This window comes from Camelus ferus, chromosome 8 (assembly GCF_009834535.1).
Source record: "Camelus ferus isolate YT-003-E chromosome 8, BCGSAC_Cfer_1.0, whole genome shotgun sequence".
NCBI classification, from domain to species: domain Eukaryota; kingdom Metazoa; phylum Chordata; class Mammalia; order Artiodactyla; family Camelidae; genus Camelus; species Camelus ferus.
Window position 1 is genome coordinate 41447133 of NC_045703.1, and position 144179 is coordinate 41591311.

The following is a 144179-nucleotide window of genomic DNA, read 5'->3' on the forward strand; positions in this document are numbered from 1 at the left end:
TTATTTTGGCATAGTCTAAAATTAACATGTTAATGTTTGACTTAATATCAGTATTATTACTTTGGGTTTTTTTTTTTTTAAATGAAAATTAGAATGTGACCTCTAATAGTACAGATAATGAACCATCAGGCATTCCAGGTTTTCTTTTGGTTCTGCTGATGTATCCAACCTTATCTACAACTAATTCCCAGAATTAACCCTCCACTGTACTGCGGCTGGTCTTGTTGACCAGCCTTCTCCTCCTGTACCATCCTTACACCTGTCGCCATGCGTTTCCCTCTCCCTAGAGAGCCCTTCCTTCTCTCCACCAACCATTTCTGACTGTGCAACGCTCTACTTACTTGTCCTCGGATGCCTGCCTGATTTGGCTGGTAAACACACTGATTCTGAAACTTTCTGATCCCAATCATGGTATGGAACGTTTCCATGTTTCTTTGCACATATTACTACTGTATTATAAATGACGAAAGATAAGCTTGTTTCTAACATTTCTCTGGATCGTCTTTGGAATTATCTTTCTTGCTTTAAATAACTGCCATTTTCTAGGGATTCCAGCTGGATCTTCCTTTCAAGGCAGGTCCCTAATTCTCTTCTGTGGTATCCATATATGATCATAAATCATTAGAGTACCCATTTGTAAGAACACGTTTGTTTTTTTAACAGCTGCCTTAAGTTATCTAGAAAACTGCCTACTGGGAGAATTTCAGGCCTCAAGAGTCAGGAGTAATTTTTGGCAAAGAGCTGTACTGACACCTCCAAGTGGTTGCCTGTCTACTCTGCCCATATATAAACTCATCCTAGATCAATAGGGTAATATTTAAATGTGAGGTCTATTGCTTCTTCAAAGACTAGAAAATAAGGAAAACTAGGAATGAGAAAATCTTGCACGAGTAAATTTACATTTGGCAAATGAAAACTTCAAATTTCTAACTCTCATAATACGATAGATCAGAGAGCCTTATACCATCCCACAGGTAAAAATATAAATATTCCTAAATTATTGAAAACGTTAAATGCAGTTTTAAATGACAAGATGAGGCTAAAAACTAGTAAGGGAGATATGAGGACAGGAGTGGATTATGAGCAAATATCTGGGGAAGTGAGATACCTTGGAGGCATATTTCAGATTCTTATTTCCATTCAGAGAGAAATAAGAAAAAAGGTCTTGAAACTACAAAAAATGGACAGAGGGGCAAATAGAAAAATAGTCTTCATAAAGTTGAAACTCAACAGAAAATACAAGGTACCTAGGAATGAATATAACAAAAGATGTTTAAGGTCTTTAGGAAGACTATAATAAGACTTTATTGGAAGTTATTAAAGGAGACGTAAATGAATGGAGTTAGTTACTATGATTATGGATGGGAGATCTATAGGTTTTATGAATTTTTGATCAAAATTCTAATGGCAGTTTTTGTAGGATTTGTCTTGCTAATTCTGCAATATATGCAAAAGAATAATGAGCTATGTATAGCCAAGACACATTTGAAGTATAAGCTAGAAGACGTCCCTGAGTAGATTTAAATTTTAGTATAAAATTGTATTAATTAAGATACTACAGTGTTGGCCTAGGGATAGGTAAATTGATCAGCAGAACAGAATAGATATTCCAGAAATTAAATCATATACTTATAGAAATATCATATATGATAGAGTTGACATTGCAAATTTATTGGAAAAAAAGATGTACTCATAATTGACCTGAGATGGTATGGGGGAAAATACACTTGGATCCCTTCTTTACACTCTAAGTGAAGTTAAATTCACTTAAATTGAAAGAAAATTTTACTTAAATATGAAAGACTAAATATTTAGACCTTTAGAAGAAAATGCGTGGGGGTATATTAATAACTCCAGGGTAATACATATTTTCTTTTACCAAACAGGAAAGCACAAAAAGTAAGTGAAAACAGATCAGTTAGTTCACCATATTAAAATCAGAATGCCAATCAATTATAAAACACAAAAAACAAGTGAGAAGAGAAACTACAAATTGGGAGAAAATGTTTGCAATCTACGTAACTGACAAACGACTAGTACGTAGAACGTGCACAGAATTCCCAGAGGTTAACCAGATAGCGCAAACAACCCAGTAGAGAAGGGGGCAAGAGAAAGGAACAGGTGCATTACAAAAGAGGAAACAGAAGGGTAAATAATCATATGAAAATATACTTAATCTCATTATTCTAGGACATGCATATGAAGACCACAATGAAATACAATTTTATACCCACTAGACTGGCAACAGTTCAGAAACATTCTATTTAAGTAAAAAGGTTCATAAAGAAAAACCTATTGATGACATTTGTGCAGATAATTATAAAGATTAATACTGATCATATTAGTCCACTCCATTGTACAGCCTAAAAATTTGCAACACATTTTACATATTGGCAAGGATATGGAACAAGTAGAATTCTCATACACTGAGAGCATGAGAGGGAAAGAAAATTTTAAAAATAATTTAGTTATATCATAAAATTGAATATTTTATACCATTCAAGCCAGCAATTTCACTCCTAAGTATACACTTTTACAAAAATGTTGTACAATTGCACCAGATTATATTTACAAAAATGTGCAAAGTAGCCCTGGTTTATGATAGCAAAAAAAAAAAAAAAGGAAACAACTTAAATGATATTTGAAGGGAAAATGGTTATATAAATTACATTATGTATTTAGCCCAACAAAAATTATATGTGTTCCTTTCCCTAAAATAATTTTAAAAATTTAAATGTTTATTTTATTCAATGGAAAAATAATCTATGTTCATTAAAGCACAACTGGAAAAACTCAGAAATCAAATCATTTGTAGTCCAGTAACTCAAACAACTATTATTGGCATGTTGTATTCCCTTCATCTTTTAAAAACATAGGTTGCCTGACCTTAAACATGATTGAAATGGAGTTTTCTATATATTTCTACCTTGATCTTTTATTTTCTTTTGTGAACCCTATATCATATTCTTTTCCATGGTACCATACATTTTTGTTTTATTATCTACTCCTTGGAATCATAATTTTAAAGGACATTTCATGTTTTCAATTTATTTCATAATTTTCCCATAGTTGGAACTTTGGGGTTTTTGAAAATTCTTATGATGATCACTTTCCACAAGTGGATTTCTGTGCATATTTTTTCTGTGCTTAGAAATGATTTTAGGAGAGATGATCGTAAGTGGGATAATAGGGCCAGTGTTACTTATCAGAATAATTGTGCCAACTTACTGTCCCACATTACCCGGTTCATGGGACGTTGGCACTGGGTTAGCAAGTGGGATCATACTCATAAAACACAAAATTACAGCTCTGATGTTGTTTCTGATCTGGGTGAATAACACCGCCTTCTACCTGGTTGTGCAAGTCTGAAATCTGGGAGACACTCGTGACATCTGCGTTTCCCTCACGCCCACACGTAGTCCAATACCATGCCTTACTGTTTAACCTTCCAAATAGTTCTCAGATCTCTCCACTTCTTTCCAAAAATTTTCAATTTTTTCCCATTTTAAAAATGAACTTCAAAAAACGTCTTGTTTAGTCTTGGTAAAATCATTTCACAGATTTTCACAATATAACATGGTTGTTTTATGCTTAAACAATTTTTTTAAGTTCTGAAATTAACTTATAACAACTCTGGATCCATGAGCAAAAAAGAAAATTTGCAAATTTTTTTTACATAGAGTATGTGTTTGATTGAAATTAGTGAAGGTAAAATGCAGATAATTCCTGAGTTAATTATGACTTAATACTACATGGGATATATTTGACTTGCTAATTTTTCCTGTAGATTTTGCTTCATCAACTTATTATAGAAAAGTTCTCTGTAGAAACAGATTTCTCCTCACTCATGAGGAAGACTTCCTACCAAACAACAACTTCTGAGAGAAAGCTCATGAGAGTTTTCTCTGAACAATTCTGTAAGTGCATTTTCCCTACTAGTTTTTATTAAAAAGTTTAAATAGTACAATATTAGATATAAAATATTAGAATATTTGAAGAATTGAGGTTTACAGTGCTTTTAAGAATTTTTCAATTCCAAAATGATTCTTTTTAATAATCTATTAATTATGGGTTTATTTTTTCTTCTTGCACAAATATGTTGGCACTATACAGTATATATTTTATATATATATAATATATTGGGCAATATACAGTATTTCAAATCAAATTTAAATTGCTTTATTCCATTTTATAGTTTGCGAAGTCAGAAGTTACTATTATTCACTTACATCCCTAGCAGAGCTGACATTCTGATTTGACCTTACCTGAGACAAACCTACCTACCAGGCCAGCTCCCTGGTGTAACAGAGGTTACATTGGCGCGCTCTTATTGACCTACTGCAGGTTTTATGAACAATTTGTATTGCCTATCACATTTATTTAAGACCCAGGTCAGATTATTTCAGAGTGTCAGAGTCACTTTGAAGCTTTAGAAAGTAGTAACTGCAGTCACTAAACAAACCTTTGCCATAGTGCAGTGTCGTCTGTGATCGACCTTGTGGCCGTAGACAATAGATGTGAGTACTGTCATTAAGCTATCACCCCGATTTCTGCTTACCCAAATAAACGAGCCGCCTGGCTCCTGTAAAACGATCCCTAAAGACCTTACCAATAATCCTTGTGATGTTCTACTTAACCTTTCTCTAATTTTTCAATGTCACTTGTAAACAATGAAGCCAGAAGTGTGCGCTGTGTTTGAAAAGGAATGAATGAAATCCACCTCTTTGTTTTTGTTTTACAAGCATGCATGGTAATGACCATTTATGGAGAGGCCAAACCCCGGCAAGGGCGACCCTGGAAACAGCACTAACCACAGACGCTCGAACAGCAACCAGCCATCCCAGAGGCTTTTGTATAGAAATAGCACCTCTGCATGAACAAGTCAGAAATCCTCTAAGGAATGAGAAAAACCAAGTAAGAAGGGAGTTGACTGCATGGTAGACGCCTTGTCTTTTCATTCTGTCCTTTTGTGCCTCTCTCTTGGAGTTCTCCTGTTTCTATCACCCCCCCCCCCCCCCCCCCCCCCGCCACCTCCCGTGGTGGCCCAGCCCTGGTTGACAGCACTCTCCTTTTTTTCTTCCTGAGGGCTCCTGAAAGAGTTGAACGTTTTTGAAAGGAAACGTAATAAACTCTAAGTGGAAAAAAATACCAAGCAATAAACAAAAGAAATATAAGCAGCCTGAAAATAGCCAATTTTGCAAACCACAGATTTTGGGATCTGAGAAAACCAAACGCTAACCATAAAATGACTGGTGTAGGTGGGGCTTCCCTCCTCCCAGCATCTCAGATTCCTCATGTCTGATGGTCATATTCCAACGTGTAAGTGAAGTCTTCCCCAACCTCCTTGCTACCTGTCTCTCAAGAAAAGAGATTGGGCTAAGAACGCTGTCACTGCGAAGTCAAGTGTCTCCCTGGGCAGAATGGATATGGACTTGTGCAATCTCAAATAAAAGAATGAACATCTAGCACTTCCCTCGTGCAGAGTTACAGGGCAAAGCCACATGGGTCCCTTTCTCCAGCCCCCTGGGAATGTGGGCTCACTCGCTGGTTCTCTCTGCTTAACTTCCACAACCCACACGCAGCTCAAGGGAACACCTAGATGTAGGTGTAGGTGCAGTGGTGTAGGAAACCACACTTCTTGGAAAGGTGGGAAGTTCAATGTGACATTCACACTGACCTACTATTTCTCAAAACTTTCTGACCTATGGCACTGTCAAGGCCGAGTCCCCTTTGTCTGCTGGGAAGAGGGAAGGACAGGGTAAGATATCCAGACAGACCAATGTCTCAGCTCCCCTTCAAACTTCTCTTCCCTCCCCAGCTCCCTTGGACGTAGGGGCAGAAAATCCTTGCCCTGCTCACATTTCTTTTCTACTTCATTATTTTCCGTCTATGTAGGTGGCAATTTTTTAATTTGTAAAAGCTTCATCATTGCTGTGGATAGTTTCCTTTTTTCTTTCCCTTCTTAACAGAGGTGCAGGGGATTGAACGCAGGACCTCATGCATGCCAAGCACAGCTTTACCAGTGAGCTATGCCTCCCACCCCCTATTGCTGTGGAGAGTTTCTAAAACAGTCATTCTCAATTTTAGAAGCACCTTAATATTACCTGGAGAGCTTTCAAAAAAATAAATCAAATCAAAATGCCTGGGAAATGGGGTCTGGGTATTAGAAATGTTTAAAAGCCCCTCATGTGGTGCAGATACACAAGTGGGCCGGGAAACACTGCTCTAGCCCCGTGGGACAGGAGGGAAAGAACACATTAATTAATACCTCATAGAGCATCCTGCTACAAAATGCAGAAACTCAGGCACAGAGAGGTGAAGAAACTTGCCTTGGGTTACACAGCTAGTCATTTTCAGAGTGGGAATCAGAGCCCACATTCCCCTTAAGTGTATTAGTAACGATCACAGAGCGGCAGTTTCATCTGTCCTTTCTTACTCCTTTCTCAAATTTCTGTGCCCTGCACATCTCCCAAGGGCACCCTCAGTGCCTTACGTTACAAGTGACCCAGAACTGACTTAGGCAGGACTGTTGGGCACACCTTCCCTTTGGACGTTTAAGATTTCCACTTCATCCCCACCTCTGCAGAAAGATCAACTCAGGAGGAGTGAACCTGGTTTTCGCTGACTTAACCAAACACCCACCCATGGTTTTCCATGTGAAGCAATTACAGAGACGAAGAACAAGAGGGTGCAGACGGATATTTCACTAAGCTTTAAAGAAGTGAAGGAAATTCACCATCCTACGTGGCAAGGAAAAGAGAGAGGACATAAGGACCGCCTCCCTTGGCTAAGCCGTTGTGTGGAGACGAACAAAACGTACCTGGTCAATTCCTTCATCCTTCAAGACCCAGCTGAGGCAAGTACCCTCAGAGCATCCTCCCTTTATCCCCTCCCTTGTCTGAGTTAGTGTGCTCACTTGCACACTCGGCTTTACAGATGCATGATATTGCCCTGCTTTATAAAGCATCTACTCTTCCCTCCTTCTCACCAGACCATGAACTCCCTGGGTAAAAAGGACAATGCCTCTACCTGCATCCACAGCATCTAGCACACTCCCGGCACATTGAAGATATCCAGTAGCTATTTCTGAATAAATATTAATATTTTATAATTATAAATTGTGATAAAAGACATTAAGGGGGCAGTACCTTAAAACATCAAATATCAGAAAAATGAGTCAGAGTCTGGAAGAAGGTGAAGATGACTCAAGCTGCGAAGTCATGAACTATTTTTAGTTCCTTTTAATAGCCAGGAGTCACCTCTGACCTCGCGTTTCATGTCCAGGGTAGAGAGGACCAGAACAACTGAATAGACTCTAAAAGCAATGTAATCATTGATTCAGGTTCGTCACTTGGCGCACCCATGGTCTCTATCACCGAAAGCCATTTAAAAGCCCTATGCTTGGTGTTGTGTACAGCAATTTTCATGGCAATGATTACAAACCAGGGGTATCTTCAATATGACAAAAAAACACTGCCATGTTTATACACGTGCCGGGAAATCATGAGTGTTCCTTCTTTCAAGCAAAAATGTAAGAGCCCATTCATGTTTATTAGTCTGTGCTCTGAGAGTAACTATGCTTTGAGAGATAAAATGGAACCTACTGGTTAGTTAACTGTTTATTCAGTAAATCTTGTTTGCTCTATGAATTTGTATAAGGCCCTTTGACAGGAAATATGAGAGGCTCAACCTAAGACCCACACTGGACCCTGACAGCCTTTACCGTCTAAGAAAGGAGAAAAAAAGCCCTGAGAAATACAGCAAATCATTTAAGATCAAATGTAAATAAATACTGCAGAGTGTTTTGCAGATGAAGACTGTAGCTGGCAAGAAAAGGGGAGCTCTGTGACAGCTGAAGACCTGAGAGGAGAGGCAAGGGCTGAGATTTCTCAGTCCCTGTCATGTTCTCTAGTCACGTTGCCAGGCCAGGCAGAGGACTGTGAGTTTCTAGTCCTTTCTCTGAAAATGGGACTGCTTTATCAACCTATAGGTATGGCCCATAGGTTTCGAATTAGAAAATACATACACAGCTTTTTACTTGCAGATTCCATATTAGTGAATTTGCCTCCACACTAAAATTTCTTTGTGACACCAGAGTCAACACAGTGCTTCATGGTTCCTGCCGGACATGCACAGAGCCCTGAAAAAATTGGGGTGGACAGGTGCACAGCACCCAACAAGGCTGATCTCTACCTTCTTTGTGTCAGCTCTCAGAGTGTAAACAAGTGCCCCTCCCGCAGACTCACAGACGTCTGCGTGTTTTGGAGGATGACTTTGCTACTTAAAATGGCCTCCAAGCATAGTGCCAAAGTGCTGTCTAGTACCTCAGTGCCGGAAGGCTGTATGTGCCTTAGGGAGAAATGCATATATTAAGTAAGCTTAGTAAGTTTTATTCAGGTGTGAGTTACAGTGCTGTTGGCCGGGAGCACAATATGAATGTTAACAGTGTGTATTAAATGAGGTATGTTAAAACAGAAGCGTACAGAACACAAAGTTATACATTGATCGGTTGACAAAAGTCTCAGGTACAGAGGGTCAGAGGAACTTAACACAGTATTTCCACTAGGAGGAGTGGTTCCCTATTGTAAGTCCACCCTCCTTCCTCTCCCCCAGGGCAATGGCCCACTAGGCAGTGGTCCATGGCTCTCTCCCCTGGCATAGGGAGGTGCTTCACAACGAACTGTCCCATTAAAAACAAACACAAAACTTCATCTCCAGTATTCTGTCTCCAAGTATCAACTGTGGTACTTCATCTAGGATATTAGTTCATCTTTGTTTCTTTTTGTTGATGGTTGATACTCTCTCCCTTGATTTAGATTTATGCATTACTTTTACTCCACATTCCCAGTAGTCATAGATTCCAAAGCCAATGGGCTTGAATACATACGTGTCACTGTTTAATGAGAGACGAATTCAGGTCTGTAAACCTTACCGTGTGACTTGAAGTGATTCCTGCAGACGATTCTGACTTTGAGTATTTACGTAGACCATGGTGATATCCAAAAGAAAAATGTTTTATCTTTATGGATTACTTCATTGAACCATATACAATAGGTATCAACAAATGGATTTACTGAAAGAAAAAAACAATGAAGGCACAACCTACTCCTGGCGTCTTTGGGCTGAGCACGCGCCCTGAGCCCGGGGCGGGCGCCCCCCGCCCGATGCGCGAAGGGGCCGGCAGGGGGCGCAAAGCGGCGGGCGCCGTCCCCGCGAGGTCTCGGCCAGGTAGACTGGAAGGGGCGGAGGTAACCAGCAGCGGCCTGAGGAGGCCGCCCCGCGGTCCCCACCCCCTCCACGCTGAGCTCGCGACACGCGTGCGGAGAGAGGACGCGAGCGGCTGGGCCAGCTGCGTTCCGAGCTCGGGCACCGCAGCTGCTTCTCCGCCAAGCGCCAGGCGTCCCCGCGGCGCTCAGTCCGAAGTCGGCCACCATGGAGGCGCAGGCACGAGGTGAGTGGTCGCCGACCGCCCTGAGGGTCAGGCCCCGGCGCGTGGAAAGGCCCTTTCCCAGCAGCACCCAACTTTGCTCGCAGAGCGGACCGGCGACGTCTCCACACGCCCGCGGCTCTGCCCCTGCCCGCGCCTGTGGGAGAATTCCTGCTCCCCAAACTCAGGATGTGCTGTGGGGCTGGGACCGAGGAAGGAGACGTTACGGGGAGAGGACCCTCCGCAGGAAGAGAGCGCCCGCGGGATGCTCTACTCTCTCCCGGCCGCTCGCCCTCACGCTTCCCGAGCCTCGTGGGTGCCCAGAGGACCTGTTGGGCAGGCTCCGGAGTCCGCGTTCCGCGCCTTTCGCCCGCGGGGAGCGGTGGCGGAGCGCGGGTCCTGTCGCCCTGGGCGGTGGGCTCGCGTCCGGCAGCTCCCAAGGTCGGGGCTGGGCGCGTCGCGCGCGGAGGTGCTGGCTCCACAGAGACGCGGGTCTCCGGCTACGCGGGGGGTTTCTAGCGCTGGGACCTGCCTTTCGAGGCGAGGAGAGCGTTACCCAACCGCAGATCTCCAGCACATCGAAGCGTGCGTCCCTGTTCCCCACGGTCGGGGAGGGACCTCTGCCTCCGCACCCGCGCGGGGTCACTGGCCGCGGTCTGGCCGCCCGGCTCCCAGCTTCTGGGGTCGCCCGCTCGAGGAGCCCGAGACACATTGACGAAGGGCAGCTTCGTGTCTTGGGGTCACTCTGCGACCAGAGTTAGGGAATCCCGGTGGAATCGGGACAAGATTGAAAGTAAATGGACGGTGGAAAGAAGCAGAGGGGGGCGGATGTGGAGCACGAGGCTGGACACTGACTCTGGAGTCTTGGGAGCAAGCAACATTGCCCCCAAAAAGGAAAGAGATGCGAGATCAGCCTTTTTCAGCCCTTAAAACAGTCATCACCACCTTTCTCCCACACTGCAGGAAATTCTGTGATGGCTTTGAAAATAGATAAAAGCCCGTCTGGGGGAAATAAAAGGGGGAAAAGAAGGAAAAAGAAGAGGTTCATGACCCTGTGCGCTCGCCCTTTAGGGGCCGAAGCGTCCTTAATGCCAGCAGCTCGGCGGGTGCTTGGGCCTGGAGCCACCCAATAGGTTTGCTGCCAGAATTACAATGGTCTGAACAGCACAAACCATCCTCGTTCATTCCATCAGCCAAGATCCTGTCCATAAAGCTGCCGCTTCCAGTATATTTTTTTCCCCATTATCTAAATAGGAAAGGAGAATTCAGTTAAGGGTAGGGGGTTATTGGTCAACTTCAAAACCGGAGGTCAGGTTGGACCTAAGCTGAAGCAGGTGGGAGCAACACTGGAGTTTTCCAACCTGCTTTGCAGAGTAGAATTATTTGCAGAATCTTAAATACTGGCCCTGGCTGATCCCAGACCAATCAGATTGGAATCCCTGGGGCCTGGGCATCCGTATCTTTGAAAACTTCCCAGGTAAATCTATAACTCAGTGAGGTTGGAGAAAAACTGCAGCCAGTAGGAAACATTCATCAGATTTCTGAAACTACAGATTGGACCCACTGTCACTGCCTTGCTTTACTTGTGAGATTTACTCAACAAATATTCCAGTGCTTTCCTTTGCTAAACGCTGTGCTAAGATGAACCAACACAGCCTTGATTTCTGCTTTGGGAAATTTACAGTGGAGGAAAAGGCAGATAGTAACTTGATAGTTATGTGATAAAGTGTGGAATTGCAACTATCTTAGTGATACGAAAGAGGGCCAGAGTGCAGGGAGAGCCTGAAAAACATCTGGCCCAGTGGGTAATAATCCATCGAATGGAGTTTGTTTACTGTGTCCCTGTTTCTGTTCTTTGTGCTTTATGTGTGTTGACTCATTTCTTCTTCACAATAGTCTCATGAGGTAGGTAGTGTTCTTCCCATTCTCCAGAAAAAAAGGAAGCAAAAGATGTACCTTCCTTGTGACATCAAGTAACCAGTAGCAGAGTTGACGCTGGGAGAGCCCAGTTCCCGCTCCCCCACCCCGCCCCTCAAAGCCTACCACTTTCAGAGGAAAGGTAAAACTTAAGTCCCCCCTGCCCACCATCTCCCCCACCACCCCTCTTCCACCTGGTGTGAAGCCATCCTAGGGAGACTTGGATTAGGGTGACAGTCACCTGGGAAGAGAAGAGTGAACAGACTTAAGAAATACTTAGGAAAAAAAAATCAAAATAACTTGGATTGCCTATGAAGGATGGTAGTGTCAAGGATGACCTCAGCTTTATATTTTACAATCAGGTGGATGATACTTGCCTTTTAAATCTGCATTTTCCCAGTACTTTAAGTTCTTCATTTTCAGACTTTTGTGGTAATTTACACAGCAGACATATTAAGTTCTTTAACAATAAAACTTTTCACAAAATGTTTATAGTTTATCTTAAAGGGAAAATCTTTCCACTTGGCACGTTTTTCTGGCTCAATGAACTGCCTCAGATTCTAAGAGAGTCCTGTGGTTTCCTCCGTGCAAGTTTCTGTCATCAACATGGTTTACTTTAGAATTGTCTAGAGTAGGGATGGCTTATCTTTCTGCCTCTTGAACTAGAGAAAAGCAAAAATGAGTGAGGTTAAGTGGGCAGCTGCTGGTAAAATGTCCCCCGGAACTTTACAGGGGGCCACCCACATGCTGTGGACCTGATTTGCACACATAATTCGATAAATGCAGTAGCAGATCCTAGAAACTTTTCCATAAGTGACACGCTGCAAATAATATGCTTTGACCGATTACTTTCAGCAAAACAGGAAGACATTCTGGGAAGGTTACTAAGTCCAAACTCATTCTGCTAGCTGCACAACCAGCCAATAAATCAGGAGATGAGGTGTTGAGGCAAGGAATAATGACTTTGTTTGGAAAGCCAGCAGACCGAGAAGATAGTGGACTAAAGTCCTTGAGAACCATCTTCCCCAAGTCAGAATTCAGGCTCCTTTTATACTAAAAAGGGAAAGGGGTGTGCTTGGTTGTTGCAAACTTCTTGATGTGGAAATTCTCTGTTCTTGCAGCTGTCCACCTAGGCAGGTCATGATGTTCCTGTAAATCTCCAACAAGACAGATGTTATTCTCTGTTCTGCAACTTTTGAACTCTATATGCATGGAAAAGTGTTATACCCTTAAAGTCAGAGCCTTGAGAGTGGGCTGTCCTGTATATTTCAGGCAGTATTATTTTACAAAAGGTACAGAACCATCATGACTAAGACGAGGAAACAGAGCACAGGGTTAGAGCTAAAGGAACAGATCTAACATGGAGTCAGATTTGTTCTTCCCTATTACAGAAAGTTGGTAGAACAGAAACACAGAAGTGGGATTAGGAGCAGAGCGATTAGACAGTGAGGGGCTGGAGCACAGTGTGCAGTGCGAAGCCCGCAGGAGGCCAGTGGTACCAGCTGTCTTCCTGCTACTAGAGAATTTTGCTTTAATAAAATTATAAATTAGAGAGAGAAACTGGTTAAGAATGTAGCATTTTCCTGAAATATATGGCAGTCCTTTAAAATAAAAAGTTCCTGACCTTTTTAAACTATCTTGCAGTATTTCACTGTTCTGGGAAATAACTTGTCTTTCCCAATGTCTTTAATATTAAAAAGAAAAAAGTTCTCTTCACTTAACACTTGTATATATTCAGATTAATAATTGTATTAGTGTCCTATGATTGCTATAACAAATTACTATAAATTTGTTAGCTTAAAACAACAGAATGGTATTCTCTCATAGGTCTGGAGGCTAGAAGTTCAAGATCACTTTCATGGCTTCCACCCTTCTGGATGCTCCAAGAAGCACCCTCTTCCATTTCCTTGCCTCTTCCAGCTGCTGTGGCTGCTGGCATTCTTTGGCTGCATCTCCTCGATCTGCCCTTGTGGTCACCTTGCCTTCTCTTCTGCCAAATCTCCCTCTATCTCTCTTTAAAGAATGCCTGTGAGTTCATTTAGAGCTCACTGGGATAATCCAAGATCATCTCCTCATCCCAAGATCCTTAACTTCACCACATCTATGAAGACCCTTTCTTCATATAAGGTGGCATTTACAGGTTCCAGGAATCAGGACCTGATATCTTTGGGGGCCATTATTCAGCCAATTACAGTAACTATTTTTTATATTCAGACATTCAACTCAGGAGGATTCCCAGAAGTCCCTGAATGACATAAAGTAATAAACGTCAGATTAATCCTACCTGTTTGCAGATTCCATTAAAGTGAAAATGTCTTATTTACCTTTCTTTATACTTTGCTCACAGGTCATTTATTGGCACTCATCTTGTTCCAGGAAGAACTCAGGGTAGTTTATACAGGTGTATGAAACACAGCAAGAAAATGCAAATTAGAAATACATGAAAGAAAACAAACAAGGATAAGAACAGAAAATGAAGCGAGGAATGAAGCTCTAGAAAAATGAGTACAATTATATCCTTTTTATTAACATTCCATGAAAACAAATTTCTTGCTGTGAAAACAAAGCCTTTTTTTTTTACAAAACAGTAAAATAATTCTTTCTCCCCCAAATAGCAACAGGTCAAGTCTTTTGTATTATAGGGATCAGATTATCCAAGGAAAAAATCTGTTTTCCAAATTTCAGACAATATAATTAAAAACCTCAAACTATCAAAGCTAGGTGTTATACATTTTGGCTTACAATTTTTTAAAATATTATGAAGAGCATTCTTACTGTCTTCAAAGCTACCTTCTCTTATATTTTCCCTCCTAGTAAAAGTTTTACAGTAGGTAGTGATGTATACATAAGATAAAGTCAGTCATTTGCAACAAATCATATACCATTGTTGCAATTAAAATTCTTATAAAATCAAATTATACCAATCGTAGATATTACAGTGTATTGGAACCTATTTTGAATTGCCTCCCCTAATATACACCTTGTTTTCTTAATACTCTCAGTAGGCAGCATCTGAGAAGTTGCTTCAAAAAACTTATAGGCAAGAGTCCATTTTTCTGGTCAATTGTAAGATTTGGTACTTAGGGAGCCATAGTAAATAATAAATAAGTACTTTAGCAAATACTGATTTGTTAAATAAATATTTCAACAAATATCTATCGACTACTATAGTGATAGCAAACATTCAACAAGCACTTACTATTGAGAGACAGTTAGGGGATAGCGGTTAAGATTCCAGATCCAAGTCAAACTGCCTGGATTTTAATTCTGCCTTTGTCACTTATCACTAACATGACCCTGAACAACTTTCTTGATCTCTCTGGGCCTTGGTTTCCCCAGACATAAAGTGAGGCTAATAATAGCATCTATATCATAGGATTGTAATGAGGGTTTACCGAGTTAATATATGCAAAGTGCTTAAAACAGTGCCTGACACTTGGAAAGCGCTCTGTAAACATTTGCTGTTGCCCTTAATAGCATATGCCAGGAACTTTGCCTGCATCATCTTATTGATTCCTTTAATGACCCCACGGGATAGATACTAGTATACAGACAGGGAAAACTGAAGGTCAGAAAATTGTGAGAAGGCAGACTTCGACTCCAAGTCCATCTGAGTGCAGAGCATGAGCTCCAGCGCTGTAGTGCACTGCTTCTCTATATGTGCTGGGCTGCACGTGCTGATGGGAACAAAGACGGGTTCGACATGGGTCATCTTTCCAGGGAGGATGTCAAAGAAGAGGCATCCCTGTGTGATGACACATGGAAGTGATGAGATGATGTATTTCCATCTCAATGGGATTTTTGAGTATTAAAATACTAATTAGAACTAATTCACATTGAGGGTGATTAAAAAAAACAATAATATTTTAGTGGGGTTTTTGAGTGCCAGATACCATCCTATTATGCACTTTTTAAAACAACCATATTTTTTAATAAATGTAACAAAGTCACCAGGAAGGTAATGTTATTTTCATTTCACAGATGAAGAAACTGAATGACAGAGTAGTTACACAACTTTCTCCAATTCATAGAGCTTGGATGGGTTGGAATCCAGATTTGGAATCAGGGAATTTGACTCCATACCTTGGGATCTTATTAATATTCTATACCATCTCCTTAAGTTGGTGTGTATAAGCATTCAGTGTGCCAAGTTAAAAATAATAGATTTTGTATTACATTCTGTACAGTCAAGGGGGCTTTAAGGGACAGAATTTAATCACACTGTCTGTTCCATATGTGGGCTGCATCTCAGTCTGGGACTATGACCAGAATAGCTGAGGTCTGCAAGAATAAGCCCCATATTATGGCCCTTTGGAGGAGGGCAGCAACAGTTTGCTGTTTGAGTTCTGTTTTCAAGATGGGAAATCCTATAAAATCACACGACATATAATTCTTAGAACCTATATAGAATTTTACTAGTAGCTGCAAGGAGAAGCCAGTTGAAAGGTGTAGTGTTTGAAATACGTTGTTCCTCTTGCTGTTCATCCATATCTTGTCATCTTAGGACTTTAAAATAAATGAAAGGCATAGGATCTGCATGTTTGTTTCCAGAAGGTAGGATCTGTACTGTCTAGATGCTGGCAAAAAGGACCAATCTCAATGAACACCCCAAAAAGAAAGATGTTTATAGTCTCATGAGTATTGTAATTACTTGTTTACACAGATATGTTTTAATTTAACCATTTCCCAAGCATGTTAGCATAATACCTACTTTAAGAAGGTTCCACGGTGAGGGGAGGGGTATAGCTCAGTGGTAGAGTGCCTGTTTAGCATGCATGAGGTCCTGGGTTCAATCCCCAGTACCTCCATTAAAAAGATGAATTAAATAAATAAATAAACCTACTTACCCCACCCTCCAAAAAAAGACCAAAACAAACAAAACAAAACAAAAAGTGATATCAACCAACATGTACCAGGAAAAAAGAAGAAAAAAATTCCTACTGGAAAAAAATGAATGATCAGAGGATTTGTCCTTAAACTACTAGCTACTGTAGCCATCTCTATGTTAATTTTGTGGTCTAAAATGGCAATTGAAGAAAAGCGGCTAGCAGCCCCAGTCATCAGCCTGGCTTGCTCTATGTGTGTGTGGACGTTCATCCTTACTGAGGTTCTGGAACGTCCCCAGCAACACCTTGAAGCCACCTCTTAAACTTACTGAACTAGTATGCGGTTAAGAACACATAAAGGATGTCCCCACACTGGATTTTCAAGCCTGTCATTCTACTTGTCATTGAATATTGAAGAAATGAAGTATAATTTATTTAAAATATATGCATTAAATTAAGAATCAGTTTTAATGTACCAGGGAAGACAGCAGAACATTGTAATGAATTTGCATTGGCTAAAAGAGAGCTTTGGGTCCTCAAGGAAAGATGTGTTTTAGATAGTTTTTCACCATGTGAGTTGTTTATAAGTGTTGCGTTTTGATACAGAGGTAGTGAAATGCCCAGAATAAAACCACAGATTTCCAAGAATACCCCTTCATCATCAATATACTGCTGCTTTCTCAAAAGACAAAGAATCTGACACTTGGCTATTTGTGCTGTAGCCAAATAATGTACTGCACCCTAAAAATATGCATATATGTTACATCTCATCTCCAGACTTATCTGTGGTTATTTGCACCTTACACGAATTACATTTTCCCTGACTTGTATCTAAAAATGTAGAATCCTCCAACCCCTTGAAATTACAAAATGCAATTTTCTTATAATTAGACATTTCTTATGTCAATCAATAGCAAGAGCACCTTGTCAAGGATCCTGGAAGTAGAAATGATTCATTCAAAAGAAGAAAGATAACTAGGGATGGGGGATGTGGGAGGGCATCTCTTCAGGTCTCTCAGTTTCATAGTCTCTGGCTGTTGGATATTTGTTTGTTTTTCACTGATTTTTCCCAGGCACATGAATGAGCTGAGAGTGTTAATAATGAGAGCTGAAAAGAAAATTGTCTACAAATATTTCCAACATTTTCGGTTTCAAAATAGATTCATTTCGACATGAAGACATCATGGAAAGATGGTTTCTCTTACTTAAGAGTTAGGACAGGCCTGGAGGAAAGTGGACTCCTTGGTCCTCATTATTCCTCTTTAGATACTGCAGGGCGCCATCTGGAAGTTTCAAGATATTCATGCTTCCTGCAAAATTTATTTCAAATGATTGGAAGTTTCCTATAATGAATTCATCTCTTTCTTCTATTTTCCCCAATCCATGAAAAGTGTTACTAACAAGGAAGATATCCGTATATTGTGGGCCTATTTTGTGCCAGGCATGGTCCCAGTCATTTATGAGATGTTCCATCAGGTTCCATCCTGTAGACCAATAATGCTCTCCCTAAAAGAAGGAAGCATATTCTGAGGATTAAGACTTGCGGTTTTTTTCACTGTGACAGTTGAGAAAATGTGTAGAGATGAAAACACATGCAAAAAATCTTTGAAAGATGATCTTTCCATTTTGAAAAAACTGCGTGTGAAGATGTGAGGAGAGTACCCACCAGCCAGAAGGCAGACGTTGCTTCACGGCGGAGCTCAACATGTGGGCTTTACAGATTCTCTGGCATGCGGGAGAGCTGAGTTGGAGACCCTGGCCCCTCCTTTCCAGACATGGTTTTGGCATCCACAAGGGAGGAAGACCCTTGTACTTAGAAATAAAAAATCTAATACATTTGAAAAGCAAATCTTACATTGGGAAAAAAAAGGTAGGGGGAAGGAGCTGGGTTGAATAACAGTAAACAGAGGGAAAGCACACATCTAAAAAGAGATTCAGATGTAAGTTTAAAAAGAATGAGAGTCACAATATTGCCCACCGCCCACCAACTTACATTCTTCTGATTGTGTACGTTATAGGGTTGCTGACTTCCTTCATAAAGAGAACTGGGCAAATAGTGGATCAGTGCTATTAGCTATAACATTTTGTAATCTACTATCCTAAGCCTTAAAATTAGACATAAATATAACTTGTTATGACCTTTGCTAAGGGAGGGAAAAAACCCATTTATATTTAGCGTCATCCCACATGTTGTGTACTTACAGTTAAATGGGCTTGTTTGCAATGACCTGGGAATTCACAACATCTAGAAGTACAAAAACTTTCTCCTGTGGAGACCTGACCTCAGGGGAAAAAAAGACTTGATGTCAACATTCTGTGTGGCCCCCCTTCCCCATGGTGCCCTATGCCTGACCCTGCAGGCTGCCCTCCCCAGATCTTTGTCTGGTCTTCTTATCCCTTCCCCAAAGCTGAGGGAAAATACACATTTTGGATTAATGTAATGGGACCTGTTCTATGTGGTGAAGTTACAACGGTCCCATGTAATAGCTTTGAACTTGGGTTCTCTTTGATGAAAGATAAAATGAGCTCTTCCTCTTTAAAAAAAAAAAAAAATCCAGTGGTCCATCCTCAGTCCTCATCTTGGTTGACCTACCAGCGTCTCTTGGCACAGCTGCTCACTCCCGTCTCCTTGGAGCGCTTTGTTCTCTTGGTTTCCAGGAGGCCAAGCACTGGTTCCCCATCCTTCTTCACAAGCCCCACCTCAGTCTGCTGTGCTTCCCGTCTGCACTCACTCTCTCGCTGAGCTCCTCGTGTTTCGTGCTTTTAAATTCCATCCATACACCAACAACTCCCTCATTTATTTTCCCCACCTGGACCTGGCTCCTCAGTGTCAGCCTGCCCACTTCATATGTCTGCATGAATGTCTAAGAAGCATCTTGAACTTAACATGTCTAATGCTGAATTTCTGATCTTCCTCCACAATAACCCGAATGTCCCAGGATCTCCCAAAGCTGCCCCCATCTCAGCTAATGGCAACTCCATTTCAAACACAGAAGCCCCAAACCTACCCATGAAAGGTTTTTGTTTTGGGGTTCTCCCCCCTCATCAGGTCCCATTTCCGGTCCATCATGCCCACTCTGCTTTCAAAATATATCTAGAGTCGAACAACTTGCCACCCCCTCTGCTGATAGTGCCCTGGCCCAGGCCACCATCATCTCTCACCTGAGTGTCTGCAGGAGCTTCCTGGCTGGTCTCCCTGCTTTGGCCCTGGCCTGTCTTCAGTCTGTTCCCAACATAGTAATGAGAGTGAGCCTCTCAAAACATGTAGCGTCGCACTGCGCCTCCCTTCAGAACTCTGCAGTAGCTCCTCGTTTCACGCAGAATAAAGGCCACAAGGGTGCTATGAGATCTGTTCCCCTTCCTCCCCATTACCTCCCTGACCTCATCTCCTGATGCTCTTTCAATTTACTAGTCCCTCTGCCTGAAAAACTCTCCCTCAGCTGCGTTCCTGGCTTGCATCCTTATCTTCGTTGCCGGTCAGTGTTACCCTTAGACCTGGCAACTGGACCTCTGTTATCAGGAGACAGTTTTAAGTGGGTCTCTCAAGTTTCTGCACAACTGGTCTTGTGAGCAAAGGCATTCACAGCTAATTTTCTCTGGATTGTCTTCTCAAGGAGGTTTTGCATCGCAGGGAGCCTTGGAAGACAGAGACTGTCTCCCTTAGAGGCAGGTAGATTTACTGTACAAGATAATAAAGATCAGGTGTCCCTCTGGTCCAGACGTCGTGATGATTTGCTGGCAGCCCCTGTATCAAATCGGAGCCTCCGAATCTCAGTGTCACTCTCAGAAACACACCCCACTGTGTAAACAGGCAACGCCTGGCCTTTATCACATCACCCTTGCGGAATTAGGGCTCAGGGAACCAGTGCAGTGATGTTGCTATGGCTACTGCTATTGCTGTTTTTCCCTGGGTGGATGCTTTTTGTTATTTCTGTCATTTGTCTTTGATCAAACTCTGATGGAGAGAAAGAGCACCGTCCCAAGAGCCCGGAGACCTGCCTGGTCTCGGCTTTGCTATCACTCTTACTCACCTCCTGGATCTGTTTGCTCACCTCTTACCTGGAGGGGATTGGATCAGATGCTCTTTGAGGCCCTGACTAATTCGTTCTTGAGAGGCTCATTCAAATTTTTTCATCATATGTTCCTTTTTTAAAATAAAAAATAAAATAGTGTTTATATATATATATATATACACACATACAAACGTGTGTATGTATATCTATATATAAAGCTGCTGTTCCTATGTATATAAAGCAACCATAATGAAACTATGCTTTCTTCTGTTTATATAAGGAAAGTTTGTAGCCAAGTTAGATATTTTCATTTCCTAGTGTAATTCCTGAAAGTTTATTCTGGATGCTGGCAACTTCTCATTTAGAGAATGACTGTGTACTCACATAAGCTGTTTCTCCAGGCTGAGGAGGTGAGTGTGGTCACGTGGGGAGAAGTCAGGAGAAAGAAAATAGAAGGAAGGAAAACAAAGGTTCTGTGCTATAAAGGGACTCTAGCCTCGCGGTGGAGAGCATGGATGTTGTCACAGAAATTTGGATACGTGCCCCAGTTCAGTCGCTTTTTGGATCTGTGACCTTTCGCTTATCCAAGTCTCAGTTGCAAAATGGTGGAAGTGGTGGCCACCCCGTGGATCTGGTGACGACTGAGTGAGATGGTTTGTGTGAGGTGCGTAGGATGGTGCTTGGATCCTGTCACGGTAATTAAAAGGAACAGTGAGAATGACTTATTAATTTCTCATGAAATATGCATTGAGTGCCTCCTGTGCTGGGCTTTGCACTAGGTGTTAGGGAAACAGAGGTGAATGAACCAAAGTCCTTTCATTGTGAGCTTATCACCCTATTTTTGTTGTAACACTTAGATGTCAAGCTACTATCTCTAATGCATTCTTCTATTAGAAAATCCTTTGGATTTTATAAACCACCTACCACACAATTAAAAATAGCTTTCTGGAGCTAAGGAAAGATGAGTAGGTTGAAAATAGAAATAAATATATAATTTGATGGAATTTGGACATCTGGCCCGCACGCAAAGATCTTTTCTGAAGTGTACATTTTACCTACTAAAGCACACTGTGGTTTTGCTAACAAGAGGCTATTTTAAATGATTGCTCTTTTGGTCCGTCCTTATTTACTTGGATCAGAGCTTAGCGATACGCACACAGACTAAGCACCACTTGTTGTTTGGACACATGTTGAGAAGGAACAGGTTAAATTCTTTGCTTACGTTTCCGTTGCTTCTCGCATAGTAATTTAATAAATCACCGGGGGAAGGGCTGGCAGTGCTTATCTTTTCAGTTAGCAGATCTTATTTCTGGTCTCTTGTGGCTTGGATGTTGGTTATTACAGGGCAGCCTTGCTGAAGGAACGCAGAGCCAGCAGAGCAGGGTGTGTGTGCCGGACGCAGGCCTTTGAAGATCCTGGTGTCTGCAGCTTAGCAGCGTGCTTGAGATTTCTGAGTGCTCTGAAAAGCCCCTGATGACAAGTGTAGATTTCTGCTCTTGCTGTATCAGATGGTTCAAAATATAAATAAGGCACAAATGAAGACTATCTGTATATATACAAAACCCTATCACGATCTATTCCTTTCACTCTGCTTTATTTTTCTTCATAGCAGAGTAGCATTTTATACTTACGCATAACTGTTTGTTTTCATGTTCTCCCAACGAGCGTTTAAACTCCTTGAGGGCAGGGGCTTTGGCTGTTTTCTCCACTGCTCCGTCCTCAGTGCCTAGAACAATGACTGGTTCATGGAAAGCACCCTGTAAATACTTGTGGGGAAAAGGATGAGTGGATGAATAGTGCTGAGTGGATAACATCTTTTATAACCCTGGCAGGGTGTAACAGAGGATAGACTTTCAACTTTTATAAGAAATGAATGGTTTTTAGAAACTTTTATTATAACTTCTTATAAAAGCTCTCCAAGTGAAAGAAGTGCCAGAGTGACAGTAAGAATTCTCAGTCTTCTGTCATTGCCATGAAATGTCGTTTCCAGCATGGAAACTGACATATTAAGCTTAGGAGTTGGGGGATGTCGGCATAAAAATAGAAGCTGGGATAGAACTAAGTCACTCTTCTTAAGAGAAGGCGAGCGAGGGAGCTAAGGAGAGGTTGAGGGAGAAACATGGGAATTGGGCAGGGAGGGACCCAGGAGAGTGAGCCTTAATGGGAGTAAAAAGAATACCGCGGTGGGTGGGAGGAAGAGATGCCTGGAGGCCCGAGGAGAGGAACAGGAAAGAGATACCCCTAATGCTGCTTTCCCGGGAAATGCTGTCAATCACCCCCTCATTTCCCCTATGAGATCTTTATTCATTGTAGAATTTCACATTTTTTTTGTGTGGGAATAGAGTTTCATTTGTGGGGCAGCTCAAAAGGAAAGAGGCCACTGTATACCTGGCACATATTTTACAAAGAAATAGATTTTCAGTTACTCCCAATCTCCATTGAACAAATAGGTACTGACTTGAGGATGAGATGTACAAATGAACTGTGTGCTTTGGGTGCCCAGGTTTTTCTGACTCTCCACATGGAGGGTCCCATGTGGTGGCTGAGGGTCCAGAGGGAGAGAGGGAATGAGCAGCCCGCTTCCACGGGAAATGCTTTGTCCAGGCGGCTGACTTTCAGTGCAGTTGAAAACCTTGGATCAGTAACACCTGTTCAGATTATTTGAGCTGGACAGAGGGAAGTCTCATTTATATAAATAAAAGCTATGATAATTGGGTAGCCCTTTCTTCTATAAAGCACATGTGGCCTGCTCTGCTTGCTAGTTTGTAGAGATTTGTGAGGAAAAAAAAGTCCCCGTTCTTGTAGTCTTAAAAACATTATTCTACACGTTGCAAGAAGTTATTGAACTAAACTTGAAAAACACTTATTTCCTTCCCTGAATGTGCCACCCCCCCCAAGTCTTCGCTGAAAGCTTGTGAAGGTTTGAAATATTGATGAATGTGAATCCACTCATCTCCAAATTTCACTGACCTTTTACTGGGGAGCATTTTTAGCTTTGTTGAGAATGTAGGGCAGAGGAAATCTCCTACAGAAATATCAGATTATGTGAAATTTCTTTCAGTTTCATAGAATTCAAGATGGATTCTGGAAAATGAATATTTGAGTCATGGTTAGCCTTTATACTAATAAAGCAGTACAGTATAAGGTCACTTTAAAATAAGCTCCCGGGGAGGGTAATAATGGAGTTCATTGGCAGAGCACGTGCTTAGCATGCATGAGGTCTGTGTTCAATCCCTAGTACCTCCATTTAAACAAAAAACAAACCTTAAAATAAACTCCCAAGAAATTACCGTGCAATATAAAAGCATACCCTTCTTGCAAAATCTAATTTTAATGCAAATAGATTAATAATGTAATAATGTAATAGTTTTGAAAATCAAATGTTTGTTTAGGTCCTATGTAAATAATACCACTGTGCTGCTAAAACATCTCTGACATCCTAGCAGATGTGGTAAAGGCTGCTTCTCACACAGTAGCCTTTTGAGCAATCAGACATAGTCATCAACACACTGGGGAAGTGCTCTCTTGACCAGACTGGGTGGCTTGCTTATCATTGGACATTCTCCTGTCTCTCCATTTTCCAAACCCTAAAGAATTTGCTAGGGTGATTTTTGTCCTCCTGGGATGCTGGTCCTCTCATTTCGACTTGTGAGAGCCCATCCAACTATTAACGAACTTCTGATTTTCTCCTTGGAAGTAATCGCCCTCTTTTCTCGATTCCCACAGTGCTTTGAATCTGTTTTACGTCCTTAAGGAGCAGCATCAGAATCGAGAGTTGGGAGGGGTCGGCAAACGATCTCATCCAGTCTCCTGGTTTTGTAGATGGAAGCTCTCCAAGAGATCTGGGCGGTGGGGTGGGGGTCAGACCCAGGGGACACTAGACCTGAACTTGAGTTTCCTTCCTGCCTCGCTGCCCTGTGATCCTTCCACAGGCAGCCTTTTACCTTCTGCAGTACATTGTGGTGATTTGTCCCTATGCCTTGTTGAAAAGACTATTTGTAGATTTATTTTTCATTTAAAAATTAACATTTTTTTCATTTTATAGTCAGATTCAGAAAACTTACCCTCTTAAGTTCTGCTTGCAAATCTTATTCTGTTTATAAAATTAGCAAATGCTAATTACTCAGAGGCACTGTGAAGGCTATTCAAGTAGTATAATGTTAACTGATACACAAATTTAATTGACATAGTCAATTTCATATTTAAGTACTTCAATTTTCTAGTTGACTATCCTCCCCAATTACTTAAATATTATGAATCTAAAAATTAAATATATAAATATAGCAAATCTAAAATTCTCTTAAATGTTCTAATATTACTTATAAATTTAGTAGGCTTCCCACTTAAAGATCACATTTAAATCAATTACCTAACTGAACATTTAAAATTGTAATTATAAACCTGATAGTCTCTCAATAGGCAAAATTTTCTCAAACGTAATACAAAATACCAAATAGTCAGATGCCTTCTCACAAATACCCCAGTTCTATGGTTCTAGGGAAGAGGCAAATAGTAAACAACATAAATTAATAAAAGATGTAGCATACTAGATGTTGGTAAGTGCTAAGGAAAACAATAAATTGATGAAACAGGGATGTCTGAAAGGGGTGGCAGGTGGAGTGGCATTTGCAGTTGATTCTGCATCTCTCTGGGACTGATAGCTGTACAGAGGTTTTATCGGTTAACCGAGCTTACTTTCCAAAGAGAAGGGTGGCTTTCTGAGTACACTTGAGATTGCACAAGGACTAGAGATTTGGGTTGGGACGTTGCCGGCGTTCCCACTGGTGACCCCGGTGGATGCTCTGAACTTATCATTGCTGTGTCCACAACTCCCATGACTTCTAAAGGGAAACCTGCAGCCCCCACATTACTTGATTGGGTTTTGTATTTCTTTGCCTCTTGCAAAATATAAACATAATCTCCACCCAACTCTAAAGACCTTGAATGCACCTCTGAATTCCTTCATTTCCTTCAGACCACTCTAAAGACCTTGAATGCACCTCTGAATTCCTTCATTTCCTTCAGACCACTCAACAGACAGGTCTGACTGAATTCCAGGCATCCTTCATGGTTCTGTCCTGCAGTTTGAACACAGCTTCCCCAGTCACTTTCCTGATCAACTTTAGCTCTCCAGACGTCAGTGAACTTCAAGAGGAAAAACACCGTGCCTTAGCTCTGTTCTGTTCCTCATTTACCATGTATTCTAGAGAACGTGATGCGTTACTCAAGCAGACCCTCAGGAAGTGTTGTTTAAGGCAGTCAGTATAGTGCTACCCAAAGACAGGCTGTCCCACTCAGCCTCTTGGTTGCAAGCAACTGCTCAGAGACTGGACTCCCCTAAATGTGAGTAGGAATTATAATAAGCCCCACATGCCTCAGAGCACTTTGTTAACTAAGAACCCCTATAGGAATGCTAACTTTCCACAGTATTAGTGGTTGAATGTTTGTTCCTTTTTTTGAATACGGGGATTGCTTTTTTAAAAATATTTTACTAAAGTGTGGTTGATTTATGTTAGTTTCAGGTGTATAGCAAAGTGATTCAGTTATACATATACATACATACATACATACATATATTTTCAGTTTCTTTTCTATCACAGCTTATTACAAGAAATTTAATATAGTTCCCTGTGCTATACAGTAGGTCCTTGTTGTTGAATGTTTGTTTTAAAAATCACTCAAAGCATTTCCCAAGCAGATCGTCTTTTTCCCTTCCTGTGTAGGCTTTAGGATAATATGAGTTGTACTACTGTCAATGCTGATAATTTTATTGTATCTGGTATGTATTTAAGGCACAAGTCCTTTTCTACAGGATAACATTGATGCAGCAGAAAGATCTTTCATTTCTTTCTTTTCACTTTGTGGTACTAACTTCTTTTTTCTATTCCTTCAATTTACTGAATTACTCTGAATGCCAGCAATCTTTTGATGGATGGAAATGCTGAGACGGCAGCTCTTATTTGAAGTGAGTCTTTCCTGCTTTCATGCATGTTAGCTCTGTTTGAGCATTCTAAGAAAAAAATCGGAAATGGTTTCTAAGAAGGCTGTGTTGCTCTGGGAAGCAGCATCTTACAGGCAACCTGGTTAAGGGAGAGTGTGGGAAAGCCATTTCAACAAGGAAAGTCACTTTCTACCTGGAATCTGAGTGCACCGGAATCCATCACCATGCAGAACTCTGATACCATCCTTGACACTACCTTCTTATTACCTGGTAGCTGTGGTTTTGCTGTTCGTCTGTCGGTGCTTTATCATGTGAGTAATTGTTCTGAGGTAGAATCATTGGACGTCTCAGTTTCCCTCTGTCTTTTCACAACTGCTGTGCCATCTCTGTCTTTTTTTTGTGTAATTATTATTTCGTCTTATATGATGTTGTAAGGCATGTTGACTCTGCCTGTTATGGAGTGAAGGTGGAAGGGAGGGAAGGAAGGAAAAGAAAGGCAAGCTTGTATTATTACATTTTCAAAGACAGAAAGTGAGTCTTTTCCCAGAGTTACCTACCACCTGCTATGATTAATTGGACTGTTAGTGCCAAGCATGGTTTATAACTTTTGTTAATTGGAGCAAAATTTCACTTGAACTTTGTAGGTCCTGAAATTACTGACAAATTAGAATTTGAAAATTAAATGTGGTACATAATTTTAAAATAAATAAATCAATGTGGCATATGTATATATGTGTGTGTGTGTGTGTATGTGTATATATATATATATATATATATATTCAGCTTTTCTTTATCAGAGAACACAAAGGAGAGTGTTAATTACCCCATTCTGTTGAGTTCAACTTGTAATTGAACCCGTGAAGTGGGACTATTTAGCATCTATATAAAACATTGTTTCCTGGTTTGTCTAATGATACATTCAGGTATCAAAAATGTTTTCTATTTACTTGCTCAAAGTTCTTTTAAGTAAAGAAACAGAATCACACAGCTTCCTGCTCTGGGGGCCCACAGAATGGCAGCCAAATGACTTGCTATTTCTGTGGCCCTTTATACTTGCTGAATGCTATTCAGTACGCTTAATTGTGGGTATTCACAGTGCTTTCTGCTGGTGCGAAGGAGACTGGCATTGCCCTTGTATAGATTACAAAACTAGAACCAGAAGAGGGGAAAAAAAATGATGGCTTAAAGTAATCTTTGAAGTTGGGTTCAAGCCTACTTTTTTTTTTTTTTTTTTTTAAGATTTAAAAGGTCAAGAATCTGATGGCAGTGAACCAGGTAATGAATATGATGTCAAATTAATTAATTAATACCCCATAGTGGTTAATTTGTAGCAGTTAAGTAGCAAACCTGATAATACATAATCTAAATAACGAGCCTAAGTAACAGTGCCAAGAGCAAAATTCAGAGAGACTGAGAGGTCGTAATATAAGATACCTCTTCAAGAGGATTTAGGAATAACCAAGAGAACTACGTAACAGACCTCAACATGCTGGCCGTGGTACAGAAAAGAACTAAGGTCGTTGGGGAGTGGGTGATAGTATCGAGGTAGACTAGCTGTTTTACCTGATTTTGCACATGCTGTCTATTTTCTGGAGAAAAAAGAAAGAGAGGAAGACCAACCCGAGATTTAACCAGCATCATGGGATACAAATATTAGACTATGACGAGCTATAGAATTTGGGTGTTTTACAGTAGCGCCAAGGACAGAACTAGATAGAAGCATGTGTTATTTTATGATAACATTTATTTACTGACAAGCATTTCCTGAACATCTTCTGTGTGCGGGGCAATGCAGAGACTCTGGGGATACAGTGATGGCCTAGAATGTGCACTAAAATGTGTCAGCACAGGTAACTATGCGCATCCTGGCCTGATCTGCTTCCCTCGGTGTGGTGTGAGCTCTGGATCTCTGGACAATTTCTCTCTTCTCAGGTTGTCAGAGGGCAAGATTCTCTGGGACAGCTGGAGCAAGTCGGTATTGGGTGGTGCTCTGACTGCAGGGTATGTGGATTCTCTAGGACATTAGGGAGACTCTGGGGCAGTTGGCTTTCGTTTGGAAAGTTGAGTTTGGACTGCTCCTCTCCTGGTGGCTCCTGTCTAGATCACCCCTTCCCTTCAGGGCCATTCCTACGGGCAATGCTGCCTCCAGGACACGTCTGGCTTTAGGGAGGCATGACTGTGCTCCTCTGCAGCTGAACTTTCTGGAAACCAGTTCAGCATAAATGACCAAGAGTCCCTAGGAAGGCAGGGAGGCATAGAGGCTGAGTGACTGCCAGGGGCCTTTATTAAGCCAGTATTTGTAAGTGTGTGTTGCTTGGCTGGACATTGTACAAATCAGTTTAAACAGCAACTGTGCCTTCTGTAAGGCAGATGTGCAAACATCAAAAGCACGTGGAGGCGCAGGGGAAGTATGTAAGCCATGAATAAACTCACAGCGCTATGTCACTTTTGACCACGTATAAGCACAGGCTGCCTTTTTTGGGATTCGTGAGCTGAAGTCGTGAGCAACGTGTTGTAGGAGTTGCATTTTTAGAGCATGAGGTGGAGAGCAGTGGCTGCCTCTGTACAGGCAGCTGGAGAGGCTTGCTGAGGGGGTGGTTCTGAGAGCTGGTTGAAGGTAGAAGCGGAGGGAACCTGCCACTTGGATGCCTGATGACATTCTAGGCATTGGATACAGCTTCTTACAGCAGCCTTTGCTTTTGGAAAGAAGAGACTCAGTTAATTTGGCTGAGAACAGCTGAGGGAGTCAGGATGTTAGAGGACTGGCTTGGCCGTCACACAGTGTCATCCCGACCACTTCCTCACCTCAGGACCCTGCACCGCTGCAACATGAGCATGGCCATGTAGGATCCCATTTAATGTTCTCCAGAACATAGCTGTGCAGTAGGTGACAGCATCTCCATTTTGCAGATGAGTAAATGGAGGCCTAGAGGATTTAAGTAACCTGTGCACCAAGTACTCAAAAATTACTGTGCATGTGTGTACATGTTTATATATCACCTAGGAATACACACACACACACACATACACAGTGGGGATTACGAATGCAAGGAATGTTATTTTGAGTACTTCATGCCAACCACTGTTGTACACTATGGAGACAGCCAGAGAGACAAATTCCCCTTTTTTGAGTAATTTCCAATAGAGTCAGTCCTTATACAATGAATAAAAATGAAAAGGAAATAGAAATGAAAAATAGCGATGAAAAGCAGCAGCAGTGAAGGTGCACACACAACACGGAAGCCTCCAGAAGTTTCCCAGGGGCCAGCCTGCGTCAGAGCTGTATAGGAGAACTTCTTGGAGGCATGAGCTTGGAGCTGGGTTTTGTAGTTACAAATGCTAGGATATAAACATTTGAAAGAAGCATAAATAGATGAAGAGTGCCTAGTGGAGGGCCTTGAACAGAAGCACGTGTCGAAGTTTATATTTATCTGTATGACTCTGCTTAAGGGAAGGACGTTTAATAAAAACAATGAACAAAGCATTGCTCGATTGTATGAGAATAAAATTGGAAAAAGTGTAGGAACCCCCAGAAACTTGTGAAGGTGACTGTAGAGCAGTGAGACAGGGGTCAGGTTTTATCTATTTTTCCGCCAAGCCCAATCCCTGGTAGCTTGGTTGACACTCAAATGATAGTTAAATGTAGATAAATAATGGTAGTGATTGGGAGTGTGTACTGAGCTAAATAAGGAGTCTTGATGTGGAAGAGACAAACTGAAAGGGAAACTTTGTATAAAACCAAATGTACTCAATTATTATCATCTAGTAAAATCTGGGAGTTCTATGGGGAGAAAGGAGGAGTGTCATTTAGAGTCCAGTTGCAGAGGACAGAATCCATCCATCTGTTTTAAACAGGAAGGAATTTGTTACAGAGCCATGTTAAATGGCCACAGAATCATTGAGGGGCTGTAGTCATAGATTCCTCAGCTTTCAGGAACAACCCTTTTTTTTTCTTTTTTTTTTTTCCTTAATAGTTATTTAATTTGAAAGGAAACCAACTTATTTATAAAAATTTTACTTATATCCCCAAGTCATTATTTTGCTTTTGTTGTTGTTGTTGTTATTTTTATTGAAGTATAGTCAGTTTACAATGTTGTGTCTATTTCTGGTGTACAGCACAATACTTCAGCCATGTAGGAACATACGTATATTCATTTTCATACTCTTTTTCACCACAGTTAGCATAAGATACTGAGTATAGTTCCCTGTGCTACACAGTATAAACTTGTTGTTTATCTATTTTATGTATATTAGTTAGTGCCTGCAAAGCAGGAACAACTCTTAAAGCTACTCCCCAAAACTGAGTTCCCATGCTGCTACTGCTGCTGCCCCCGTGGCTACTATTAAGAAGCAGTTGGGATCAGGAAGCCACAGCCATCGGGACCTGCCCCCTCCCCAAGCTGCTGCTCCTGCCATCAGCTCCAGAGCTGTGCTGTACCTGCTCCTGTCTGCACCAGCAAATGGGTCAGTCATATCCTGAGGTAGGGGGTGGGGGTGTAGATACTGGGACCTCAGCCACAAAAAGCTGATGCCAAAACGATGCTTGGCTGCAGGAGCAGCAGAAGTGATTGAAGCACATCTTCTACCTCTCTGCTGTCACAGATCTCCTGGGAAAACCTCCGACTGACCAAATCAAAGTCCCATATGGCCCTCTGGCTCTAAGGAGTCCAGATCCTGGGACTTTGTAGTGTATCTACAGAGAGAAGAGCTCAAACTCCCAACTTGTAGGGACAAAGGGGGAAGCGATCTAGGATTAATGTATCTGGAAGGAAGAAATATTTAGAAGAAAGGTTATTTTGTTGTATAAGATAGCAAACATTTGATTTTTGTCTGATTGCTAGAAGTACGCATTTTGTTTTCAGAAGATTTTAATACAACTATTTGTGAAGAGAAGGCAACAACTTACAGAATTGAAAAGAGTAGTAGAACTTTCAAGTTAGCAAGAGAAAAAAGGAATGAACAGAAAGTCTACCAAGCAAAATAATAAAGTGAAAAAGAGGAGGTAATAATAAACTAAATTGTAAGTATAAGATTTTTTAAAAAATCAAATATACCATTGTTACAGTAAAGTGTAAATGGTCTAAATACCCCTACGTAAAGAGAGCTGTTGGGATAAAAACAAAAACATGGAGGAAAGTTGCTACAAAACATATACTTAAGCAATATTTTTAAAGGTTGAGAGAAGAAAGGGATAGGCAGAAATACACATGGCAGAGAGCAAACAAAATAAAAGCATGAGGAACAATGTTTATATTGGCAAGAAAGCAGAGAACAATAAAAAGAGGCCCAATTTGTGAAGTCATAAATGTCTATGCCCAAATGGCGTAGAACAAGAAATGCATAATCAAAAGCTACCACAATTGCAGGGAGAACTATTTAGTAATTCAGTTTTTAGTGATGTATTTTAATAAGGAGATGGTAGATAATAAGTAAAGACATAAGGGCCTTGAACGATCCAGTTAAATTCACTTAATAAGATATATTATAGAACTTTCTGTAGAACTTCATATTCTTAGCCTAACTGCCTTGGTGTCATGAAACACAGGAAAATTAGTGAAGTGCTTGGCCCAAGAAAGAGCTGAAAAATTCAGAAAAGCGTCTACAAACCACATTCTTTATTGTCCAACAAAATTAGAAATACATATTAAAATATAACCCTAAATTTTTAAAAACTTGGAAATAAACACACTTGGACCAAAGGTAGAATCAAAGTGAAATTCTGAACTGTCTACAAAACAGTGAAAAGGAGAATGCGCCAAACTCCGTGAGACACAGGAACTACAAACAGTGAAAGTCACTACTTAAGAAATTAGGAAAAAACACACTAAAAGAAGAGAGAATTTTAAAAGATGGAAGCAGAAGTTAATGAAAACAGCAACACACAAAGAGTAGAAAAGGTAAATCAGAAGTTAGTTTTTGGAAATATGCAAACCCCTGGGGAGCCCATTTCCAGAAAAAAAAGAGAGCAAAGGTTAGAAGTGAAACAAGAAAACTAAAATATTGAAGAAATTTTAGAAGCTGGAGAATACCGTGTATAAGTTTTTGGAAACTAAATTTTAATCCTAGAGCAGGGTTCTGCAAGCATTTTCTTTTTCTTTCTTTCCTTTTTTATTGAGGTCACAATGGTTGATAACATTATGTAAGTTTCACGTGTACAGCATTCTATTTCTACTTCTGTATACACGACAGCGTGCTCACCACCGAAATTTCATTTCTCTCCGTCACCGTCCAGTTGACTTCCTTGATCCATTTCACCCTACCCCTCCCTCTTCTCCTCTGGTAACCACTGCTCTGTTCTCTGTGTCTGTGTGTTTGTTTTGTTTTGTTCATTTATTTTGTGTGTGTGCACAGACTTTTTCTATAAAGGAACGTATCGTAAATGTTTCAGGCTCTGCAGATCATATGGTCTCTGTCACAACTACCCTGTTCTGTCACTGTAGCACAAAAGGAGCCATAGACATTATGGAAACAAATGAGCATGGCTATAATTTAGTAAGACTTGACAAAAATGGGCCATGAGCCAGATTTGGCCTGCAAGCTATAGTTTGCTGACCCTAGAACTAGAGGAAGGATAGCAAAATATAAACTACCAAAACTGATCCAAGGAGAATTTAAAACGTCAATAGATTAATCAATCACTGTATTTAATATAAGACCGTTTAAAGTCCCAGTGAAGATATTTTGGAATTGGGCAAGTGCTCTTAGAGTAGCTTTAAAGAATAAATGTGTGAGATTAGACAGGCATTATGATAAAGAAAACCAAGTAGGGGAGAGAGTTGCCTTATGGACCATTAATCCATATCATAAAATCACTCTCATCAAAACAGCATGGTATTGCCACTGTAGAAAAGTACCAGAAAATGGAGTCCAGAATGGATCTTAGAATCTTCTGGAATTTAATATAAGCAATTTAGTGGAGAATATGCTTTATTTATTAAAGAATGTTAATACAATCGACTATGAAGAAAATAAAGTCTGTCTCTTACTCTATGTCTTACAAAATTAATTCTACATAGATTAAAATCTTTACTGTAAAAAATTAAACAATGCAAATATTGAAAGAAAAATGAGATGACTATTTACAGTGTGATAGCTGGGGAGACTGTTTTAACTAAGAAAAGAAATATAGATGGTACAAAAGAAAAATAATAGACATTTTATCCTATATCAATTTAAAAATATTTGCATGGCAGAAAGTATTATCAAATTCAATAAGCAAACAATAGGTGGGAGAAAAATTTGGTCATATATAGCAGTTAATGGATTAATATCAATGAAGTATGAAAAAGCTAGTACTTTGATATGCCAATAGAAAAATAAGCAAATTATCTGAATGGACAGTTTATAGACAAGCAGATGCAGTTGGCCATGGCATATAAAAAGATGCTTCAATTAATTATGCTATGGAAATGCAGATTTGAGTAATGACATGATACTGTGCTGTATATCTTGGACAGGCAACAAATTAAGAGTAAGCTAACTCCGTAACTGAGAAGGAGGGAGGAAATGAATACTTCCACACGTTGCTTGTTGAAGTGTGAACTGCTCTCAGCTTTTGGAAAACAATCAGGCAACATCTACTAAAATTTAAATTTTGCTCTTGGAATTTTTCGGAACTGAAACTTCCTTATGTAATTATGCATGCACAGAGATACTCACTGCAGCACTGATTATAGTAGGCACTTCTCCATCCAGAAAAATAGTGGAGTAAACAAATGTCCATCAAAGGGGCAAAGTTTGCATACGTACAGTATTTGCTTATCATGGAATATTCACCAGTCACTTCAAACAGTGAGTTATAGCTGTACCATTTAGCACGTATATTCATCATGAATTGTTAAGTATGAATAGCAAGATACAGAGGAGTATATAAATATAATGCCATATTTTGTGAGTGGCAAAAAGTGCATGTTCACACACACACACACACACACACACATTGCTAAAGGATAAACAGGGTCTTGTATTATCTTAAAGCCAGAAACCATCAGATGCACTTGTATCTTTGTATCTCTTCATCTACCAAGGTTTTTTCTGGTGTTGAGGCATAAAGGGTTTTAACTGGGGTTCAGAAGGTGAGTGAGGGCAGCATTTCCCATTTAAGAATAGTTAAGAGACATCTTGTTTTGAAAGTTCCTTTTGAGAAGGTGGCCAGGTTTCATGGCCTTGCCTGTTGAAAAGACATCCCACAGTTATCCAAGCATATAGTACCTTCCACCAGAGCCTTCACAGCTGGTTAGGTTTCAGAACAAGCTACCAGAGCTGAGAAAATGAATGACTCCAGTGGAAACTTTATGGTGCCTCCCTCCTCTGTTAAGATACCTGCGTCATCAGCTTGTTGTCTAAGTGGAAAGGCGCGTTTTTATCCCTCAGTGGACCTGTCTTCTTCCAGTAGTAAGTGCTGATTCTTCCTCCCACAGCTATGTTCTCAGTATTGCTAAAAGCGGCCTCACTCGTACTAGTTTACTCCCTCCCTTTCCTTGTTGCAAAGAGGGAATTATACTGATAGTGTGTGAAAATTTAGATATTGCATGAAACAAAATTAAATATCCTTCTTAGACATGATTTTCAAACTTTTCAAATGTTGGTACAGAGTAACAAATACATTTTATGTTGCACTGATATATTGGTATGTGCATGCATATATGTGTATGTGTATATGTTTGTGTGTGTATGTTTATATATGTGTAAAATACTATCACTGAAAATTTCATGCAATAGTACTTTCCCTTACTCTGTGCATTCTTAATAGTTTCTACTCTATTCTAGTCTATTTTATTTAAAAAATGCTGCTCACAGCTCATAAAGTTGACTTAATGATTCACTAAATGGGGTAGTGACCTGAGGTTTGGGAAAAAAAAGCAAAAAAAGACTGCATCAAAAGACTCCTATCAAGCTGAGTGCTTGGAGTTCCACCGTCAGAAGATTTCCACTGAGCAGATAAGGCAGTTACCCAGTGAGGGCAAATCCAGACCTAGGCATCTTTGCCTCACTGAGTATATGCCAATAAGGCCAGCAAATGTGGGAGACATTTGGGGAGCAGGTACCTTAAGATAGTTTTCAGTCTTAGGCAAAGCATTGTGATACTTCTAGAGAATTAACTTAAAATGGGAGCAAATTTTTTTTTTTTTTTTTTTTTTTTTTTTTTTTTACTGCTGTGACAGATGCCTTAGGTAACGATTTTTCTCCAACAGTTGGACCTGTCATGAGAAGGCTGGTCATCTTGGTTTAAATAGGAGGCATCTCAGTTGATTTCACCTCTGCTGTAAGCATTCTGGGATTATCTTTCTTACTTAGACTTTGAAATTATACGCTCAAATTGGAAGGAATTTCCATACCAAACTTAACAATTAAGTATGTTCTTTTATAGTAATATCCCAGGTGAGCAAACCACTAAGTTAAGTCTTCTTAGGACCAGTAGAGATCAGTTGCGAACTTCGTTCCAAACACAGGGTTTGTGTGGGTCATAATTGATAAGGTGGCTGATGCAGACATTTAAAGTGGAAGTGTTTAAAAACCTGACTCATACTTTACCGCAAAGGAAAATGAGGTGTGCTGTATCTAACTGGGATTGGGAGCAAGAAGTTTCAAAAAGAAGGTGGAAAATGGACTCTGCCTAAGGCATCCCTTATAGTTACCTAATTAATTTAAGATGTATATTACTAACATTTTTAGATACTCATTTGGATAAAAAGACTTTATATTCTACCATCGACTTTATTTTTTTTAATCTAACTTGTGTTTTTCCTAGTGATTAACACTGATGCCTTTGATTTTACAGGTGTTGTCAAAAGACAGTTCATCCCATGGGGAAAGAGCAGAGATAGGGATTGGCAGCCTCTTTCCTCTTGGTACTTTTCCATCAGACTTCTCTCGACGACCTCATTGTTCTTCCCTTTTTACTCTAAAGTAGTTCCAAATCTGATAGTGTAGGAACTTGATTTTGTTTCCTTATTACATGAGTATTTGAAATAAATTGAGCCATTTTTATTTTCAAGATATTTAGTGAGCATCACAGAAAGAAGAATGCAAAGTAAAAGCCATAGCAATAATACTTACAGTTGACAAAAGACATAACAAAAAGGGTACACTGAGATATTGGACATCAAATCATAGGTACTCCCCAAATTTCCCTTTCCATTTTCCTTCCCTTCCTAGAATTAATTCTCTACCAGTGTTGAAGTATTGGAGGTTAGGACAGAAAGGCGGTATGGATAGAGTTTTCTGCTCCTGAGTCATGTGCCACTTCTTTCTATAGATGATGACAACCTCAAGTGCCAGACTGGAAATAGGTCCTATGAACTATATTGGTCATAATTTGAACTATTTCTACCAGACCAGCTGTGACTTTGTGACTAGCAAGAATTAATACACTTTTCTTGGCTTGTAGGACTGTTGAAAAATAAGATATCAAACTTGTGACCGGTCCCAAGTGAAATAGACTGTTGTCTCTGGTGTTCCATTTTCAGAGTAAGTCCTAGGTCATTCTCTCTGAAAACAGTACTGAATAGGTGGCACAAGGGAACCACTGCGAAAACCAGGATGATGACAGGAAATCGATGAGGCTGAGGGCCATCCACATTACATCAGCATGCTTTAGAATTTTTGTGATGTCCTCAATGTATTCTCTTCTGCTATAGCGAGGAAACAGTATGGAGCCTTCCATCACTATTGTCTCCACTCTACTTACTGATTACAGTAGTTCATATTATATCATATGATGTTATATGGAGTTTTAACATGATTTTAAATGCACTTGTCTTCCAAACTATAACCAGCATTTTCCCTAAAACTGAATAACTTCTTGGTGACCTGGGAATTTTGTTTTGTTCTTGGTGTGTGTGTTTGATTATTTTGTTCAAATTATATGTTCTCCATCTCTTTATTCTCAGTAATATTCCTGACCTTATTTCCTAGTGGATGATTTTGCAGGAGAGCAAACTGTCCTTTGACGCTTGGATCTCACCCATCATCTACTTGCCTAATGTGTTTCCCTGAGCACAGGCATTTCTAAATGAAGAAGAGACTATATGTCCTTTTCCAGTTTCCATCAAAATACAGGTTTAATTCTTTTTCTTTAATTATAGAAGGAAATGGTGAAGGTAATCAAAACTGGGTGAATAATATTATTTCTCCTAACTGAGGCAGTGTAGAGGAACCCACTCACTATCAAATATCATTTGCACAGCATTGCAGATGCCCAAGAACAGCACTGTTTTCCATTTGGTTGGCTATTCTCACATGCAGTTTGTCAAAATAGAGAAACAGGATGCAGATATTCTAAGGATAAAGCCAGACATACTCTGAACCTGTCTCTCTCGCTGTCATCTAAGGAGAGAGAAGGGTCTGAGCAAAGGAAGAAATGACATCTGTGGGATGTCACAGTCCTCCCTGGCCTTCAGATCCTTGATTTTTCTCTCTCTTCCTCCTGTTCACTGGACACCAACACACCTTGTCTTTGTGAACTGTTACTTTTTTTAAACAAGGTAGGTTCAAGGAAAATAAAAAAGAACCAATATTCACATGGTATATTAACATACAGAACTTGGCACAAAGTTGAATCATTAAAGATTTGAACAGAGTTATGAATGAAGGACTTGAAATAGCTTACTGCATAGCCACCAAGCTTTCCTGACTATGCTGTTAGCGAAAGTTGTCATTATTCCCTAAGAGCCTTTGTTGAAGGAGATTGGTAGGAAGAGTTGAGGATGTCCTTGACTTCAAGTGGAAATTTTTGTTTTCCTGATGAACTTGGCAGGCACTCAGGACATCAGACATTTAGCTCAAGGCTATGACTATCACCCACCCAGACCAACATCTGCCCTTTAATGCCAAGGGTTTCAGAACCAGCGTTACAAAGTTCTTTTGGGTTCATCCATAGCAGTCAAAATTTTGAAAAAAAAAAAAGAGAAAATATTCCTTTTCCGTATCTCAGCAGGATCCCCACATGTACATGCTTGTAACTTGAAACATAGTCTAAGGGGAGGAGAAATGAACATCCTGATGTGATGACTCTTGTAGGCTTAGTCTTTTTCACAGAAAAATACCTACTATGACATCACCTGGCTACCAGGGGACATGCTACTAGCACCTCATAGGGAAAAAGAAAGGGTTGGGTTTGTGTGTGTGTGTATGTGCACACCCACATAGCAGCACCTGACAGTGAGTCTTCCTGATGTCCATCTTCAGTTCTAAGGAAATAGGCATCGATTTTTTCCCCCTTTATTTACTTGCCATCTAGTGCTGAGTCCACTTTTCTGAGAGTTAGTAAGAAGTCAGAATATTAACCATCGTTTCAAAGACCAACCAACAGTGTTGTGCTTTGGTGGTGGGCCTGAGTCTGCACTGACCTCTGTGGGACTTGCCTCCCCCATGCTCTGAACCTGACTTGCACACATATCTTACTGATCAAGTCAGGCCCATGTGTGGCCACTCCAGTGAGAGCTGGTTGCATCAGAAGTGTACCACCTGATTTCTTGAAAGATTTTATTAGCATCCATGTCCTCCACAGCAAAAATTTCATTATAAGTGCCCTGATGGTGCATTTCAGCTCTGCCTGGCTGGTTGTTTATAATAATCATTGCAAACATCTATTCATTATCCTTATGTGTTAGACATTGTACCCAAGAGTTTACATAATTTCATCTCATTCAATCCTCCAAACAACTTTTTTGAGATAGTTACTATTATTTTCTCTATTTTACATGTGAGGAAAATGGAGCTTAGAGAAGCTGAGTGAACTAGCCGGGATTGCTCAGCTAATAATTATGTTGCTGGGACTAGATTCAGGCCCAGCTTATTCCAGAGGAGACATTCTTAAGTCACACTGTGATTCTCAATATAGAGAGTGGAGACAGGCTAAGACCTGCCTCCAGCGGGGTGAGGCACCAGGACTTGGGGGATTGTGTTTCAAGCTGCTTATGTTTGTATTCCCCTTTCCCGGGCCTCTCCTCCCTCCTTGCCTCCTTCCTATTCTGATAGGCTTCCCTGGGTAGACAGGGTGGGGGTGCCTGTCGTCACCATTGACTCTCCCGGCCGCACTGAGTCACTGTTCCTAAGGAGTATGCCACAGCCCTTAGAGTGTGGTAATGGAACATCGCTGAGAACCAGTGGCTGAAGGAAGGCTGACAAATCCCCAAGCAATTTTTCTGTCACTTCCTGTGTGAGGCGTTCTCTCTGGGATGGCGTAGCAGGGGCCGCACGCAGCTGCAGAGTGCTAAGGAAGGCTGGAGAGCAGCCTCTGTGTATTTGAGAAACGTATGTATATAAAAAATAGGAAACATATACATAAAATGCATATATATGTGGAAAAAATACATACACAAAAATATACACATATGAGAATATAAATATACATAGATGTTGTTGGTAGATGTAACCGGTTTCCAGGTTTTTGTCCCATCCCAGAAAGAATTCAGAGACAGGATGCAGAGGTTAAGAAAGTAAAGTGGGGATTTATTAAGGGGTGGATGGTACACTCTCAAGGGAAGAGAGCGGGCAGGCTCAGGTGAGCAGCTGCCCCGAGTTTGTTTGGTAAGTTATTTACGTAGGATGTAAAAATAAATGGGCAGAATATTCATTAGGGAGGGAAGGGTCTGGGGTCGTATTCCCCAAGTTTCATTCCAACTCCACCTTCCCAAAGGGAGGAGGGATTTTTGTCCTTATTTAGTCTGGATCGGAAGGGTCATGGCGTCAGTGCATGATGGTACTTCTAATCTGCAAGGCTAATTTTACTGAAATAAAGGCATAATGAGCAAAAGGTTACGTTCGGATGCTGGAGATTCCTGCCTTTTCCCACATTTGTTAGCCTCCAGGTTGCTCATCACCCCAAAAAGTGTGACCACTTTTCAGCCCTAAGGTTCCTGCTTGTCCTTCTCTGACCACAGACCCCTGGTGCTTACATGATGTGTGGTTTCCTGCATTTGGCCTGTGCCCCCTGCCTTTCTGCCCAGTTCCTGCCATTAGGCCTGCATTCCCCTTTCTCTGCTCACATCTAGCTCTCTGCCTGCTCTAATAACATGTATTTTGTATATGAATCTGTGTGACGCTGTATATCTAGGTATAGCTATTTCTGTGTTGGACTCTGAGTGTGTATTTCCGCCTCTCCCGAGTCCAGCATCAGCATAAGTCAAAGTGCAGAGCTGTTACACGGTCCCTGTGTGGCAGTCCTCCTTTGAGACTAGCAGGAGGGAGCGGGGAGTCGCCCAGGCCTTCAAGGAGCTCACCACCCAGAGGATTTTTGTTTTTCTTGAGGATAATAGTGACAGTTCAATTTCTAGATTAGCTCTTCTAGTTCGTCCTGATTTAGACAGCTAGAGAGAATTCTGTGGAAAAGTTTTCTGAAAAGTTAAAAAAAATTAAAAAACTAATACACGGCCTCATGTCTTTTAGTCCCTGAGAGCCGACTGGGACCACCTTTGGAGTTCAGGCGTATTTACTCAATTATATGATTAATGTTGAGTGTGACTTCTTGGTTTCCCTTGGCAACATCTGGTTTACAGGCCATTTTAAGCGGCAGTTGACAACAGGGAAAGATCTGGAAGAAACATCAACTCTACGCTGTCAGCATTTCTGAGCTTTCTGTTTAAGGATGAAAGGGCCGTTTACAACTCAGCAGCCCCTGAGGTCACCCACTAGTACGTCAGAGTATCAGGAAAGTTGCTTTGGGCACAATGCAGCGGGCTGGTGATGCGGGTTGATAAAAGAAATACCAGAGGTGGGGAAGAATTTAGGAAAGTGTAATGGGGACGCTGCTCTAGGCAGCAGCGGGCCACACAGACAGAGGTGCCTGTGTGAGCACCGAGGGTGGGCGTGCGGGGTCTTTTATTGGGGGAGGGTGCTCTGCACACAAGGAGTAGGGGCTGCAGGATCAATTTGTGCACAGGTACCTGACTGGCAGTAAGATCTGTCAGGGACTTCTCCGAACAGTGGAGTTTACAACTTTGATAAAGGCAGTTGTGTGACCTGTCCCCTAAGGCATTGTGAGATGGGCTATTTTGGGGGGCAGTTTAGCTTTGTTAGAGTAAACACACATCAAGAGAAGGTGTTTTTATCCTGCAGAAATGTAGGTATGCAGAGAGTCCTGCGGTGGGGAGTTGGGTGTTAAGGTGTCAACGGCTCCAGGCACATGGAGAGCCCAGGAGCTGGGGGTTTCATGACTCCAGAGAGCACCAGCCAGCTCCACAAAAGCGGTGTTTTCATCCTTAAGCCAGTCTCCTGTCCCGTCATCCTCCTGCTCAAAAACCTGTGCTTCTCTTTTCCATCTCCTACCTCCAGTCTCCTTTCCATCTTTTTTCCAATTCAAGGTCCTCCATGATCTAGACCAAATGTCCTATTTGGTGTGTTTCTTACCACGTTTTCCTAAAAGCCTCACTTCAGATAGTCAAGCAACTCTTTGTTCTTTTACTCTTCCTGATCTTTCTTGGTTCTTACACTTGGCCAGGGCTCCTCCTACGAGATCAGCACCCCAATCTCTACCTGTCAGAATTCTCCTGTTTTGTAAGCCCCAAATCAAACAACATTATCTCTATGAAGACCTTCAGGAATAACTTTTGGAATTAAACATTTCGTATTTGTGCTAATAGTACATTGTTTTAGACTTTGGCTAAAGTGTTTAATACTTTCTTGATTTATAGTTAGCTGAGTAACTGAGGATCTTACTCTGCTCTTTGAGAGTAAGAAGCATGTCGTGCTTTTCTCGTATCCCCTTTAAGGAAAGAAAAATCTTGTATAAAATGAGTAATTTTAAAATAGTTTAACATGAAGTACACTTTACATCTATGGAAAAGGCACTGATGTGAAATTCCCTGATAACACTGGGCAAATCAGCATTGTCATCTTGGCTTGCTCTAATCAACGCTTGCATCTTTTGACTCTCCGATGTTCCAAACAGGTTTTAACCTAAGGGCTTTTGAACTGGCTGTTACCTCTCCCTAGAAATCTCTTTTCTCTTGGAGTTTTCAACTTCAGCTCTTTCTTGGGGCCAGCACAACTGCCCTGTCTTGGAGAGGCTTCCTTTGACTTCTCAAACCATTGTTGGTCATGTGTTGAGACAAAGGCCTGTCTCCAGTCACCGTCACAGAGCCCTGTCAAACCATAGCACTACCACAGCTAGGTAAGTTGTTGATTATCTGCGCATCACATTTCTCTTAAGCTTCATGAGAGCAGAGGCTCTGCCTGCTCTGACAATCATTGTATTCTAGGACCAGGGCCAGGGCCCTGGCTCACAGGGGCCCCACTTACATCACATTGTATTATTTGAAATTAGTGGTTCTCAATGTTGACTGCCTGTCAGTGTCACCCACCTGTGGGGCTTAAAAAAACACAGATGTGCAAGGTTGACCTGAAAGATTCCAATTCATTTGGCTTGGAGTGATACCCTTCAATTAGTCTCTAAATGCTTGATCATCAAAGACTCAGGAAAACAAAGAAAGATAAGCTTTCCACAGCTTCCAAATTTGTGGTTGTTCTAAAGACTTTCTATATTTTATCCTGCAGAAATGAAATTATCCTGCAGCAATCCTATATTTTATCCTCCAAAGTCTACTTAAAGACTTTGTATATTTTAAGTTCTGATCTCATGCCCTTAATCCTTGGGACTGTCACAGAGAGGGAATAAGAAGATCAAACATGAACTTACCTTAGCCACAGAAACATCTGGGATAGTTCCAAAGTTTCCTTTACTGTTTCAGTAATGTGAGAGCTTAATTATAGTTTGAATGTTGAAACAAGTTTGGGTATGTTGCCCTGTAAATAAAGGAAATGTAAATAATTATCATCTGGGCTTCTGTCTCAATGCAAGACTGACAATCGCCAAATTATTTTCAAGAAATGTACTACATGTTAGATGGTTATTTTTCTGTTAGCTTATGTAAAGTGTGTGACATTGAGTAATGTCCTTGAAATAAATGTTTATGTTATCCATAATAGGTGCTTTGGTGTTTATCAAATTCCATTAAAATTGTACGACAAATTTCCATGAAAAGAGAACTTTCCTTTTTTCTTCACATTTGTTTATTTGATATCAGACTTTATTCTTAGAATCCCCACCTCCCCTCATCATCATGGTGTCTAAACAGATTTATAAGTCTGACCTGCTGCCCCCTGATTTTATATGTGAGGCACAGAGGTGAGAGTAAGACTCCTGCTCGGAGCCACCTACCCAGTGAGTGGCAGACGCAGCATTGGGATTCCTCCCCCTTAGTGACAAAGGGGTAGTCGTGTTCCGAAATCATTAGGCAGGAAAAGAGAAGCAACAACCTGAAAACTATTCCTGGCCAAGCCTGTGCAATTAATCAGAATAATCAAGTGCCTCGCCCACTGAGGAGCTCCAGAAAAGATTTTCCCAACTTTTTCTAGACCAGGAGGAACTACATTTAACTTATAATCTAAAAATATACCCTAAAACAGACTCATAACTGTGCTTGCTGATCTTATTTCATCTTTCTTACAGCTTGCTGGGAAAAAAAAAAAAAAAGGGCTGCTGCCTTTTCCTTTTAACACGCCTCGTGATAGGAGCAGTCTAGAGGGGTCCCTCTTCCAGACTAAAATCTCCTTTATGTGTTATCACTTTGACCTTCTAAGCCCTTGAATCATTTTACTTTTTGATCTTGGTAGGTCTGTTCTCTTCATAATCTCTAATTAAGTGGTTCTAAACAGCACATGTCTCTGCCACTCCATCCAGTTCTGTCTAGAGGGATATGAATCAAGTCCACATGCTCAGAAATGCACAGAATGTAACTGTCCTTATTTTTCTGCATTCTCATTTTCATGTCTCTTTTGAGTTCTTTTTCTCCCAGGGTGAACTGGAGAGAAATGTTTGTCACCCAAATCAGGAGACACTCCCCTCTTTTTCCCTGCCAGGCCCCAAAGGAAAGACTTTCTTGAGTGTAGGTGTATGACTCAGAACTCTAAGAGGCAGAATAGTTGGAAGAATTTTTTTAAATGAAGTCTGTTTTCCACCCAAAGTAAAATATAACGTTCTAATCAGTTATGCAAACTTGTTATTTCCCAAATAACATATAATTTAATAGTTTCTTAAAGTTAAGCCACACTTTGGAGACAAGAATGTTTGGGGTGCTCCAATGAGTACTCTCAACTGAGCTGTACCCCAAATATTATAAAACCTTGTCAAGTTGCTTTTCCTTCCGTTTTAGCGGTCAGGATTCGGATGGGTGGCAGGCACTAAGTGAGTGAGAGTGTGCGGAATTGGTGACGGGGAAGAGCCCGCTGGGAAATGAGCCCACTGGGAAATGAGTCCACTAAATCTCAGAGATGGGGGCTGCCCTGTTCAATTTTTAGAGTCTGAACAGAGGCATTTGGGTGTTGACCTGAGACAGTAGTCATCAGTGTCTCCAGAAATAAGGAAATAAAAGGAAACAGTAGGGGACATCACAACAGCATGGTTAGCAGCAGTCACTGCTGGTGTCCACATGAGTGAGGCTGGCAGGAGCCTCTGCAGCCCTAGGTCAGCGTGAGTCTGGCCCAGGGATCCGCGAGCCCGGGGCCCTCTGCCTGAGCCGGTGCCTCCAGTTAAACAAGTAGGTGTCAGGCTCTGGGAAGGTCAATACTGCCAAAGCCCTAACAGGAGCTAGGATTATGCCCAGGGCTCCACACCCAGACCCCGGCTCTCTGCGCTGATCTGCATGTGATCTTGATTGTCTGCTTTGTTTGCTTTGCTTTTGCTTGAGCGGGGAGCTCAAGGTCTGTCCGCCTTTAGGGACAGAAGATCTGCTCTTAGTTTCCAGTGGATCCTGGACACAGCAGAGGCAACCCTAGAGGCTTGCAGCCACTGCGAGGCACTGACAGTACTTTAAACCCTGTAAAGCAGTTTGAGTCTTTTGTGTCTGTTGTCTTTGAAGGCATCTTGTGTAGTATTTGAAACACGTAATGGCTGGGTTGATAAATGATTTTTCAGTTATTCGCTGGAGATAGAAAAATCACAAAGTTCTTTATTTTACATCTCTACTCACTTGCAGTGGCTGCCCCAGTTTTATGCCTGTACACACATGCTTGGATGCATGAGGTAAGGGAAATCTATTTACAAACACATGACCGGCTTTCAAAGCGGTAGGTCCAGGGACATGCTCAGATGACAAGTTGCCTGAATATAGAAAAAGCAGGGGAACCCAGAGACCAATTTCTCTCTGTGAACATCAACTTTCTCATCTATGAATTAGGGCGAGTGATACCTCACCATGTGAATTAACGTGCATCAACTCCCTGACCTAGTGCCTGACCCCTGCCACTCCTCTCCCAGCAGCCGCAACTGCGGACATGGGGCTGCCCTGTGCCCCAGCAGAGCTTCCTCAATGGTTCTCAGCTGCGTGTGGTTTTGCCCTGCAGGGGACATTCGGCGACGTCTGGAGACAGTTTTGGTAGTCCCAGCCAGGGGAAGGGTACTACAGGTATCTATCTGTCCGAGGCCATGTAAACTACTGAACATGCGACAGTGGACAGGACCGTCTCCCACAACAAAGAATCCTCTGGCCCCAAATGTCAAATAGTGCCAGCGTTGAGAAACCCACCTGGCTGGAAAGTCATAGCAAAAAAAGGAGGTTGGCTCATTTTACTTCATCCTTAGGAAAAAGAACATGTTAACATACTAACATGTTAACATAACATTACTGACCTCTTCTGGCACTTAAAGATACAGACAACATATAGAATCTAGACATTGCTGTGAAACTAAATCTGATTCTAAAACTTTTCCTTAACAGTAAAAGTGTTTTTGTTTGTTTTAATTTAAAGAAGCAATCCTAACTACTCAACTGGCTTATGGAATGATGGATTGAAGGAGCCAAAGCTGAATTTTATTGATTTTAATTTTTACCAATAATATAACCTAAAAAATGTTTTGCTAAATTGTGTGATTTACTAAATAATTACTGATGTTTTCATGACTCATGAAACCAAGAAAAAGTCAAGTGTTAAAATTTCGTGTTTGGATACTTATTACAATTCAAATGAAACTATAAGGGGAAAAGATACTAAGTTTAACTTGCCTTAAATTTACAAGTAAAATGTGCCAGAATTGGAGTACCTATATCACAAAACATCAGAAATCAGATGTTGAGAAAAATTTAAATGACTTAATGCTCTTAAAGAATGCTTTGGAATCATAAGGTGGTTTTTAAAGCTCAACTTTCCTTGGGTTTCCACTTTGTTTTATTGCTAGATGAAGTCTCCCTAGTTCTGCAGTGAGTGGTTGCCACCTAAGCCCCAGGTTGGTTCACCTGGGACACATTGCCCTGTTTTATAGCTGCTAGTCTGTGTTCAGCTTCTGCGGTGGAACCTTTCTAAAAGAACATACATTTTAAAGCCACTAACTGTTATTTAAACTCTTTTTTCAGTCATTTTATTCGAAGACTGATTTTTTAGTTTTGTTTGCCACCAATTGGGAAGGATTTTAAAAGCGATCTAGGACGCTTCCTGCTTCTATGTTTAGTGTGCCATAAATTCCACTAATAAATTCCTAAGATAGTTTGATCTTTAAAAAATAATAGTTCTAGGTTTAGTCATTTGTCAAAAATGTGTTGAAAATTGATTATGTGTATATGAAATTGTACTGGCCACAAACAGATTTAAATACATATTTTCTTTGAAAAAATTTGCATTCAAAATATCAGAAATGTTTTCACAAAATGAAGACGCATGATACACAGTTTCTCAATAATTCAACATGACCTAATTTTTATGTGTTCCTCAGTTGTCATTTATCCCCAGTGGGAGCTTGGGGGTCTGTGACTCCTGATTGCAGTGGGGATGTGAGCAGTGTCTGTGAAACACGGAGAATGGGCACTCTGAGCCTGTGTGTCCTCCTTGTCCCTCCCCTACTGCTCTCCAAAGACACTGTCCCCCCAGCCACCTTATAAAATCTGGACCCACTTTGCCTGGGTCCAGTTTGCTTGCTTTGTTAAGATTTCTTCATACACATCCTTTCATGCACTCTATATTTGAAATAAAAAGCACCTTTCATGATTTAGAAATGTGCACTTGCTTCCCATTGATACCAAAACTGTAAAGTGAAATGAATTATTTAATCGTCGATACGCTTATTGTATATATATTGTCCTTTGACGATCACATTGACAAAGCTGAAAAGACTCATCTATTCCTTCTGCTCTTATGTGTATAAGAACCTATCTTCTCTGAGTATGGCTGAAAAAAAATGGCCCTTGATTTTGATTTTTCATTGCAATTTGTAGGAAAGTTTCTCTTCCAAAACTCTGTGACACTCTTGCTCAGAAAGGACTCCCTGATCCAGTGATCCTTCTTGGTTTTGCTATTTTCTTGGACATTTTTGGCCGGAGGTTCCAATAATTCTATTATATGCCACAACTGTGCTAAGTGCTGGAGATTCAGACATGATTAAGACAGGGTCCCAACTCTTGAAGAGTTCGTGGGTAAGGACGAAGAAGCACTACGTCCAATGTGACGAGTGCTGGAACAGAACCAGTGAGAACGGATAAGACACGTACACGAGGAAGCAGTTAATTCAGAGAAAAGCTTCGTAGGGTAGGCAACATTTGGTCTGGGCTTGAGGATGAAGCAAAGTTGGACACATGAAGACGGTAGGAAAGGGCGTGACTTGGCAAAGGGTAGCATGAGCAGAGGGAAGAGAGCAGAGAGGGCCTGGTGCTCTGAGGGTGACTGGGGAGCTGGGGGAGGCTGCAGAAAGGCTGGAGAAGGGCTCTGCCCAGTCGTGATGCCCTGCTAAGAGGGTTACTCTATTCTGTATCCCGTAAAGAGCCACCCGGGGCTCTGCTGTGATGTGACAGACCAGCTTATCCTTAGCTGGGGTGGATATGATGCAGGGGCCCCATGGAACCCAGCTGGGAAGATCTATACTTTTTTCTTAATATACACTTATTTTAGAAAATTTGAAGAATACAGGAAAGTAGACATAAATTTAAAAATTGCCTATAAATTCACTTCCCAGTAATATTCCTTTTTAAGATTTTTGTGAATTTCCTCATAGTCTTTTTCTATGCATAGAAAATACATGCAATTTATATAATATTTGAAACAAGCTTTGAAATTATAGTTTTGTATGTTTTTAAATTAACATGATAGTTTGAGCTTCTAATGTTATCATTGTTTTTCTAGAAAATGATTTTTTTTATTATGCAGAATGTTCCTTTGCATAGATTCATATAAAATGTATAAATAATCCTCTATTTTTGGACATAACATATTTCACTCTTTTGTTGTTGTTAGTCTTCAATATTTGCCTTTAACATAGTTACTAAACATAGTTAACATTGTTAAAACATAATAATATCACATCAATGATATTGTCTATTTGTTCACAATTCCACTGAAAAAGGATAGTGATAAATGAATGTTGATTGACCTGGATGGAAATGAGGCATTCACCTTGATGGTAGTGAGAGTAACTTGAGTTAGACATTAGAAAGGACTTCCTTACTATAACAGTTGTGAGGTGGTGTTTGTGACATGGGACTCCTGAACCTAGTCTTATTTTCTGGATATTTTAAAAATAAAAAGCCAAGAATTTAAGTAATATCTTTCTTACCAGAATCGACTAGGTTGGATAGTATCTTATGCTACTTAAATTTCTGTAATCCTTTAAAATTTTATTTATATTTAAATTGGAATTTAAAATAAAATTTTGAAAAATTTTGACAATTACATGCTGTATTGGTCCATTCAGGCTGCCATACCAAAAATACCATAGACTGAGAGACTTAAACAACAGAAACTTATTTATCACATTTCTGGAGTCTGGAAAGTCCAAGATCAAGGTGCCGGCAGACTGTGTGTGTGCAGCCCACTTCCTGGTTCATAGATGACCGTCTTTTTCTCTGTCTTCACGTGGTGGATGAGGGAAGAAAGCTCTATGGGGTCTCTTTTATAAGGGCACTAATCCCATTCAGGAGGGCTCTACCCTCATGACCTAATCACCCCTCAAATGTCCCCATCTACTAATATCATCACATTGGGGGTTATGATTTCAGCACATGAATTTGGGGGCACACAAATATGCAATCTGTTGCACATGCTTATTGTAACCAGCCAGGTAATACAGAGGAATGTAAAGCAGTTCATCTCTTCCCTAGCCAATCTCACCCTTCTGCATTAACACTTTTGGTGTTTATCTTTTCTCACCGTTCTCAGTGCTCTTATAAACACATGGACATTCCTGTTCACATACAAAAGGTATTTTTGTTGAGCCAAGTACTGTGTGCTGGTTATTAATCCCGAGGGAGGAGAACAGTGTGCACCAATCCTAGGAGAGGACTCCAAACACTTCTGTCCATTGTATCATGATATTAGAGTTGCCAAGGAAAATACAGTGCAGTCAAGCACCAGATGGATCAGTGCTTCACTTACACAGAAAAGTGAGCAAGGGCAGCCTCAACAGTGTGCCTCTGTCCTGCATGGCCTCACGTCCCCTCCCTCACCCAGCAGCTGACTGGGGCCATTGACCTCATTCTCCTTTCTACCACCATAAGCAGCAGAGAGAAGTGACCTCAACCCCACCCCTCTGGAGTGTGAAATACTGAAAGCTGGGGTGCACCTGAGGGCCATTGGCACACAGGCTTAAGCAGAGCAAAAGAGCACTGGCTAGGCCTGAGCAGGGGAGAGTCCCTCACAGGGTGGCAAGCTCTCTATCTCTTATTCAGGAGGGGTTCCAGGCCCAAGGCCCATTCTTATTCAGCCAAGTGGGGGACCAGAGACTGCCTGCTTGGGATTGCCTTCCCCAGGCATTTTCATTCCTGTCCCCAAATGGGTCCCCTGCCAACGTGACCCAGCAGCAGGCTTTACACATTTAACAGTGTGCCATGAAGAGCCCTCCTGGTCAGTGCATGTCGATCCAGTTCATTATTTTTAATAACTGAAAAGCAGTACACAATGTGGGCATCCCGTACCTGTTTCAGGTGTTTTCTTACTGATGAGCATCCAGGTTTTTTAGTTTTCTACCACTACCAACAATGCTGCGATAAATATTTTATACCTATCTTCTTAGGTCTCCTCCTTTTTTCCTATAAGACTGCTTCTCAAGAGTGTGGTGGCAGGGTCAGAGGCTCTCCCCGCCAGCTGTCACAGTTCAGAAGCCAGTGAGGTCATGGAAGACCCATTTCTCCACAACCCGGCCAACACAGGCTGGCCTCCAACGTTTGTATTTTTGCTTATCTCTTAGATGAAAAATGGTACAACTTTGCAATTATAATTTGCATTTTCCTTATTGCTAGTAAAGGATGTCTTCTCATATTTTATTTAGTTATTGCATTTTCTTGTGTATGTCTTGCCTTAAATTTTCCTAATTCTTGAATATTTTATTTCTGCTAAACATTCATGATTCAGAAACACATCTTTCTCTCTCTCTTAGCCTTTATTTTCCTACTCAGATTTCAGGAGAAAAGGAGATTTTCTCCTGGACATTATCAAGAGCAGCTGTTTGAAATGCTAAAGATTTGATAAGTGAAACTGTGAATGTTACTGAACTGATGGCTTAAAGTCAAGGGAAGATTGCCTGTACCTCTGAACAACACTTTTTAAATGATCAGGCCTTCAAGTCTGGCTGTGGTACCACTAGGCTGTATGCTAACATCATTCTCTAACCCTCACCATAGCCATAATGTTGTGTAAGGACTAGAGAGCTTCAAAACCTTATTTAAAAAACAAAACAAAAACAAAAAACCTTGAGTCAATGGAAGTCTTTCTTTCTGTTTACTTCTTTCTGTAAATATGCCATGGGGAAAAAAGTTCTATTTGGTTCTGCTTGTGTCCACAGAAGATGTCTTCTATTGCAAAGGGAATGGTTTTACAATTTTTCCTGAACTCGCCCTGAAGAATGACATAGCCCTTTACAAAGACCCATGATCACTCAAGGAATGACCAAGGGTGATCTGGAGTGTAGCCAATCCAGGTGCAAGCTTGTGTCTGTCTCCCTCCCTCGGGGGTTGGAGGAGAGGAGAAACTGGTCCCAGGGCCCTCGGCTATAGCATAGGTATCTCAGGTTGACTCATCAAATAAATGAATGGAAAACTCAATTCTCAAGTCTGTTTCTGAGGTGTAAGAAGAAGGAAGATGGGAGAGGTTTTTTAAATGAGTGTTACTTTCTATTTTTTTGAATTTGCTTGAATAATTTATTACTCTGAGCTTTTCTTGTAATAAAAGTGAGACTGTCTTCTTTTTTGTTTGAGGCAAAAATATATGGCTGAGTGTTAAATTTGGAGGGTTTATGCTTTGTCAGTTTCAGTTTCCTTTTCCATAAGTTCCATGAGAGGTAAATTTGAATATGTGTATATGGGGCGGGGGTTGTGAAACGAAGATGGGGATACAGAGAAAAAGATGATCTAAAGGTTTAGATGGTCTACCTATTTTTGATTTGTCTGTACACACTCCTGCCATAGTTTTATTTTTCCTCATGTATGGAGAAGTTTATTCAGAAAAGGAAGTTCCTGGAGTCTATCAGGACGATAAACTGTTTTCTGTTTTTCCATAACTATTTGTTTGGTTTTTTGTTCACAAATTTGTGGCTGTGTTTTTATGACTTCGTTTGGGGTTGTTTTGGTCTGAGTTGCAGATTTATCCAGGGCGCATCTATTGTGTGGGTATCAAATTTTGCCTTTCAAGAGTCGCAAATAGTGGTTTGAAATGGGAACAATATCCCAAATGCCTTAATCTTCTACTTGAAATGTAGGCAGTTGGAGAAGCCAAGAAGATTCTCGATAAATATTTTACATCTTTTAATTGAAAATTACCTTCGTGTTTTTTTTCTGTGATTTTGAGTGTGGTCACTGAAATGCTTGTAACCAGCAGAAGCCATTTGTGTGGGTAGGACCAGGTGACCTCGTGTGAGGAATAAAAGCTCAGGGCTGAGCGGCTCACTCTTGGGCTGTGGTTCACGTTGGCCCCATGGGAGTGAAGTTCAGAAGCAGCCCCTGGAGGAGCACATCCACCCCATCAACTGTAAGGAACTTAAGCTTCTCTATTTCTGGCTTTCATTTCAGAAAACCCAATGTCTTCTATTCTTGTTCACTTGACCCACTTATAAAACATTTAAAAAAATTTTTGTACAGTATTCACAGTTAACTAAAGTTTTCCTTTATTGGTATATTCTAAACAACATAAATTAACATGGAGGTTGGAAAGCATAACACAGCTATGTCCTGGGTGATACGAAGAGACGCATTACTACTACAAATAGTTCCAGGTATACATCAATTTTCACCTTATTGGGATGTTGTATAAGAACCTGCCATAGGTGTTTTCTTTTACCAAATGTAGTTAGCATCCTAGGGTCACCCATCATGTCTTGAGGATCCTAATTCATCCAATCTTTCTCACTTTATTTACTTGTATCTTTTTCAAGGAAGTAGAAACTTAGAATTGTTTTATCAAGGAATAGAAAAGTATAAACTCAGGGAGAACACTGATAGAATGAAAACTGGCCTCTGGCTTAATGCAGTCCTTGAAGGGACTAGATGCAGTGACAAAAATGGAGTGATGGTACCAGGACAGCTGATGTACTGATGTGTGCTGGTGCTACTTCGCTGCCACGTTATTTACTACTTCTGTCAATGGCCATTGCGTTGGTCGTAAGTCTTGGTGATTTTGTCTTCAACGCTACAAAAAGATAGACGCTCCCCTGACTGAACATCAGATTTAATTGATAAGCTTTTGAGTAGTACATATGTAAGGTCATGTTAGCTAACTAAATGATTCCATAAATAGTTACGGAGCACCTAGGGTTAACAGGGAATGAAATTCCTCATAATCCAAAGGAGAAAGAATGAATCATGTGGTTGAAATACAGAATAAATGCTGCAATGCCTTGAAATCGTCTAACTCTCTCTGTTCTTCCCAAATAATCTTTTGCTGCTCATTTGATTTCTCAAGTAGATTTTGCTCTGAGAAAATAAAGAGCACAGAATTACCCATAAGGAATTTGGTCTACCTGGCAAATCAACCTCCCAGAAGATTTGTTAGTAGAAATTGTCTTCTAAGAGGTTGATCACAATGTGAAGTATCAAAGTAAAATATCTGGACCTAACAAACCCCAGATGACAGCGTGGACTATGACATCTCTCAGATATGCAGCCAACCTGGGGATCTCAGCCTGCATAGTCTTACACAGTAATTAAATCTGTGTCTTCATGCAGTGATACTTTCTGTAATGAGCCCAGTAAAATGATGCCACAAAGTAGGCCACTCCCATGGCCTGGGGCTGTGCCACTGTAGCCATAGAGTGAGCAGGGCCTCTCCGTCCCTCAATTTCTCACAGCTCTCAGTGCCTTCAGAAGCATCTTGCAGTCATGGGTTGGGTGTGAGACCAGGGAAGCCTTGGGTGAATGGGGCCAGTTCAGGCTAGCTGGCATTCCTATCCCTGGAGATGAGTAAGAGTCCTAGTCAGACCGTCATCACAGAAATGGTAATTTGGGTTTACATGCATCCCTGATTGGTTCGAGCTCCTTGAAGACAGGCTGCCCTTCAGCGCTTCACAGTACTTATGTATTGGGTGCCATATACTTTCTGCTAACTTAAGCATTCTGTTGAATTTTGGTGGCCTCATCAGTACACAATGTACTTAAAAATCTTCTATCAAACATATGTTTCCTTTTGCAGTCAGAAGACAGCCATCTTGTACATATGGATGAATGAGAAATGGAAGGAAATACTTTGTTGATCTCTATCTGTAATAGGATGTCACTTCCATCCTTAGCCAAAGTTAGGTTTTGACCAGTCACAGATTTTTCTTTGGAGATTAGAGTCTATTTTAATCAGCATCTAACTATGTGGATTATCACCTACACTGCATATTTAAAAAAAAAAAGTGGAAAGATGGAGTGTAAGTAATTTAATCTTCTACAACCTCAGGAGCATCTTCAGATACAATACTTAGTAAAAAGCATAGTCTCTTTATTCAGCTGATTAGTGCATTTTCAGGCTGAGCATTAGAGTTGACTTTTTTTAGCCACATTATTAAATGACACCAAAGCTTTAGGAAACAATGCTATTAATAGTGATGACTCATGTGTGCTTCATATTTTAAGAAGGATAGTAAACTTTTACAGGGCAGTGTCTGAAATATTTTCTTCATAAACTTGTTTAACTGTAATTATAGTAATATATAAGATTATGTGTTTTACTGCAATTTATAATGTAAGTTATAACGTAGCTTATACTATATATAATATTTAGTAGTAAAATATAAAGTAATGTATATCATAATATAGAAAGCAAAAAAGCCAACGTTTTGGAGTAATTTAAGGCACACAACATGTGAACTTGTTATTCTTGTTGGCAACTTGGTGCGATTCTTGGAAGGGAAACTGAGGAGGAAGCAGGCAGAGGCTTTCAAGAGAGATAGGGTGGCACAAAAACATAGGCATGACTAGAACCCAGCTGAGGGACACTGCATATGGCAGCCTGGTGGGTTTGGAGGCCTTGGTGGGAAAATCATAGGCAGGCTGGTTGGAATCATCACTTGTAGTCAGCCGTGGAAAGTTTTGAATGCTAGTATAAGAATGTTCAAATGTAAACATCCATTTAATGTTTAAAACTGGGTTTTGACATGATGATAGTAACATGTTCGTAATATTAATTTGAGTGTTGTGTAGATTGGGTGCTGGGGAAAGAGACTGCAGGCAAGGAGATAAAATTTAGCTAAGGGAGAGGGGAGGGTATAGCTCAGTGGTAGAGTGTGTGCCTAGCATGCACGAGGTCCTAGGTTCAATCACCAGAACCTCCATTAAAAATTAATAAATAACCAAAAAACAACAACAATAACAGCAAAATTTAGCCAAGATTTTAAATAGTCTGAGTGTGTAGTGATAAAAGCCTAAATCACAGCAAGCAGTACTGTGTCATAGCAATGAACGTTAAAAAGGATGGACAAATGTGATAATGCAAAGATATAGAAAAGGCATCGAGAGTGCTGGATCACTTGATCTTCTATTCTAGGGGATTAACTTAATAAACATTAGTTGAGCAACTCCTATATGAGAGTGCCTGGGAGAGGAAAGCCCACTCTGGGGTCTTCCCAGTGTTCAACAGTGGGGAGGCTGCATATATGAAAGCTGCAGACTGCCACAAGTAGCAGCCATGGTTTATGTGTCTCCCCCAGTCTCAAAGGCTAGAAATAGGTTATCCCAGCCCTGGCAGAACCAGTTATAAAATCTATTGGCGTGTCTTGCATTAGGGTTCAAACCTTGATTTTAGGATGTGGAAGTGCAAAGTTCCCATTATATTGTTCTTAGCATTTGAAGTCTCTACCTAAACTCCAGGGCAACAGGGAAAACATTTAAAGTCTTATCTACTGTATATATGATTCAGTAATGGGCTCGATTCAAGTTATTGGTAAATGAATGAAAAGAGTCCAATAAGGGAGGTGAATAAAAAATATTATTTTGGGTTTTTTTTTTTGTGGTAGATTTAGTAAATCTGCTGAAGAGATTCTAATATATAAACTTGTTTTATATCTTTAATTTTTACCCCCCTCGAACTAACGTGTATTAGTTTTTTGTGCACTTAGAGATAATCATAAATCCAGCAGTAATGATATGAGCGCAATAGTTTTTCTCTTAGGGAATAAATGGAGATATTTTGAAGTTTTACGTTAAAAGAATGCCTGAAGTTATTTTTGCCAAACATCATGAGGAAAATATAATTAAGTAATAAATATTACAGTCTTAAATTTATTATTTAAAACATGGTAAGTTTTCATTTAAGCTATTTTATTGCATTATTTTTTATTAAGTCCTAAGATAATTTTTTACTCATTTTGAAAATACACACTTTTCTTTCTTTGCTTGGTTACATAGCCAGATTTGTTTGTTAATTCCTAAATATGGTGCACACAGACCTACATGCAAGATTATTTTGCCATTTAAAAGAAGTTCTGTAGTTTTTGTATGTTTACCAACAATTTAGGATATGGTCAGTGACCTGAAATCATAGTTCATAATCATTTTAATTCATAGCTGTCTGTACTGTTTCAGTCATGTGCATGAAGCCACAACCCAAGCCATTGGAGTGCTTGACAGGATACAGAATCATTATGTTGCACACCAGAAACTAACACAACATTGTAAATCAGCCATACTTCAGTTTTAAAAAAGTATGTTGATACCAATGGGTGAATTCATTTCAAGGTCATGGGAGACGCCTTAATCCAAACTCACTCCTGAGTTATACTTGCCAACATTTTGTTTACTATTCTTCAAATGGTTGTAAGACAAGGAAGGGCATAGGCTTTGGAGTTACACTAGCCTAAGTTAGAGCCCAGTGACTTGTGACTGAGCCAGACTCTGAACCCAGGTCCCATGAGTGAGGGTCCCATTAGCAAAGGCTGAGACTGGCCCACAGTGACTTCTCAGCTGGATCTGGTTCCGCCCCGTACGCGGGACTTAAGTGAGTCGTCATTGGTTGATTGTAGGTATAGTGAACGAGGGCATATGGTAGCATTTGACAAGTACTTGAAGACCTTCCTGCTCCTCCAAGATGTCACCTGGCCAATGGAGAAGCACAGTTCCTGCGTGAGAGTCAGACCTGTGGGCATTTGTTACCTTTATTAAAACAAATCTATATACTTTGTTGTATATAAATAAAAGCAAAATGGCTGTCTTTAGGCACAAAATACTCCAATAGCAGGATTGCAGAATTTATTCACACTACATCTCGGTGTATATACATGTGCTCCATTTTGTTTTTTAAACCTGTACTTGACCTAGACCTATACCCCTACTATCCTCAGGCTTTGGGTAGTAGGGAAGAAAAATAGGTTTCATCCATTCAAATGCAATCATTTTAAAGTCCCTTTAAATAATACTCAATTCCTCAGTGAAATGACCCTCTAGCTTAGATTTTTCTATTTTCAGCTCCCCCTTTCCCTTGTCCCCGCCTGGTATATGGAAGCAGGAGGGCCCATCCCTCACAGCTGCAGCTGCTCCGGGTCCCAGAGCTGCGTGTTTCCACATCCGAAGTGGGAAAAAGTTTTAATACTTTTTTATCTCGAGCTTCTTTTGGACCACCCAGGGAGGTTATGAATTCTCAGAGGGAGCTCTTTTGGTCTATCCATTCCAAACTGAATGTCAAGACAGGCGATCTGCCCAGTAGATCCCTGAGGGGAGTGAAGGTATTTATTTCCGGGTCACCTTATTCTTAGGATGTAGCCCTGTAGGGAAGCAGGTTTATGTAGGGACCTCACTGGAAACTACTCTCCTTGGGTGGCCTGGGCTTTGTCCTCTGCCCCTGCACCCCATGGGACAGAGAAAACCAACGCTGGGATTCCTCTGGGTGGCAGATGTAGAACTAATGAAGACTTGTTTTGTTTACATCTCTGACTTCCCACTTCCACTTGGTTTTTTGATTCTTAGTATTCTTTACTTTCTTGGCAGCTCATCCCACATTTAGAAAGATTTCTTTTTTCTGGAATTTTTAGTTGTAGGAGTATCTAGTCCTCCAGACTGTAGAACTAGAAGTTGGCTAAGTTCATTTATTAAATTGCATTATGTTTTATCCATCTTACCTAAAGGTTTGTTGGAGACAGAACCACTGCACGAAAGAGATGAAGACACGGTAGCTGGTGCAGATTTCTCTAGCATGCTCTCTGAGGAGGAAAAAGAAGAGTTAAAGGCAGAACTAGTTCAGGTAGGTTTAGTAATCTTCCTATTGTTACTATGTCTGTCTCTGGATTTTGAGAAATATTAATAGTTTGATATAAGTTCCATATTACAATTATGTTGTCTTTCACTTAACAAAATTTAATAAGTGATATGTTGCAAGATGATTCCTTTTTCCAGGGTATTTTTGTAATGCTAACAGTCCATTACTCATTGGTGGCTGTAGGAAAACAAATGGTTAAGCTTCTTAAACAACAATAATTATTTGTAAATATGCACCTCTTACTCTTGTTAGTATCATAATGCAAGGGGGACCATAAATCACTTACTAACCTGATGGAATTCGTACAAGACCTTGGTACAGATACAAGCTGTTTAAGAGCCGTTCTTGTTTTAGGTCAGCAATTTAGCTCAATAAATACTATGACATGATTTATTTTTATAACAGAAAAGTCAGTCATAGAAGCAACTGAATTTATTAAGTTGATATGTTCTTTGTCAGAAAAACAGAGCTCTAGGGGTAGAGAGGAAAGCTGCAATGATCTTGTGCAGCTGCTGTGGGCATCTGGACCTAGAGTTGAGGAGGATGCCTGGCTCGTCATGAAGACGGCTCTTGGTTCAAGCCATTTGTTCGCAGCACCCAGTAACCTGTGAACACTTTGCTAAGCAGCATTCACACTTTAGGAGAAAGGGGCAGGAGAAAGAGAATTTCTCAAGTAAAATAAGTGGTCGTGCAAGAAGGAGAGACCCCGCTCTGAATCCTTGGCTCAGTGGGCAGGAGGCTTCTGGTCCAGCTGGAAGCAAGGCTTTGCCTTCCTTCTGCTCTGGCCTCCTCTACAGGCTGGAGACAGCTTTAAATTAAGCTGCACCTTATCCTCCTCTGGCTTTGCCCACTCCAGACTCTCCAACCTCTGTGGTTCTGATAGTGTGTGTTTATGACAGCTCATAATATTAAAGACTTTTCAGGTGCTTTCACAGGACATGCTCTAAATTAACTTCATGATAAAGTAAAAGAGCAGCTTGTTCTCCTAGAACAGCAGAAATTATTTCCGTAAGGACAGTGTGTCAAATCCAGTAGTCTGGCTCTTTAGCAGGGCCTGTCTGTGGCCACTGATCCAGAACCACCTCGTTTACTTCAGATTGGCCGTTCCTGCCAGAGTGCACAGACCAAAGTCAGCCTTCACAGAGAACATCCTAGCTCCACATTTTCTTAAGGCCGAGAACCCTGGTTCATGACCTGTTCATGTTAGCTATGGTGTCCAAAGATTGTGTTCTGCAGACTGGGGTCAGCCAACTGATTCTAAGCTGAAAGTTAACTTCTTCACTGTTATTGTCTAAATTTAAGTTTGTACCTAACCTCTGTAGCGGAACAACTTTCATCAAATGACTTGATTTTTCTGGGTTCTGTGATTACTGGGTTATAATACATATGTAACCATATATCTGTCTATAACCATATATATAACCATATATACATATACATAACTATACATATATAGAGAGAGAGCCTTTTTTTTTTAACAAAGAGATGTTTTATTACCATTGTTATGGCAACGCGTCCCAGGAGGGGACCAATCCTTAGCACACAGTACCGCGCTGCAAGCAATAAATCAGAGCGAAATGATTATTGTACACAGTGCAGACAAGGGTCACCCCAAACCTCAAACAGAAGACTGAAAATCACTTTACAAAAAAGTAAATAAGAATAACACCCATTTTTCCTACTTAAAAAAGTGCCAGCCCTCAAGTGGCAAAGCATGGAAAGACAAGGACCCGGCCCCTCAGTAGCCCCGATGCTTGAGGGGCGGGGCCCACCCTGGCTTCTAAAGATGATTGAAGCGTCCCAGATCTTCATCTTTTGTACTCCTGTTCTACGATTCTCGCACTCTGCTAACTTCTTCAGCCTGTCAGCCTCACAGCCACAGCCTCCCTCCGTCAAAATGTTAAGACCACAGACTCTCCCTTTGTAAGGCTTAAATCTGAGTGAAGAGTGAAGAGACCAAACACCAGAACCTTAAAAAGCCAAATGGTAGTGGAGCCAGTGCCAATTTAGGAAAGCAGTCTTACCCCCAACCCCTTTAGAGTTATACTTCTAAATATACGCAGACACTCACACACACACACACATACACACACATACACACATACATACATATATATATATATACACATACTTACATCTGTGTTTTGTGTGTGTGTGTTCTGTATTTTCTAAACTTTCAACAATGAGTATGTGTTACTTTTATAATCAAAAAACAGTAAGCCTTACTTCTCAATTGATGCCCCCATAGAATATTTAAAAAAACAGCAGTTTTCGCAAATTTTTGTCTCATTTGACCACGTTAATAATCTTCCAGCATGTCTCATCCTTAAGACTCTTTGAGCCTGACTTCTGAAAAATAACATTAGACTCCTTGTTTCTGTGCTCAAGTTACGAGGATTGATGTTTTCATCCTTTAGAAGGCATTAGCCTCCATGCCTTTTGTCTCTTATTTCTGGATTCTTAAGAGATGAAGGAATGCATCGTGCCAAAGGTGGCAGCGTGACTTCCAGAGGCCCTGGGCACCCTGTGTGCCACAGGCCCAGCGAAAGCAAAGGAAGTGTATCTTTGCTGTTTTTCCTCTTCACATTTACATTTCTTCTCCCTCTACCTCAGGCCACCTCTGCTTTATGCTCTTTCTTTTTTAAAATCCACTTTCTCCCTTCTACAGTGCCTGTAGCTTGTATAAGTACCCCTCCCCCCCCCACACACACATACACCAATCAGATCACACATGCATTCAGACTGCCTGAGGTGCTAGGGTTTCATTGTATCAAGGATACAAAGCACATCCTCTCAGCAGCCCCACAGCTGGCTGTACGAAGAACTGAGAGGTCTGGCTGACCTCTCAGCTTCTCTGCCTCAACTCTCTGCAGACATTCTCCCAGGGCCCCTAGTCACAAGCAACTCCCCTCTCTGTGTTTGAGAGAAGATCCTTCTGGGTGTGTTAGCCACTTGGGTAACAGGGCACCTCACAGCCTATTTGATAATAATTTATATTTTTATAAAAATGCTATTAGATTGCGTTTTTTTCAAATTAAAGTATAGTTGATTGCAAAGAAAATCATCAAACCACCAAAAGGAAGATAAAAAGAAAAAGGAACAAAGAAAAAATACAAAATCAACTGGAAAACAAGGTTTAAAATGGCAGTAAGTACATTCCTATCCATAATTACCTTAGATCGCTTTTGAGTCAGGCAGTCAGTTGTGGCCATGATCCAGAGCGAGAGCTTTGTGTAGGAGGCCTTCTTACCGCTGACTGCTTTGCTTATTAAAAGGGGTCTCAGGCTGTGCCAGGCACCCTGTGTCCTCCTCTGTGCACTCCTCTCCCTAGTTTCCTCAGATTGTCCTACTGTCTGCTGGCTGTGCTGGATCCCACCCTGCAGCCCCACGTGGCTTTACTTGGCCCTGTTTTGTGGTTTATATCCCCACGAGGAAGCCCTCAGACCTTGGGCGAGTCTGCACCTGCATTCAGCCCCACAGCCAGCATGCTGTTGTGCATACCCGGTGCTGCCCGTAGGAAGGCCTGTGCCCGGCAGGGGAGACATAAAATAAGCCAGTACTGTCCGAGAGGCTGCATCCCAGACAAAGTCTGCATTTTAAAAGAGGAACCTGTTATTCACACGCTTTGGTCGTGAGTTTGGTATTGTGGTCATGCGATATGTGTGTTTTCAAAAATTCCTTCAGTGTGAGACCAGTATCACCTCTGATCTGGTGCCGTGGCTTGTGCACAGAAGGAGCTCAATTTAAGACTTAACAATTACCTCGAATCATTTTATAGCATCGACAAATATTTATGTTTGTAAATACTAGAAATGGAATGTGTTTTTTCTACAAACCTTGCCAACACATAAAGAAATACTATTTTGTTTCAGATATTTGTTCTCATTAGTCTCACCGACAGCTGCTCTTAACATCTTTTTTCACGGCTATTCTGTGGGGTTTTTTTTTCCCTCTCTCTCCCTTTTTAAATAAACTTGCTCAATATGTCCGTACTACTAACATCCCGCTCCCACTTTGATTTCGCTAAGCTGCATTGTATGCTTAGTATTCCGTAATGTGACTTGGCTTTTGAAAAGGATGAAGTGTTGGCATCAGTACTGTAAATTTATGATTATATAACAGTCATGCACTGCCAATGTCCCCTAGATAAAAGGACTCAAGAAAAATAGCATTAAGAAGAGTAGGAAAAATACCAGACAGCAGTATTAAGTCAGCAGGCCTTTTCTGGATCTTCCTTGTTCCTTTGGTGTGTGGTTCCCCAAGAAAAACACTCAGTGCCCTCAAGCCACCTGTCTCTTAGGCTTACAGAGTGCCCTAGGTTCTTCCTTCCTCTCTCAGATTTTTTCATCAAGACTTTCCTTCTTTCTGGACTGAGCTAGTGAACAACCAAAGTCTTCATAACCAAGTGTCTTATTGTAACACCCCTCTGTATTAATCAGGGTTCTCCCGGGAAACAGAACCAATAGGAGGTACATATGTATGGAGAAAGACGTTTATTGTAAAGACTTGGCTGATGTGATTCTGCAGGCTGGCAAGTCCCCAGGTCTACAATCAGCAAGCTGGAGACCCGGGGGAGCTGATGAGGTAGCTCAAGTCCGAAGGCCTAGGAAAAGCTGATGTTATCATTTGACTCTGAAAGCAGGGCAGAAAAAAACAACAAGCAAACAGAAGGACAAAACAATGTCCCAACTCAAAAGCAGTCAGGCAGATAGATTTCCCTTTTACTCAGGGGAGGGGCAGCCTTTTTGTTCTATTTAGACCTTCAACTGATTGGATTAGGCCCACCCACTTTGGGAGTGCAGTCTGCTTTATTCAGTCTACCAATTTAAATGTTACTCTTACACAGACTCACACTCACAGACACACCCAGAATAATGTTTAACCAAATGTTGGGGCAACCCATGGCCTGTCACACCCTCCCAGATATTATCTACATTTTAATCTTAATTGTTCCATACTCTTAGCCAAAGCAGGGGTAACAAGGAGAAGAGGCAGGACTTGAAGCAGTGTGTACAAGAGACCAAATACTCTTAATCTTAAACACCATACTGATAATTAATAGTTTATGAAAATACTTCTCTTTTCTGGATTTCAGTTAGATGTTTTATGTCATACAGCAGATTAAATAGAAAAGTAAATTTTCAGTTTTCTAACATAAATTTCATATTGAAGCTAAATTCATTAGTCAATTTATAATTTTTGCATTTTTATTGAGATAAGTTGATATAACAACATAAAATTAGCTATTTTGAAGTGAACAGTTCAGTGGCATTTAGTACACTTACAATGTTGTGTAACCACCACCTCTATCTAGCTCCAGACCATTTTCCTCACCCCAAAAGGGAACCTCATACCCATTAAGCAATTGCTTCTCATTTCCCCTTCTTCTCTACTGCCATCAGTCTGCATCCTCTCTCTGTGGATTTCGCTATTCTGTGTATTTCAGATAATGGAATCATACAATATGTGATCTGTTGTGTCTGGCTTCTTTCACTTAGCCTAGTGTTTTTGCAATTCATCTGTGTTGTAGCATATATCAGTACTTCATTCTTTTTTGTGACTGAATAAGATTCCATTGTATATATGCAATTTGTTTATCCTTTCATCCTCCGATGGATGTTTGGGTTGTTTTAACCTTTTGGCTATTGTGAATAGTGCTGTTATGAGCACACATATACATGTATTTGTCTGAGTACCTGTTCTCAAGTCTTTGGGGGCTATACCCAGGAGTAGAAGTGCTGGGTCATATGGTGATTCCATGTTTAACTTTCTGAGAAACTGTCAGACTATTTTCCACAGTGGCTGAACCATTTTTCATTCCCACCAGCAGTGTACAAGGGTTTCAGTTTCTCCACATCCTTGCCAACACTTAGTTCCCGTTCATTCATATTTAGGTAATCAAGTTTAAATATCAAATTTTGTGCATAAATATTTATCCTACAAGGAGATCTTCTATGGGTCAAGAAAGCAAAGAACCAGACATTAGTTTCTAATGAGGACATGATTAATTTAAAATTAAAGGACAAAAGATATCTTAAATACTCTAATTAATGATTTACCTGCACTCCAGCTCATTCCTAAATGAATGTGATATGGCTTATAGAGGTACTTAAAATGTAGTATTTGCATACTACCTGCATCAGAATATCTGGAAATGCTTGTTAAATAATATATGTAGACTGGCCCCATCAAATTTGAGAGATTAGAACCTCAGGGCATTAGAAAGGGCCTACTTCTGGAATCTGAGTGACTTTTATATAAACTGAAGTTGAGAACCACTGGTGTAACTAGGCCAAAAAAATCTCATTAGTCAAATAAGGAATTGAATCTCACCAGGGTAGTCACTTAAAGCATTTGTGATTAAAGGCCTTTCTGCTGTGACAGGACTCTCTGCTCTTCAGAAAGAGATGAGATTGGCCATTTTCAATCTTGCAGTTTAATATAATTTAAGATCATCTGTTTTCTTCACCTTCTGGGATTTGTTTAATAGATATTTTGGCATATATTTAGATCACTGCTAAATAAATGAAAGCTTTAGGAGGTATGTCTTATATTTTATCGAAATGGTGAGAATTTCTTCATAGAATCTGAGAATAGACCCAACTGAGTAACTGAGTTGGTGTCTCCATCATTAGAAGTATTTTCTCTAGAAGTGGCTTTTAACATATGCTTTGATTTTTAAATTATCAGACGTGGGGTTTTATATTTCTTTAGGATGATGCTTGGTAAATTGGTCACTTCAATGTTTCTATCACTTTTTTGGGATCAAGGACTTCGTTGGAAAACTGAATCCTTTACCCACTCCTCCTACCCCCAAATAACTAATGAATATTCCATTGCCTCCCCTAATTTTGAATAAATATCTTGGGTTCCATAGATATTAAGTTGAGACCATCAAGATGTTTAGCTCTTTCTCCTCCTCTACATTTTAAATTTCTTTCTGCAAGTTAAAAATTTTCCCATTATTTTTGTTACACATTGGAAACTACAGTAATGCCTGGTATAACTACAAAACTAGGTTCCCAGTGATTTCAGCCACATGGTAGTGCAGCAACGTGGACGAATCAGATAGTCTCACATTATTAGGTTCAGTGAACAGAGTCAGGCAAGAATGAGCATGAACTGTGTAATTCAATTTATATAAAATTCCAGAAAATGCAAACTAAACTCTTGTGAAAGAAAAATCAGTGGCTGCCTTGGGAGAGGAGAGAAAAAGGGAGGGAGGAATTACAAAGAGGAACTAGAAAACTTTTGGAGGTGGTGATATGTTCATATTTTGATTGAGGCAATGACTTCGTAGGAGTACACATATATCAGAACTTACAGATTGTACACTTTAAGTGTGTGCAGTTTATTGTATGCTAATTACATGTCACTAAAATTGTTAAAAATAATATTCAAGACAAATCTCTCCCTTACATACATTCTCTCCTCTTTTGTTCATTCCCTCCTGAGGCACGAGCTTGGCAAAACCACCAGGTACACTAGATGTGGCTGGCAAAAAAGAAACAACACTCTTCAGAGACAATTAAAAATAAGTTGTTTATAAAACTAGGCATATAGTAAAAAACCCAATCTTTTGTTCAGAAGTTATATCTGTGTTTAATTTTAGAAAAACATTTGGAAGATTAGAAACCAAAAAATTAAGCAGTAGCTATTAGTAGATTCCACATGATTTTTATTTTCTTTTCATTTTTCTGTTTGAGTGAATTATTTTACAAGAAGGAGTGATTACTTTTAGAATCATTAAAACTAAAAAACAATCTATCTTCATTTTTAAATATTAGACTATCTTCTCTACAGGATGTGTTTGCTAAGGCCACACTCAGGCCGGCGTAAACAAGAGGGTGCAGAGAGCCTTCGCTGGTGTGTGTTTCAGCTGGTCTGACCTCTTTCCCCATCGTTTTCCCTCTACCTGTAGCTGGAAGACGAAATTACAACATTACGACAGGTTTTATCAGCAAAAGAAAGGCATCTGGTTGAGATAAAACAAAAACTCGGCATGAACCTGATGAATGAATTAAAACAGAACTTCAGCAGAAGCTGGCATGACGTGCAGACCACCGCTGCGTAAGTACATGGACTGAATATCTAAAAAGCCACTCAGCCTTCCATCTTGCCTCTTCTGTTTTATTTTTTTTTCTGTGAGGTTGATTTGGTCCTGGTGGCTAGGAAAAAATCATTTCTCTAGAAGTAAAATAAGAAATATGAATAATCATTAATATGTTACATGATGCAGACTCTATCAAGTAGCTCCATGAAATCAAACTTTTTTCACCAAAACTCTGTTTTCACTCAGACTACTTTTATGGAGTTGCATAAAGTTATTTCTCCTAAAAAATTATATATATTTTTTTAATATTTGTTAAGTATATATATTTTTCCTTATGTTTTCTCATAAAATTCTAATGGGCTCTTGCATTTCTAATATCTAGGTGGGAAGCAATTTTTGTCTTTGCTGGTACTTTTCTCCTGAACACAGAGGGGCCTGGTGGTAAGAAAAGGCACCCGTGATGGACAACAGTTATTTCAGTTTGGCTGGGGCCGGCTTTGCCTGCTGGTACCTGAGGACTGAGATTTAAGGCGTTAGTGAAGGTGCTTTTTGCATGAGGATTTCAGTCTAAGAGGAGCGGGACGTCTCGCACCGTGGTTCTCTGAGTTTCTGTGTAAAGGAGAATATTCTCTCCACCTACACGAGCCTAGCAGTCCTATATGCTTCTGTTCTCGTGCACCCCAAGAGCACATCCAGACAGGTCAGGGCACAGCCCAGAGCAGGGCGGGCTGGAGCCAGGTTGACCATCAGTGTATCTCCAGAGGTGAACCAACCTTCCCCAACCTGATGATGACAATTTTGGAAAAAGATACGAAACTACACGTTGGTGTTTATCAGTTTAAAATATATATTGCAACACCATATGAACAATCTCCTGTAAATTCAGGATAGCTGAATTTTAGGCACTGAATTAATTGAGCGTATGTCAGCAGTTTGGGTTTTTGTCTTTGCACTTTGGTGACCTATACTTTGTTTGGTGGCCCTGACAGCATGAGGCTGAGCCATCTCTGATTCCCTGGGTTTGAAGGCATCTGTATTTAATCCAGGTTTGGGGCTTCCACTCACACTGATCTGAACTTCCTTCTGGGGCGTCAGAACCAGGCAGGATCTTTCTGCTTGGCCTCCCTGACCACACTGGGGGGATACAAGAACCCAGTGGAGGACGGGGCCGTTCTGGCTCTTTTGTGGCTGAAGGGAGGGAGGGAGCAGGGAATACTGGGCAGAGGGTGTGTCCAGTTTGCCCTGGGTCTGAAGGGCCAGGGCTGGAACGGGGCGGTGGGGGGAATGATTCATAGTTGCCCTGAGCCATGAAATTAGAGTGGGTGAGTTCCAGGAAGGCCTCTCACAGGGGAGAATACGTACTTTCTGGTTTTCCCGTGTTTGAGAAAACAGATTGGTTTTCTAGTCAGGCAGTGTGCTTAGTTTCAGGCTTTTTGTTGAATGACTAAAACAGACTTCTTCCCTGGGGTTATTGAGTGTAAAGTCTAGTCAGGAAAACAGAGCTTTGTTTTTGTTTATTTTACAAGATGTTACAAGTAACGCGATCCCGAGAAGTGGGAAAAGTGGTGTGAAGGGAGACACAGGGTTTTGTGGGGATGTAGAGCAGGGGATGGAGATATTTAGATAGAACTCTGAAGACAATTTGGAGTTTAGTCAGGCCACAAGCGGCCAGAGGAGCATCCTAGGGGAGACAGCTGGTTGAGGCTGGCTGAGACAGCTCCTTCTAAGGAAAAGCCATTCGTTACTGAGCGCTATTGAGATGGAGGAGAAGGGGCAGGGGCTGTTGCACGGGGTCTTGTGATCTGTTTATAATAGTTATTTTTCAACCACTGGCAATAGAAAACTGTTAAGGGGTTGTGACAGCTCATCCACTCAACAAGTGTTGGTTGGTGTCTGCTACTAGGCACTGTTACCCAGAGGTAATCTAAGCCCTCAGGATGTAGGGCTCAACAAGATGGACAGAGCTCATAATCTCTCTGACTGTTAAAAGAGCAAAGAGCAAGACACAAGCAACAAACCGATGAGGAACTGTCAGGAATTGCTCTGCTGAAGTGGTTATGGACTGTGACTTGCGGGAGAGAGTAGACGCGGATTTGATTGAGTCCCAGTCAGGGAAATCCTGTCCTGAGAGGTTTCTTTGGGCCGAGACCTGAATGACAAAAAGATCTGGCCTTGGGATCACCTGGGGAAGAGCTTTCAGGCTGAGGGAAAAGTTGCTCCAAAGACCCCGAGGCAAGACCTAGCTTTGCAGGTTTGCGGAGGCCAAGGAGAGCGCTGTGTCTGGAGTGTAGTGAGAGGAGATGCGGTCTGAGCCTCTGTGGCCTCCCAGACCAAGGGGAGGAGTGAGGATTTTATTCCAAGAGTTTTGGATGCCGTTGGAGAATTTGCAACAGGAAGTGTCTTGTTCTGATTCACCTTTGGAGAAGAACACACTGGTTAGTTCATATAATATAGGTTGTGGAGAGGCAGGAATGGAAACCAGAAAGTCGTTTACGAGGCTTGAAGTAGCCCAGGTGGGTGATGACAGAGTCATGAACAGACTGGGGACAGGATCTGAGGATGAGCCAGTGGGACTTCCCAGTGGTTTGGAGGTGAGGGATGAGGAAAATAGAGGAATCTAATGTGACTCTTAGGTCTTTGACCCGGGTTACACATTGAGTATTGGAACTAGTTACAGCAGTCGGGGTATAGCATTGTGGTGAGGCCCATGGGCTATGGACTCCAGGTGCTTGGTTTGAAATCTAGCCCCGCGGCCTCCATGAAATAAGGTCCTATCAGTACTGTCACAGGAGGTGAAGATTCAGTGAGTGCAGAACGGCGTCACTTTGTAGACCTGTTTGCTATTCTAGGAAACAGGCCTGGTGGGGACACCCAAGAATTCTGTTTCGGCTGTGCGCAGTCTGAGCTGCCCAGCAGAGAAACAAGTTTGTGTGTGGAGAGGGTAATGCAGAGGAAAAGTCCGGGATGGAAATGGACATTTGGGAGTCATTTATGTATCGCACTGAAAGCTACAGGATTCGACGAGACTTCCTCTGAGATTACTTAATAGACACAAATGATTGTGGACCACTAACCTCTAAGAATGATGTGAACTTTCCTTTGTAAAGAATAGATCTCCTTCTTAAGATGGAGGTTTATGTCTACCAGCAACTTAATTTCGGGAGAGCGTCTTTCTCCCACCCCTTTTTCATGGCTGCTAAGGGAAGGTGGAAAGTCCTAATAGTGTGTTGGTGGGTGGGGAGGGGGGACAGTGATAACAGAATCTATTTTTCCCCTGAATATTTAAATTCCTACTATTAGTGTCCATGATACCCATTGTAGAACTAGACCTACACCTCACAGGATGCAAACTTTGATGTGAGGGAATGATGAGCTGGGGTAGGGTTAGGTTGGATAGAATGACATTTCAAAGCCCTCAAAAGAATTTTAGCTGTCAGAATATTGCACGTATCCCAGAAGCTATGCTTTGCATACTGATTAAGCAATCATGACCTATTTAGTTTGATTTATAATGAAAAGAAAATCTATGATATGTTAATGAAAAATCTTGGCATATTTTAGTCTATGGTAGGGTTCAAACTGGAAAAGGACCAGATGAGTAGGAATAATTACATGGCAGACTAAAATTATGTCCTTTATAGAAAGATAACCACACAGTGGGAGGTCAAGAGGTCATCTGTGTCCCTGGGTTTGTTGTTGCTGTTATTTTTGTCATCGTTTTTTATGTGCCTTGATTTGAAAGAATCCAAGAACACGCACCAAAAAAATTTCCCTCCACCCTCTTTTTTCTTCTCTGCTGCTTTTTAACATTTTTAGGCTTCGAGGAGGCACAGGGGAGGTGGGTGTTTTTGGGGAGAAGAGGTGGGGAGGCCACTGAAGGAGAAATTGAATCTCTTCTGTAGTAGAAGGAATAGGAATTTGGAAGTGTAGTGTTGGCTTCATTTTAATAAGTGTTCAACCTTTGCTAACCCATGAAACTGCCCCACTAACAAACCCCTTTGAGTTGTACCACAGACCAAATGGTAAGTGTATAAATGGGGAGAAGTTCGTGGGATGGAATTTAAGCCATTCCATCTTTTTGGAAAGTAAAACTCTAACAGAGGAGTAAAACTCTTAACATTGAGCATTGACAAAATGCACAATGCTTGAAAATTGAAACTTAGTTTATGATTTATTTACTCTTTGATTCTATGCCTCTAAGACTCCCAGACCATTATGGTCAGGAAAGATTATTATCTCTTTTTACGAGGAGCCTGTTGTGGTACCCCTGGGTTCAGAAGTGCCGGTGAAGATTAAAAACCTAATTTTGAAAGATCATGTAGCCAGTCTCTCACATGGTCACTCATTCTTCTTACCTTTCAGCTTTCATCTTATCACACAAGTAGGTTCTACTTTTCTAGATTCATATGGTAAATCTGTGTTTTGATAGCATGTTTAGGGAATCTTCGGAAGAAAAGAAGCCTAAATTTTTTGTCTGCCTTTGGTGAAATGCTGCAGATGCCACTGTTAAAATAATGCTCTCTTTTAAGTCCTGTAATAGAAAGTAGATTCGGGCTAGAAAATATCTCCTTGTGAAAAGTGTTGAATTTTAAAATCTGTCTTCTTTCTATATGTAGAAAAATGCTCTAAGTCAGAACACTTTAGAAGATGACATGCTTTCTCCTTTTGATTATTAATACTGACTTTCAAATTAGTAAGACATGAAAAGAGGAGTCTGCATGAAAATTCAATAGAATTCCTTTTATTTGGCTTGCAGAGAAGCTTACCCAACACTTTGAAACTCACCTGTCTAACCGTTAAATGTTACCATTCTGTAAAGAAAAAATATATGTACAGACACACACACACACAGATATTGTGGAATATTATTTAGCCATGAGAAAGAAGGAAATATTGCTGTTTACAACATCGATGGACATGACTAAGTGAACTAAGTCAGAAAGAGAAGGATGGATGCTCCATGGTATCACTTATATAGAATCTAGAAAAAAGTCAGACTCCTGGAAATAGAAAGTGCAAGTGTGATTGCTGGAGGTAGGGGTATGGGAGAAATAGGGAGAGGCTGGTAAGAGTACACATTTTCAGTTATAAGATGAATAAGGTCTGAGGATCTAATGCATAATGTTATGACTGTAGTTGATAACACTGTATTGTATGATTAAAATTTACTAAAAGATAAAACTTAAATGTTCTCATCTATATATATATATATATATATATATATATATGTGAGGTGATGGATATGTTAGTTCACTAGATGGAAAGGAGCCCTTTCACAATATATATATAAAATCATCACAATGTACACTTTAAATATCTCACAATTTTGTTTGTCAGTTTTACCTCAGTAAAGTTGAGGTGGGGGTTAGTGGGGGAAGCTACCTATTCTAGCAGCCAAACTGAATTACTGCAAAATAAAGCCTATTTTTCTGTTGACTTTCACTAGAAAATAGGAAGGTTACTTATACTCAAAACAAAACAGTATGCAGTCTTCAGTGAGTTCATGCATATAAAGTATTTAATAAATGAGAGCTGCTATTTGCTTATTACAGTTAAACCTTTGCCAAAGAAAGGTTCAACACTGGACCAGATTCAAGCCTTATTGAGAAGTGCGGGTTCCTGCAAAGCTGATATTTGCTGGAATTGCTTTAGAGCACTCAAGGACAAATTCCCCTTGCTCACCTTAAGGTCACCATGGCTCTTCTCCAGATTTAGAAACTTCACGCTGCAAGGTCCTGACTCGCACCTGTAGCTAAAGTCTGGAGATCCGCCTGGACTCTATTTCCTCCCTTTGGCCTCATGTGGCTCTTGCTCTAGTTGATTCAGGCACTCAGGATACCATGATGATGAACAAGATGCAGTCCGAGGCAGGAGGGTGTAGCTCAGTGGTAGACTGCATACTTAGCATACATGAGGTCCTGGATTTAATCCCTAGTACCTCCATTAAAAAAAAAAAAAAAATGTGATCCTTGCCCTCAGGAATTTCGGCAGTGGAGGTTGTGATACAGTAGAGATTCCAGATCTGTTTTTGAGGTTGAACCAACAGGTCTCTTGGTGTGTTGGATATGGAACATGAAAGTAATAGAAGGGGAAAGATGATACAAACTCTTCTATTTGGGTATTGAATGGATTACTCTATTTCCTCACCAATATGCATGAGAAACTTCTGCATAGAAAAGTTTTCTCTCATATTTTTCAAAATCACAATGTATGCAGGAAGAGTCTCAAAAATTAGAATTGAGCTTAATTCCAAATCCCAGCCCATCGTGTAGGAACATGTTTCATCTATGTTTAATATAGTGCTTTCCTCACTTCCATCATGTGTGGATTCCATTTTTTAAGTGCCATTTCTCATAGATCTGATGTCATGGCCCAGGTACTACTTTGTGAAAACTTTGTCAGCTTCCTAAAAATATAACTGGTATCACAATTCCACATTTTTCTTTATTTGTAAATAAATTCTTTTGTTTTTAAGGCTAAAACTACTACATTTACATCTTTGTTTTAAAAGCTATCTCTATGCCTTTAAAACCAAGCATTCAGACACTGCTTTGGAAAGCTATTTAATGGCATGTTTCTTCTGAAGAATTCTCAGTATGTGCCATTTTAAGATCATACCTCCTAAAATCTCGTAATAATGATTAAGGTTTTTATTTCTGGTCTACTTTTAGTACTATTTTAACTGCCTTACCACTAATAACAAGTTAGATGTTAATATTTTATTTTGTCAACTGCCTGAAATTGTGTGATTTCATATGATCAAAACTATTTTCCCGCCATAATTAATACCTACAATCCTGTAGTAAAATGTAAAAATAAAATTGTAATTTGAATAACTATACTTTTGTACCTCTGCAGGAAGCAGAATTAGGCAACTACTCTAAAAGCCGTTCCTTCCCTTTATCTTCTCATGTCTCATTTTCTCTCAATCCAGGACTGTCTGGGGCCCACCTTCCCCGTTCTACCCACACTACTCTCTCCAGAGACACGAATTACCTCTCGTTCACCTGATTCGTCTCTGACCTTTATTCCCCTTGGTCGTTCCCTAGTCCCTAGGAGATGTCTGTTTAGTGGGGACATAGGCTATTTTTTCTTTTTCTTTTTTTTTTTTTTAATTTAAGTATAGTCAGTTACAATGTGTCAATTTCTGGTGTACAGTACAATGTCCCAGTCATGCATATACATACATATATTCATTTTCATATTCATTTTCATTAAAGGTTATTAGAAGATATTGAATATAGTTCTATGTGCTATACAGAAGAAATTTGGTTTTTATCTATTTTTATATATGGTGGTTAACATTTGCAAATCTCAAACTCCCAAATTTATCCCTTCCCACCCCCTTTGCCTCAGTAATCGTAAGATTGTTTATTGCGTCTGTGAGTCTGTTTCTGTTTTGTAAATGAGTTCATTAGTGTCCTCTTTTTTCTTTTTTTTAGATTCCACATATGAGTGATATCATACAGTGTTTTTCTTCTCTTTCTCGCTTACTTCACTTAGGATGATGATCTCTAGGTCCATTTACGTTACTGCAGATGGCATTATTTTATTCTTTTTTATGGCTGAGTAGTAGTCCATTGTATAAATATACCACAAGCTCTTTATCCAGTCATCTGTCAGACATTTAGGTTGCTTCCATATCTTGATATAGGTTTCTGAACAGATCCATTGCAGTACTATACTCCTAAAACTGTTGAAAAAAAAGTCGCTATATTATCTTAAGATTTTATACCCTTCTTATTCCAAGCTCTAAGTATTAGAAAAATAAGTGCTAGTTCTATTTTGCCTTTTTGTCATTGCTTTTACCCACATAAATAGTAAAAGCTTAAATTGCCCTTTGAAATATGCATTTTCTAATTTGTGTTTGCCTTTGATGGCTAGAGTTTTCATTGTCTCTCTTTTTTTAAATTGTAGTATAGTTTACTTACAATGTTGTGTTAGTTTCTAGTATACTGTGTAGTGATTCAGTTATACATAGATATATATTATTTTTCATATTCCTTTGCCTTATAGGTTATAAGCTGTTGAATATAGTTCCCTGTGCTATATAGTAGGTGCTTGTTGTTTATCTATTACTGTTTCTTCATAGAGTTAATACACAAATAATTCTCTACTCTCAGAGCAGTTCCACTATTTGTGATTAAAGATCTACACATTCAGATCTAGACTTGTATCTGTATGTTTTTCCCAAATTCAGATTTAATGGTCTGACTTCCTGTCCGGTTAGCAGCTGCCAACCTGTCTTCTCCAAATAATAAATAGAAACAGTTACTTCTATGGATCATCTTCTTCCTAAATTTGTTTAAGAAAGGGAAATTTCAAAGTTAGGAGAAAGGCGATGAATGTTTTATAGGCAATCATGCTATATAAACTGTGTTCTTATTTTTGTGTTTTATTTCTAGCTATAAGAAAACACATGAAACCCTGAGTCACGCAGGGCAGAAGGCGACTGCAGCTTTCAGCAACGTCGGGACGGCCATCAGCAAGAAGTTTGGAGACATGAGGTACTGTGGGGAGAAACATGGGCCTGGGGCTGAGAGGGAAGGGGAGCATTGTCTGTCCATTGGCTGGTCTTCTTAACATATTCTTTTTTAATGGATTAAAATGTTACGTGGCTGACAGTCACTGAAATACATTTTTATATTGAGATGTTTTCTGCCTAAAGGTAGTTTAGTGGGGCTGGTCTCAGAGATGCCCTTTCCACTAGGACCCGACCTAGTAAAAATAGAAGATAGAGGGTGCCCTTAATCCCCAGTAATAAGGGAGGATTTTGAAAGAATGCAGCACACACTGAATTTTAATCATTGTCATTTAAACAATAAATTAAAATATGCATTCAGTGGACTATGCTCTGATAAATTATTCTTGGTCACATTTTTGCATATAGCCATCTATTATATATTTTTTCTATGCATAGATATATAAATGGATAGATATTTATTCTTTTATGCTAAAAAGTACCATATGGTGTGCGCTTCTGGTAGTTTTATTTCTTCACTTTAGCAATATATTGTGAATACGTTAATAAATGTTTATTACATCTTCATTTTTAATGGCTATTATCTTCCAGGGCATAGCTGTAGTAAAACTTTTAAACCAGCCCCCTGTACATTTTGGTTATTTTCAGTATTTATTATATAAAATTAGGGTAAACATCAGGATTTTGACCTGAGAACCTAATGACCTCACCATAGACACTAGAAAAACAAAAGTAGTATTGACCGTTTTAATTTTTATATCATATTCCAGGAAATTATTTTATATAGAATTGCTGCTCTCATATTTTTTGCTTGTTTAAATACCTATCATAGTTTATTTTGAATTTGGCCAAGGAGGTTTTTTTTTTTTTATAAATCAATGTCATCTTTCTCTCGAGAAATCAAGTTCATTTTTAAAAACCTTCTCAAGTACGCTTTACATTTCTTTTTAAAAATGTGTGTACTATTTCACTGGATTCTTAAACTGTTACTTTCTTTACTACCCTGCAGCTTTGATACCTAGAGGCAATTATTTATATCTTTATGTTTAAGTTATTTTTTTGGCTTCAAAAATTGCTGGATTGTGCCCAATATTCATGCATCATCTTAACAACTTGGCATTCATGAGGCTAGAGTTAAGTAAGTACATATGCATGAATCTGAGTATATTGTTTTAGCTTCATTTTTGCTAATAAAACAATAATGAAAAACAATTAAAATTCTTCAGAGGCAGCGTGTGATAAACAGGTAGCCATTCTGGATTATTAATTAACCCTAATTTTATTATGAATAAACTTTGTAGTCATTTCAGTGGCATTAAAACATTTATCTAAATGAATTAATTTCTTAAAAATAGGAAAGACTTTATCACATTTTGTATCCAAGAAAATATATTTTTCTATGTTTATAAAATAGAATAGAACAGAAAATAGTGTGATTGTTCACACACTAGTTGAAAACTTTCATTTGAACACCAGCATCGCAGCATAGTAACTGCCAGCTAGAACAGTGTTTCTCCCACTTTAGAGGCCCTTACAGACCCTCTGAAGCGTGCTTAAATGCATATTTCCAGATTCTACCTCTCTACCCGACACTGTACCTCAGTAGGTCTTGGGTGGCGTCAAGGAATCTGTAACAAGCTCCCAAGTAATCTGACTTCAGGTGGTCGGGTTATGAGAAGACCAGGCATAGCTTAGCTCACCTGGACCTGGGTGTTCTCAGTTATAAATGAAGATAAGACTTAACACGGTCATCAGGTTATTATACAAGTGGCAGAAGAGAGTCTGTATCACACACTAAATAAATGCTGGTTTTTATCTTTACTAAGTGACCGTCTCAGTTACAAGGTGGCCTCACAGGCCAAAACTTAGGGAGAGCCATGAACAAGAGCATGCTGTGTTTCATAAAGACTCTGCTCATTTTTCTAAGTTGTGAAGAACGAAGACTGTGTTTTCACAGTTGACATACTCTTTGAGTATAGTACCAAGGTTGTGTTGACTGCCTTTCCTCCTGTTTCAATGTGGCTTTGTTTTAGCATAATGGATAACCTATTTCCCAGGAGTTCCAAACTTTTCATTAATTATTGCTCTGTGCAGAGGACACAACACTTTCATTATAAACTGTAGCTAAAAATATTGGGAAATGGAGCTTATGTTACTAGACATTCAAATATGGCCTTGTAATATTTTGTAGACTTATATTTTTCTCAAACTATAATAGCTAACATTCACATATAAATGATAAGCCCCTGTGAAAGTGACAAGTTTCCACAAAGAATTTTTAGTTTTAAATTATACTAGAACAGATACTATACGTAAAAGTCGTATTTGAAAATTGCTTAAGTTTAACATAATAAGGATAAGGATTCTCAAGTGAGAAAAATTAGTAAGTTTTAACTTTTTCATTTAAGTTAATTTGTCAATTTATAAAAATGATAGCAGGGAAATGTAAAAATTTTATTGCAGGCATTTTACTTTGAACCTCTTTTTGGTTTAAAAATATCATATTATTTTATATTTTGTTAGTTACACCATCAAATCCTTTTGTGAATTCTGGGAACAAATTTCTGAACTTGTTCAAAAAGGTTGCCAGCAAAATTCAGATATCTGAGAAGAAAAACAGTACCTCTCAGTTTTTCTTTAAAATAATTACAAGTTAATACTTAACAGATTTTGAAAAGCTAGACTTTGGGCCTTTTAATAATTGGACGAAAAGCATAATGTTAGGATTTAATTTAGATATTTTATAAAAATAAATAATATTTCCTGAGCAAGGTTCTCCTTTTACCCTCATTCCCTAAGCCCAGTCACGGAACTGCTCCGCCTCCTTCTCGGTCTGTAGAGTAACACTGTTAATAGCTACCTAACCAAACTGTTTTCTCTGAAATTAAAATAAGGGCACATTTATGAAAGCACTCAAGAAACGCAAGCTGTTAGAATCATTTTTATAATGATAACTCCACTTTCTTGGAACTTCTCGGTGAATGTGTTACAACTGCATGTGATCTAGTAGAGATGCAATCTTGGAGGGGGCATAGGGCTTTGTAAGAGTCCAGGCATCTCTAAGGATCCTTGGGAAAGACAGAGAGAAGCACAGGTTGGTAAAGTCATTGTGAGGACGAGAAAGTCAGTGGACTCAAAAAAAGCAACGAATGGAGTCCTCTCATTTTGGGGTGGCTCTTGAAAGCGGGACGGCGGGTAGTGCGGGCATTTCCTCGTATCCCGCCGTGCTAACTAACCCTGCTCTTCCTCTCCCCTGTGCTGCCCCGGCCGCAGGTCTCACTCCATCGGGTAAGCGCTGCCCCCGCCCCGGGCCCCTCACAGCCCGCACCCTCCACCAGCCCAGCCCGCTGTTCCCTTCACACTGTGGATGCGCCTCGGTCAGAAAACCGAATCTTCCTAAGAGGGTTCACCCGAGGGGGCTACAGAGTGGAGGGCACCTAATGCATCTGAATCCATTTAAGTCTGTGTTTATCATTCCTTCCTACGTTGGCAGAGGTCCTTAACATTGAGAGAAGGAGAAAAGGAAAGTGGTAATTGAGAGCTGTGTCTGTTTATGAAACTTCTAGAAAGTGAAGTCAAGAAACAGGGAATTATTTTCTCCAGATTGTAGTGTGTAATTGTCGGTCCCAGGTCTCTGAATAAAGCCTCCGTTTAGGTAGAATCTTATATTCATTTAAAAAAAATTTTTTTTTCCTAAGAAAACTGCCTGTATTTAAAGAGAGAAATAGATTGAAGATTCTAATGGATTTCTCTTAGTAATTCTTTTTTTTTAATGTAATTTATGAGGAAATATTTCACCCATGACTTCTAAATGGAGTGTCTAGGGTAAGACTGCAGGTATCCCCTGAATTCTCTGCCCTTCTCTTTCTGAGTTCTAGTAAAGAGCTGCCCCTACTAGTGGCCTCAGTGGGTGTTGTCAGGCAAGGTGATGAGTTTGATCCCTTACAGGAGAAGAGAGGGACTGTATTGGAAAGTGTGATGCGGGAATGTTAACCTAGGAAAATGGACCCCATTTTGCTTCCTCCCTCCGCCCAGCATGATTCTGAGTGGAACTCACATAGCAATAACGGGCAGGCAGTCAGAAGGAAGATGACTCAGCCACTACAGGATTAATGGAGTGAGAAGCTGATGCTCTTAGAGCTCTCAGAGAAGTTGATCTTTGTACCAGATGCCCTAGGGTGGATGCAGAAGGCCTTGCTCCCAGGTCGGACTGTGTACATTGTGTCTACCTGGCGGGTTTCCTTGATTGGCTCATGTTAACTACGTCAAGTCCTCTGGAGAGCTTCTCTACGATGGAATGAGCAGCTTTTAGCTGCCTGGCTCTACCTGATGGGCACTATCCCTTGCCCCTTACTGTCTCCGGAACAGGAGAAGGGAATTGGACCAGGAGAACATGTTCATGGGCTGTTGGGCTGACCTGGGGGAAACCAGTCTCTGGATTTCCTTGCCTAAAGGGAACGACAGGAAGTAAAATAATATGCAGCCATGGACCATCTCTTCTTCCTTTATGCCTTTGGACGTGACTGTCCTGCCCAACAGAAACAAACATCTTGGTGGGGGGGGCAAGGGGTACTTCAGATAGTTGAAATTGCTGTTTTGAAACTGTGAGTAAGGAGTTTCTCATGTACTTATATTGTATCTTCTTTTTTCTTTCTTTTTTTTTTTTTCCTCTTTTGCCCTGAAGCTACTCCATTCGCCATTCCATAAGTATGCCTGCTATGAGGTAATGTGGGTAAATTATTTTACATAATATCAATGCAGGATGTGGATAAAGTGTTACTTTATTGATACTTTGTGGGGTTTTTTCCTCCTTTATCTGAAAGGACGTGCCTTGACCTATCTTGTTCTCTTTTTTGATGCCCCTCAGGAAGAAAGGCTGACAACCGTGCAGAAGTATTGCAGGTGTGATGGGCTTGGCTGTTGCCCAGACACACCAGCTTAACCCCAGCCTCTCCTGTTTTGTGTGACCTGAGCCTAGTCTCCATTCTCTCTCACATATACTGGGAGAAATGAGACCTACCTCATATGGTTGTTGTGAGATGTGTAGCCTGGGTAGAGCACTTAGCACAGGGCCTGAAACATGCTGAACACACTTGCCAAGGTGGGAACCCTTTTATTTCCACAGAATTAAATGCAAGCCTGGGAGAGAGTTTCAATGAAAAGATAGGAGACGAAGAGGGATGCAGTTCTAGAAAGGGCATCATTAGGGTTTTTTAAGGTATATATTAAGGCAAGGTGTCTGTTGAGCAAAAATATCATTAAAATGACTAGTCAGATGAAAACTCCCGAGAAAGATGTTCCTTGCTTCTAGGTGGCATGACTCAGTGACACAGTCAGATAAAATCACACTAATAGTAATAGAGTGTAGAGGAATGAATGTTATGTTGAAGATCAGAAGATGCAGGTTGCAACCCAGTTCTGCTAAGGATGAACCTGGCAGCCTCAGGAAGGTCACCTCAGTGATACCCGTTTCACTATATTTAAAATAAGAGCCTGGAAGCAGATTTGCTGTTCTCCCCATGGTGCTTCCAGGACCCCCAGCGCTGCCTTGGGCTGCTGCGCGGGGGCACAGTGGGAGGGGAGCCTCTGGGACCCTCCCTCACTTCAGTCAGAACTGTGCCTCTCCCTCCTGCTTTGTATTATATATTGTGGTGTGAGTACCCTCTAGAGGGAGTTCGCTTACTCTAAATAATTTGAGACCACTGAAGCCGAATTCTTTCTAGGGTCACTTGCAGTGCTATAGATCTGGCTTTGTGTATGATATGATTAAATCTGAATAAAGAGTATCCCCCTATTCTCCAGCATGCACTCTAGTGTAATTTAATTAAGGGAAAGTCTGTTTAATTATATCTAATGATGTCTCTTCAACACTGGGGTTATTCGGTTACTTTCGAAATTTAAGCACAGCATTTGATTTCTCTAATCTAATAAGTAGAGAGCATAGGTTCCAGATTGCTTATTAGTTCCTATTTGAATGACTTGCTCCCCCAGCATAAGAACACCCAAACTAAGTGCAACCTGTGGCTCTGAGTGCCTGTTCTTGTTCAATTTTAAGTCTGGGTGTCCAAAGAAAGCTTGAAAAAAAATTAATATGATTTTCCTCTCTGAACCAGGAATCCATCTAGTGACTTACAGGTCAAATGTGCCCCTCGTGAGCTTGCCTGAAATAACTTTTTAAAAAATGATTTAAAAAATGATTTTACTCAACTAACATATACCCATGAACCATTATACTGGACTGTCTGCCCACTGTGGTCCTGTATAACTGATGGATGACAGGTAGTCATGTGACCAGCTGGGCCAAATAAAACTTGCCTTGGAAGTGTGGTGCTAATAATTATCTTCTGAGACATTCGTGTGTAATTTCACTCATATATCACCATGAGGTAGGTACTGTGGAGGATTACTCATAGGAATTTGACTCATGTTTGAATCAGATCCAAGACGTGATGCCAGGCTTAGACTCTGAACTCACTGTTGTTAATTCATACAGCCTGAGTTCAGTACATTGACTACAAATGCATTTCTGACCATCTGGAGCGTCAGCATCCTGGGAGACAATCCATCACAAAGCCAAATGCATTCAAAAACGTATTCTCTACATTAGTTTCCTCTTAATGGTATTAGAGCCCTGCTGCATCCCACACTATACAATGAAGCCCATATTTATAACCATCTCCCTTATGAAGTTTCTGTGGGCCATCCCTTTATTTTATTTCTTCTGCACTCAAAAGAGAATGGCAAGTGACTTATCAAATATAGTGTCATTCTTTGACCTGAAAATGATGACAGTCGTTTTGCCGAAAGCTGACGTGAATACAAGATTTAAGACACATTTTTAATTCAGTTCCTGTTTCCTTGGTTGGACTTGGTGATATCATTTTTAATGGAAATGATATCATTAAATTGTAATGTGTGGCCAAATCCAGTATAGGAAACCAAAAAGCACCAAACAGAAGATCTAAATATTAAAGTAACAAGATTATATATAGATTATTTAACACACTGAATGAATCATAAATAAAATGTCAGTAAACTTCAAGGTTTCTGTCTGGCAAGAAAAAATAAGTGTGTATTCTTTGGGAGGAAATATAATACATGGTAATAACACCATTTTGATCAAGCATTAGACAAATGATGAGTGTATTTCCATTTAAAATAATGAAAGCATTGGCTTTTAGAGATAGTACTTCCTGAATGTAGACAAAATACTTTTAAAACTTTAAAGTTTTAAAAACATATGTACCTTTTTTTTTAGCTTGAGATATTTCTATCTTATCTCACATTCACTAAAATAAATGACTTAAAATTCCAACTGACATTCTTCAGGTAGACTTTCCGTTGTTTACAAAACAACTGAGTTGGGAAAGGAATGTCATGACAGAAACAATTAACTAGTAAATGAAAAAATTAAGCTATCACTCCTTGGACATATTGGAAATGATTTATGGTGCACCATGGAATTATTACAGTTCTGTCATTGCCGAATGCTGTATTATTTATTCTATAATTGAGTATTTGACTATCATACTTAGAAAAATTCTACATCAGGTTATGGTTTCTGAATCTAACCTAGTAGAAGTGAAATACATTTTAAAACACGGTTGGAGGAGGTGGCAAACCAACAACCAGCTCTAGTGCAGAGGGGATGTTTACAAGCGCAGAACACGAGACAGCACTGTTGCTAAGAGCTAGGTCTTTGGAGCTGACCTTTCTTTTTTTTGCTATTTTAGGAATTCTCCTACTTTCAAATCATTTGAGGAGAGGGTTGAGACCACTGTCACAAGCCTTAAGGTACAGATGAAGTGAATTTCGTGTCATTGGGTTCACTGAATCAGGACAGCTTAGTCACTGCTGCTGTTGGTTCCAAAGGTGGGGCTACCAGCATTTGGTGCAGCCAAGAAGGCAACCTTGCACAGAGTCACTCCTCTTCACATATAAGTCTATAAACAAAACCATCGTTGAATGGTGTTGCTGTATCCATACAACATTGTTCGTACAAACCATTCAGAAGTGAATTATTCATTAAAGTGAATTGGGGTTTGTGTTCATCTCTTTGCTGGTTGGAACTTTATGCTATCCCCCAAGAAGTAGATACATGGTAGATGACTGTGGAGAGGACAAAGGATATGTGAGTTCTGAATTTAGAGTGTCAGTGAAAATTCAGTAACAGCTCAGAGCTCCTCTGGTTTGGACATGAACTTGGCTCCAGGCATTATGCTGCCATACACCACCCGTCAACACCTAGACTTGTTTACTCCACTCACATACTGAGCACAGCCTGGTATCGTTGTCATGGAAGGAAATAAAGCTGAGTCAAAAAATGCATTATTTTGCAATAGTGGATTTGTGCCCTGGGTATAAACTGAAAGTATCCCTGTTGTATGGGAGGTGCTAAAAGATATTCATTGAATGTATTGCTTGAGCATAGATAAGTTCATCCACAGGGGATAAAAGAGCAAAAATAAAATCAGTCTAGTCTTAAAATGTATGGAACTTTTAAAACAGGAAAAAAAATCATTGATACTACTAAGTTTTTTTTTTTTAAGATAGCACCTAAGCTTAATATCATTAGCACTATTTCATATACAATCCAATTCTGTGTTTTCCTATTACTGGAAAAATTAAGTACGATGTGATCTTTAACCAGATCAAAGCAGATACAGGCACATGCTGATTACTGGCTGCTTCTGAATCAGGCCCTTACATGTGCTGCCTGACAAGAGTCTGTGAGGGTGTAAGTTAATCCTTACTCGACATCCTAGGTGCTCTTACTAATTTTGAACTGGAAGATCCTTCCCATTAGAGGAGGGTTTTCACATAGTCTTCTCTTTACTGGGCCTGTGATTAGGTGTTTAAGGCCCAAGAATGAAATTATTACTCAGCATTTATCATGCCTTCATGGGTTCCATGTACCAGTTGCTTCTGGTTGTGCACTTTTACTCCTCTGTGTGTCCCCATTATCATTTACTGAGTGGATAGAGACCAGTAGGAGCCATGAAACTGCCCCTATTTATAGGGAAAACTTTTGATAGAGAGGGAGATGCAGTGTCAGAGACATTCCTCTTGCCAAAATATCTCGTTTCAAAACAAAAGATTCCAAAAAACCCTAGAAGTGAATTACTCGACATTTGGTTCTCAGCCTTAGACAATCCAAGGAGGGTGGATTCTGCTGTGAGACAAGTTCTGACGTAGGACAAGTTGTACTTTTTAGGTGATCTATGGAAGAAGGAAATATGAAGAAGCAAAAGAAGAATAAAGAACAGCCTATTTTCATTTGCTTTTAGGAAACTCTGGTAAGCTCACAGCTCACATAGTTAAATCCTAAGTGTTTGATCCAAACCCTCAATCTCTCACTTTTCTCACTTTCTTGGGATGGAAGGCATAGAGCCTGCCTCCGCCTTCACACGTGCACAAATCTAACCCTGCCGACTGGATCCTAGCCTGTGTCAAGCACTCCTAAAAGGAGATTCTGTATCTGCATGATTGTCCATTGATTTAACAAGAGTAACATCCCACCCACCTCCTGTCACGGCCAATGCCTAGTTTCTCTTTTTCTGCCCACACAGGCAATGGAGAAAAGCTAGTAATCATGTTTTGTGTCAAACCTCCCACTTCCTCAATAATCACAAATTTCTCATTCCTTTTTCTTTATCTCCATACTAAATAATAGACGTTTGACCCTTCTTTATATAGTGTATTTTTTGCGTAGTTTACTTCCGTGTTCTGAATCTTCTCCAAAACTTTTAGAACTTTCTTCAGTTAAGGATCCTGAGGCTGTTTGCAGCTGAGGGAGTGACTCGTGAATCAGTCAGGATGCGTGAACGTCCTTGCAAGTCTATATGCTGTATTTCCACTCACACACACTGCTTGAAGTTTGATTTTTTTTCCAGCACCACTTAAAGGGAACCGTATTCATATTTGTGTTCTATTAGAAATAATGTTCTGCAGTGAAGTGGGGTCCGTTCCTGCCATCTTCTCACCCAGTCTGTCACACCATCTGGTATTTGCACACAATGGACTGTTCAAATTTTATACCCAATTGTGTAGCTGGTTTGATTTTTCATGAAAAACTTGCCAGAGCCTCATAATCATATAAAATTTGGTCCTGTCTGCCTGCATCCTTTTAATACACCAATGTATTACTTGACATCTTGGGCGGTGTCACCTGTACACTCAATGAGCACAATTTCTATTTAATCTAAAACAAGCAAACAGAAAGCAAACCCAGAATCAGCTCCTACGAAACCATATTTGGAACGTTCTACCATGTTCCAGTGATTCATGAGCAACCACATCCCTTCCAAACTGTTCTGTACTCGTGTCAAGGAGAACATATTTTTAGTGCACCTAATTTTTGATGAGCACATTAAACCTGAATTAAAAACCTTTATAAAAAAATAAAAGGCGAGATATATTATACTTACTGTTTCTTTGTGTCCTTTCAACCAGATATTTTATTATGAGAGATTAGGATGCCTAATTCAGTAATTCAAGGTTTTGGGGGTTTTTGTTTGTTTGTTTTTTTGTTTTTTTGCAAAGAGCAATTATAATGTTGGGGACAAAGTGACAAATTCTTAGATGAAAAACTATTTTGAAGGGAAGGGTCCAGGAGAGGCTTACTGTTCACATCTTTCCTTAAGCAGATCCTTGCCTGAAGTACTGTAGTGTGCAGTCATTCAACCCACATGGTTAGGAAACCCCTTAGTCCACTCCCTTCTTGGCAAATTGCTTTATTTCAAAGTGGTTCCCTCCTTCTTTATTTTTCTTATTTTGATTTGAGAAATCAAGAACTAGAAGAGAAGAATAAAACAAAACCTAGAAGAAAACATCAGTCATTGGTATTCACCCAATTCGATACCATGGGTGACTTCTGTTGCAAAAGAGAATCCAAATAAAGAGAAGGATGGGAACTATTAATAGAATCCATTACATGGAATTAATCTTGTCTTGCTCGGAAAAGAAATAAGCAGAGTGAAAAATCACATAGTTGAAACCAACCCCCTGCTTCTTCCCAGGGCTGCGATAACACAGAGTGGAGGAGAACTCCATGCTCTGTGCCTGAGGTCTGCAAACTAAGGCTTGTGGGCCATATCCAGCTGGTTGCCTATTTTTGAATGGTCTATAGGCTAAGAATGGTGGTTTTACATTTTTTCATGACTGAAAAAAATCAAAGGAACAATAGCATTTTATGACATGAAAATTAAATTACATGAAATTCCCATTTCAGTATCCATACATACAGCCTGTATAGAACACAACCGTGTTCAGTCTCTTACGTATTATCTCATCTGCTTTCTACAGTGGCTGATTTGAGTATTTGTGGCAGAGACTATGTGATTCCCAAGCCTAAAATATTTATAATCTGTCACTTTCCAGAATGAGTTTTCCAACCCCAAGTAGAGTGGAAAAATTCACTTTAGTAACTGAATTTACAGAGGCAGAGAAGTGTTTTAGTGACTGGGAGAAAAACGTGTGTGTGATTTGCGATGGTTGACCTGCTTTTAAACCCGGGTTAAGGTTTTAGAAAGGGCAGGTCAGGCAGTAAGTAGCTACATTCCTCAGTGTGGTTTCTGTCCTTGTGAGTGATCACCTTGGTGACAGTGAGGTGTAGGCAGCATTTTGGGAGTGCCAACATTATCTGTTCTATACCATTCTTTTTCTCAGAGTGTTTTTCCATATCGTTAATGGTTAAAGGAGGGCCAATGTGACCATAAATAAGCTTACATGTAGACCATTGAATAGTCCTTTAAAGGATTTTTTTAATAAATAATTTTTCAAAATACTTAACGGTATTTCTTAATTGTAAATTGATTTCTTTCTGATTATATTCTTATTAGCCAATAACAGGTACACAGAAAGGGAGCCTCGCAAAGAATCTTAACTTTACATTTTAAGGGATGTTCCGCCTATAAAGACAACTGCCTGGAAAGACGTGAGGTGACCAGTGCCTAAACTATGATTCTTCTCCAACTCTCAAGTTGCTCAATCCCAAATTGAAAACTTAAGCTGAAGTCACTTAGAGGCGTTCATCCATTTGTAAAATTGGGGGAATTTTTCTAATACCCAGTTCCGTTTTTATGAAGTCGGTGGCTGCGTAGATGGCGCAAATCCACAGATCTGGAGCATCTCCAGAAGGGATTGAGAATTTCAGATGTAGGGGAGATGAAGAGAGCGCTGATAAAGTTGTATAAAAGTAGAGTTTCGAATCCAATCCCAGAACCCAAATATGAATGACATCCTAGCCCTCTGCTAAAGGAAACTAACTTCTGGACATCTTTTGCACCCCCTCTCAAGGAAAAATGCATTTCTGAACTTGAAAGTAATCGCTCTTACAAAACAAGGCAGATACAAGAATTAATTGCGCCCTTGCGTCTCTGCCCCTTTCAGACGAAAGTAGGCGGGACGAGCCACGGCGGAGGCAGCTTTGAGGAGGTGCTCAGCTCCACGGCCCACGCCAGCGCGCAGAGCTCGGCCGGCGGCCAGCGGCGGCCCGAGGAGGAGGAGCTGCAGTGCTAGGCCGCCCCCCTGCGCCTGCGCCGCCTCCGGAGGCCCCTCCCCGCCTGCCCGCCCGCCCGCCCGCATCCTGATACCAAGACCAAAATCCCACTGGGAAGACCCAGGCCTCGACCCTGTTCTTCAAATGGCTTCTCTTCAAATTTTAATTAAATGATTTTCATTTGTATTTGTGTTGATGGCGGACCACCTGACCGTCACACTTAATTATTCATAGACTGTCATCTTTTAAAATGTCCTGACTTCAGCAGGTACACAATTGTCCATGGCCCTTGTCTGTGTGTAATTCAACATATTTTCCAAAACGTAGCTATTATTTGCTATGAGTTTTGCTTGGACTCCTGTACGAAGTGCATGTCTTAGAAGGCTGAGTACCCCCTTTCAGTTCTCTCCGCGGGATGGAGCTCTTTCTGACCATCTCCAGCAATGAATGGGCACATTTCATCAAATTGCTTGTGATCTCCCTCACTTACTTCAATTCCTTATGTTTATTTCAGCAATTAAAATAATTGATTTTAATGATGACTTTTGAATTCTTAATTTCTTTACACTTCGGGGCTGTTGATGACCTTAAAAGTGGTAGCTATGATACTGCAGATGCTACTTTAAATCAACTTCTATTAATTTGGTGAACATGAGAGAGGTTATGTAAGTAATTATAACCTCAGCTACCTTAGGATGCTGAAACAATGTCCAATTCTAAAATTTTCTCTGATCTACGTAGAGTAGTAGTTAACTCAGGTAACTACTGAGTAAATAGGCAACGGAGAGCTGAAAAGGAAATAGCTAGAATATGGGGGAAGCAGAGTTCTGCAACCCCTTCCGGTCTGCAAATTGCTTACACGTGAGTGAAAAAAGCATATACTAATACAATCAGATTTCTGCACTAACGTTTACCTTCCACATCATACGTTTCTCTTTTCTTCTAAATGGGAACATACATTTGTTATTAAATAGCAGAGATACATCATATAGATAATTTTTTTAAATATACACAGAATAGACCTACTAACTAAAAAAATCACAATTTAAATATATAGTAATATATATAAAACATACAACTGCATGTTATATATAATATATCATCCATGTAATATACATAATATAGATCTATATTGTTACTATGTTCATTGTTCATTTTTTAACTTATTATTAAATAGAAGTGGGTATATGTGAAATAAAGTCAACCTAAAAAATTCTATTCAAATTAATGGAGTAGGACAATCTGTACACCTACTGAAAATCAAGTTTGTTGAGGGCCGCATAATCTCTGAGGCTTGGGATCTTAGGAGCAGTAGGTATGGGGCTGTAAATTTGAACCAGAGAAGACAAATGTGGATAAAGGAGCCCTGCCAGTAGAAGAGTTGGCATTCTCCCTAATTTATCCTTCCAGCCTGGTGGTTGAAGCCAAACTCCGTCCAGCTGGCTTGTAGCTGTGTTGCTCTCCCACTGCATGGTGTGTCCTTGGTCTCTCTGTGCCCAGTCTGCAGTTGCCTGGTCACCTTTTGTAAACTCACTGCCATCTTCTCTTTGACTACATTCAGCACACTGCGTGGATTTGGAAGATGCAGTTATGGTGCTATAAACAAATATCTTCCTTCACCAACCTATTTCTGCATACAATAGTGTCAGTCTTACAATCTGAAAACACAATATTAAAATTAGTAGAAAATAATCAAGAAAATTAGCTTTAATGCCTCAAAACTAAAGTAAAATATATTTTAGCTGTTTATTTTAAGCTATTCTTCAAAAATTGTCATCAGTTTTGTAAAAACTACATTCATGTCTCCTGTATTGAGAAGTTTTTTAATTACTCCCTCTGATCTGGAAGTAATGTAATGGCCATGGTGTGAGTAATCTTGTTTTCATTTTGTCATGAATGTGCGTGATAAGCCATATCACTCGAATGAAATAATTAAATCAGTTGCTGTAGGTGGGAGTCTGAGCCTAGAGGTCTCATCTCCTCGCTGCCTAATCACTCAGGAGCTGCCTGTGTCTCCCTGATTTTGCATGTGCAGGCGTATCCCAACTTGACTGGCTGCTGAGTTGCCCTATTATGTCCAACTGGGCCCAGTTCCCAGGTGGTAGTTTCAAGTGTTCCCCAACTTCTAAATGGTATTTGCACACAATGGACATAAACTTCTGCTAACAAAGCAAAATGACTTCAGGTCAGATCAGCATCATATACATGAAATGATACCACGACACGTATGATACTGACAATGCATCTCAATAATCGAAAATTCCAGTGTGAATTGTGATTACAAAATAAGCTGATTAAGAAAGTAAGCTATTCTGTAACATAATGATTTACCACCTTTTAAATACTGTTGCTTTAATGCAAGATACTCATAGATTTATGCTGCAACTTTATCCTAAACTCGTCTCTCACAGATTATGACTATCGGTAGGTTATGTCAGCAAAGCAATCTGCATCCTTCCCTAAATTACACATTTCCTTATAAGTCTGCTCTTGAACCAATGAAAACAAATCTGTGTACCTTACTATGGTCCATCATGACAAGCCACGCCACTCACAGTGGCCTACGTGAAGAGAACACTGCGTATCTAAGCGGCTCCTCTGCCAGGGTTCAGGAATTACCTGTCAACTTGAAAGTTGTTGAACTGCACTAGAAAATACGGCATAAGGTGATTTAACCCCAACCCTCTCTTCTCACTTATTTTCAAATTGGGAGTCTGGGTGTGTGCGATAAAGGAAGATGGTGATAAGGTTTAAAAAGTGTTTTAAATATGAAATATAAAGGAACTTCTTCAAACCTGTTGTTCACATATAATTTCAAAACATAATATTTGGCAAAATCTTGTGATTATTTCTGATAATCTTTATTTAAAAATGGTAAAATTTTTATTCTACATTTCTACTTAGCTTTCAGTTTACACCAGAGTATATACCAAGGCAAAACAGAACTAACATAATCCTACATCTCCCACATAAATCATCCCCAATTTCACTTTGAATATTAAATTACTTAAATAAAAATGCCAGCTACGGATGATGCTCTTCCCCAAGGCACTTCGTCAGTCACTTATCCCAGAGCAGCTATTACAAGGCTTTGAGCTGAACAAGTTGGACATTCTGTTAGAATCAGTATTTTTCAAATACAAGGGCACTGAGAATTATGTAAGTTAGGGAAATGGCAATCCACAAATAAGGGGAAAACAAGGAATTGTTCTGGAGATGGAACTGCTACCCCTAACCCCAGTCCGCCCCAGGGACGGGCAGGAGAACTGGCTGGAGGTGTTCCTTGCAGCCCTGCCCTTCCACCCACTCCTCCTGGCAAGAGGGGTTGGTCTCTTCCTCATTACAAAGAGGTAACAAAGAATTTTTTGTTGAGTTCATTTTGGAGGAGGTCATCCAAGAGATGTGACCATCAGTTGACTAGAGAGCTGGACCCAGGCAATTGGAAGCTCCTGACCCCATCACACCTTTGGGATGCATGTATGTTCCACCTACCATTCCTGCACTAGGAGCTGTTTCAAGGACACAGCCTCGAAAGAGTCATGTGTTGTTGAGAACATCTCGACGGTATGTGACTGAAACCAGTGGAGGCTTCTGCATAAAGATTCCAGCAGGCAGGTGCAGAGATCTTGTCCTGAGGCCACCCCAGACAAGCCTCGTATATAAGTTGCTTTGTTTATTAAACCTGCCACCTACCAATCAGGAGTGGCCTGCCTCTTCAGTCTCTCCTTGCCTTCCATGGAAGGAGCCAGTTTTCGAACCAACAGTTCAAGCTAAGAACAATTATTTACTCTGCATCATAGCTCTAGGGTTTGTTATTCAGAAGACCAATTCCAGACAAATAGCACAGGTATGCAACAAGGAAACCCATTTCTTTAAAGTGGCAGTGCTTAAATATTTGTAGACAACTGGCTGGTGATTTCAGCCGCCATCTTCTTTTATTGATCTTCATCATTATCCTTATTTAAGGGTATTTTATTTATAGAACCATTACATTTTCTTTGTTTTTAAATGTATTACCTCAGTAAGGAAGGGGTAGGACCAAGTGTGAACCCTCACTTGGTAGGTAAGTGGGAAACTGAGATAATTGTGACCAGTATTAAGTTTGACCCAATAAAGACATCCAAAGTCTGTGTGTGGATTTATGAAGATTACAGCAGACAGACATCCCAAATAAAACTCCAGAGCCACAGAAAACCTTCTAGTTATAAATAACTGAACTTTATTTGGGGTTGTTTTGTGTGCAGATTTTCATGCCAGGAGGAAAAAACTCCAAAACACTGATAGACATAGTTCTGTTTCCTACAAACCACATCAACAATAACCCGACTTTGCTGATTTTCAACCATTTACTGCTTTTCACACACTGTTGCTATGATGCAGCAGCATTTCAGAGCAGAGAAGCGTAGCTCTCCTCAGTGCAGATCAGCTCTATGTGTGCTGCTTCTGAAGAGATCATGCACCTTGCTTCCGGCAGATTGAGTATCCATGGATACCGCATAGAGTTTCCAAAGAAACGCTGCCTAGAATTCTCACCAAGCCAGCCTAAAAGGCCTTCTTCAAATGGAAACCGACATTTGAATTAAAGGGACAGGCATCATGCTCCCACCAAACTACTGAGCAGGTTTGCATGGACAGCCTTCCTTTCCTCACTTTTCAATGGCTGTGCATCATTTAAACACAAGCAGGCAGATTACTCATCCTGTGAAAGGGAAATGAGGGGAAGAAACTGGGTCTGATGTGTTCTCTACATAAGGTCCAGTGATCCCAGCAATAACTTATTATATATTTCTCACGTGATGATAAATAATCTTATAATCAAGGTCTGAAGATTGAGCAGAGGAAGATACGTGCCTTTTGAAACTGCACGCCCTAATTTATATCCTCATATGACAAAAAGGGTTGAGGAAAGGGCAGAGAGGGGCAGAATCAGTTAACAGGTTTATGAGTCTACAACTGGGCGCATAAAGCAGGTCACAGTGAAATTAAAAATCTGGCTGCAGAATTTGAATAAAGCAGCATTTCATCTGAAGGGAGAATGCATTATAATACTTTTGTTTTTCCTGGATCCTTATCACTAAACCAGCTGAAGAATCTTTTTAAAAGCAATCATAGTTAAATTTTCTATTGTTCAATGAATATGGCCTTCAGGGATGTAGGTTATTAACTCAGAATGAGATGATATAAAATCTCCAATAAGTATTCTGAAGTTTAAGGTTTTTATAATTTATTTAGTTAGTTAATGAAAGCCACCCCCCACCCTGGTCTTCATCTATGGCATTTTTATGACCACATCCCGTTCTGTAGCTTCCTTTATTGCCCAAATTGTATCATGTTTCTTGCTGGAGTCCAGGCAACTGAAAATAAGCAGACTCACATCTGGGGAAATCAACAGACCAACAGCGGCCAAACATGACACCATGAAACAGATTGTTACAGGAATGCAGGACCCAAGAGGACATCTCAGGAGCGTGGCTCGCTGGCAGCGGCAGCTATATTAGCATTTCTTTCCCCCTCAAGTTCAGAAACGAGCTGGACTATCTCCGGGTGACTGAATTTTCCTGCAAGGCGAGAAGACGGGGGACAAAATAATAAGAGAATACACCAGTTTCTCCAAGTTGGTCCTAGGGCTTTCCAGGGGCTCCACTCTGTAGTCTGACCCATACTTCACTCCAACACAGAAGAATACAATTCCAGGTCCTGGAGAGGAGCCACAGGGGAACACTTGGAGCTTATTCTTCATCACCTAAGATGCTACCGAGCAGAATGATGAGAATCAGGCAAAGCTGGGGAATCCTCACCAGGCAGCCTCTGAATTCTTCTACCAGGAACTACAGGGAGACTCAGGGAGGACAGAGCTCGAGAACTGAGAAAAACCTCTGTCCACTCTGAATCTGCAATTAATTTCAGGAAACAAAGCACCTACTAATAAAAAGATCAGTATGAAGACCAGGGGGTCTAGGTTCTCCCAGGATGCAAACAAGAATGTCTACACTGAAGCCAGCTATCTGCGCTGTCTTCCTGCTCCTCAGCCCTCCCTGGGCAGCATCCAAGCTCCAAGCTACCTTAGGTCGATGGTGGGTAGCACGGGGGACTGCTAAACCCACCACTTCTTCCCTGACTGTCTTTTCTTGCCAGTGCCTTTTGCTGCTTACTGTTCATCCCACATTTAACTCTACTCCATTTATTCCCTATCCTCAATCTCTTCTCAGAAGTTCCCTTCAACTTCTTGCCCTAACTGACACCTGGCTTGTCCTGAGGACACAGCGTTCCCCACAGCCCCTCACATACCGGCTGCCTTCTCTCTCACATGGCTCTTACCACCGGGCTGGGCCTGCCCTCCACGGTCTTTGTTGCTTCCAGGCTGTGTTCTGTAAAGGTCATGCTGTAAAGGTCATGCTCTGTAAAGGTAATGCTTCCACCAAAGTGCTCTTACCGAGGACACCAGTCGGCTCCACGTTGCTAAGTCTGATGGCTACTCGTGCCCTCTTGAAATACTTTCTTCCCTTGGCTTCTGGGACCCCTGATTTTCTTCCCCCAAACCTATTCTTCCCCCATCTTTCCCATCCAGTGGAAAGTCCAAAATCCTCAGACTCACACACAAGTCCTGTTGACACTATCCTCAAAATAAACCCAGGATCTGACCACTTCTTACTTTTTCTACCATTACCACCCTGGTCCAAATCAGGATAAGAAATAGTACAGTTACACTGTCTACATTGATTTTTTTACTGGAAGGAGTGCACCAGGGTGGAAAGTGCGGTGACTTTTAATCTAGCAGGGAGGATCAGGAGAGGAAGCCAGAAAGCTGAGTAGCCTGACTGCAGAGCTTTTTACGCCACTTAAAAAGTGTCAAGATTTTATTTTAAGGAAGAGGAAAGCCACAAATGCTTTAAAAACAAAGATGTGATGACACGAATACCTACAAAGGAGGAAAACACTGAGACATACAGGATGAACTAGAGAGAGAGCCCGGCAGATTACAGGAGGTGGTTATAACAGCAGTCCAGTACAGAAACAGTGAGGGCCTTGTCTGGGGCAGAGGTAGAGGGGCTGGAAAAGAGAAGGAAAACTGAATCAACTTCATCACAACGCAAATCATATTCTGGAGCACATTCTGGAGCTGAGACTCTCCTCTACTCGGTCCTGAGAGGCCCCAGAAAGCCCATCTCTAAGAGGACTTTCAGGGGAGAGGGAAGCTGTGCTGGGCCTAAAGAACTCCCAGGGCAGAGAGATGGAGTTTTACTCCAGGAAGCAACGTGGGCACGGCCGTCACCAGTGCGGTGTACACCTGGCTCCTCACTCTAGAAACGGCACCAAAATAAAGGCAGCCAAGGCTTGCTGACAAGTATTATTCTAAGCACTGCGCATATAACCTCAAATAACCCTATAAAGTAGATTCTGTAATTATGCTCATTTTAAAAACAAAAATAAGGAAACAAAGGCCTAGTTAAGTAATTAATTTACTGGAGGTTACTTAAATTATACGTGCCACAACTAGGTTTCAAGTCTAAGCAGTTTGACTTCAGGTCTGTGCTATGAAGGGCTATAATGACAACAGTGACTTCAACTGTTTGGGGTTTTCTCTTTTTAAATCTCTATTTCTACTTCTAACTTACATGAACTTACATATTTAAAAAGCACTTAGAGATTAAAATGCACTTTCACATACATTATCTCTTTTGAATCTAAAAACCAACCTAGGACTTAAGTATTATAACTTCCATTTTTCAGAGAGGACCCAGAGAGGTCAGGAGATTGCCCGGGGGCACACAGCAACAGCTGGTATGTATGATGTGAACCTGGTGCTCAGACTCCTGGGCCACAATGCTCTCAAGCCCCAGGTTGCCTCAAACCATGAATTCCACCATTTTCTTTCTTTTTTTTTAAATTGTAGGGGAATTAGGTTTGTTTGTTTGTTTGTTTGTTTATTTAATGGAGATACTGGGAATTGAACCCAGGACCTTGTGTTTACTAGGCATGCATTTCTACCACTGAGCTATACCTTTCCCCACAACCCCATTTTTCTTTTTAGATGCTCCATATGAAAGGGTCAGAAGAGGTTAACAACTGTGGATTTCACTAACATAATATTAGTCATTACACGAGGACTAACTAAGCCACGCTGGAATGATGCTTATTGAAAACAGCACTGAGTACCTGCCGTGGAATCATAGAAGTCCTGCAGCCTCCCAGGTTTATTCTCAAGGTCTTCATACTCAGATGCCTGAAGAATCATCTCACACTGGTCCAGCTGCTTCACAAATTTGGCCTCTGCACTAGATTGGGTCTCATATTCCTAAGTCAAGGGGCAATGAAAGCAGCATAATTAGGGCCGCATGATCGGTTATGCCAGGAAAATTCTGATTCTGGTACCTGAAATCAGAGTCACAGCTACAAGCACATTCGGTACTGGCCACACTTCTCCACTGCACACACAGCCGTCACAGAGAGACGCCCCACCGCACTTCCACAGCGTAACAGCAGCGCTCCGCGTAAGGCTGGGCTCGCGTCCCACGCCTGTGGGAAGTCTCATTTGTTCATAGAGACACTTCCAAGCATTCTTCTTCCTGTTTAGTAACTTGTCTTCATTTCAAGATCATCATTCTTTAATCTACCTGAGGGGCGTGGGTCTTTTTAAACTTCAAGCTAGTACTTCATCTTAGGCTTCTCAAATTATTTCCCTCTCCATTTTATGTCAGATTTCCTTTTCCCTTTTACGTGAATTTCTAGTTTTCTCATTTAATTCTGGTTACCACTTTACACTGGGAATCTCTGTCCTTGCTCCCCACATAGGGGACAAGTTAATCTAGTCCCTCTGGGTTACGACTCTTGAGGATACAGCCAGCATCGGAGAATTCTTCACACAGTGTACATGTGCACGTGTTGGTGGCAGGGAGAGGGTGGAGGCAGTGAACAGGGAGCAGCTTTTCTCCCTTTCCTCTTCCCATTGGCCCCTCCCTTCTCAGTGCAGACCTGAAACTAGAAGCTACAGACAAACTGCTTCTTGGGGCGTGACACGTGTCACACAACCACAAGTCCCAATTAACACTACATGGAACCATTCTTCTATTAAGACCAAAGTGTTCCCAACCAATTTCCCTGCAAAGTTCTCATTTATAATTCCACCCCAGATGTGTTCAGATAATGAGCCTGTCATTCTTTCTTGGCAGAGAGTGATGTGATGTGCATCACTGAAGGTTTCTTGGTTTTTATGAGATGCAGCTCGGGTTGGGGTTTTGCAGAGCAACAGAAGGATGAGGATTCAAGCAGGATAGAGATACAAGTTCTAGGTCCCGAAAATGGAGGACAGAAGGGAAGAGAAAGAGAGGAAAGGAGAGGAAGATCAAAAGTTCCTTCCCTGACCCCTGGGGAAAGGCTGGCCCTGATTGTAGTGTTGATATACATGAAGTTTCTCTCTTGCATCTTTCGCTCTCCCACTTCCTGGTGATCTCCCTCTGGGACCCAGGACCCTCATGCTGCCATACACAACTTCCCCACCAAAATACTGCACTGTGCTTCAAAGGAGAGAAAAGGGAGACACTTTTTAAGGGGTACTTGTTAACCCAACTGTATCTTCAATTGCAAGATGAGAAACCACCCAGGGCAGGCGAGACAGGTGTGCCAGGCATCTGCCATGTGGCTGGGAGCTGCCCCTGCTATGCCTTGGGATTCAAAGGGGTATTTCTTTAAAGCAAAATATAGGTGACAGAGGAGACATCTTTCTATGATACTTATTTAAGGAGAAAAAGTGAATGTCATTATAAGTGAAGTAACCAGAAAGAGAAAGAAAAATACCATATGAGATCACTTATATGTGGAATCTAAAAAAAAAGAACATAAATACAAAACAGAAACAGACTCATAGACAGAATAGACATCGAATACAAACTTGTGGTTGCTAAGGGGGCGGGGGGTGGGAAGGGCCAGACTGGGATTTCAAAATGTAGAATAGATAAACAAGATTGTACTGTGTAGTACACAGAAATATATACAAGATCTTGTGGTAGCTCACAGCGAAAAAAAATGTGACAGTGAATATACGTATGTTTACGTGTAACTGAAAAATTGTGCTCTACACTGGAATTTGACACAACATTGTAAAATGACTATAACTCAATAAAAAAAAGCCAATGTACTAATGCTGAACATGAATTTTTAAAATGATTAATTTAATATGAGAGTCTGTGTCCTCCACTAAACAGCGTCCCCACAAAATTCATGTCTGCCTGTGACCTACGAATGTGACCTTACTTGGAAATAGGGGCTTTGCAGATGTAATCAAATTAAGATAAAGCCATGCTGGATTAGAATGGAGCCTAATCCAATGACTGGTGTCCTCAGAAGAAGAGGAGAAGCTGGCACAGACATCTGACTATGGAGGCGGAGACTGGAAGGGTGCATCTACAGGGCAAGGAAGGCCAGAGCCAGCAGAGGCGCTCCGGAGGCGAGGGAGGGGCAAGGAAGGATCCTCCCCCGGAGCCTTCAGACAGTACGGCCCAGCCAACACCATGATTTGGACGTCTAGCCTCCAGAACTGTGACTATAAATTTCTGCCGTTTAAGCCATTCAAGTTCATGGTAGTTTGTTATAGCAGCCTTTGAAAACTCTTACTAATAATAAATAACTAACACGGTACCATGATACAGCAGAACTATAAACGCTTGCTCAGCTAACATCCAGCATGATGACGTAAAGGAAACGCTGACCCGGACGGCAGGTGGTGGCCTGGCTCTGCCACCCGCCAGCTCAGAGGCCCTGGGCAAGGCCAAGCTCCTTAGCCCTCAGTCTTCTTACCCATAAAATAAGGGAGCTGCAAATAGGTTTTCTTTCAGTTGTAACTGTACAAAATTTTAACAGACACAGTAAAGAGCCAAAGAGACAGAATATAGAGATAAATAAGTAAGAATATAAGAAGTAACCACTGCATAGTAGCTACTGCATCAGAGAGAGAGGAAGAGAGAGAGAAATAGACACACAGACACAGAATTAGTTTGCTGGGGCTGCTGTTAAAAGCATCACAAACTATGTGTCTTAAGCAAAAGAAATGTACTGTCGCCCAGCTCCGGAGGCTAGCAGTGGGAAATCAAGGCACTGGCAAGGGTGCTTCCTTCTGGTGGCTGTGAGGGGAGCAGCTGCCCCAGGCCTCTGTCCGTGGCTTCCAGATGGCCTTCTTCAGGTTCACGTGGCATTCTTCCAGTGTGTGTCTCTACGTCCAAATTCTCCTTTTTATAAGGACACCAGTCACACTGGAACAGGGCCCACCCCAATGACCTCATTTTAACTTGATCATCTCTATAAAGATGCAAAGATGAGGTTCATGTCAGAAGGAAAAAAAGTTCACAGTTTTCCTGCTCGACATCAGTCAGCAACATCCCACAGCATTACCAACCGAGACACCTGGCCCACTGCCGTCTGCTATTAAGCTGTTGGTTGGCCTGGCAGGAACAATTCTAAAGAAGCACTGTCACACTTGAGGGCGACCACTGTGCACCTGTCCTGAGATCCTCTTTAAAAAGCTTAATTAATTCAACCAGTGACTTTTACAAGATCATAAAACTGTTACCTGCTTGGGGGTTATCAAATCATTAATGCTCTGTGCTTTATATTTTTCCAAACCAAAGTCTTTCCAAGTGACTACTGTACTGTTTTCATTTAGAAGATACTCTTGCAATTAAAGCAAAATTTGCAGTAAGCTTTATTTAGCCAGTTGTTGATGGCCAAGAAAATAATTTAGCAGATGAATTGCCCCCATGTTTTCAAGAATTAAGAGGCACAAAGCTACAAATTCTTGTAAGAGGTTTTCAAATTATGAGGGGCTCTCCTCAAGAGACAATACATGCAAAATCAGTTTCATAAGCTCAGAAGCAGGTTTTTTCTTTTTATGTATGAAATGCAACCAACTCCACTCCATTATTACTCAATTCACAGCACTCAAAAAGTTCACTGGGAAGTACGTACCTTTGGGACAAGGGACTCTTCCCTGAAGAAACCCAGTTATACCTAGTAACAGACACTATCTGAGCTAGGCTCCAGCTAGATACCGTGCATACTCTGCCAGATTTAATTCTCACAATTATTTGACAAGCTAAGTATTAAAGGCCCACAATCTTTTACCTTAAACTCTGAGGCCAGAACTGTTTCCGTTTTCAGCACTTTTTAACTTTAGAAAACAATACAGTACATACAGCATATATTATGGAAAACCTCCAGTGGGGTGTGAGGCAGACTCGGTTACCAAACAGATGAATATTTCTACACCTAAGCATATTAACTTTCCCATCAGGGCAGATGAACGAGGACTCATGTTGATTCAGGTAAGATTCCGCTGCTGAATGAGTTCAGGTTAGGTCAGTTTTTACCAAAAAAAAAAAAAAAAAATAAGGCTCTCTGAACTTCGAAAATTTTCTAATTGTGGCTGAGGGTATGTGGAGCTGTATTATCCTCATGTTCTAGAGGAGAAACAGGTTGACTAGAGCCAAGTAACTCACCCAAGGACGTGTAGCCAGAAGGTGGGATTAAATCCACATCTCCCTGGCTGTAAACCCCTGCTCTACGCCACACCCTTCTGAAGCCTAAAAAGGGTTATTTCATCCATAATCCAGCTACACCACAGAAACGACAGCACAGCAAGCATGTGACCACTGAGTAAATGGCATTTCTAGGAGAAACATCTGTTCATGATTTCGACCCCGGCTACTTCCCATCTTGTTCCCGTCGTCCCACATCCAGGAAAGACCTGGCCCAGCCCATGAATCAAGGGGAAGAGAACTCCACCAGCTCTGAGGCTCAGAGAAGAGCAAAACAGGGTGAGTGCCGGAGGATGTGAAAGGAAAGGTGGAAGGTCAGGCTCTGAAGCCAGGAGGAGGGAGCAGGGCTTTGAAGGAATCGTGAGAAGTAGGAGTGGGAGGCAGGAGGCAGGACTACCTGAGAGCAAGGAGTGGGGCTAGAGGTTCAAACAAGGAAGGGTGGAGGGGACTGGAGGGAAGTGAGAAACCGCCACAGGCAGGGGTTTGTTTGTCGTTCTTTTCTCATCACAAATGAAACACAGAACTAGGAAGGGAGCAATGGAAGCACTAGGGCTTTCCGAGCTCTTTCCGCCCCTTCCCTCCAGCCAACCTGCCTCGCATCCTTGCTACCAGCAGCAGCACTGGGGAGGGACTGAGCACGACAGAGTCCCTGTTCTGTGCTGCGCTTCGTGGCAGCACTTCACCTTGACCTCACTCAGCCCTAACAACACTTAATAGAGTCACAGATGGGCAACAGACTCAGGAAGGGGAATGAGCCCAAGGTCACGGAGCCAGAAAGTGGTGAGGTGGGAGTTAAACCCAGTTCTGAGCTGCCCAAAGCCCATGCTCTTTTCAAGGACCAGAAATGGGTAGGTGGGTACGAGGCTGGAAGGGTGCGGGCTGGGAGCAATGCATCAAGAAATCCAGGGGCTGTGAGTCAGCATCCATACCAGGCATCATGTTGACAAAGGACATGGGGAAATTGGAAGGAAGAAAATTTTCTATTAGACCTGAGAAATTCCTGCAGCAGCTGGGAGGTGAGAAACAGATACAACCCAGAAAGCAATGAGTTAGAGACAGTCAGTTAAGATAGTCTAGGTCAACTAAAACATAGATGAGCCATACAAATAAAAAGCAACTCATCAAATACACTTACTTCCCAAAGTTCATAGAGCTCCTTTCTGAGATCCTCTGGGAGGAGCTGGGTTAGCTGCTTCATAGCTTCCTGAAACATCAAATCATTATTATAATCATGGTTACATTTATCTAAGTGAACTATTTTACAAAAGCTCAAACTCTCACAAATAACTCCCTAAAGGGCTTACATAAATAGGAGGGCAGTTGTGTACATTAAATAAATGTATTTATTCATATGTTTTTATTCACGAGCACTTATTTTGTGACCTGTAGCATACCAGACACAAAAAAAAAGGACAATGAGGAGGGTGTGAGACGATTATAGAAATATCAGAAGTAAGGCCAAAGATTTACATCTAGTGGGATGCCCTGGGGAATTTCAATCATCAGCATAGTTGAGTTCAAACGAAACCTGAAGGTGGGCAGAAAAGGAAACTAACTCTGTATTACAAAGCTCAAAGAAATTTTTTGTATACTATAATATTCATTTTCTATTATTAATGTTTTTATTGCAATATGTAAAGCACTACACAAATGGGCAGTTACTGTCCTTAACACAAAGGAAATCACTAGATAGCATTTTGTAGGCTCGCAGACTCACAGGCTGAAAAGAGATATTAAAGGGTGATGAGCCAAACCATCCATGTGGTATCTGAACCCTTCAGCAGCATCACTGGGTACTTCATGAACCCTCTCCACAAGCATGTCCAGTAGAGGGAACCCAGCACCTCAAGAGGCTGCCCAGATGGGCTTCAGGCAGCACTGACAGAAGCACTTCCTTACAGCAAGCTGAAAATCAGCTCTGTAGGTCTCGCACCACACCTGACCCGCCTCCTGCCTTCCTCCCTCACACAAACACTATGTCAAACAGGTGGGCAGTGACCCAGCTGGGCCAGGATCTCTGCGGCCACAGTAACTGGTCCAAAGGATGGCCCTGTAACTCAAACCAGCCACCTAGGGACCATCTGCACTATTTGTCCAGCAAAGGCTGGACATGAGTAGAGTCCAAGAGAGCCAAACCCCAAAGAAAAACAGAGATGAGAGAATGAGTGTGGAGGGTGTCTGGTACATATTTCTAGTCTCCAAAGTCCCAGGAGCCACTCTCGTTCCTTCATTTCCATGTTGTTCCAACATCCTAAAGTACCATTTTGGGGGCATGAGGTCTGCAACCTACTCTCGAACGGCTTCAAATTCCTTCGCCATCCTCACCCTACACCTCTTAATCTGCTCCAGTTCTTCTAACCAGAGCTTACGCTCCTTGAAAAGAACACAGTTGTAAGAACCACTTTTGGCAAAGTGGTTATATAAAAGGTCTTACATAAAATCAAATGGTGAGTTGGGGGAAAAGCAATGAAAATAAAAATGAATATTTGTATATACAATTATTCATTACTGGGAGAAAAAGAAATGTTCTACAACACAACCACACTCAGAGCAAGGCAATACTGGCCAGTGTCTACAATCTGCTCTTCTAAGTAACGTCACTATCTTGAGTGGCTTATAGCATCATACCACATACAAGATTTAAGGTATTTTGTGCCTGCGTTCTCCCTTGTTACTTTTTCATAAATCTCAGCAAAATACTCGAGAAAATAATCTGCATGTTCAAATATTAAAAGCATCTAACAGATCATTTTTCTCTACACTATTCTAGAAACACAAGTTTGCCCACTGCTTTTGTTTGAAAAGAATAAACTGAATAACAAATCTGTACAGATATATCAAAATTCAAACTTTTAGAATACAAACATAAAAGTCCTGCTTTGACAAGGGATAATTTTACTCCCTTTAAGGTGAGGCAACCAGCACTGAATACAGTGATTGACATGTGGTCTGACCCAGGTGGAACACAATAGAACCAAAGCTTCCATCACTCTAAATGCTCTATTTCTGTAAATGCAGACTAAGACTGAACTGGCCTTTTGGAAATTATGTCCAGTTACTGACTTATTAATACGCTTCCTGTTGACTAAAATCACCATATCCTTTAAAAAACAAAACATAAACAAACATGTTGTTGCTCTCTTCTTGAAACTGAGCAATGATTTACTGGATCGAAACTCATTCCTATCACTTGTTATTATACAATCAGAATTGCATTTTGAGACCTCATGAAACATTCCTACCTTTTTAAATGCACCCTCTGAAATGGCCCTGGCTGATGCCCAGGATACAATGCTGAAGATGCCAGATTCCCTTCCTGACACTGAGCCCTGCCTCTCCCATTTCTGAGTTCTGCCTTGTTTCACACACAGATTTAAAGCGATAATTTCCCTAGCTTCTTCCTGACAGCAAAGCATGCCAAGAATTCGCCTAAAGTTCTAAGCTGAATGTGCTTTCAGCAAACGTCTGTCAGTTTTGTGAGAAGCACCCAGAAAGCAGAATTCATCATTCACACATCATGGTGAGGCAGACGGGGTTTGAAACCTAGCTGGCCACTGACTAGCTATGGAACTCAGAACAAGTTACTTCTTTGTCCTTCAGTTTTCTCGCCTGTAAAATAAGGTTAATAGTGATACCTGCCTGAAAGGATTGTTGTGAGGATTAAACAGTTTATACTTATACATATATTATAATATAAATATTTATTTATTACCTGGCACAGAGTAAGTACTCCATAAAATGCCCACTGTATTTTTCATTTTCTCCACCTTGCCATATTCACTCCCATTATAAAGTGTGGCTCTTCTCCTTTTAACCTCTAGTTCTTTCGCAACTTTACTCTCAGGTACACACATACCATGACTCTGCCTTCTGTCTTGGTAAGTCTTCCCTTTGCAAAGTTATATAACCTGCAATTGCTGTGTTCCAGTCTCAAGCTCCACCCCACTATTCTTGATGATCCCTACCAGGCATCATTTACCAATTCAGGTTAATATAAAGTTCATTTTATCTTGTTTGGGGTGGGGGTCACAACACAAGCACTACTCTTGGACCCCTACATTTTGTCTTCTGTGCCCTCACTCTCCCTTTCATCTTAGTACCCGCTCTCCTCCAAGACAACCAGCCGGCCAGGTTTATCCAGTCTTGTCCAACCCTCCTACTTCAGTGTAAAGCCTTCCTGATGCCGTCGGCCAGCCTCTGGGCAAATGATGCTTTCTGGTTCTCATTATTTGCATTCCACCCCAAGGAGCCAAGAAACCCTCATTCAATTACCTTCAGGCATGGTTCAGACATCCAGATCTTATTCATAAACACCATCTGCATGAAGAATTGTTCACCTCTCACATCTTCCTCTCTGTTCCCAAACCCTATCCAGCAGCAGGAAGAGGCAATGAAGTATCAGCACTCTCCAAGCCCTGGGTTTCTTGCCCAAGAACTTGTGGTTCTTTAAGATGTTTTTCCTGTCCCTTCTGATGATATACATTCTTCTGTGAATCAGAAGGAGTGGGCAGCAGCCGGCAGGAGGTTTAATGAGGCCGGAGGGGCTTCACCACTGCCAGGCCACTGGTGAAGCAGCAGCACTCTGATTTCAGGTGCCCTCCGTGCCCCTCGAGGGGGCATCACCAGTCAGGACTCAACTCCTGTCAGGACAGCAGTACGTTTTCTGTCTCCAGTGGGTGGAGATCCTTCCCAGAGAGTTTTCTCTTCAGAAGGTTCTGACTCACTCCTCTTTGGAGTAAACCTCACAGTCCCTGTGTGCCCACATGGGGACAGCATGTCTCTTTCTCTGCAGTCACTTTAAGGTCTCTGATCACCCTCTGGTACTTCAGTATGTGATTTCTCCTCCACAATGTCTACACTTCCCCCTGAGGGAAGCTATCACACATCCTGAAATGTGCTGTGTAACTGAGGACTCTTTCCCCCTTCTTTTCCTCTATGTCACATGTCATTACCCAGCATCCTCTGGTTCGGGGCTACTTCCTTTCTGCTGCTCCGTATCTTGAGCTAACTGGTTTCATTTTGTATTCATTCTGCCAATCAATCTAGGAATTCTTTATTCACAACAGTCTAGACTCCGACAGAGAAACACTTGCTTAGCTTCCTCCGTTTTCACTGGCAGGAAGCTCACATGCTCTGGACCTTTATTTATGGGAAGAACACATTCCTCACACTTTCTGACACACTTCCACCCCCAGCCCTTTTCCCATGGTTGAGGGTGTGCTGAAACTCCTAAATCAGGATTCCTTGTGGATCTTCTTGCCTCTAGAAGGGCAAAAATGCTGTTGGCTACTGAGCTCTAGCCTCCCCCTAGCTCTGAGAACGGCTATTTAAGCCCACCGGCCCTGCTAAACCAACTTGATGCAGGATCTGTTGACTTAGTCATTCAGGACCAAACTCTCTGGCCTACAATAAAAGCAGTTTTCAATGATCCCTGAATTGGGAACCAGCCATCCAGCATTAAAAAAAAAGCCTTCCTACATTTTCCAGCCTCTGCTTCAAAAACGTCTTCATCTTTGTCCCTGGGCTCTGGGTTTAGAGTCCAAATCAACAGACTTAATGTTTTACTGATGTTATTCACTTCTTACTAATACAGTTTTTTCTCCTTTACTTTTAATCATTAAAAGACTAATTTAAAATTTACTAAATAATAATTTTAATAATGATTATTCTTGCAATTAATAGAACTTCTGTCCAAAGAGCTTAACTGGCTTGGAGAATTCCTTCAAGTTCCAGCTATTTCCATTGTTCTAATGAAAGCCACCCTGTCTACGTCCTGGGCTCAGGTCCCCTCTGTGCCCTCCTTGAGAACTGAAACCAATATAATGTCTTGTCCCTGCGTTAAACAAGGCTGAGAGCAAGTAAAAACTGATTCACTGCTTATTCCAGGAAATTCGTACTTCTGGAAGATAAGATTGTAAACCACCCAAAATAGAGTAAGCTGTTAGGGCAAGACCCTTGTGAAGACCTTGCCTCCCCAGCCCCACCAATACAAAGCTATTACATCCTAAGCTCTGTGCAATCCCATATGTAAGAGAGTAGCCCCTCTTGTGAGATCCATCCAAACATCCTTCAGCCCAGGAGCTTAAATTCTATACGCTATAAATACTCTCCCCTGACCTTCCTCCATGAGACACCACTAAGACTCTGTTAAGAAGGTACTCTCCTGAAGTAGGAGTCTAATAAACTTAGCTTTGTTTCAGCAGTGAGTTTTTCTGGTGGTCTTTTGTGGAGTCAACAGTCAACACTGACCTCTTCTCGCCTATGTTTCTCTTCTTTGGGGACGTTATCTGCTGGTGCTATGTCCCCAACGATGCACTCTGCCATATCATGAACCAGGGCTAGGCGTACACATCTGACCAGGCAAGAAACGGTGAATAATTACACAGAATTATATTCACTACAGGTTCCTTCTCTATACCATCTTGAAGTTACATAATATAGCTTTCTTTGTCCAGCCTTACAGAATGTTTTAACGCAGTATTTTCCAAAGTAATTATATTCTGCCAGCCTGTAACAACTCTGAATCAAAACTGCTAGTTAATATTCAACATAATACACAGAGTGCAGGGGAAATTGTTAGCATAAAATTTTTTTTAATAGCTATTTACTCAAATGTCACTTTACAAGGCTGATAACTTTAGATTAAAAAGCCAGAAGGTGATCCGGGTATAGCATTTACTTACTGATACAAAATTCAGAAACAATCATTTCCCCAATGTACTAGTTAGATATCAAAATGAGGCCCTTTATAGAGAAATGGGTAGAGCTGGGCAGATCTGAGTTTGAATCCAGCAGTCAACATCTGTTAGCTGTGAGATCTTTGCCAAATATTTAATTTCCTGAAATGCTAAGTTTTGCAGCCTTCATTCGATTGTCTGTAAAAAGGGGATAATAATACTTCATAAGTTTGGTATGAAAATTAAATTTAATAAATTACATTCCTGGAATGCATTGCTTATTCAACAAATGACTATAATTATTAGTGATAATGATTAATGATTAGGATAATCATCATCAAACTAACAAAGGCAGGTCACGAGATAAACACCCCAAAGGACCAGTCTGTTTTATGTTCCCACTATCGCGATGGCAGAACGAGGCCTAAGGGCCTCCTCATAGGTGTCCCTGTCTACAGTTGCTCTCTTGTCTAACTCAAATCTCAAACTTCTTAAATTAATCTCCACTCAACACCATGTTCATCTTGTACTACTTGCCAAAAATCTCCTCAGTTCTACAGTATTTACAGAGTTCAGGGCTCATGAGACTCCCCAATGAACCTTTGCTGCAATCAAATTGATCTACTTATCATTTCCAAAACACACCTTTACAGGCTCCCACGAGACCTTTGGCTTCTATGTCCTCCTCTGTGTGTGCTGCGTCTTCTGCTTCTCTACCTAATCAACCCTTTAGAGGTCAACTCATATTCTGCCCCCTCCATTAAAATCACCCAAGAACGGGTGATCTGTCCTGTTAGAATAATTTTCTAACATATTTTATTCTGTGCTTTGCATAGAAGCCACTTTGGACCTGTGTAATTCATCTGGGTTTTATTTACTATCTTGTACTGTATTGGTAGAAAACTTTGTCTTGCGCTCAAAAAGCATTTTAAACACTTGTTCACTGACTGAAGGGAGAGAGAATTTTTTTCTCAGCTCCATCCTGCACATACCACTCCAAAAAGCCACTTTACAAATGAGTGCCACACTATTCAGAAAAGAGGCTAGATAAAAGTACATATGTATAAATACAATCTTAGACATTAACACTTACCTTCAAGGCCCTGGAAACCCTTATATCACACTTAATGTTTCCTGGAGGCCAAGGCAGGCTCTTTGACTTGCCAAGAGAAAACCCAGAGTGCGGTTTACAACAACTGAAGCAATCAGTTCACAGTCCCTCTTCCCAAATCCTGAATCTGTATGGTCTATCTCAAATAACTTTTCTTGATGTATAAACTAACCTACAAGAGTTTGACACAGGCCTCAGTCATGAAGAGGCATGCATACCCATAGACCAGAGACCCTAACTGGCACCAAAGCCCACAGCTTACCGGTCTTTGTTAAGATGTTCATCTTTGGTCACCAGGGCCATAACTGCCATCCTGTACATGTGATCTGATACACTCTCTGGCTTCTGGACATTTCTGTACACCCAGCCAGTCCGTGGGACTCTCTGATAAAAATGAAGAGAAAGAAAGTTATAAAAAAAATAAGTATTTTAACTATCTACTTGGCTTTTCATGAGAAGTCCAGGGAATAAGGCACAGAAGCAGGGTCATGGTTTCAGTACATATTAAAAAATGCTTAACTAACCTAAATGATCAATATGTGGAACCAAATAAACCAGTGAGGACAGACAATGAAAAAGAGAGGTGGGGGAGGAATACAACACCGAAGTCCAAAGGTCAGGTTACTCTGTGGTACTGACGTATTGATGTACACAGAACATATTCAGGTCCTTAGACAAAAAACCAAAATTGCAAAGTATCGAGTTGGTAAATTTTGCTTCAAACAACCCATTAGACGCAAGTAGAAGACACTGTGGTGAAAGCTCTGAATTTGAACGAGTGACAGACTTCCAAATTTCGAAGCGGAAGGGATAAGGCAGCGCTGCCGGCTTCATGCCACCACCAGGCATGACTCCTGCTTTTACACTCAGGTCATGACGTGGTCCCGTGAAGCTGTATTTCCTCCTCAGAAGTCTACATCTCTAAAGAATTTAATAAACTGCAGTAACAGTGGCATGGAGTAGATCATCTGTTTTGAACTTGGAGAAATTCTTGCAAAATCACTGAGTGTGGCGAGGGTGGGGAGAAGACCCCCCCGTGATGTAACGCCAGTGTGTACATTATAAAATCCTCTGTTAAAAATAAAAGCACCTGTTATTTCTGTGAGTAACGGTGAGACAGATTTCAAGCACTTCACTTACACCCTGCAGGACCAATGGGTTCTGTTCTTTCCACCTGCTGCCCAGAACCCCACCCCTACCGTCCAGCTGTGGGGTCGTGAGCCCCAGAAGTACTCGGGGCAGACGTGGGCGAGGGCGGGACAGCCGCACACCACGGCGCCGCATACCCTCCGGGAACGAAGGGCCGCCCGGGGGGAGGGCCGAGTCCGAGCACCAGGCGGACACAAGTCACAGCGGGTCCCGACTCCACCCGGCCTGGGGTGCGCCTCGCATCCCGGCCGCGCCGCGCAGCCTCCGCCAACTGGCTTCCGCCGCCCCGCGTCCGGCCGCACGACCGCATCCATCCGGCGGTGCTGCCCTTCCCGACCCCGCGAGGCGGGAGGACGGAGGAAGAGGGCACGCCCCGGGCCAGGCGGGGACTGGAGCCCGGTGTCCCCGTGGCCAGCAGCGGCCACTCTTCGCGCGGCCGCCACCCTAGCCCCACAGGCCCGCCCGACGCCCCCTCACCTTGAGCTGCCCCACCAGCCGCAGGAACTGCAGCAGGTTCCGGGCCCCGCGGCTCGAAAGGGCCGCAGCAGAGGAGACAGAAGCCATGCGGCCACCGATCCCCACAGGCCGGAGCGGCCGCGCGCCCGCCGCCAGAAGCTCCTCCCCACGTAGCCCCGCCCCCGAAGCGTCTCCCTCTTCTTCCTCCCACCGTCTCGGCCTTCCCTCTCCTCCTCTTCTTCCCTGGCTCCTTCTGTCTTCTCCTTCTCCTTCTCGTCCTCCTCCTCCTTTTCTTCACCCTGGTTTTCCCTGACCCTTCTGTCTAGTCTTCCACCTTCCTGGCCTTGACGGCTGCCCTTGGGCACTGCACCATCCCTGGCAGACACTGTACTTGGAGCACCCGAGTACTCATTACTTGTTTGCTAAACTCTGCTCAACTGGACTCCATCAAACATTTAAAAGGATTGTGGTTTTCTGGGGAAGGACAGAGGGAGCAGGGTGTGGAGGAGGAAGAGGAGAGTTATGCCATAATACACCAAAATCTTACCTTTTGGAGGATTTGGGAGCTAGCCATATAGCTAGAGGACTTTGGAGATTAGGATCAATGACTAAGGAATGAAAACAATCCCATGATGTACTCACAACCTCCCTGACACTTCTCCTACCCCAAAAAGTTAGTCAAGGTGTGTCTCAACTATCTGTCTTAATTCCATCAACAACCAGTGGTACCAGTTTTTAAAAGCATTTAGTGGACACGCATACTGAGGGACTCAAGGAGGGAGGGTAATGTGGGAAATAGATTATATAGGGAGGAGCAAGTAGGGTGATTATTGAAGTAACTCTTTGGGGGGGTGATTTTGATTTGGTACTAGGATGGTGTAGTGGAGGTGGTGGGATGTTGAATTTTGGACACAATTTGAATTTAGGACTAACAGGATTTGTGACAGATTGGACAGAGATTATGAGAGAAAGAAAAGAGTCAAGGATGACTCCACACATTTTGGCCTGAATAACTGAAAGGATGGAGTTGCTATTTATTGAGAAAATGCAAGAAGAGTAGTTGGTGGGGACGGGTAGGAATCAGAAGTTCAGCTTAGGACAAGTCGAGACACCTACTAAGACCCTAACAGAGACGTAAATCTGGAATTTCAGGGGAAAGGTAAGAACTTCGTGTCATCAGCATATGAATGGCTTGTAAAACCACGAAACTGGATGAGACTACCTGGGGAGAAATGTGGATGAAGAAGAAAAGATGTCTAAAGCCTCAGGTCTCAGGCAAGCCAACATTTAGAGTTTGGGAGAACAGGAAGAAGTAACCAGTGAAGTAGGAAGTGGACTAACTGACAGTTGTGTCCTGGAAGCCCAATGGAGGAAATATTTCAAAACGGAAGGAGTGTCATGAATGCAGTCAACATTATATCTAGATAAGGACTGAGATTTGACTACTTGATTTAGCACATTCAATATTGGTGACCTTGACAAGAGCAGGTTTGGTCCATGGGGGGTGAGCAGAGCCCTACCTGGAGATGGCTCCAGAGAGAACAGGAGTGAGTATTGCAACTTGTTTAAAATGAGTTGAGGTTACTAGAGGAGAGACTAGAGAGATTCTTTTGTGACTCTTATTTTGGCCTTCTGACCTCCAGAGCTGTGAGATAGTAAATCTGTGCTGGGTTAAGTTACTCAGTTTGTGGTAATGTGTTACAGCGGCAATAGGAAATGAATAGCGTTGACTCATCATATTGGGTGACCTTGATCCCTTTTCACCAAGTACCCTTCTTTACCTTTTTTTTTCCCCCTGAAGAAGGGACATTGGTAAACCTGTTTGCACTCTACCAAACCAGTGACTTATTTCAAGTCCATGTTGGCCAACCACTAGCATCAGGGGGATTGGAGCCAATTGGATTCCGCAGAAGGGAGCGCCCATTTAAAGCAAGGGCAAGGAAAACAATTTCTACCACTTACTGAGTCAACTGGAAGAAAAGCTCTCATTAGAGGGATTCATCACTTGGGCTCAATATACACTTCAAGTGAATCTGTGACTATCCTGAAATGTGTTGCTTTTGAGGGTTTTTCTATCTATCACGTCCTTAAAGAGGTCTGGGACCAGAGTGGGGGCCAAACCTACCACTACTGAGAAAGCTGCTTCAGCATGTGGCTGTGGTGAGTCCACAAAGCCCTGGTGTTGATGTTCTAATAGGAGAAAGCTACCGTTGATGGAGCCCCCACTAGTGAGATATATTATTACACACCTCACCTCATTTTAATTTGCCCAACATCCCTCCAAGATGTTAATAATCCCAGATTTCAGATGAGAAAACTGAGTGGCACAGAAGCTGAAGAACTGGCCAAAGTTTTCATAGCCCGTCGACAGTGCGGCCAGAATTGAAGCTCTGGAATGTCTTCTTCCAAATCGCTCCTTCCATAACGCTCTGTTGCCTCCCAGCCAACTGACCATCAGTACCACGTCTCATCATTGTGGGATTAAATGGGATTCTATATATAAAACAGATTTTGTATATGGTGATTCATGTAAAGCGTTGGGCCAGAGAACAGATAGCAATGGGTTGATCTGAGAAAGTTTGTCCAGAAAACATTTATAAATATGCTTTAGGAACTGACAGAAGAACATAGACTAAAGTCTGACCAAGACCCAAGTTTTTGTTTTTTATTTTTCCTTTAGATACCTAAGGAAGAAATAATGCTTCTGCCTGCTATTCTTCATTGGTTAAAAGGTTAATATTTGGTCTGTATCAGTGGTTCTCAATCTCAGGGTGATTTTGCCCGAAAGGAACATTTGATGATATTTGGAGGCATGTTTGGTTGTCACAAAGCAGGGTGGGGGCCGTGCATCTAGTGGGTAGAGTTCAAGATGGCTGCTATAATTCCTACAAAGCACACCCCTCCCACAGCCGAGAATTATCCGGCACACACCTCGCTCATGCTGAGCTAAGACACTCGTCTGTAGGTCCAAAATGAAAGTGCTGACAATTAAAGTCCTCATATTGTTGATACATTTTAATTGGCAGAAAATGGATGTTGTGTTTACATTAAAATGAATGAGGAAATAAAGTAAACAAGCAATTTTCACATGCAACCTCTTTCTGAAGTAGCGCAGAAAGACTCGGGAACTTGTCTGCAGAGACCCTGGAAAGACGAGGGGAATTAGAGGAAGGCTTTGATCATTTATGTAACTAGGTTAAAACGGAGCGATTCAGCTCACAAGATAAATGTAGGATATTAAGTCTGGGAGCAGAGGAATATTACAAAAGGGAGTGTTCAAGGGAAACAGATTGGGCTTTGTTGTCTTTTGACACTTTCTTGCCTGTGGTATAGGATTGTAGTGCACAGAAAAACTCAAGAGTGTGCACATCCCCCATAAAACCAGCCATTAACTAAAGAGCTAAGGGAGGGCCTTCCGCTCAGATGAACAGCCCAGGGTGAACCATGTCCGTAGTGGCTGAGGGTGACGGTGAAGGCATTGCCAAGAAAGATGTGCCTTCTCTCCAGTTAACCTTAAGCAGAGCAAGGGCAGTTTGGCTCCAAGCCAGTGCCATTAAATAGGTGTGTTAGAGTCACCCCCGGACACGTCTGGATTACAGCGTGGAGGGGTTCTGCATGTGTAAAGACAATATTACTGCTTGGTTTTTGTTTTAAATTATGATCTGAGTAAATAATCCCCTACACCAGTTTGTTGGTAAGCCCACAAATCTTCTCCATAGATGACCATCTTCAGTGACTAAGGATTTTCATGATGGTACAAGAATCTTTAACCACTCTGTCACTCCATTCTTATCACAGGCGACTGACTCGAGCTTTCATCCCTCCAGAGTGATGGAAGCTACCGTTTGCCCCGGTTCATCGGTGTACATTATCAGGAGTAGGGCGGGTTCCAGGTGAACCTCACAGAGGACCTTGATGCCGGCCGCCATTTGGGGGAGCCCCTACATGGCGACCCATCAGGTATCTCAGCTGTGGTGGCAGCGTCCTTCTCCAAACACAGAGAAAGAAATGAAACCATTGCGTGCACTCAGCAGTGGCATTTTCCTTTTAAGCGAAGAACAATAGTTACTCCTACAAAACAGCAGCCAAGGGAAGTAGTGTATAGAACAAATTATATTAAAAGAGAACCAGGAATAAATTCTGATAATATGCACCTTCCAACAATGTGGATTTTTTTTTTTTTTACTTCTAACAAAAAGAAATGCTGTAGTTGTTCTAGCACATTCCTGACTGTTAAAGAGTAAACCTGTATGTTTTATAGCAACACCTCGGTTATCCCAGAGGCCAAAATTCCAATACTCTTATACATCTGGAGCGGCATGGAACCTATGTCATTACTATGTAAAGACTGAATCTGAAGTGGCTGTATTGCCAAGGAATCGTATTTCAGAGCCTGGAGGGGAATGGAGCAGAAAGGTTCCAGGCAAAGCGCATCTCAAGCTTTCTTTAGGAATAATTCAGGTTGTGTGTGTATCTCTGGTTCAACCTAATGAAATGGTCATTTTTCAGCATGTAACTTAGATCCTGTGCCATTTCTGGTGGTTGCCCCTGTCATTTCAAAGTAGGACTTGACCTCAGAAGGTGGGAAAATCAAATAGCAAACCATGAAGCCCCAGAAGAATACTTTAAATTTTTGGAAATACATTTCTGAACTCAAGGAATATTTCTCATGCAGTTTTATCATGATAGTGATACTAGGCAGAAAGATTCTTGGGGATAGACACTTTGTCTGATCCATCTTTTATCCGGGAAACCTAGAACCTAGCATGGCACTCCCCTAGATGTGGTGATGAGAAAATGGTGCTGCTGGTGGTGGAGATGTAAAAAGGAGATGCACTTCAGGGATGGAATCACTTTGGCCAAAAGCCCCAAAGCCATTGGGATATTTGTAGAGTAGAACAAATCAGGAGCTCAAACATGTTCCTTTAAAGAACAAAATCAGTCTGTTTGGGAGATGTGTTCCAACTTCTACCCAAAGAGGAGCTGTTGGTCCAAAGGCCAGGACATTTCTATGAAGCAAGGGTATCAGGCTTGGGGCACACCTGTTCCCCTCTTCTCCCACACCCTGGGGGGGGGGGGTGTAAGTGGCAGAGGGTTGGGATGCTGGGATGGTCCTTCCTGTCTCCGAGGCCAGCGCCCGTCCGCCATCAGAGCGGCGGCAGCAGCAGCAGCAGCAGCAGCAGCATGTGTCCCACTCTAACTTTCTGTTTCCTCCTCTTCTCTCCACATTTGAGCTTTAAACTGCCTTTAAAACAGGAGCAGCACTGGGCTTGTATATGCCTTCGGCTGTTTCTTATTCTTTGCCAGGCCCACTCTCTCCAAATAAATGACACATTGTAGAAGGTGTTTTACAGCCTGACTTGTTAATAGATCCAGACTGTTCTGTAATAAAACATAACAATCAAGGTTAAAAGACAAAAATCACAAAAATATGAGTTAGATAAATGTAATGCCATCTATAAAAGAAGGAGTTGGACCATCTAATTTTTAAAGTACCTTCTAATTCTAAAATTCCAAACTTTAAGACAAGATTCCCTATAGTTGAAGGATACGTTGCTTTTATACTTGGGCTAAAAATCCAACCGATTTTTCCCTTATTGGTGAAGTTATTCTGTCTTCATAGAGTCTACTATATAAACAAATAAATAAATCATATAATGCTGATTGAATCTGCTCATTGTCTCTTTCTCAGGAATTCAGGACTGAATGTCCATAGAGCACTATAAAACTCCTCACTTAACATCATTATGTTTAAAAGACAATTAATTTTCAGTAACTGCAGTGTGTACTATATTGATGGATAAAATATTCTTCCTTGAATGCTCATAATTTCATGAACTTATCATAATTTTGATAATTTACCAAAAGCAGTAAATATTTTCTTCCTTCTTTTCAGATGGGGAAATGGAGACCAAGGCCAGGGTTTAACTTGCATTTGTCAGGGAGAATCTCATCATCCTTTGTTACTTTGTGATTGATTAATATGTTGGTTTATTGCCGATCGGTTGCTAATGAGCTAACTTATAAGCACCGAGAGGATATAACTATTAACGTAGAAGTAACAAGCAAACCGTGAAGTGCTACTGAGCAGATCCGCGAGTGCCGTCCACAGCCCCACTCAGGACAAGGATGGTCTTCTCAATGAAGACCAGGGGAAGAAACTGGAGGCTCCTTCGGTAATCTCCCCACTGCTTGTAATATCAAGAAACCACCACTAGGTGGCATTATCTCACCAGTGTTCTGTTTCACCAGCTCCGTGAAGCCAGCTGTGCCTTCACCTTTGGACGGTGGAGTATGTTTATTGTCCTGTGTTTGCTGATTTGGTTTTAGCAAAAGCTTTCTGCTCTCATCATGCTTCCGTGTCCTCTTCTATTCTGTTTTTCTTCAGTCCTGAGGAATCTGGGCCAGTGATAGGCAGAGAAATGGCGGCCATCAAGGTGGGAATAATCATAATAGACAACGTAAAAGAGAGAAATACTTGATTGTAACATTTTGTTGAAGGCTTATTATGTGTTTAGGGCTTCTAGGTATTAATTCCAAGACTCAGAGGAACTCTGCAAGACTGCTTTCATCTGATGAGCAAAGCAGCTGAGGTTCAGAGAACTGAAGCAACTTTCCCAAGGATACCCAAAAGTAGATAATAGAAGCACAACGTGAATCTGAGTGTATGTAATGTCGAAGCATTAACGATCTTTGGATCACTCATGGAACCGGAACATTGGGTATAGTGAGAAAAAAACAGGAAGAGACTAGACGTCCTTACGTTCTTAATCTGAAAGAACCAAATTATTTGTAACATTTTTTTTTTCAAGCAATGACTTATCTATAAGTTCATAAAGTTTACAAAGAGTCTTAGGTTACTGGGGACACTTACTAAGACAGAGTCAAGAAGACTTCCTGAAATCTACTCTTCTCTTGGAGAATTTTTTTGTAAGGGACGTAGTTCTGAAGACAAGAGGAGGGAGGGCAGAACAGAAAGCACTTATTTTTGTGTTTATCCCTCAAACTCATGAATCCTTACTATTAATAATTTTGCTTCACAGTACTTTCCTTTGCTCTGTGTCCTTTGAAGTGATGTCTCAGCTAGAGCTTTAAACATAGGGGAAGGAGATCTGAGTAAAATATTTTGAGGGCTAAGAGGCCCAGCTCTCCCGCATTATTTACACCCACAGAACCATATGAACAGAAAGAGCCAGGAATCTCATAATACTAAAACAAACTAATGCTTCTTTGCTGTGGCCGGACGTCCCACTCGGTACCTTGCGTGCATCACTGTTCTGCTCTATCTTAGCACAGCTCAGTAAGATGTGCACTGAATTGGTGTTCCCTCAGCATGTCAAGCTTAGGCAGGTTCAGTACTCACCAGAGGGCACACAGTAAGTTTGTGGGGAAGCTGGGATTCCATTCAAGTTGGCAGATCAAAGAGCCCAGCTTTTAACCTTTAAACACACTACCTTCAATTAATATGCTACGTAGAAGCAAGCAAACGCTCTGACCATTATAATACTAACTTAAATTTGATTTATAAGTTTCAGAGAACTTTCAAGTATATTGTCGGACTTGATGCTAACAGTCCAATGAGAAAGGCGGCATAGATTTTCTTATCACTCCTTCCCTTCCACCTGCCAACAACACACACACCTCCACTCAGAGAGTTTAGGTGACTTGGGTTAAGTTACAGAGTTACTAAGTGTTAGACACTGAACTTGAATTTACATTCTCGTCCTTAGCTATTTGTCTTTTTCCTGCAGCAGCAACAGCCTTTTATAGTAAATCATATATTGTAAGGGAAATTTCCGTCCATTGGCACTCAGAATGCACTGTCTCCAAAAATCTCTGTTAAAAGCCAAACATGCTATTCAGGAAAAACTGTATTAACATCAAATAATACATGCAGGCATGTATTTTAAATCACTTACAACTCCCTACAAAGGAAGAACCTAAAATGCTTTTTCAAAAATTTTACACAAATGATTCTACAGACATAGGCAGTGATTAATACAATTCTAATTAGAATCAGTATCTGTGACTTTTTGTGTGTTAAGAATGGAGAGAGCTGTACTTTGTTAACACAAGCATAAGATAGTAAAGGTATAGAGACAAAATACAGATAAGCCTAAGATATCACAATTAGTTTTGATACAGTCCCAATCTTTCCAGTACCCTCAACACAGCAAAATTCTGGGAACCCAAGTCAGGGGAGAGAGGCCCAAAGGAAAGGGCCTGAGGGCAGCAGTCAATGGGCGTGGGGTCAATGTGGAGGGTATATGCTATCACTGTACTGCTCCAGACCCCACCTCCTCACCTGTAGCAGGAGGAGCCTAGAAGACCTGTGAGAGTCCTTAAATGTGAAGGAATAAAGTCACCCACCTCCTGTGTGCTTCCGCTGAAACAACAATGAGGTACCATCTCAGCCAATGGCACTTTGCCATTGTTGGTAGAAAAGGTAATTGAATACTACGCTAAGAGAAAGTGCTAGTGATCGCTGAGTCACTCTTCCGGTTCTGGCCCACAGAAAGGCCACCTCAGTTTGCTGATGAAAGGTGGCGCTCTTCACCAAAAGATCATCGCAGCAAATCTGATGGTTGGGCACGAGGCTTCCCACTTTATTCCTTCCTTTCCATGGGCTGCAATTGTTCAGTATAAGTCAACCTAAAATACATAGACATCAAAGAAGAGATTATCAAGGTACCCTATTTCCTTAGATGATGAACTTCATTCAGAATTAGAAGAAGGGGAAGGAGAAGAAAAAGAAGAGGAAGAAGGAGGAGGGAGAGGAGAGAAGGGAGAGAAAAATCTTAAAAGACTTCCAATGTTTCAAGAAGTGTTGGAATTCTCTTGCAAGCCACTCAAGTTAATTTGGAAATTTGGGGTTCCAAATTAGTGTAACAAAGAGATAGGTTTAGAGGCCTCGATTTTGCAGGAAGAAGGACCTGGGACTAAAGGACCTGTGAGGCACAGCTCTAGGCTAACATGATCAGCATTCAAATGATGCTCTAGTGAAGAAGACCATGTCCTCGGGGGCTTTTGAAGCTACAAGTATTATTCTTAGTGAAAAAGTAAAATCCGAAGTATTATGAATAAAAATTTAAAATTTAGGATTTAGTAAACTGTGGCTTACATTGAACACAGAACTCCCAGAAAACATGGCACAGGGATTCGGGCCCTGGCTTAAACTGATGATATTACAGAATGCATCTTTTTATACCCTTCAAATAATGAATGTCTTCATGGTCAAGGAGTAGAAAGTGTTGGAATTTTTCCTTGGCCTGGAGCTGAATGGGCTGATACTCTTTTAGCCTCATAAACCAGACCAACTCTCCAGTTCATGCATAAGTCTCCCCAGTTTATGTCTGAACTCTTCCCAAGATGGAGAGTTCCCTGTCTCTGCAAGCCCACCTTGGACACTGCTTCTTATTAGGTCATTCTACTCATTCTTCTTATATTAAAATGAAATTTGCTTCCCTGAAGTTTATTTTAAAATTATTTATCAATAAAATAATACTTCAAAAAGCATTTTTTGAGCACCTGACATATGTCAGGCCCTGCTGGGCTTTAGGATTTAGAAGATGAGGAAATTACATGTAGTTCAACTGGTTTTGTGGCATTCATAGTCCGATTGGATACATCTCAACTTTTTCTATCCTAACACTCCTAAGAAATTGGTCAAACTCTCAGGATAACAGTGACATTCCACTGCAGGCACACTAGCATCTCACCAGAGGTGTAACCTGAAGCAGTCCCTAAGTGTCCCTACTCACCGCCGCACCCCCATTTAAGAATCACAGCTGTAATGGTTCTGTATTCCTGTAGAAGTCCAATCCTACGTCACCAGGATGGTCAGCTATTGAAGACCACTGTCATACATCCTTCTCTCCACCCCAATCCGTTCTTCTTTAAGCTAAACACGCCACAGAATTCAAACTATGGTTGTTACCTTTTTGATGTAAAGTTTGGATCAAGAAAAACCGTTGATAGTAGCTGTAAATGCATCTCCATCTGTGGTAAGTGGAACCGAACCCATCAGGCCAAACCAATAGCTGGACAGGAGCAGAGACGTTGAGCAGGGAGGAGCCTGAGCTACATGCAGTGGCCTGTGGTTGTGGTTTTTCCACTGGAACGTAGTCTACAGTGACCAACCCAAAGTGAGAAGGGGGAGATGGATGTGCTTACTGCCTCATCTTCTTGTCTTCCTTTGTTCTAAGGCACCACGGATTCTTCCTCAATGGAGGTTAGAAAGGAGGTACAGAAGGCATATTCTGTACTAATTGGCAAAACTTGAAATTTAAAGAGAGAGGAAGAAGAAAAGACAAGCTAAGGGAAAAATCGTTCCAACTTATATAGTTGGAATGTTTATAATGTAAAGAGACAGCAGCATTAAAGGATTAGGCCCCACTGCCTGATGAACATCATGTGATCTTTTGCTATTGAAAAGACCCTGTGTATTTTCAAAGGCAGGGGGCTTCTTAAATAAAACCAGGAGTCTGGGTTAGCAGAAGTCTGTTAGAAAACAACTAATTTTTGTTGAGTAATCTTTTGGTCCTACCCAATTCGTAATCTTCAGTTTCCTTCTCTCTGTTATTGGGGGCTGCATCTCAATTTGAAAATTGGGACTCTGGGAGATGTGATGTGTCAAAAACAAACATAAAAATGTTTAGGATCTTAATTAATCAGATCAGATTTTCCCCATGAATATTTCCCCCTGTTTTGTTCCAGATTTGTTTCTTTAATCCTTTACTTTCTGTCCCTGACAATCCCCGTGCAATTTCAGTGGGAGAGATTAGCACAACATTATGCCATAGCATTTTCAGGATTTACCTTCGATATTCTTTATTTGCTTTCTTTTTGCAAGTTTTCAGTGAGATTGGTACCTTTCCTGAGTTAGACTGATGATCAGGATGTCAGAGTTTTCCGCCGGCCAACTTGGGGCAGCATGTCCGTGGAAGGACTGGGAGCATCTCCACGTCCGCGCTGTCATCCCAGGGTGGCCGGCCGATGAGGCGGGGAGGGCCTCTGGTCATTTGGGGAGACCCAGCAGTCGTCATAACCAGTTCATTCTCTGTGGCCCATTCAGCTCTTGGCATTGCTGCCAAGCCAGCCGACAAAGGAGCATTGTAATCCTGACAGTTTCCCAGCATTGACTGGACGGGCACAGACCACCAACCAGCTCCTTTTGCTTCTACTGTGCACAAGTGAGACCATGAATAGAAAAAAGTCAGTGGCAAAACCCCCACATCCTGCTGAAGATGGTGTGTGGATGCTTTTCTAACAAGCGAGTCTCCTTTCAGGCTAGTAATCTTCTTACCTGTTTCCTTTTGCTTTTTGGTTTGTTTTTAAATATAGTTAGCTTGAATGGTAAGGAATAATCCTCATTGATGCCACCAAAAAATTAGGTTTGAATTTTGAAAAATAAACATATGGCAAGCAGTACCCCGGAGAATGGGAAGTGTAACAAGATGGAAGTTGGTAATAAGCTTCTAAGATAAGAAGCAGTCGTTCCAGCTAGTGCTAGAGGCCACTGTGATTCTTAAGAAATTGAATTTAGGAGAATAAGACTAGGGTTTTCAAGAATAAAAATAAAATTTTAGACATGCTCTCAAAAGTCTGCCCTTTCTGTAGATCAGACCAAGGGCATCTACACCTCTGATTTTATGAATAGCAACAAATAAAATAAAATGTCTAAGAACAAAGTAAATTCAGAGGTATTTATTGTGTGTTTGTCATTGATTGAAGTCAGGAAATATTTTTAACAGTCAGATAAAGTGATCTTTTAAAACACTTCAATGGTAAATGTGGTATAATTCTACTTACTTAAATTGCTTTCCTTATAAGTACAATTGACAATAATGGGATGCCATATCTGCTTATCAGTCATCAAATATTCAAACAAATAATAGTGATCCATGCTAGTGGGAGAGGTGGTGTGAGAATATGGTGTTTAAACTGGATCTCTGGTTTCAGAGAGCAATTTAGCAGAACTCTAATAATAGTCTGCCCCTTTGACCCAGTTACCCGACTTCCTCAAATATAGCTTATGTGTTTATATATTCTATACATTCACATATAATATTATATTGAAGGTAAAGCAAAACAAAAGTAAAAGTAAAAATAAACACGGTAAAAACGAAGCCCCCCACCAACGTGAGAAGGACAGAGTTAACTGTTAACCCTAAGAAAATCTATACAATGGGATACTATGTAGCTATTAAAATGAATGAAGCACAAGATTCTTAGTAATATGGAAGAATCCTTATTTAAATGTTAGGTGAAAGGACAAGCTGTAATTAAGTAACAAGTAATAATTTTAGAATGTAAAAGTGCAATAAAATACTAATGGTCATTGTCTTAGTTGGTGAGAATGTGATTGATTTTTCACTGTATGTTTCCACATTTTCAAAATTATTCCCCAAGAGCATGTGTCTTTTTTTTTTGGTAATCATAAAGAAAAAAAATTTCTTCTGTTGTAAAAAGACTAATAAAGAATCTAAATTTCCACTTCCCTTAGGTATTTGATTTGAACGGATTCAAAGGAACAACACCTTAACCTGCTACCAGGAGGCCCTGCTGGGACAATTTTTGATGCTGATTAGATTGACTTTCAGTTCCTTTATTTTCTTCTTAATCCACTCCTAGAAATACACAACTGGTTAAGCAGCATAACCCAGTACTGCCTCTGGGCTTGTTGAGATGGATTATCTTGGGTGGAAGGCTGAGTCCTGTGCCGTGGTGAAGCCCGCATGCCGGAACCTGTGTGCTGGGAAACCAGTGTCTTCCCTGACTGCTAAGCTGCCAGGTGCTCCCCAAGGCAAATCTAACCAGATGTCGCAGGTATGAAAACTGGTGACGAGCAGCGCTCTTTTCCTCCTTTAGCCTAGCATTTTTTCAGTTTTGTTCCACAGATAAAGCACAAGTCTTTTTCCTTCTAAGCCTCAAGAAGACAAGTGCCTGGTCTCGTGCAATCATTTTTTAAGGTGGCACTTTTTGAACACCTGTTGTGTTCTAGGAAGCTGTTTGCCTAGTGGTTAAGAGTCAGCCCTGAGTTAGATCCAGGTTGGTAGCACGAGCCTTAGACCCAGGCAGGAGGTGGGAAGGGGCAGCGGGATCTGCACCAGGTTCCACGTTTTAGAAGTCCCTATTCTGGCCTCTGGGCCCATGTGAGTTGAGGAACGGGCAGGGTCAGGGGATGCACTCCCCTGGAGCTTGTGTTCCCTGCACCCACTCTGCCTCTTAGGCCATTATCCAGGTACCAGGGACCCTGGAATTTCCTGCTCAACAGCCCGAGCCTCTTTCCAGGTCTGTTTTCCTACAAGTGCATTGCACCATTGGGGAATCATTAGTCAGACAAAAAAGGGGCCAAGGGACAGGCATTTGGGAGGCTGTACAGACTGGCACAGAGGACTCTTTAAGACTGAGAACGTTTACCAAAAGGGAAAGGTGTTGGGGGGAGGGATAAATTAGGAGTTTGGGATCAACATATACGCATATAACATATACATAACATATATATAAAATAGATAAACAGCAAGGACCTACTATATAGCACAGGGAACTATATCAAATACCTGTAATGGAAGAGAATCTGAAAAAGAATATATACACACACACACACACACACACAAACACACACATAGTTGAATCACTTTGCTGTACACTACAAACAAACACAATATTGTAAATTAATTATACTTCAATTAAAACAAAGAAAAAAGACTGAGAATGTTTAGCACAGTGCCTGGTATGCACTGGATGCTCTGCAAATGTTATTTCTGATATAGTCCTTTAGTATCTTTTTACATATTTTCTTCTTTGAGAGAGAGAAAAATAATAACTAGGAGAATATGAACTTCTACAAGGGGATACCATTTTTGTTTTCAGTTTCCAAAATGGAATTTTTTTTTCAGTAACTTGGCTATTGTCCTGGCCAAGTTCCAATACTCTGTATTCAAGTTAATTACATTCCTCCCCCACTGGATACATTATTCTTCACTTCCCCCATAAAAACCATCATGTTATACTTGTGAAACAAAATAGCTTCTGTGTTCTACCAAACATGCAAAAAATGGTTGTAGTTCAATACATAGTGTATTTCTCTGCGTGACTAGTTGTGGGCTGCATTGGAATTTATTACCATGAGATGTGGGTTTAAGTCAGTGATGCTCCTGGAGAATGATAGATTCCCTATTAAACGGAGAAACATCACAGGATACTGTCTCCAGGTGACTTAATATGAGACCATTTTTAAAGCATTATTTCGGTTGAGAGTCAGCAGATGTGAGCTACTGAGCTTACCTCTGAATCACTGCATTCCCAGGCAAGTCCTTGACTGCATCACTTGGACTTTTTCAATGCCAGAAGCCTGAGCATTCATGAAATGGCTTACCAAAAGTTCTTCATTCATCCCAAACAATGAGATGTGATTTTAAGATAAAGCTGTTAAAACTGGAGAGAAAAATATTGAAGGTTGTTAATACATCACTATCCTTCTTCTTTCCCTTTCTCTGAGTTTAGCGTCGCTTCAGTCTAACATCCGTCTCCTGTACTTGTGGACTTACTGACTCATTGTTGCTGTTCAGGCAGAGGTAATCCAGGTCTGTGACTTTTTCCCCTTCTGACTTTACTTTCTAAACTTTGAGCCTGAAATACTTTTCTCATTCTAAGTCTTCTCTGCTAAAGCAAAGGAGATGATTAAAGTAATTACATGGGTTGTTCAGACCCAAATAATTGTTTGGGAAAGGAAAGACCTGAATGATTCAATGAAAAATAGCTATTTTATCAGATCATTTCTGAAAAATAATTTCAAGTATTTATGTTTGGTTTGTAGCTACTGAAGTAGAGTTTTAATATTTACATGTATTCTTTTATTTGTTCTTTACAATGCTTATTTATTTTTTTTAAATTGAAGCATAGTTGACTTACTATAGTTTTAAGTTTTTTTTAAAGTTATTATTCATAGATACAGAGAAAAGATTGGTGGCTGCCAGAGGTGGGGAGTGGGGGATGGGATATATGGGTGAAGGGGATCAAAAAGTAAAAAGAAAAAAAATTTAAATACAGATGAGAAAAAAAGTTATTGCCTTAGTCTCTCTGCAAGAATTGATGGTGGAGAGAATTCACATTAGATTATCATCTGTCATTGCTGTCATTTTGCATGCTAGGTGTAGCCTTTGTCCAAACTGGACTCAAATTGGTGACCCCAGAATAGAATTTTTTCCTATAAGGGTCTAATTGGTATGCTGTGCAGTGATGCTCTGCCTAGTTTTGGAATGCTGTGCTTTATTTCTCAAGGTGTGTCTCTCCACAAATGATAAACCATATGGGCATGGAAAGAAAGTCTCCGTTTTCAATTCCTCCAGCAGAATGAGGTGTTTGGCACATGGTAGATGTTCGTTCAGCTTCATACTTCAACAAATAAAGATGGAATTAAGAGTGCTGGCCAAACTGATTGGATTAGCAATTCGTTAAATAACTAGTGAGTTGCGATCTAGTTAAAAGATAAAAGTGACCACCTGAGCAAAATTTGTGCTTTGAAAGGCGAATGATAGATTCTGGAAAAGTGAAATCAGAGTCAGTATGAACACCGTTTGTGACCCTGGATGAGACAGGCTAAAGTCAGACCTAGGTTTGCAGCATAAACCCGCCAATACTGGCTACGTATCTTGGGACAAATTTCTGAACATTTTTAACTTCTCAGTGCCTAAGTTTCCTCATCAGCAAAATGAAAACAACAATAGCCTTGGTGGTGTTATTGTGGACATTTTTGCTGTAATATGTATCAAGTGCTTAGCATAATGTTTGGAATAAAATCAGTGCTCAAGAAAGAGAAACTACTATCTTTAGTAAGAAACCATTATCATTTTCTGTTCTACCTCATAAAAAGAACTATGAGCATCTTATATGTACACTCCCCCCAAAAAAACCTCTCCAAATTAAAGGAGAACATGAACCTGTAGGGAAACTAGTATATTAAATTACTAGCTCTTGTTGGAACCTTCAAGATGGTGCAGCTGGAATTGGAAATTTTATTGAAGTTTTGTGTGTTTTTTGTTTGCTTTAGGTGATGCCTAAAAAGGAGAGAAGAATAATAGTCTGCTCAGAGCAAGCATCTCTTTCTGGTTCCCATAGTTCTCTCAGTTCCATTAGTCTCATTATTTTGGCTCAAAACTCTCATTTTTGATGGTTCCACTCTTTCAATCATTATGGTATCTTATCAAGTCCTTCGTTTCTGCTCATAGCCACCACCACCACTGTAATCAGTATTTCGATCACCTACTCTTTGACTATTGCAGGGGAGGCTGGAAGCCCTTCTCTCCCCAATCCGTGTCCATGATGGGGAGCCTGACCTGGTGCCCAGGGAGGGATGGTAACTGGAGGGCATGTGTTAAGACATGTGTTAAGAGACACACTGAGCCTCCGCTCTCTCGTAAATGCTCTCACCTCTCCGAGCTGCCCTTCTCAGACTGCTCTTGCCTCCCTCACCTTGAGAATGGTAGCTTGAGGAGGTTTGCAGACTTGAGGAAGCTTGAGGAATCATGAGACTTCTTGGCACTCTTTGGTCTAGGTTCTCGTCCTGCTTCTAGTCAGACACACAGTGTTCTCCACACAGTCCATCCATCTGGTTTCAAGCAAGAGATGTCATTCATTAGGAGTCAAGACGCCGTAGTATTAAAGGACATGCTTTGGCTGGGCCTGGTCCTCTGCACACAGTTTCCTTTGGGAACTGCTCAGCATTGTGGTCAAGAATAATATTTGAGGATTCTGGCTTCTGGTTCAAAGTCATCTCTTTTAAATTCATCTATTCCTCCCTCCCCCAAAGTCTGCAAATAGATTTTCTGTCTTTATTTAGTTCTTTCATCAACTTTCCAACCCAGTTTTTTATTATCATTTCTTAAATATGACTTTCAGCTTATTGCTTGCTTGTTCAAAAATGTTCAATACCTGCCACTGATTAAAGGATAAAGACCAGCACTTTTGCATGGCATTCAAGGCATTTCTGACTCAGGCCCCAATTTAACCTTCTGATTAATCTCAAAGTCTCTCTGAACTTCCCCCTCTTGCCCTTGTGAATAACTGGCATGCCTCCAGATTTTCTTATACCACCTCCACTATCATCACCACCACCTCCACCACCACCGGAAGAGTGGAGCATTGCAAAGTAAGGGCGTGGACTCTAAATCTAGGCTGCCTGGATTCAAATTCCTTCCCTCTCTGTCACTTATTCAATGTGTAAATCTTAGATGAGTTATTTGTACCTTAAGTTTCTCATCTGCCAAATGGGGAAAATAATAGTGCCTACCTCATAGGGTTGTTCAGAGGACCAAATTAATTCATGAATGTAAAGTACTTTATATAGCACCATTATATAAGCACTCAACAGTTGTTAGATACTCTATTAGTTACTATATTACTCAACTTAAAAGCTCATACCCTCACTGCAGGATAATTCTACTCCACTCTGTCCATGCTCTCTATTAGGCATTTATTAGATGGTATTAGTTAATTTAATTGCTTTTAGTAAATAGTGAACACACTTGGAATAGAATATCTCCAGCAAATGTGAGGAGTATATAGATGAACAATATAAACATCTGTATCTCCATGACCAAGCTTTATAGATAGAATGTTACTAATTTCCAGGGAGGACCTTGAGTATTCCTTCCAAATCTCATCCACCTCTATCGTCTTCTCCATAGATAACCTCCGTTCAGATATTTTTCTTTAAATCAATTGTATTATCAGTGTTCATGATTTAATATATATTTTAAAATTTCTTTTTCTCAAGAAATCTTTCATAAATTATAGATTTTGTATATTAGGAATGGCAGGGGTCCAACTTCCTTTTTTTGCAGTGTAAACACCCAGTTGTCCCAGCATCACTTGTTGAAATGCTATTCTTTCCCCCATTGAAATGTCTTGGTATCTTACTGAAGATCAATTGACTGTAAATGGGTTTATTTATGGATTTTTATTCTATTCTATTGATTGACATTATTATGATTCTGTATCTATTCTTATGCTGTTACCACATTGTCATGATTAATGTAGCATTCTGTTAAGCTTTGAAAGCAGGATATATGAGTCTTCCATGTTTGTTATTTCTAAAGATTTTTTGGGGGGGTCGGTCCATTCTGGGCTCCTTGAATTTCCATATGGATTTTAGAATCAGCTTCTCAATTTCTGCAAAGAAGCCAGCTGGGATTTTAATTTACATATTCTTTCATTTCTTTGATCAATGTTTTATAGTTTTCAGAGTACACAATTTGGACATCTTTTGTTAAATTTATTGCTAAGTTATTATTCTTTTAATGCTATTGTAAATGGAATTGTTTTCTTAATTTCGTTTTCAAATTGCCCATTGCAAATATATAGAAATATAATTGATTTTTGTATATTCATTTGTATCATGCAACTTTGCTCTGCTTGTTTATTAGATCAAATGGTTTTTAAATAGATTCCTTAGGATTTTCTGTATATAAGATCATGTCAGCTGCAATAAAGATAGTTTTCCTTCCTTATGTCCTTTTCTTGTCTAACTGTCCTGCTCAGCTCCTCCACTACAGTGTTGAGTGAGAGCAGATATCCTTGCCTTGTTTCTTATTTTAAAGGAAAACTATTCAGTCTTTCACCATTCAGTATAATGTTAGCTGTGAGTTTTTCATAGATGCCCTAATCAGGTTGAGGAAATTCCCTTCTATTTCTAGTTGGTTGAGCATCTAATTCTTGAAAGGCATCTGTTATGTTTACTTGCTCTTGCATTCCTTCCAGTTTAGTCTTTACATCATATCATTTTTCTTCTACTGATTCTTCACAGATTCTGTCACCTTTCTTTGCAAATTTTCCTTTTCTCCAATCACTTCATTTTTTTCCAGTTTTTCCTAATTCTAATTTGTTATTCTTTATATCCTATATCATTTTCTTCATTTCATTTAGGTTTCTTCTAAACATTAGATTATACGTCTTATCTTTTCGCGGGCATGTCTTTTGGGCACGTTTATTGTTTGTAGGGATGTTGGTCTCCTCTCCCCTCTTTCTCTCTCTCATTTAATAATTTTGTATGGGATTCTCTAATACTTTTCTGTTGCTAATTTTTATGGGAAATGAGTTTTCTAGTATTTGAGAGCAGTGCTGGTGTTGGCGGTTCAGGATTTTTTTTCTAGTTTGATGACTCTTGTGCTCCTTCTTCTGTTGTTTTCATGGCACTTATCTGGACCTTTTCTCTTGTTCCGGTTGCCCCTGCCTGTCCAGAATGAATTCTGACCCAGCAATTTCTTCTCATTGTGGGACTTTGTCTTGGGAGGGAGCTTTGGTGATGCCCTCCAGCCTATGCCAGTCTCAGACGGCTGTGGGGCCACCAGTGAGAGCTTGTGGGGCCTCCCCTCGTCGCAGGGCTGCCAGATGCCCTGCTGGCTTCCCTCCACTTCCTCTGTGCTAAAGATGACCACACACAGATCTCGTAGCTGTGGGTGCTCTGGCGCCTCATATTTTGAGGTTTGTGGAGGATACTTTGTCACTTAGTTTGCTGCACATGTTGCCTGTGGGTTTTTTGGGGTTTGGTATCATAGTTGCTCTGTCTGTTCTTTATGAGGGGATTCAAGGATATTTAAATAAATACCATGCCTTCACCATTGTCATCTTCCCAGAATCCTTGTAAGCCATTTACAATCCTTTTTGATATGAGGCAGGTTATAAAACGAGTGAATAAATAACACTTAAAATTCTCCTTCACATACTTTATAAGCCTCTATGTTACATGGAAATAATTCATATGTACAGATAGACTCTAGTCAAAAGAGAAATACAGCTCTGTTTTTGCAATTCCTGGGAAGCTGTTTGCTTATGAATTCGCTCTTTAAAGTCAGTGTTCTTGTTTCTAGGAAGGAGCACAATGCAAACACTTCAGAAAGATGAGACTCTGAGGTGATCTTAGCCTAGAGAGGCAGCTTTCATTTCTTGTCTGTCCCCTTCCCCTGGGCGCTCGCCCCACCTGCTAGTCCCTTGAGTCCATCCTCAGTGAAAGTGGGGAGTGGTGGTTTGGGACCATGCTGTGAATATCCTCAGGGCCACTGAATGGTCTTTTCCAAGAGACTTTGTAATCTTAACATCACAAATAAGACTTACCTGTGAAGTTTATGTAAGTTCAATGTTTCTCTCAATAGGTGGATTCCCAGCTGAGTAGTGTACTGTGGTAACTCTATGTCTGAGTGTTGGGCAAGAATTAACCTTTGGGATCCCAAAGCCCGTTACGCTTGTCCTGAAAGATAACTATCCTGCACAGCTTTAACAGTCATGCTGGATTCACTCAGAGACCAAGAATGGGGGAATATTTTTTCTGTTGTTCTTTCACATAAAAAATCATTCTCAGTAATTTTATTTGTATCATGTATTTTCCTACTTTTAAATTATGTGCAGTTTTTCTCATTGGCATTAACTGATTTCCATCTGACCACATTTCCAGTTGTCCATGATCACTCAGAATTCAGAACATATCCTCCAAGGCAGAGAAGAACAGCTTTGGCCTCTAGATATTGGTAATGAGGCTTGTACTCATTCATCCTACTAATAAAGTTATGAAATGACACTGAATCAGAAGTGTTCAATTTTCAAAATGTAATCATGTATAGCTGCAACCTGACACCACACTGTGCTACGAAACCCTTTGATAGAACAGTTGAGATGTAATTGTGAAGTCTGAGGGAAGGGGTCATTTACTTGTACATAGACGAGAGCTAAGTGATGATGTCCTGGAGTCCTTGCAAAATGACTTTAAAAAATAATTAAGACCTTATTTTTGTATTCCTTTGCAGGAAAACACTAAGTGAAGATATGCAATATTTCACTTAAGTAAACTACTTAAGAGCCTTTCGTGTTATACAAACAAGTGCAAAATCAGCAAATACTCCTCTGCTGGGGGAGGGGACAGGCAGGTTCAGCGGGGTGGGGAACGGAGAAAGCAGAATTTTTTTCCAAAAGAAAAGCTCAGGAGTTAAAATTGTGCTTTTATGGATTATTATGTTTTTAGATTAAAAGTGAACACTGATGGAAATATTTTTATAAGAGTTTCTTTACATCCACATCATTTACTATTTCCATTTAAGTGGATTATGTAGGTGTTCTTAAAGCTAACACAATATCAATTTTTTAAACAATTTCTTGGGATTCTTTTATAGATTTTTTGGGATTTAAAAAAATTTTTTATTTTATAGCTCATCTATGAAGCTGAATTAAGTTGTAATTGCTGTCACATGGAAGTTTATCCCTGACAATAAAACCTATAAAAATACAAGATTTGTATTTTTACTGACTTCTGTTTATTAAGATTGTTGCAATACAGCCAAGCCTCATGATACAGTGGTTTATTATTACGTGGATGTGGTCAAAGAAGAGTTTTATTTGATAAATTGTTTTCACAATTTAGGAAGTTTGTGTTTGTTCCTGTCCCCAACATGAGCATCCTGGTAGGGTTCTGCCATCAATATGAGTCTGTCTTTAGGGTTTTCAAAATGAAGAGTTTGAATGTGACCTTGTAGATTTTTGATTTACAGTAATATCATTGCCTATTTCTCTTGCCATGTGACCTACATTGAGCTTTCAGGACTATTTAGCAAACTAAATTTTCAGCTCTGTTGGCTTCTTTGCCACATGTGGTGATTCTACAGTATTTCAGATAATCTCTGGTACTGTAGGTGACCCATCTCTGGGTTTCCAGTGCAAGTTGTACACCTCTCCATCATAGCTCCTCTCACACTGTGCTGGAAAGGTGGCTCCCAGTTTGTCTCTTGTCTCTTTAGGACCAATGACTAGTTTCCCCACTTCTATATCCCTTATACCTGGGACTACTCTTGGCATGGCAGAGAGGAGGCACTTAATAACTATTTATCAAATGAAATACAATTTATACTTTATGGGAGATACTAGAACTTTTCTCCAGAAATGACCTCTCATTATTTTATAAAGTGTGAAGAATAGTCCCTGTCTCCTGAGCAGTCGAAGGCACGAAATTATAATCACAGATGGAAGGAAACATTTCATGGCTATTGGTGGACACATTATTTGATAATCTTTGTACCAGTTACTCTTTGCCAACTGACATGAAGTATTTGTCATCAGCGTGCATCTTACGTACTGACAAGTCACTGTGATGACATTAGGAAGGTGATAAGGCCAGTAGAATGACTCAATGATGAAACACAGACATTGCTATAGTGCATATTTATTGAGTAACTAGAGAAAGTCACAAATGGGTGAAATGGTTGCTTTTACAGGCAGAGTTTACAATGGTTTAATAATATGTTAGATGTGAATTATTTTGTACTTTGTGGTCATAAAACAGGATAACCATCTCCACATCTTATCTTCTGGGGTATTTTTTGTTAGGTTGTATCTAATAGTATAGCTGGAGATATTTTTTTTCTTTCATGGCTATATCACTGTCATTTTCATTTTGAAACTTGGCTTTAGACACTAAAAGAGTGACAAACACTTTAAGTGACCACCTTAACAAGCACCGTTGCCCATGATCATGATGGATTTGCTGTATGATAGGATCATGTGCTCCCCAAACACTGAATAATAATCTAGATAGTTTTCTCTGGTTATGCGTGTAGAGAAACACAGGCCGGAATTTCCATTTTTTATTGATTAAACGTCAATAATGTTTTACCAATTCTATGCATTTTTTCCCTCTTCCTAGGAGTAACCAAAAAATGTGAAATATACATTTGGACCCAGAAATTCCACCTTAGGAAATCTCTTCTGCAGACTTAAGGTGCCTGTGCATAAAGGCTCATGATTAAGGAAGTGGAACATTGCTTATAGTGGAAGCAAACTGCAAATATCCTGACTGTCCATCTATAGGGCAATGTTTGAATAAAATCTGGTGCATCCATGCTACAGATCTACACAGTTATAGACGAAAATTTACAATAAAAATAAAGTCATACTGTATATTATATCCTTCTCTTTCTTTCTTATTTAAAATACGTTTTGGGAATCCTTTCACGTTAATACATATAGCCGTTTATTATTTGTTAGCATGAATGTAACAGATTTTATTAATTCATGAGGGTGATATTAGTGGGAGAGAGGAGGATGGAGATAATTAATTTTTACTTATACATCTCTTTGACTTATTATAATGAATGTGTAATACTTCTGTTATTTAAAATATCTAATAAAGTTTAAAATAGGATAGCAAATGTTCATTCAAAGAGTCTTGTCAAAGACAAAGATGTTTGGAACTACCTCTCTGAATATGATGAGTATTCAAGATAATTAAACAGCCTAAGGACATACTTAAGATGTGAACATAAAGTAATGAGTATGCTTTCTGTTTTTAGCTTTCACAAACTAAATTCAAAGGTGTTTCTAAAAGAACAGTTCCACAGGCTTTCAGGTAAATACAGTTGCATTGGAATAACCACATGTTTCCAGGATTAAGGAAAATAGTAATTTGGATATTTAAGTTCTGACATTTTAAAAAAGTCAGTCTCAGAACTTTACGGTCTTATTTACTATGTATCTGTGTATATGGGTGGATGTAGAGAATGATCCTGGTATCTGTGAACTGAGCATCAGAAAAAGGAGAATGAGTCCAAGCACAGAATATCGACCAATAACACCCATCCCTGAACAGCTAAAATGTCTTCTAACTTTTAATATTCTCTTCCATTTTTCAGTCATTTTGTTAATACATCTTTTCACAGTCATTGTTTTTATTATTTTGGCTAGCGAGCCTTGTGATTTTTCACTATTCAGATGTCATTTAAAAAGCCTTATTTACGTATTTTCCCTTGTCATGCTGCCCTTGTGAGACAAGCATTTTAAGTGTTACAAGGAGGTGCTGTTACTATTACAAAGGTTATTATAGGAAGGATAAAAGGACTTGGTTGGGAACAGTAGCTCCATAACAAGAGAAAAAAATGTTGCACAGTTCCAGAAGCACTGTAACAAGAGTGGAGGGTACATAAAGGATCTCAGGTCACCAGATTAGTACAGATAACAGAAGGAAGCACGTGAACCCAAGTTCCCTCTATGGATATAAACTGGAAAATACAGAGGAATCCACAGCATGGTGTGCTGGGAGCAGAACAGGGTGCAAACGTATCCTGTGACCCGGTTATCTACAGAACACTGGGACCGGGTCCAGCCACTTTGATCCTCTAGAGAAGCAAGGCGGCTTCCTCGTGTAAAGCTAATTTGGTAGAGTTCATGGGGAGTACAGGGTTGGGTCCTGAAGCAGGCTGCCCGGGTGACCTCACTGCGGGGCACACAAGGGCTCAAGTGCCTGCCATTCTTCTAATCAGAAGTCCTCACTGTTGCTGGTATAGTGTTGTTTCTTCCTGAGATGCAGTTTTGTCACTCCCAGAACAATTGTAAGGTTAATAATCCTAATAAAACTAATGCACTGTGTTCTGATAATATAGGGAGCTCTGTTGCTGTCTCTGATTTCAGGATGTAAGCAGCAGTCCTCGTACAAACAGTAGTCTTCTGTCCGTCCCAGCAGATGGTACCGTGGTTGGAAATCTTTATAGCGCTCCAGTGGCAGCATTGTGCCTTTGACGCGTCATTATGCCAAGGCTCAGGAGCCATGGAACATATTACCTTACCAAGAAAGGCCTGCCTTACACGGCCTTGGCACTTGCAGAAACGGTCTTCACACTGAGAGTCCCAGAGCGTGCCTTACAAAGTAATAAATTACATTACCAACAGCCGTTATGACCTCAGTGAGAGATTCATGCAGCCAAGAGCAGCTCCATGTTACTGTCAGTTAATTAGTGTTGGTATTCATTTAAAGTGGGAGTGAGAGCCCGGAAATGATCATTACTCATTGTGAATGGAGTCATGGGACAGCATAAAGCTATCCAAGTCACTGCTGAAAGCAAGAACCAGGAATCGGAATAGGGATCCACGAATTGGTTACTTGGTTATAGATCTTTACAGCGTGGACGCTCACACAAACACAAACACACACACAAACACACACACTCTTACACTGAGCCCTCATGATTTTCCATTGGCTCTGACAGTTCAATACAGGTTGAATTGTGCTCCCCTCTGCCAAAAAAAGAAAAGCTATGTTGAAGTCTTAACTCCCAATACTTAGGAATGTGAACTTACTCAGAAATAGGGTCTTTGCAGTTGTGATAAGTTGAGATGAGGTCATACTTGAGTTGAGTGGGCCCCAATCCGAGATGACTGGTGTCCTTCGAAGGAGAGAAAACAGAGCCCCAGGGAGGAAAATCTCATGAAGACAGAGACCCACAGAATCAGAGGGAGGGCGTTCATGCGTTAACAGAGGCAGGGAGTGCAGGGAGATGGCCGCAAGCAAGGAGTGCCCGGGACTGCAAGAGGCGAGGAAGGGTCCTCCCCGAGAGGGCTTGGAGGGGTCACAGCCCTGCCAGCACCTTGATGTCCGACTTCTAGCATCCAGAATTGTCAGACAAATTTCTGTTGCTTGAAGTTACCCGTCTGTGGTAGTTTGTTCTGACAACTCCAGGAAACTAGAGTTGTTCACGACTATGAAATGGACACCCTCGCTCCCCAGCTCTCCCGTGTGCATCTTCTGATGCACTTCCATACTTGTGTTATGTCTCACTTCTAACAAGTCAGACTTAGACACAATAAACTCAGGCCTTCCTACTCCAATCAATTCATGGCAGGCTGTCTTGTTTTGAATAAAATGAAAGATGAGTCAGAATTTCAAGGTGGGCAAGTGCTGCTTTGTCCACTGCTTTGGAAGAAAGGAAAATAGTCCTCTTTCTTTACCATTCTTCAACCCAGAAAACAGCTATGACATAATTATGGTAAAAATCTTTATTTAGGATGTATCTGTCCCATTACCACAGCAGAAAAAAATACTGTGAATGTTCACAGAGAACTTAAAATATATGATTTTCCTGTCATTCACTGCTTTTTTTTTTACTAAGTATTAAATAAAAATCTTTTCAAATGGAAAGTTATTTTGCTTCTTTAAAATAATCTGTGCAATTTGCGTTCGTACATATTTGCTACTTGCAATGGTCACAGTTGCTTATATTTGTGTGTTAGATTCTACGGCAAGTATAAATAATACAAGGTGGTCCTTGACATCAAAATTTCCATAAGCTATAACTGGTGTTCCCCAATTTATACCTCCTGCCCACCATATTTTTTCTTTCAGCTCTCTACTCCCGACTCCAACCATCTACTTTCACACTTCCACTTGGATATCTTAAAGGCATTTAGACTAAACATATGGAAAACCAAACTTTTGATATTTTTTTGTCACTAATTCTCTTCCTCCATAAATGGTGCCACCATCCATTCAAGCATGCACACAAGTCAGAAACCTGAGCTTCAGGCCTAATGTCATCATCTTTCCCCATCCTCCAACCTCTACCTTTATTTAATTGAACACTACTGTTTGTTTTACCTCCTAATTGTTTCTGCTCAATTTCTCATTCTCCTCCACTGTGTTTTTAGGTCGTGCTCCCATGATCGTTCCTCTGGATTACTGTGGCAGCATTCTGACGGCAGGGAGGAGAACAGCCACACTGCCCACACCCCAGCCTCTTCTTCACACTGCAGACAAAGGGTTATTTTTAGCAAGCAGATCTTAAGATGTCATCTGCCTGCTTAAACGCAAAGTGGTTCCCCAAAGCTTTCCATTTACTAAAGTGGGGGATCCTTAGCTTGGCCCACAAGCTCCGCCTACCTCTCTCAGTCTCCACGTACACTGCTCTTCTCAGTCCTTGCACTCTGAACAGGGTCCCTTCTTATGGTGGAACAAATGTGCAAGGTTCCTTGCAACTCCAGGTTTCAACACCTATTGTTTCTTCTGTCTAGAATGCTTTTCTCTCCTCTTCCCCTCCAGAATTCTTCCTGTTGGTTACCACTCAATCATGCAGGATTCTGCTCAAACGATACTTCTTCACGAGAGTCTTTCCTGACATCACAGAAGAGATCAAGGCCCCTGATAGTATGTTTATTGAGTCTTTCATTCACTCAACATCAGGGCATGCCAGGCACTCTTCCAGGTGCATAGGCACCACCTTCTCTCCATAGGTTCACTGGACATGAAGACAAGGCCTCTACTTTCATGAGCTTATGCTATCGTTGGAGGAAGAGATAATACACAAATAACTGAACAAGGAACCACCGGGTAGTGACAAACTCAGACAGAAACAGTGAATGAGGCATTAGATCTCTCTCAGAAGGTGCCACCTGAACTTAGATCTGAGTGTCAAGAAGCAACCAATGATATGAAATTCCAAGGGAAGAACATTTCCAGCAGAGGTTCTAGTCAGGGAAGGAAGGCTCTAGTGAAGAGAAAGATGGCCTTGGGCAGAGGTGAAGAGGATTCGTTTCTGTAGAAGAGACCACCAGGGACAGGGTTGTGCAGGTCAGGGGAAGATGTTTGGTTTTTATTCACAGTATAACGAGAAGGTGTTAAAATGCTTTAAGCAAAGAAATTATTTGCTCTCATTTACATACCCCAAAGATCACCCTGGCTGCTGTGCGTGAAGGATTTTAGGTGTACCTTTGTCTCAGTGCCCATAGAGGGGGCTACTGCCGTAGGCCAGCTGGCTTGGACTAGGAGAGCAGCCATGGGATTGGAGGAAGATAGATAGAGGATGTTAGTTGGAAGTAGAAAGAAAGAGAAGAAATTGCTGGCAGACTGATACAGGAGATAAAAGCTCAAAGAAGACTCAGGGGTGATTTCCTGACTGAGCAGCTAGGTTAAGGGTGGTAGCAATTACGGAGATAGGGGATGCTGAGTAACAGCAGGTTTGGAGATGGGGAAAACAGGAGCTCTGTTTTAGGCATGTCAAATTTGAGAGACGTATTAGATGGCCAAGTGGGTGTATCAGGTAGGCTGCAGCTTCTAAGAATCTGGAATCCCGACCACAAGCAACGCCTGGAGTTACGCACTGGAAAACCATCATCGTGTAGATATTATTAAAGCCATTGCCTAAAAAGAACAGTGAAGAGGGACCATAATTGAGCTTTAGGACATAATATCATTCAGGATGGAGCTGAGGACAAGGGACTAGGAAAGAACGTTAAAAGGAGCAGCCAGTCAAAGAGGACAGACAAAGGATGTGCTGTCCCGTTAACTTAATTCTGCTTAGGGTGTTCTGTTACTGTTGCAATTTCAGCCAAAAAAAAAAAAAAAAAAAACCCAAAACTAAACCTTTTCTTCATATACTTGACAAAAATACGAATCCTGCTTCAACTATCAAAATTAGGTTTGTTTCTCCTACTACCAAGAGAAAAATCACTCCCTTTAAGTAACAAACATCATTCTCATTAATGAATAGACATAACAGTAAAATTTCCCCTGACTCCTAACCTGAGTCCTGGTTAATTTCCTCCTCTTTTCTTTTTAGATTTCAAACACTGATCTGGTAAAAGGTGACTTTAAAACACCTAACAAGAACAAACTTATGCCTGAGGATGATGGTCAGCTATATTCCCAGCCACCTGTGGACACATCAATGTTGAGGGTAGGAGGCAGGATACCCAGTATGTAGTTGATAATTTTATACCTCTTCATTGAACATGTATGTGTCTGTAGTTTAAAAAGCCCACGCATCTTCAAAAGAAATGGAGTTTAGGAGAGCAGGGAGCAAGGGGAGATAGTTAAAAGATAAACATAAGTAATTTGTGTTATCAAGGCGTTTTCAGCCCTGGGGTGCGTGTTTGCACAAACGGTTGTGTGAGTCAAGTTCCAGCATGCTCACCTGGGGTAGCAGAGGTTTGCATCAAAACATTCATCAAAACACAGGCTGCATTCCATCTCCACAGCCCGATGTCAAGATTGCCCAGAATTACATCTCTGTGCCATTAGACATCTAATGCAAAGCCATCAAGGCTTTCAGCTTTCCCTGGGGACCCCTTGGGAGGAATTTCTGCCGAGAGCCGGCAACTCAGACCTGATGCCTGTCAGGAATGAACCGTGGTACAAGCTTCAGGGAGGGCTTCCGTTGTCAAAACAATAATAGCTGTAATTTTCTCTCCTTCTATTTACAGGAAACAAACTCTTCCTTCCTGTCCTCTGCATGTAGCAGAAAATAGACAAGCCTAGCAGATGTCCAGGGATGGCGGAGGAGTACGTCGGGGCTGCAGATCCCTCGCAGAGAAAACAAGAGCTCAGGGGAGCCTGGCGGGTGGGGATGAGGGTGGGGGTGGGGGTGGGGAAGGTGGTGCCGTATTGCAGCCCGATTCCTAACGGGGCAGCATCCCTTGCCTTCTTTCTCTCCCTCCGTCTCCCTTTGTTTCTTTCGTACCACTGTGAGACGTGTGAACTAAATATGGCTAGGGAAATCTCCAACAGCCACGGTATTTTTATTTTTACATTTTATATTTTTTTTCAGTCACAGTATTTTTAAACTCTTGTGGCCTCCTGTTCGCAGACTCACGTGACGTAGATGAACTAGATCCAGAGAATTTCTCATGGGAATCCAGGATGCTTTGCCGTAACTGCTGGCTTGGATTGTCTGGATTTTTGGTCCTTGTTATTGAGACCCTTGGGGTTTCATTTCACATCTTCCAGACTTGGGAAGCCCCAGACTCTGTGGCTGCACCAGGAAGGTGGGGGAGGATTGCGGGGGAGGGGTGCCTGGCGAGGGTCGCCACCCCGGGCCTGTGAAGACTTGCTGGCTGCGTGGATGGAGTAGCTCAGGCCGCGGGCTAAACAGCTGGGCATCTTAATGCAAACTTGGGCACTCGCAAGAGAGGTCGACTTCTCACACCTTTCTAAGGGCCCTTTCATGTGGAAGTCCTTGATGTCGTCGTGCTTTGTTTTGCTGTCCTTGTGTCTTGTTCAGCTCTGGTCAAGATAGTCTATAAATACGCGCCCCATCCTTTCCCGTCAGCATTCCTGTTTGCAGCAACTGTTTATTTCTCTTTCTAATGCTCTTGCTGAAGTTCTTTTCTCCACTGAAAAGATGTTTCAGAATGTCGTGGAATTCAAAATATTTTATTTGAGAAGTATCTTTATGTTCAAGCAATTTCTTCACAAGAATTAAAGTGTATTTGAGGTTAAAATGAAGATAGGGAAACCACTCACATATTTACTGAGAAAAAAATTACCTTTAAAGCAATAACAGAAGGGGGGAGGATATAGCTCAAGTGGTGGGGTGCATGCATAGCATGCACAAGGTCTTAGGTTCAGTTCCCAGTACCTTCTTTAAGAATAAGCAAACCTAATTACCTAACCCCAACCAAAATAAAATAATTAAATAACACAATAATAAATAAAATATTGAAAAAAGTTTTAAAACAGTAATAGAAAAATGAAATCATCACTGGTTGTAGTTTCTTGCAGGAATACTGAGTCCATTGTCTAAATTATGCGTATGTAACTCTCGGTGTCACTGTTCAGACTATACATTTAATTTAATATGGTGATTCCCTGGCAGGTGTCAGTGAAGTGTGTTGAAGGAGGGGTGTTTTTTGGTTTGTTTGTTTTGTGCAAAGGGACCGTGTGGACCAGCAATAACTTTCTTTTTCATACTGCACTTCACCTCTTATTATCACTACTGTTTACCGAGGGCTGTCAGACATTAGTATAAGTGCAATGCTGGTAATACAGCTCTGGAAAAAAAAAATCCCTGAATTGCAGTGTTTGTCGCTTTCCATGATGTAAATATTCCCTCCACAGTCTAGTTCAAGCTACTAAAGTTCTTGAAAATGAACATGGAATTGAGCAGAGATGGTCATGACTGGCTTTCTTGACCCGGCACGAGTCAGCTCCAGGATACCACAGGTAGTAAGTACTAACTGCTTTGAGTATTAACAAGTGCTGGTTACTCTATCGAGCGTTACTGTTATCCGCTCTCATACAGGTAAGGAAACTGAGGCACGGGGAAGTTACGTTCCTTTGCCAAAAGTGACAGAACGAGCAAGCAGTGGAGCCAGGCTTTGAGCCCAGGCAGCCTACCACTTAACCCCTGTGCCATACTGCAGGCAGTAGTGCCGTGTTCAGTCAGCGATTTCCGAAAGAAGAAATAGTGATTTCAAGAAGTTTATACTCCTTTAGGTATTGTATCGGAGTTCCACCACAGAAAGAACCAGCAATACACACACACACACACACACACACACACGAGTTAAGAGATTTATTGCAAAGAATTGTCTTCCGTGATTGTGAAGGCTGGAGAGACAAGGCAGAAATCTGTAGGGCAGGTCATCAGGAAGGGCAGGCCGGAAATTCTTGAGCAGGAGCTGACACTACAGTCCCACTGGTGGAATTTCTTTCTTAGGGAAACATTAGTTCTGCTCTTAAGGCCTTGCAACTGATGGACTCAGGACCACTCAGATTATCGAGGGTCATCTTCCTTACATAAAGCAAACTGATTACAGACTTTAACCACACCAACAAAATACCTTCACAGCAACATCTATGCGATTGATTGAATGACTAGAGACTATAAATTGGCACATAAAGTGTTACAAATTGAATTGTATTTCCCAAAAGTGATGTTGAAGTCCTAAACCACAGAATCTGTGACTGTGACCTTATTAGAAGGCAGTGTCTTTACAGATGTGATAAAGTTAAGATGACGTCATATTGGAGCAGGGTGGGCCTTTAATTGAAAATGACTTGTGTCCTTATAAGAAGAGGATGGAAATTTGGACACAGACATGCAGGAGGATGACATATGACAGTGGAGATCAGAGATTGGAGTGATGCATCTACCAGCCAAGGAATGGCAAGGATTACTGGAAACCATCAGAAGTTAGGAAGAAGCAAGAAGCTTTCTGCAAGAGCATGGCCCCATGAACCTTGATTTTGGACTTCTAGCCTTTAGAACTGTGGGACAATGAATTTCTGTTGTTTTAAGTCAGTTTGTGGTATTTTTTTATGGCAGCCCTAGGAAACTAAACAGAGAACCTTAAAAATAACACTAAATGATAATAAATTTAAATAATGTCTAATTCATCAACATTTAAAACTTCACTTCCATTAAAAAAGTGCTACACTTACCATGATTTTCTTCTGATCTCCTCAGCAGGCATCTTTGTGGATCCTTTCACATTTGATGTGTATCTACAAAGTAATTTGAATGGCTTTTATTTAATTAAATATAGGCTAGATTTTATACACATTCCTATCAGAATAATCACTTAAAATATTTTACTTAAGCCAGTGTGATAGATATTGTAAAAGCATCTTTAGGAGTGCATTGAAGTAAATATTTATGGATGAATAAGGAATAAATTCATTCATTGCTTTCAGGGCCAGTTATTCATTCTTTGGATTTCTATTAGTGTTAACAATTCTTTTTAAAGCTAAATAGGATTTTGGGAAATAGTTACAATCAATTTCAGATGTGACGGGAAACTAAAATAGATTCAATTAATTTTTGTCTCTAGCCTGTAAACTGTCTGCCCAAACAGATGAACCTAGAACATTTTCATCAGAGTAGCATTAGAATAAATTTATTGAAATGTTTCACAATGTGACAGCTTTGAAGGTCAATAGTTCTTTTGATATGTAAATTTGGCTTAGCAGTTTGTGTTTTTGAAAAATTTCATCCTGCAATTTTATAATCACGTCTGTAATGTCATTGCAGCAGCCCAAGTGAATTACCAGTCTATTTGATGTGATCCAGTTAAAGACATTTTATCTATAGAGTTCAGTATGGTTGTGCGAGACTGAATTAGAATAATTCCAAAGCTCCAGATTCATTCAAACACAGACATTAATTGTAACATTGGAATTCCTTCCATGTGTATAGCAATTGAATTTCCATCTTATATACTTGATGCCTTCCACTACATATATCAAGTTTACTGAGTACTTGCGATCTATCATCCCCTCTTCTTACATATGACAGAATAAGTACAGCTAAGTGAAGTAACTTTCCCTGATCACACAACTCGTAAATGGCAAATCTAGGATTTGATCTGAGGCAGCCTGACTAGATCAGGCTGTTCTTTTAATCTTCTTGTACATGATTAACATGTAATACATTCAGGAAAATTTAAAATACTTCATGTGTTTGTTTAAAAATAGTTTTCAAATTACAGCTTCCTCTGATTATGTGCCTAGGAGTAGGATACACACATCTCAATATTCATAGCAGCACTATTTATAATAGCCAAGACATGGAAACAACCTAAATGTCCACAGACAGAAGACTGGATAAAGAAGATGTAGTATATATATACAATAGAATACTACTCAGCCATAAAAAAGGAAATGATGCTATTTGCAGCCATATGAATGGACCTGGAGATTGTCATATTAAGTGAAGTAATCCAGAAAGAAAGAAAAATATCATGTGATATCACTTATATGTGGAATCTTAAAAAATGACACAAATGAACTTATTTACAAAATAGAAACAGATTCACAGACATAGAAAACAAATTTATGGTTACCAGCCGGGACAGGGGGTGGGAAGGGATAATTGGGAGATTTGCAAATACTAACTACTATACATAAAATATATAAAAAACAAATTTTTCCTGTATGGCACAGGGAGCTATATTCAATACCATGTAATGTATAATGAAAAAGAATATGAAAAGGAATATATGTAATGAAAAAGAATATGAAAAGGAATATATGTATGTATATGTATAACTGAAACATTATGCTGAAATTGACACAACATTGTAAACTGACTATACTTCAATGAAAAATTTATACAGCAAAATGAAAGTTTTCAGTCATTAGCATTAAACCTATAGTGGTTATGGAGCTATTAATTGGTGAGTATATGGGTTGAAAAAATTGGAAACAACTTCACATACCCTTTGATGCTTCATCTTAACTGAGTGCCTGGTAGGTGCGTCTCCTACTTCAGTAAGGTGTTGGATCAAGGCCAAGTGCAGCAACAAATTGCTCAGCCACATTCTGAGGAGATGCTGCCTCTAGTGAGGCTCCTGGCTGGGATGATTTAGGACCCCGAGTACCCATTATGGACTGCAGTGCGGATTCCTGCAGGCTTAGTCTGTATGGACAGTGACCCGGATCCCCTTTCTCCAGCTAAGATTCCTGGGACTCAAAACTCATTCACCGTGTCTGGAAGGAAGTTAAGCTGCAGGACTACCTGAAGAAATGGCAACTTTATATGTTGTGATACATTGAGGTCACAGACATGGTCTGGCAACCACTTATGTTTGTATGTTTCTTTGATTCAGGAGACCAGGTTATCAAACATTTTATTTCAGAAAAGGAGGAATAAAAGAAAGCCATGGCAAAAATCTTCCAAGTGTCCATTTTTTTTAGGGCATTAGACATTCAGCTGACTTCTCTATACTTGGTTCCCTGCTATCTTATTTGCTCCAGAAACATACCACAGCACAGGATGATACTAGAAACACTTGGCCATATTTCAAATTGAATTATCGTCATTCCTTTTATTTGAATACACCATGAGAAAACTGAGCTCCAAAACGCTCCTCCTGGGTCTGCCTTGACAAAGAGCATTCTTGTTTCCCTGCAGCCAAGAGGACTGTGAGAAAGGGCAAGACGCGCCTGCTCTATTTTCAGGAGGACTCCACTGCAAGAGTGGGTTTTCTCATGGCTGTCAGTTGACAAGGGAATTCCATGGGTCAAGCTTATAGTTAAATCAATTGCATGCCTATATGGGAAAACCTCCAGCTTATCAAACTTCCCAGTATAAATGCAGGGGTCTGGACTCTTTCACATACTTCAGGTATTCAAATTATTTGAAAATATATTTTAAGATCATGTCCACTAAATCTTTTGAGCCCCGCTAAGAATAAATTAATTGCATGCTTTTCTAAGACACGGAAACATTAGTTACCACCCAGACTGTATCTCTACCTATTGTGGACCATGCCTTTTGGACCCACAAATGCTTCTTCCAAATGTTACTTTTAGCTCCCATACTGGAATGAACGCACTTTCTGGATTCTAGGGACATGCTCCCGTGGTGTTGAAATGTCCTGTTTCGTGACCAAATTTCCATTTGGTCTTAGAATTATCAACTTTCAATTTTAAAGTTGTTTTAAAGAAGATAACTGGACTGAATTAACTGGCTGGTTTAATCCAATTATTCTTTTGAATAATTTAGCGTAGATTTAATTCAGTGACTCCCTCAAAAACTGACTACTAAGTAATCACGTGTCTTAGTCTGATCAGTTCCCACCTTTCTGAACCCTTTGCTCTAGATCAGTCCATTAATCGAAGGCCATCAAACATGATACTGATCATCTAGTCTCTGTGCTTTACCCAAATCTAAACTACTGTCTGTCTCCCATTTCCCCTGTGGAGTGAGTGAATCAGGGAACCAAAGGCTCCAACTCTCCAGCTGACTTTTGTTAAGAGTATTTATTTTAGGATGTGTGTGGATTAGGATTAATTTCTGCTGCTAATATCAGAGAGCCATCTAGAGTGAACTGAATAGCACAAGGGTCCATTATTTTACGTTTTAAAAGTGTAAGTGTATTTGGGGCAAGGCTGGTGTGGTAACGCTGTAAAGGTGACAGGCGCCAGGCTCCTTCTCT

The 144179-nt window shown here is 40.8% G+C and overlaps 2 protein-coding genes and 1 long non-coding RNA gene across 10 annotated transcripts; 1 reads left to right on the forward strand and 2 right to left on the reverse strand.

The window, feature by feature from the left end:
* Positions 1-9218: 9218 nt before the first annotated feature.
* On the forward strand, positions 9219-87338 carry TPD52L1 (TPD52 like 1). 6 transcript variants are annotated; one of them, XM_032484819.1, is made up of 9 exons: positions 9222-9451; positions 57632-57747; positions 65684-65832; positions 74221-74322; positions 77571-77585; positions 78982-79020; positions 82031-82091; positions 83512-83593; positions 86688-86820. In XM_032484819.1, the coding sequence occupies exons 1-8, from the start codon at positions 9433-9435 to the stop codon at positions 83554-83556; spliced, it is 546 nt and encodes a 181-aa protein (XP_032340710.1). In that variant the 5' UTR covers positions 9222-9432; the 3' UTR covers positions 83557-83593; positions 86688-86820. The 6 variants fall into 6 exon arrangements, with proteins under 6 accessions (XP_032340709.1, XP_032340708.1, XP_032340713.1 ...); XM_032484817.1 differs by lacking the exon at positions 83512-83593 and having other exon boundaries at positions 9221-9451; positions 86688-87338; XM_032484822.1 differs by lacking the exon at positions 77571-77585 and having other exon boundaries at positions 9221-9451.
* Positions 87339-90992: 3654 nt separating this feature from the next.
* HDDC2 (HD domain containing 2) lies at positions 90993-108889 on the reverse strand. Of its 2 annotated transcripts, none has more exons than XM_006189575.2 (6): positions 108738-108889; positions 107374-107495; positions 105573-105675; positions 100459-100527; positions 94954-95092; positions 90993-92354 (listed from the first exon to the last, which is right to left on the reverse strand). In XM_006189575.2, the coding sequence occupies exons 1-6, from the start codon at positions 108822-108824 to the stop codon at positions 92257-92259; spliced, it is 618 nt and encodes a 205-aa protein (XP_006189637.1). In that variant the 5' UTR covers positions 108825-108889; the 3' UTR covers positions 90993-92256. The 2 variants fall into 2 exon arrangements, with proteins under 2 accessions (XP_006189637.1, XP_014418852.1); XM_014563366.2 differs by lacking the exon at positions 90993-92354 and adding an exon at positions 92361-93846.
* A 2846-nt stretch (positions 108890-111735) lies between these two features.
* Positions 111736-117193, reverse strand: LOC116665525. Of its 2 annotated transcripts, none has more exons than XR_004322198.1 (3): positions 117087-117193; positions 114950-115115; positions 111736-114098 (listed from the first exon to the last, which is right to left on the reverse strand). It is a non-coding gene; the product is annotated as an uncharacterized LOC116665525 (long non-coding RNA). The 2 variants fall into 2 exon arrangements; XR_004322197.1 differs by having other exon boundaries at positions 117022-117186.
* Between the last annotated feature and the right edge of the window lie 26986 nt (positions 117194-144179).

Bases quoted from the DNA above. Each gene is read 5' to 3' on its own strand.
- TPD52L1 (XM_032484817.1), top strand. The intron at 65,833-74,220 runs GTAAGTACATGG...TTTTATTTCTAG, and splicing joins GACGTGCAGACCACCGCTGC to CTATAAGAAAACACATGAAA. The intron at 82,092-86,687 runs GTACAGATGAAG...TGCCCCTTTCAG, and splicing joins CCACTGTCACAAGCCTTAAG to ACGAAAGTAGGCGGGACGAG.
- HDDC2 (XM_014563366.2), bottom strand. From the start codon at position 108,824: ATGGCTTCTGTCTCCTCTGCTGCGGCCCTTTCGAGCCGCGGGGCCCGG. The intron at 100,528-105,572 runs GTCAGTGTTGAC...TTGATGTTTCAG, and splicing joins AGAAACATAGGCGAGAAGAG to GAAGCTATGAAGCAGCTAAC. The intron at 95,093-100,458 runs GTAAGTGTATTT...CCCTTGACTTAG, and splicing joins AGCTCTATGAACTTTGGGAA to GAATATGAGACCCAATCTAG.